Raw genomic sequence first — 144179 nt, 5'->3', positions numbered from 1 at the left:
ATATGGCATGATGGTCTGGGGCCCAGACTGTGATTTCATTCCGACCTGGTTTACATCCTGGCGCTGTGGACCAACATCTCTGAATTTCAGTTTCCACATCTGAAATTGCCTTCCAGAATTGTTGAGAAGATTAAATAAAATTTGGACAAATCGCTTAGTCCACAGCACAGCACACATTAAAGCCCTCATAAACACTCGCTCTGGTTGTTGTTTTCTTCTTAATTGACACACATTAAAAGTACATTTACCATCATAAGAGCATTTTGTAAGGCCTAAAGGACTTATTTTAAAAGGTTAGGAATCATCACTGTAGCTTCTTTGGTGATTCTGATGTAGCCAGCCCTCAAACAGATATTTGAGGACACTACCTTAACTGATTCAATCAGACACCTTTGGGGGTGATTTGTGTTCGTTCGTTCATTTAAGACAGATATTTATTGAGCACCTATGATGCCTCTTCATGTTACAGGCATAGAAAGGGAGGCCGTTGTATCCGCCTTTGCTCTAGCTCTGGGTCACAGGAGAAGGTCACTGTGCTGAGTGTTCCCTGGCTTTGCAAGGACTGCTTTGCACACATCCAGTGGTTTCCTTTTCTGTACCAAAAGCAGGGGGATCATAAGTCCCCGAGGACCCAGTGCTCTCTACGTGTCTCTAGTTCTTCTGATGCCTTCTTCTGACGGGGACTTCTCGCTGCCTGTGCCCGAGTGTTTGTCAAGAAGCACAGCTTCGCTGGTTGTGCCAGTGGGACTCGGAGCATCTCTGCTGACATTGCTGAACCCGGCTGGGGCCTTAGCCGCTGCTGGCATCTCCTTGCCGTTTCCAGGCAGCACCACACCTCTGCTGAGGCAGACAGTCGGGGAGTCGAGGTGGTGAATCATTTTCCTGGGTAAGCAAGTCTGACCTCTCTTGGCCTTGCTTGGAGGGACAGAGTGGGTGAGGGCCAGGGGCCAGGAGAGGCTGGGGGATGTATGCTGGCCTTGCTCTCACAGCACGGTTGTGGTCCATGAGTCAGGCTCTTCCATGGGTCTCCTGCTGAGTCAGCAAACAGGGAGCCTGCTGTGTATGAGCTGCTGGCCTATTGGCACTCCTCTGGGCTGCTGGGTAGAGCTGGAGCCCGAGATCTTTTCCTTCCTCCACTGGAGACAACGTGATATGGGAAGTGAATGTCTCCAGTGCTGAGTCAGGTGTCCAAAGGCCCGGCCGTCTGTGGAGCTTATCTCTGGGGTAGAATCCTCTTGCCTGACTTCTCTTTGCCCTTGGGTTTAACTGTTCTTAAGCTCAGATGGATGGTAGACCTTGGCTGGGCCCAGGAAAGACTGACACTACTTTCAGGGAACTACAGACTCAGAGAATGTCAGCGATGGAGGAATGGGGCCATGGTAAAAGGTCATACAGTGGAAGAGCTAGAGCCAGACATTCTGAGTCTTCATCTGTTGCTCTTTTCTTTCTACCTTGCTGCAGCTCAGAGATTATTTTTGTGAAAGTGGGAAAAGATGATGTGACAAATATCTGGTGGCTGATCTGAGCTTTGGCAGGAACAAGCAGGAATACAGATTTTGCATACTAGGAGAGATGGGAAGAACCAAGCCAAGGAAAGCAGGAAACTCTTGCAGGAAACCTCTGGGTACAGATTGTACCCGTTTCCTTCACCCTATTCAAGAAAACAAAACTGAAGGCAGGGTTCCAGGCCAAGGTGGCAGATTGAACACATACAAATACTACATCTGCCTGTGTTCTCTCTTGGACCCTAGCTAGAACCACAGTAACTCACAAGGCCACCAGGAGAGGAGACAATGGCAATAAAGTTTTGCAAGCTGGAAAACAGGTGGATGGATGAGTGGTAACTGACTTAGGACATTTGAGAAAGATAATTTTAAGCTGACAATGAGGAAAGCAAAGAACAAATCCCTTTATATCACAGACTTCTAACATGTCTAGGAACTGGCAGGACCAGGCATCTCAGGAACGGGGGTGAAATGGAGGACTAAAATAAGATTGGGTAGCAATTGTGTGAAACTCATTTGGATCCCTGGACCACTTCCTCTTCTACTCCATGCAGTCACTTGACTAACTTTCCTTTTGGAGGGTGAAACAGTTTCTGGACTGCGGGACTCTACTCACATGGAGGGTATGGGTACTTTATTTTTTAAAAGGGGGGAGATGAAGTCACTATTTGTTACTTAAGCCTGCATTCTGAGACCACCTCGCCCTCCTCATGACTGGCAACCAGACCTTTATTTTCCTAGCAGTTTGGAAGAGTACTGACTAGCTCAAGAGAAATGGCCTCAGATGTTCTTGTCTAGGCTTACCTGGATAGCCCTACAGCAAAGCTCAGAGCTGACGCTTCTCCTATGTGCTTAGAGATTCTACTCAGCTTTTGATCCCCCCCCCCAACTTATTATTATGGAAAAAAATATACACAAGTAAGGGAAATTGGCATCATGAGCCCCCATGTATTCAATTTCAACAGTGACCAACACGGAGCTTATCTTCTTTCTTCTGTCACCCCACTTACTGCCTACCCTTGATTATTTTGAAGGAAATCTGCAATATATATATATATATATATATATATATATATATATATATATATACATACATACATGTATATGTAAAATTTTTTTGTGTGTAAATATTTTAGTATGTACCTTTGAAACATAAAGGCTTCCTTTTTAAAACCTAAGCATAATTTGGTTCTTAATCATGAACAGACAATCAAGGATTACTATCATTCTGAGCAAAAGTACATTAGAGACCAAAGGACAAATAGAAAAAGCAGCTGAAACAAACTACATTGGTGGAAAACGAAGAAATAAAAAAAAACCATCAGTAATACACTTGGGTGAAAGAAAAGATATTGTACCCACACTACAAAAACAGCTTTTACATAGCTACATTTGTGCTTGCCATTCAATTAAAAAAAAGAAATCAGTGAACAAAAAAGAGCTCTCTTAGAAATTAAAACCATGATAGGGAAATGACAAACTCAAGGGAACAGTTAGAGGTAAAGTGATGATGTCTCAGAAAGAAGAGCAAAAAGAAAAAAAGATGGAAAAAATGGAAGAGAAAAGATAAGAAAATTGGAGGACCAGTCTAGAAAGACCAATATCTGAATAGAGTTTGAAGGACATGAGTGTTCAGAAAGTATTCACCAAGTTTCTACCCAAGGCGCATCCCTCTGAGATTTCAGAATACTGGGGTTTAAGAAGAGACTAGAAATTTCCTGTAAGAAAAAGACGTCATATATAGAGCATCAGGAAGCAAAAAGGCTTGGGGCTTAATAGCCACATTGGAAGCAAGAAAATAGTGCATGATGCTTTTCAAAATCATGAAGGAAAATCTCCAATCATTTTTATACCACCTATGGGTGGTATAAAAATCAAGCTGCCCACACCTTGATTTTGGACTAGAATTCTAGCCTCCAGAACTATGAGAGAAGAAATTTGTTGTTTTAAACCACCAAATTTGTGTTGATTTCTTAAGGCAGCCCTAGGAAACTAGTACACACAGCTACATTTGTGCTGCTCTCACTCACTGTTTCAAAACTAAGCAGCTTCTTACTTAGGGATGTATATGTAGGTGGTAAAATTAGAAAGAGAAGTAAAGTAATGAATAACAGAAATCAAGATTGTGCGATGTCTAGGGAGAGGGAAGGCATGTGACAGGGAGGGACACACAGAGCTTCTAAGGGACTGGATTTTCATCTTACTTTCTTTAAACCATACATACATGTTTTATACACTCTTCTATGTGAATATACATTTGAACATAAACTTGAAAAAAAGACTAACCCAAGCAAAACACAACTCTCAAAACAGAGTTAGACTAGTTGCTTAATCTAGAAGAAGTGATGGGAATCATTTGAGTTAAACGAAGGCCTGGGGATGGGAGCCTTTGCTCCAGGGTGAGCATTTAGCAAATCATAGCCCCTTGTGCTAATGGAGATGAATAATAAATAAGAAGTCTCCATAAGATAAATCATCATTTACCATCAAGACGTACGGAACAGTCTCTGTAGTTTCTCCAAGTACTGAAAGCCTGGCCTTCAGCTAAATGACATGATCATTTCTCCCTCTGATATCCTAGCAGGAGATGGCCGTGAGGCTTTTTTAGGTGGTCTGTGTTAAATACCATTAAATTCCATAACCGCTCTAGATTCATGGGGGAGCAGGTTCACTTTCGTGCTTGTTTGCCTTATTCTTCTCTAACACTAGTAATCTTTTCTAACCTAGAAAGCAGGCATTGGGCTCAGAACTTTGACAAGTAGCAGGATCTAATGAAACGGAATAAGTTATTTTCAGTGTATTTATTTGTACAGGTTTCCTAATATTAGAATATTTCTTTTTTCCATTTAAAGTAATGAAATTAAATTTCTTCTTTAAGTAATTTTTTAAAATTCAATTTAAAGAAAAATATTAAGTAAATGGTATATAGGCAGTGTCCTGATCTGGAAATAATCAAGAATAATGTCTTTCAGTCACTGAGGTTTGGACAACCGTAACTACCTTACTGATTGTAGTGACACCTGGGTCCTTGTTGATGCCCACTTGGTCTTTGACCATGTATTCAATCTTGTCGTGTATCTTTCTGTATAGCTTGTGGAAGGTCCTTGAGGGCACAGTCACCAGCTTACCTTTACTTGTGTTCCCCTACCTCACCTGGCACTGGCTGGATGCGTTAGTCACTAGTGAACCCTGGCTGAGATGTTGGTCTTTCTCCAGTGTCATCATCCTGCCTGACATACACTTGGCTCCCCTTAGTTCCTTAGCGATCAGTAATATTGGGAAGGTGCTCCCCAATACCTGGCAACAATAGGACGGAGAAGTGAACAGCCTGAGAATGACGCCCAGAGAGCCCTTCAGTCACATAAGGGACCAGTGAGGGCTCAGTTCTTTCAGAGAGCCCAGCCCCTGTGCTTGGCTTCTGGAGTGCACATGGTGTGGGTTCCAGAAGAAAGAGAATGAGGTTTTTTTGCCCTCTAGGAGTCACATTCCATCACATTCCAGGGGAAATGATGAGACACATGAGTGCAGTAGTGGAAATGATTAAAAGAAGTAAATTGTTTTAAATCGTGTGGTATTGGTTTTGGGTACTGAAGGAATAATTCAGGAAAGGGGAGAGCAGTGAAGACAAGCTAATCAAAGACAATTTAGAGACCAGGCAGAAATTGAGATAAGCCTTAAAGGTCAGTGGGATTCCTTTCTGTCCTCTGATGGCACAGCACTTGAAGAAAGATCTGGGTTTGGATCCCATCTCCATCCCTCACTAACGTAAGCTCTTGGTGTCTGTTTCAGCATAGGTAAAATGCAGAAAATAATTGCTCCTACTGCATAGACTTGATTTAAGGATTAACTAAGGTGACGTATGTGAACTTCTTTACATGCAGCATGTAAAGAGCATCTTGTCACTGCATAGTAAGTGATTGATAATGGGTAGCTATCATTATTTCATCAACCATTTCATTTCATTGATACAGCAAAAATTTATTGCATGGTTATTATGTGTCAGGGACTGCTGGGCTTCCCACATCAATACCTTGAGTGCTGAGTCCTATGGTTTCCACTTACGTACAAGACACTTAATCATAACAGTAATAATAATAACTGTAGTGTCCTGAGTAACTATTTATGTGTCAGGCACTCTGCTAGGTGCTTCATTATTGTGTCGCCTGTAATCTTTATCTCCATTTTATAGAAGCAGGAATAGAGGGGCAGAGCATATGAAACTTGTGCAGGATCACATGGAGAGTGTCAAGCCTGGTTTTTAAATTGTCTGTTCTTTTTCCTTTTCCCTACTGACTCTTATTACTGTCAGTCTAAACCCATTATGTCCCAAACTGATCTTGGCTTCCTCAAATGGGCTTTGTGTCAACTTCTCACCAAAGGTCACCACCATTCTACTTGTCAACCATGTCTGAAAGGCTGAAGACCTGTCTCTTCTCCAGCAAGTCCCTTTATATGGTTAATCACTAGGTTTTTTAGTTCAAATGCATCTTTTCCTCTCTCCTCCCTTACCCTCGCCAGGGCCCACTGACTTGGGCCTGGGCTTGTTACAGCATTTGTTCCACTGCCCGACACATGAGAGGTGAGGTTTCCACAATACATTTTCATGGAATTCACCAGATTTTGATAAAATATTCTTAAATTTTCCAAGAAGGAAAGCACAATAATTTGTTATTTCTGCAGCCGTTTGTCAGTGGTAGAAGCTTGGAATGGGCTCACCACAGTGATACAGATAAGTAAGCTTCTGTGAGTATAACCTTTCTCTCCCACCCGGGAAAGCATGTGGGAGAGAATTGTGTTCCACTTTGTTTTAAAAAGTAAATCTTTTCCCTTTAACATATGGTATTGGGACAGCTGGATATCCAAATGCAGAAAAATGAAATTGGATGCCTTTTTCATGCAATATACAAAAATTAACCAAGGATGGATGAGTGACTTACATATGAGTATTACAGCTGAAACCATACAACTCTTAGAAGAAAACAGAGGCAAATATAAATCTTCATGAACTTGGATTTGGTAATGGATTCTTTGATAGTATGCCAAAACTATGAGCAACAAAAGAAAAAAATAGATAAAGTGGACTTCATCTAAATTAAAAACTTGTGCATCAAAGGACATTATCATGTAAGTGAAAAGATAGCCTACAGAAAGGAAAAAATATTTGTAAATCATCTATTTGATAAGTGTCTAGTATCCAGAATATATAAAGAACTCTTATAACTCAAAACAAAAAGACAAACAACAAATAGACAGTTCTCCAAAGAAGACACACAAATGACCAACAAGGGCATGAAAAGATGCTCAACGTCATTAATCACTAGGGAAATGGAAGTCAGAATCACAATGAGATACCGTTTCATATCCACTAGATGGCTACCCCAAAAAAAGAAAAGAAAAAGGAAAATAAGTAAGGTAAAGATTGGAGAATGGAACCCTTATATATTGCTGATGGGAATTTTCAACTCCTGTGGAAAACAGTTTGGCAATTCCTCAAAAAGTTAAACATTGGATCACCACATAACCTCATAATTCCATTCCTAGGTATACACCCCAAAGAATTGAAAACAGGTACTCAAAATATGTACACACATGTTCATAGCAGCACTATTCATAATAACCAAAAGATGGAAACAACCCAAATGTCTTATGAATGGACAGATGGATAAACAAATTGTTGCGTATACATATAATGCAATATTATTCATCCATAAAAAGGAATGAAATACTGATACAAGCTATAATGTGAATGAACGTTGAAAACATGCTAAGTGCAATAACCAGATGTGTAACATATTATGTAATTCCATTTATATGAAATATCCAGAATAGGAAAATCCACAGAGATAGAAAGGGGTGATTGGTAGTTGCCAGGGCCTGGGAGGAGGACAGAATGGGAAATGACTGCTTAATGGGTGTGGGGTTTCCTTATAAGGGTGATGAAAATATTTTGGAACAAGGCAGAGGTGGTGGTTGTACAACACATTATGACTGTACTAAATGCCACCGAATTCTTCACTTTAAAATGGTTAGCTTTATGTTATGTGAATTTCATCTCAATAAAAAATCTACAAGAAAAGTAAAACTTTCACAAACTTAATTACCATAATTATTAATAGTAATAAGTGCTTAGTTGATACCAGTATGTCAGGACACCATTATTGAGAATCATTGGCTGTAGCCATCTGCCAGGATTACTAGCTGGCTTCTGATTACAACCTTCCCTCTTGGCTGAGGACAGGACCCCAGGCCAGAGATTTCTAACTCTGATGCCTTCAGGGGCCCAGCCTATTGGGATAAATATTTGAGGTCAGCTGGGTGTAAGGCGGCAGAGGGTAGTTAGTGAGGATTAGGTGGCACTGGGCTGGACCTGCACAATATAAAGGCAATCAGATTCAGCCAGACTGACCTTGGACATATTCTTGCCTCATCGCCATCATTCCGCCATCCCTTTTAAGCCATCTGACAGACTAGTCTATTTTAAAAATCATCTTCAATATGTCATTCAGTTGCTAAACTATTTTTTATAACAGAATGTAAACTTCTGTGCTTCCCCTTCTGTGTACAAATCCTGTGTACAGAACTCTGAATTCCAGGTGGTTCAGTATCTGGCTCATAAGAGGTGCTTGTACCGCGCCTTCAGAACCTGAGGAAGCTCAGCTGGTTCCATATGTACCATGAAACTTACCCTCCTGCCCATTGTACCTTGTCTCAGCCACCCTGAAGTTTGGGGTAACTGGACTGAACCCAACTGGCTATGTAGGCTATCACCATGTTTTCCCTGAATCTTTGGTTTAAGAATGGCTCAGAGAGAAATGGTAGCAGCTGATGGCCCCCTCTGTAGAGGAAACGGTGGGCTACTTTAGTGTCTCTTTCCTTTAGTGTCAACAACCTGAGTGCATATTTGTCCTTTGTCTCTGCTTGAGAAGAGGAGAGAGACATAGAAGAATCTGGAAAGATTTTTGTTATTAGATGAGATAAAGTTTGTTTGTTTGTTTTTAATCCACCCAAGTGTTCAGAGGCCTGGACCCATCCAGGATGCTGGAGGCTGGGAGTCGGGATGGGTGTGTCAGGGGCGTGTGGTATAGGGGAAGGAGACTTAGTTCCTTAGATCTAGGGAGTGGCTGGCACTGTTTTCTTTTGTGCCTCCAGCTCTGTAGCTGCTTGTAATCCCTCTTTACTGATGATTTTCTGAGAAGCACATAGGACATAGAGATCTTTGACCCACATCCTTCAATATGGTAACAATTCAGTGGACAGGTGGGGGGTGGACAGGAAAAGTACAGTTGTGTGACTTGAGGGACCTGCCTAAGGCCCTTGCACTAACCCCCGCCCCCGCTTTCTGAATGGCAGAAAATCTTGCTTTCCTGAAAATCCTGTGTACAGAACTCTGAATTCCAGGTGGTTCAGTATCTGGCTCATAAGAGGTTGTGCTTGTACCGCGCCTTCTGAACCATCCCACTTGTGAAAATGGAGGCTTGGCTTCCACGGATCCAAGGAGCTCACTAGCTACCCACATAGGCACAGTTTCTTGGCTTATCTTACAGGACTTTAGTCAATTAGCTTTTTTGTTCTTTTTGGGGAGATTGCCTCCCACAAGGGCACACTTATCGCTGGAACCATCCTATAGGTGAGGTGATTTTCTCAGCTGCTGTCCTAGGAAAGCCAAAATGGCTCCCACATTTCGGTGCTATGATGTTAGAAGTTGGGAGACAGGACCCAGAGTATAACTAGTTCAGTGCACTAGCACAGTTCCTCCTTCCTGGACCCTGTTCACAGAGAACATATGTGGGCCCTCTGACCCTATCAGCCAGTTCTCCATGGGTAGGGGCGAGTTCCTGGGTTAAGGGGAAATCTCTGTGCCCAGAAATGTATTTTCTTAAGAGCTTAAGTAAAGTAACTTGGATTGGTTCATAGAAACTCTTCAGATACTGAAATCTTGAAAATCCAACGTGTACGTCCATTCTTTGTGGTCTACGAGAGGTTATAGTCCAGGGGTACCCTGGCAACAGGAAGCCCAAGTAGCTGCTCGTCAGAATGGTCAGCTTATGTGACTTGAGGGACCTGTACAGTTCTGACATCACATGCAGCTCCTTTTATGGGCTGTGTGGTATAAAGGTTAAGAGAGAGGCTCTTGAATCAGGCTGCCTGGGTTTCAGTCTTGGCTTATTACCGTGTTTCCCCGAAAATAAGACCTAGCCGGGCAATCAGCTCTAATGTGTCTTTTGGAGCAAAAATTAATATAAGACCCGGTATTGTATTGTATTGTATTGTATTGTATTGTATTGTATTGTATTGTATTGTATTATATTGTACCTGGTCTTATATTATATAAGACCCGGTCTTATAGTAAAATAAGACTGGCTCTTATATTAATTTTTGCTTCAAAAGACACATTAGAGCTGATTGTCTGGCTAGGTCTTATTTTCAGGGAAACACGGTAGTTGCATGGCCTTGGAAAATGTATTTAATGGTGCTGTAACTCAGTTTCCTCATCTATAAAACAGAGATGGCAATAGTACCTATCACATAAGCCTGTTCTGAGGGTAAGAGATAATGTCTATATAAGGGTTGGTACAAAAATGGATGTATTGTATATGTTTAAGAAATGATGGTTCCTAGCATCATTCCATGGTAGCTTCATGGTGGAGCCTGCAGGAGAAGCCAGCAGATGGCAGGAGGGCTCTGTATTGGGGGGTTTCCTTGTGATTAATGCAGATTCTCTGGTTTCTTCTGTATCCCTTCCCTTGCCCAGTATTGATCCTCCAGAAGGTGGAGAATGGAGACCTGAGCAACAAGATTCTGAAGATCACTGATTTTGGCCTGGCTCGGGAATGGCACCGAACCACCAAGATGAGCGCAGCAGGGACATATGCGTGGATGGCACCCGAAGTCATTCGTGCCTCCATGTTTTCCAAGGGCAGTGACGTGTGGAGGTAAGGGCCACAGGTACAGCGTCAGTGTTCCCCAGGTCTGTTTTGGCTGCACACATACTTCCGGACTTGGAGAACTGAAGTTGCATAGACTCCCAGGCACCCCAGCTAGGTATAAGTGACCCCTTTATAGCAATCTACCCTAATTCCCAGGGGACAGTTTCCAATACCTTCATCTACCAGCAATTCCTCCAGTGCTGTGGCAGGTACCACCTCTATGCAGACCCCTTTGTGTTGGTGATTCTTCCTAGGGGAGATCAGTAGATGCCAGGGGCAATGTGTACTCCGACTGTAGGGTGGTGAGGGCACTCAGTCACTCCTGCAGACCTTCCTCAGGGTCACCTTGGCTGGCTTCGCAACAGTGGCTGTTACTGCTGGACTTGTCCTCACTGTAAGCTCTTGGGCCAATAAGTATTCTTTGTGCTCTTTTTTCCTGGTGGACTGGAAAGTATCCTTGCCAGTTACCAGTTAACCTTTTAATCAAGGCTGTGTCTATCTGTTGAATATTGATAAAGAAATGGAAAAAGACAGATCCCCAGCATGCACCCAGAACTGCAGAGTCACTGATTAGACCAGCCATCCCCCTAACAATTATCAGCTCAAGAGGTCACAAGGCTATGTGTCTAAGAATCGTGTCCCCACTGAGGGGAGGATGAGGATGAGCGTCCACAGTGTCTGCATCGTCATGGCTGAGACAGTGACATCCTCGTGGTATGCGAAAGGAAGGCCTATAAGTTATCGTTGTACTTCAGTCTATGAAATTGTTGTTCCCTCATGTGTTGTAAAGTGAGTTTGTGTGTGCATATGTGTGTGTGTGTTTTAAACGAAAGCTATATTGAGATACTATTTATATACCATAAAATTTACCCTTTAAATAGTATAAGTCAACGGTTTTTAGTAAATTTACAAAGCTTTATACCAATCACCGTTTTTATTAGTTTCCTAGTGCTGCTTTAATAAATTACCTCAAACCTGGTGGCTTATAGTCCAGGGGCCAGAAATCTAAAATTAGTGTCAGCAGGTCCACACTCCCTCCAGAGACTCTAGGGGAGATTCTGTTGCAAATAAGATTCTGAGTCTTGAGACATGGATATAATTTTTTACGGCCACAATTCAACTCAGTACAACCAGTATCTATTTCCAGAACATTTTTATTATCCAAAAAAGAAACTTTATACCTATTAGCAGTCATTCCCTAATCTGCCCTGGCAACCATTGATTTACTTTCTGTCTCTATAGGTTTGGCTATTCTGGACATTTCTTACAAATGGGATCATATACTACGTGGTCTTTTGTGACTGGCTTCTTTCATTTAGCATAATATTCTCAAGGTTTATCCATGTTGTAGCATGTGTCAGAACTTCACTTCTTTTTATAGCTGAATAATATTCCATTTATGGACATACCACAATTTGTTTATTCATTATTTTTCAGCTGATGGACATTTGGGTTGTTTTCACTTTTTGGCTATTATGAACAAGGCTGCTGTGGACATTTGTGTACAAGCTTTTGTGGGAACATATGTTATCAGTTCTCTTGGGTATATACCTAGGAGTGGAATTGCTGAGTCACGTGTTAATTCTATGTTTAACTATTTGAGGACCCGCCAAAGAGTTTTTCACCTTGGCCGCACCATTTTACAGTCCCAATAGCAACATATGAGGGTTTCAATTTCTCCACGTACTGTCAACACTAGTTATTGTCTGTTTTTTTGAGTCTAGCCATCTTAATAGATATTAAGTGGTATTTCATTATTGTTTTGATTTGTATTTCCCTAATGACTAATAATGTTGAGCATCTTTTCATGTGCTTATTGGCCATTTTTATATCTTCTGGATAAATGTCGATTCAAATCCTTTGCCATTTAAAAAATTGGGATAGATGTCTTTTTATTTTCATGTTGAAAGACTTCTTTATACATTCTGGATACAAGTCCCTTGTATCCTAAGGGATATATATATATCTTGTGTTCCAAGATACATGATTTGCAAAATTTTTTCCCCCATTTTGTGGGTTTTCTTTTCATTTTCTTCATGGTACCCTTTGAAACACAAACATTTTTAATTTTGATGAAGTCCAATGTATTTTTCTCTTTGATTGTTTGTGCTTTGGTGTCATACCTAAGAAACTATTGCCTAAGCCAAAGTTATGAAGATTTATACCTATGGTTTCTTCTAAGAGTTTTATAACCTTAACTCTTATATTTAGGTCTCTGTCCCAATCTGAGTTAGTTTTTGTATATGATATGAGGTGGGGTCCAACTTCATTCTTTTGCATATGGCTATTTGTCCCAGTACCATTTGTTGAAAAGGCTGTTCTTCCAAAGTAAACTACTTTGTCATACTTGTCAAAAGCAATTTACCAAAAATGTAACTGTTTTCTTCTGGACTCTCAATTCTACTCTATTAATCTAAGTGTCTACCGTTATATCATTATACCCTTATACCCTGTTTTAATTACTGTAGTTTTATAGGAAGTGTGAGTTCTCCATCTTTATTCTTCTTTTTAAAGATTATTTTGGCTATTCTGGATCCCTTGCATTCCCATATGAATTTTAGGATCATTTTGTCAATTTCTGCAAAATAGGCAGCTGAGATTTGGATAGGGATTGTGTTAAATCTGTAAATCACAGATTTGGAGAGTCTTACTATCTTAAGCCTTTCAATCTATGAAAATGGGATATCTTTCCATTTATTTAGGCCTCCTTTAATTTCTTTCAGTGATGTTTTGTAGCTTCTGTATATTGAATCTTATTTTATTACACATTAATTGCAAGGCGAAGTAGCTATTGTGAAGAAAATCGTTTTCCTTTACTTAAAGTAACTGACCAGATCTCATTGGGTTGACCTATATACTGATACTCAACTGGTTTTGACCTACAAAAATAGCAATTTCATATGTATCAACCTAATACTTTCATTGCTTGACCATAGACTAATGAGATTAGTTAATATTATATATATATAGTTAATATTATATACAATAGTTAATATATAATATTAAGTATTATATATTAACGAAGCTAATGTTATATATTAACTAAGCTAAGTTGCTATTGCAAAGAGCCTACAGATGTGGCTTAAATAACATAGAAGTGTATTTCTTTTATAAGGGGTAGGCCAGCCAGTCCAAACTGGAGGGGCAGTTGTGCCCTTTGAGATCATTCAGGAACCGAGGTTCTTTCAGCGTCCCTCAGTGCATTGTTTTCGTTTAAATGGTTGCAACTGAGTGTCTGTTACTTCTGCATTTGCTCTGCAGAAAAGGGGAAAGAGAGTTTCCTCATGGCAAGCAGCTTGTCTTTAATTTGGAGACGACCCAGAAGTGATGCACATCTCCTCTGTGCACTCCCCATTGCCTGCTCTAGGTCATGTAGGCACGCCTGGCTCCCAGAGAAGTAGACAGATGTAGGCTCTAGTTGGACAACTGTGTGCCCAGCGAAAACTCTTAGAAAACTATAGAAGAAGGATAAAATGGATTTGGGGGAACAACCAACCGCTTGCCACATTCAACTTCATCTTTCCTTTCTTCATGGGAAAGCATGACTTCACAGTAACATGATTGTTTTCTACGTTCTATATTCCTGCTAGCCTCTTCCTCCAGGTTGGCCCTGAAATCATTCAGGTTTTGTTGTCACATATTCCAAAGGTTTCTGCTACTATAGTGATTTGGGCAGAGTTGACTCTGGTATCCAAGTACATTCTTAGTGGGAGGGGAAAGCCCAAATGCCTCATGGGGGATCTTCTCATAGTGATAGAAATGGCAGGCAAGGAAGGGTGAGGCCATTGCAGGGCTGTGTCCATCATGGAAGGAACAAGGAAGGGCCTTTCAACTTTTATCCAAAGTGTCCTTGTTCCAAGACTAACCTGCAGGTTTTGCCCTCCAGCCACAGATCCTGAAAGCAGGCTTGAGGAGCCTGTGGTGAGAGGCATCTGATGAAGTAATTCTGCTGTCTGAAGGGACTGGCTCGGAGGTAAACTCCAAATCAACAGCACTTTGGATGAGGTGTCTTGGAATTTGTCACATAGTCTACTGTGCCAGTTGGTCTCTATTTTAAAATTGTTCCTGCGACTTAAGCCTCCTAACTCAGCTTGGTTGATGAATGTCATTTGAAAACATGTATCACCCCCTTCCGTTCCAGCTTTCTTAACTTCCATGTTGCAACAATTCTTTCTAGGACATAATCTATTAAACCCGTTAAATGGGACTTTCATCCCTCCCTCCTCAAGCCTAAGTGGCTCAAATGATCTTGCACTTTTACAACAAGAAATCATGTATCCATTGCTCTACGTACAATAGTACAATCCACATACACTGGTAACAGTATTTCCTGCCTACAAATGCTTACAGGCTAGGCTGTATGCTGAATGCTGTCCATCTTTTATTTCATTTGCCTGTTGTGTGTGGGATGAAATGGAGGCATTTTATTGATCACTTTAAAAATTACAGTAGTAAAACATGTTCACTATAGAAAAATTAGAAGATACGTATAAACAAAAAAAGAAAAAGTTACGCATAACCCCCTTCTAAAGATAACCTACATTGATATTTTGGTGCATTTATGCCTGTATGCTCATCCACCCATTCCTTAAAATGGGATCATTCTGTTTTGTAAGCTGCTTTATTTTTTTTAAGGAGGGCGCAGCTCACCATGGCCCAGGCGGGGATCGAACTGGCAACTATGGTGTGATTAGCACCATGCTCTAACCAACTGAGCTAACCAGCCACCCCTGTAAGCTACTTTTAAAACATAATACAGCACGAGCATATTACCCCATCAATAAATATTTATTATGTCAATAAATATATTAATGTATATATTACATATGTATGTTAAGAAGTGTCATCATTTTGAGTTAGGGTCTGGTTAACAACAAGAATTATACATTACCATTTAAAAGTGTTTTTACATATGATATAGTTCATTTGTCTTTGGGGTCACAACTGGTTACCAAGTGTAGGAACCCATTCAAGGGTCACTGTCTCCTTTCAGAGTGTGGACCCCTGAGGTAGTCTTAGAGACAACGCAGGTTAATAAGAAAAACAGTCCTGGTCCAGCACAGGTGCAGAATTGCCATGCCTTTGGTTGGGAAGGATTGCTCTCCACTCTGATGCTTTTCTTTACTTTGAAAAGAAGAAAACACCCCTCCCCCACCTCTGATCAAATGGTGGGAAGGATTACCACGCCTCTGGTGGTGGCTAATTATTGACACAAGGGTGAATTCTCCCAGGGTTCCGGCCTTGGCTCTGAGGATGGGGAGTCATTGGCAGCACTGTGGGAGCTGATGGTTCTCTGTGGGGGAAGGGACTCCGTGGCAATGTTTTAGCTGAGCTAGTACTTCCAGGCTGCTTGTAAATGGTCTTGAAAGAACCTCTTGACCTTTTCAGTCCTGGGAGGGCAACAAAGTAGGCTAAATCTGAGGTAAATCGGTAGGCTTCTGCCCACCTCTCCCTACAGCTCAGACCCGTCTAACTCGTATTTCTCCATTTCCTTTCCTGGATTCTATTCCTGCGAAAGAAATAGCAAGACTTCATTTATATCACCCACCTTCTGTTACAAAAATAAAGAGGAACATTGGCAGAGAAAAACTTTGCCTGGTTTAGTCATCCCCAGAAAGGCTTCTTACCTGAATGCTTGTGTCCCTCGGCAAGGCTCTCACCAGCCATGGTGGGCTCTCCCTAACTCTCACCAGACACTTTCTCATTGCAGGTCCTTTCCAAGGGGAAACACACTGTTTACTAGCCATAGATGGTCATTTCTGGATGAGCAGTAGTTGTTATTTTTCCCTTGCAGCTATTCTGTGAGGTTGGTGTAGGGTTGGCTGTTTTTGTTGTACAGATGAGGAAACTGATGTTTGAAGAAATGAACTTGCTCTCCCAAGGTCACATGGCTGGTCACTGGTAAAGCAGGCATTTGACTCAAGTTTGTCTAAATCTTTCTTGAGCAGCAATTCCCCCCACCCCCACCCTCACCCCTGCCCCCACTTGAGCATCAGCTCTCCCTCCCATTTCACTTAGTTGTAGAGCCCTTCAAATGGAATGGAATGCTGACAAACAAAGAAACAAGCCAGGTATGAGCAGATCTGCCCTTGTTGAAGCTGGGAGGGGTAGAGTCCCTGGCTCCTCCCTCTCCCAGGTGGTCTGAGACATCTCCATGGGCCACTTTGGGTTCCCTGTGAAAACCACCACAGAGGGGATGCCAGGACACAAATAGGACACATACTTGGATCTTGAAAACACTCTAGTATTTTTCCAGGTTAGGGTTCAGACACCAGTTGTCTTTGCCTGGATGGGAGAAAGGAGTTCTTTGGGTTTCTGTTCCTCAGGGTGGAGATTGGCAGTAGAGCCAAGAGCAGACAACTGAAGATGAAAGTGGCTCTAACCTAGGAATCTAGTCAGCAGTGCTGAGAGTTCCTAGAGGCCACTTGGTAGAAGCTGCGAAGCATGACCAGTGCCTGGGTGAGTCACATTAAAGGCTTGGCAGGAAGTACAATAATGCAATTGTTGCTGGTCTTCAGGGCTTATTCTAGGGTACCCAGTGCAGTCTGCAGGACCATCTGACCAAGCACTCACTCCCACACTCATCCACAAGCTCACTCACCATGAGTGTCTACTGTGTACATAAGTCTAGGCAAGGTCCTGAGAATGTAAATTAAAAACTATTATCCCTGCCCTCTAGGAGCCCATAGGCTGGTAAACAAACAACTACAATACCTGACAACCCAAACAAAGGCTGAGTAACACCGGGGTGTCAGGGAAGGCTTCCTAAAATATCCAATTGTTCCCATCGGTCTCAGTCTAAAATCCAACTCCTTGTCTAGACAAGACAAGACTCGGAATTGTCTACCAGGCTTCCTTCTGTCAAGATAAGGAAAGAAAGCAATCGTATTTGGAGGGGTTACTGGGATAAAGCCATTGTCCAAGGAGACTGGCCAGGCCACTTGGAGGGTACATCCAGGGATCCGCCAGGCTGCCCTGGCACATTGGTTGGCACGTTACTGCTCTTTGGAGACATGCCAAGCCAGTTGGGCTTCTTTGACAGCAAATTCATGCCCTTGTACATGCTGATCTCTGTCTCTGGAGCACTGGCTGTTCACTCAGCAGTCAAGGTTTAGCTCAAGGTTTAGCCATGTCTTGCCTCCATCCTGGTCTGCTTTGGGTGACCCTCCTCTGTGCTTTCATAGTATCTCTGTTGTGTCTTATTTCTCTGTATTCTAATTGTTTTTTTCTGTTCCTTTCATGAATCTATAGATAAGATCTGTGTCTTATCCTGTATGCCAGGCTTGGCATTGAGCTTGATGCATAGTAAATATTTAGTAGATGTTTAAAATGAATGAGTAAATGGTGGTGCATTTGAATCAGATCTTGAAAGATGATTCGAGTTTATCAAGCAGAGAAATGGTAAAAGGGTACTCTAGAGAGAAAGAACTGAGACTACGTCCAGGGTCCACTATGACTTATTTTGTGTATGCCCTTAATCTATGCTGTTAAACCTATCTGCTTTCCTCATCTGCAAAATGATGATAAAACTTATCTTGCAGGTTTGTTGTAGGGATTCAAGATGATGTTTGTAAACGACTTAGCACCCTACACATACAAGGTACCATGATAAACTAGATAATGGGTTTTCTTTTTTTAATTAATATGATTTTGGGGGGAGTTGTAAGCTACTGATGAATATTAACATTTTTGAGGTTTGTGTTGAAAATGGAAGGAGAGTCACTCTTCCAAATGTTCATGGCCTGACATTTTCTTGTCCTGACTTATTCCTGGAAGGATTGAATGCTACATGATTTTGCCTAGTTCTGATGTTGAATTTAGAATAATTATTCTGCTAAGCCTTGTGCTCCACATTCTCTGACTCCCAGGACATTTGAAAAGAAATTCTTTGTGTGGACTTGAAAGGTAGTGAGGGAACTCTGAAGTCCTCACAGCTGATGCTCTGATTTGCTCCACTGATGCAGGCTGCCCTTGTGAAACTTTCCCCTTTGAATTAGACAGAGGTCTCCATTAAGGGCTCACTCACGCTGATGGGGGTAGGAATCTATTCAACCTAGTGGGCATTACAGAAATCTTTTACAGGAGAAAAATCTGTTTGTTTTGGGGGGTCAGCTCTCTACTTTTCTCAAGCTAAAATAATGTATTTGTGACTAAAGCTGAAGTTTTCTTAAAACAGAAAACAATGTACTTGTATTTTGGGGAGGATATTTCTCCCAGTTTATTGTATGAACAATAACAACAACAAAATAGCTGTGGCCCTTGAGCACTTGATTTAAACACTAGAGTAGCTCATTGAATTTCATGACAGCCCGTGAGAATGCTAGTGTTATTTGCCCTTTACGGATAAGGAATTGGGAAACAAGACTTTGCGACTAAGTGTGGCTGACACTAGAGTTTTTGCTTTCAGCCAGTAGGCCTATGGTCTCCCTTTTATATTACATTAGTACATCTATTTTGTTAGTCTCCCTACATATTGGAGAGAATGTGGGATGCTCAGCAAGGCCTCATAAGCTATCTCCGTGAAGGTGCACCTGTGGTTTATTATGTGGCTTCTGTCTTCTTTTCCTTAGCTATGGGGTACTGCTTTGGGAGCTACTGACTGGTGAAGTGCCCTTCCGAGGAATCGATGGCTTAGCGGTCGCTTATGGAGTGGCCATGAACAAACTCGCCCTTCCCATCCCTTCTACATGCCCAGAACCTTTTGCCAAACTCATGGAAGGTAAGTGATCCCTGGCCAGAGGAAAACTGGACACGGTTTACCTTCCTATTGGCACTTGATAGGTTTTGGCCAATTCTGCAGGGTCCGTTACTGGCAGAGGAGAAGAAGTATAGTCACTCAAGGGAAAATCCTGTGGGCCATGGGAAGAGCTGCTTTAAGATGATGCCAGCACCCTGCTACATTGATGTCACAGATGTTCCTTCTCTCTATCTCCAGTGACTATAGAACTTAACTTAGTAACTAAAGCCTGCTATCCAGTACTTCAGTATATTTATTATTAAATACAAAATAAAAAAGTAGAGCAGCTTTTACTTCAAGACCTCCGAGTGTCTTACATATAGAAACAAAGAGTATCTGAAAAGAAAAGAACTCCAAAAGTCATCTCGTCATATCCGATACTTTTATAGGTGAGAAACCCAAAGCTGAGAGAGGTTAAGTGGATATGTGGCCCCTCCATTAGTTAGTGGCTGAGGTGAGAGTGGAAATAATTCACTTTTCCTGACTCCTACTCCACTGCTTCTTACCCTTACCTCTCATTGAGGTGGGGTAGGATAGCTCATTTATTTACAGGAAAGTGAGGCCCGAGGTGTAATAGTCACCCACTGTGAGGACCAGAGTCCTGAGTAATGTGATAACTTGTGGTAGTCGTGCTTCACCCAAGGAACTCTTTGGACTTGTTTTATCTTTATGCTAAATCAACCATCAGAATCAGATGGGTGCAAAACTACTGCATTTTATTTCCAAATTCACTCTTTATGATTATGATGTTGGACAGCTTGCTTTACTTCTTAATCCCTATCTGTGGTTTCCTAAAATCCCATTTCTGTTTCTGGAAGGAGAAATGAGAGGTGATTTTCTGGTAAATGAGGTCAAGTGATATCCTAAGTCTTACATTTGCCTCTGGCCATTCATGCTTTTTGTCTACTCACATGTTCCATGAAGATTGCTGGAATCCCGACCCCCATTCCCGACCGTCCTTCACAAGTATCCTGGACCAGCTAACTACCATAGAGGAGTCTGGTTTCTTTGAAATGCCCAAGGACTCCTTCCACTGCCTGCAGGATGACTGGAAACATGAGATTCAGGAGATGTTTGACCAACTCAGGGCCAAAGAAAAGGTAAGAAAGAAAAGAAAAAGGCATGCAGGGTTTGAATCCGTAGACCCTCTCTACTGGGCCTAACAAGACTACCTTCTGGCTTCGTTTGCGATAACAGGGCAGGTCTTTCCTTTCCGGCTTTACATGGAGAGAATTCTCCAGGCCTCAGGAATGACCTGAAATAGTATAGACTTTTTCTTTCTTTTTGGGATATGGCAGGATTAATCAGGGGGAGTCATGAATCCAGAGCTCTCCTTGAGGGTATCTACTGCATTGTCCAAACCAGACGAAGAGCACCATTGGACAAGTACCAGTGGGGTGTCACACCCGGCCAGCTGAATATACCACAGGGCTCTAGAAAGGTTTCTTGGTTTTGTAATGGCCTTCTAGATGGGATAACTTGATACAGGGATACTTCAACATTGAGAACAGTTATCAGAACATCTTGCCAGTGTCTTGGTATCACCATTAGAAATAGAATGTGGACTAAAAATACCATGGGTCTGAAATTGTTTGGCATTTTTCATGTTTTTATGAAAAGGGCTGAAAGCCCAAACCAACTAGGCGGGTTCAGAGACTTAGTCTACTAGAGATCCACCTTTTTGTTTTGGTAGCCATTCCTTAAGTGGCCCCTCCCTATGCACTGGGTGTCTAGCTAGCAATCAGTGTCTATACTGGCGAAGCTAATCAAATCACTGGTAGGTACAGGACTATAAATATAAGGGCTATAGCTAGGACAGGAGGAATGCCCATATATAGACATTTTCCCTTCTCACTCCCCACCATGGGAATTTGGGAAAGCAATATGATAATAATAGTAGCTAAAATTGTATATGTCTTTCACTTGAAAGTTCTGATGAGACCTTTTCATCCTTTTTATCCAGGAGTCTTATGGCCCCTGCCACCAACATGTAGGATAGGTGTTAACTGTCTCTTTCTTCTCAGAGCTGAGGGTCAGTGACTTGTCTAGTAAGTGGGGAATCAGAATCTTGAACCTGGATCTTCTGATTTCAGAACCATCTTCTTTCCCGTATCATTGTTTTCCTAAACAAATGACTTCAAAATCATTCGTGGAGCTTATTTGAGGAGAGTAAACTTTTTATGCAACGTAGCAGTTCTAAACCTGGTACTGTTTGGCAAGTCAACGAGCATTCTACAGGAGAATACAGCGAGCCTATGAGGAATGTTTAGGGCGTAGGGAGGGAAGGGGGTGAACCTGCACTGACCATTGAGCAGAATGATTAAAAAAGACTTCCTATTATTACTAATGCTATTCCAGCTAGAAGAACCCCCGAGTTGCTAGCCTTTTGTTAGATTACTGAATCACTGACTCTTGGTTATTTCTTTTGATTGATGAAATTATAAGGGTAACAGCCAGTAAGAAAACTGAAAGTTGGATTTTGTCAGTAAGCAGTTACCAGGAAAAGCCAGGCCCATTCTCATAACAGCTAACATTTATAGAGCATGTATTATGCGACATAGTCTGTTATAAGTCACCTATGTGAATTCTTACGTAAGATCATTATCTTACGTAACACAACCCTGTGATGTCAGTGCTTTTGAATATCCATTTGATGCCCATATTAAGTTGCCCAAGGCCACAATTCAGGCACTTTGTTCCGGAGTCTCTGCTCTTAACCACCATGCTGTAATGCCTCTCCATTATAAGGCTCATAGTTGGGCAGGTGAGGGTAAGATGAACGATGAGTTTTCTCTCTGGAGAGATTCCTTTCAAATCATTGTATGTGAAACATGTGATTTGTATACTATGAGGTTGATCCCCCAGTAGGTGTTTCACAAGAAAGGGATTTACCATATTTGGGGGTTTTCCAGGTATATGGTACCATAGGCAAGCACTCCAGGGATGTCATGGTTTCCCATATGATTCAACTCATTCTTTGGGTTGACTCAACCTGCTGCTTCTAGGTATTGTGACGATGGATTGGTCTCTGGGTTGGGGTGTGATTTCCCTTAAAGGAAGGGGCTTATACCCAAACCATCCCTTAGACAAGGGCATGCAGGAGAGAGGATTCAGGAAGGCTGAAATGAGCCTGAACTTTTCAGCTTTCCCATTTAACAGCAAATCAACCAATTCAAAATCATTTTTCTGAATCTTCCTTATGTTTTTGTTCTCCCAAAGGTGAAAACAAAGTAGTGGGACAGGGAAGCCAACGATTTGGAGGGTGCACAATTAATCTGTTTGGGGCTTATTTCATCAAAGAAGAAGCTCAAACCTTCAGATTCATCTCGCAGATAGTTATGATGAATCTATGTTCCCATAAAGAAGGGTTGCATTTATAAAATTATTTTCTATTTCCTTCTTCTTTCTCATTCATTCATTCATTCATTCATTGATTCAACAGTTATTCAGCAACTACTGAGCACCTACCATGTACCAGACAATTTTCAAGGGGTAATCCTTTTCTCGATTTATCTCCTTTCTATCACTTTTATGGTTGTCTTGATATTCTCTTGGGAATAGAGGACAACTTGAATGAAAAGCAACTAATATCAGAATATTTTATTTTCATCTTGTCTCTGTTCTCTCTTCTGCTCTCTACCTGCTGCTCAGCTTCCCCACTATGTGTTCACATACATTTTTTTTTTTTATAGCTCTAGGTTCTTTTTTCTATAGTACAGTGCTACCTCGGTTTTTGAACGTCTCCATTGACGAACATTTTGGTTTACGAACGCCGTAAATTTTATGGATCTATGGTATCATTAGATAGTACAATTCATGCTAAATTTGCAGTTTTAGGGATTGATTTCAAAGGTCTGGAATAGATTAATCCATTTTGCATTGCTTTCTATAGGGAAACCATGCCTCGGTTTTTGAACGTTTCAGGACTCGAACGGTCTTCCAGAACGGATTACATTCGAAAACCGAGGTACCACTGTATTTTGTTTTAGTCCAGAATGACTTCTTCTGGTGGAACATTTCACTGAGAATTTTAAGTTTCAACCACAGAAATGTAGCTCTGGCTTCCTTTTTTTTTAAACTTTTACTTATTTTCAGTGTGTTTTTCCAGGACCCATCAGCTCCAAGTCAGATAGTTGTTTCAATCTAGTTGTGGAGGGCGGAGCTCACAGTGGCCCATGTAGGGATTGAACTGGCAACCTTGTGGTTAAGAGCACTGCACTCTAACCAACTGAGCTAACTGGCCGCCTCATGCTCTGGCTTCTTTATTGAAAAAGCTTCCTGCTTGAAAGACATGGTTCTCTCAGGTTACTGACAAGAAAGCTTCTTAAGTTTCCCCCTACCCCTAACCACTTCAATCCTAGGTCCCGGGTAACCATTGTTAACAGTTTAGAGTCCAGATTTAAAAATTTTATACACATGCTTTATGCGTTCCTATTTTATCTCCTATTTCCTGATTCCATACTTCGCCTCTTCCCAGAGACTCCATGATGGGTTCATTTATAATACACTCATGCAGAAGGAAAACGGGGAGGCAGGGAAGAGGTTCTGCCCACTTAACATGGCAGTAGTTCTAGAGCAAGTGTCTGGCAAAGACTTCAGGAAATGTTCTCTCTTCTCTTTGTTGTGCTGTCATGATCCTTCCAGAGCAAATGGTTTTGCTTTAAGATAAGATAAGCGTTCAGACCTCGTGCTTCTGTGGATTCACTCATCCAGTGAACATGCCTTACATACCTTTGAACAGCCACCCTGGAAATATTTCTATTTGAATGTTAGCTGATATGGGAGGGTGATTCATTTACAATGGGCACATTTTAAGCTAGATCACATTAAGTTGGATCTGTTTTTTAAAACAATTATTTTCTATAATGGGAAACATAAAAATAGAACCAAGTCTGTAAAATTTAAATACATATGTTTTCTACCCAAGACCTCAATTTTTTCCTCAGTCACAGGCAATTTTAATCAATAATCAAGGAACAATTGGGAACTATGAGCCTCTGTCCTCCGGGCTTAGCCTGTGGGTACTCTAGCTGTATCCTCAGTATGGCTGTTCTGAGATTTCCTTTCCCCACCATTCAGGTGGTCAGGTTTTCATTTACTAGCTATTGAGCCCTTCTCTCCACTGGGAACTTGATGTATGGGGCATTAAAGGAGTGCTTTCCAGGGTGCTGTGAGCAGTAGTGCTCTGGGGCTCTTGGGCCTCACCCCTCTGCACTGAGCGCCCCACTCTTCTCTCTGATGGCTCTACCTGCCCCGCAGGAGCTCCGCACCTGGGAGGAGGAGCTGACACAGGCTGCGCTCCAGCAGAAGAACCAGGAGGAGCTGCTGCGGCGCCGGGAGCAGGAGCTGGCCGAGCGGGAGATTGACATCCTGGAACGGGAGCTCAATATCATCATCCACCAGCTGTGCCAGGAGAAGCCCCGGGTAAAGAAACGTAAGGGCAAGTTCAGGAAGAGCCGGCTGAAGCTCAAGGATGGAAACCGCATCAGCCTCCCTTCTGGTCAGTGGCCAGGGACCTGCTAGGACTTGGGAGCAGGGCAAGGGGCTGGTGTGGCCTGGGGTTAGTGGGAGCCAGGGACTGAGCTTGGAAACACAAGCTGGTTTGGAAAGAGCCATTCTATTCAATGGAAAGACTGGCGTGCTGAAAAGCTACCCACCTCAGGGGAAATTTTGAGTGTGACTATGAAGGGAAGAGAAAGGTGGTGGCCCTGACAGTCTGTGGTTGCTCACATAGGCACATCTCACTTTAGGCGGACTTAGAGAAGGAAGTATGTAATTGGGGGGGGAAAGTTCCTGGGTATGTATATGTGAGACAAGTGAACTCTCGTCTCCACGACGTAACTCATCTCAGGCTTTCTTGAAATAATTAGTTCTCTGCATGCAGTTGAGATGAGGATTAATATATAAGAATTTGATTTACACGTACCCTTTTTACAGAAACACATCGGCTGAGTGTGAGTACATGTGTAGAATCTATAGCCTTGGGAAAATTCTAAGAAATATGAAACTATGAATTAGAATCTTGTGGGGTGCAGTGTACCCATAGGGAGAGACGTGTGCTCAAGCGTGTGTTTATGTAGATAAAAAGAGTTGACTGGATTCGGAGTCCGTAAGGCCTCCAGGAAGCAAGCTTATCAGAAGCGTAAGGAACCCAGGAAACGTGACACAACAGGAGCAGAAGTGGATGACTTTAAGCACTAGGATGGTGGCTTACATACAGACAAGGGAATTCATTTAGTGAAAGTCAGTGAATGTGTTCATGGGACATGTTTACTGGTTTCCCTGTTGTACATTTTTTTTCTTTCCAGGTAACACAGAGTCTTTAAGCACCTCTTGAGCATATAGCATGTGCCAGCATACCGCAGCATACGGGGGAAGCAGATAGAAAAGCAATAGTTCCCACCTTCAGGGAGATCACAGTCTAGTAGGGAGATAGGTGTCAACTCACAGTCTAATTATAATACCCCTTTGATAAATGAGGAGAATGAAACTCAGAAAGTCATAGCTGTAAGTTTTACATTCCTGGTGCTATGCTGTAACTGCCTTTGGAATATGTCAGAATTTGGACCTTTCATCCCAGGGCCCTCACTTCCCTGAGTTCCCACCAAGCACTAGTTCCTGTTACCCTGCTCTGCCTGCACGGAGTGATAATCATTAGTCTGCCTGCTTTGGTCCCCGAGAAGAGGAGGCGTATGCTCAGCTTACATGAAATGGAGAATTTTAAGTTGGATTTCCTAGAATAATTAGCTCTCCTGACCTAAAAATGACTATTCTAAATATGTAATTGCTACACCTGTATACATTATACAGACAGCTTAATGAAAACTGTCTAATGGCATTCACTCGGATAAGGAATTTCCTTCTCCTCGTGCTTTCATCTTGCCATCCTACCGTCTGTTGGGGAAGCAAAAGGATTCTAAAACAGAATATTTCCCAAGTGAAGAAGGAGCTTCTCAGGAAATGGGGGCCTGTCCCTCAAGCCTGCCAGGAAGTGTCAGTTTTCTATGAATTTGATTATGGGAAAATTCTAATGCATACACATGTGTTTATTTTTCCCCCCAAGCAGATTTCCAGCACAAGTTCACGGTTCAGGCCTCCCCCACCATGGATAAAAGGAAGAGTCTCGTCAACAGCCGCTCTAGTCCTCCTGCAAGCCCTACCATCATTCCTCGCCTTCGAGCCATCCAGTGTGAGACTGTTTCCCAAATTAGTTGGGGCCAGAACACACCAGGGGCACCTGTCCCCTACTCTGTCCAGCCACCGACTGGTCCAGGCTTGCTCCATCCATAACTTCTGCCACCTCTTCTCGACAATGTGTATATACATGCACATATGTACGCAAACCGTAGCCCTCCCCTTGTCTTCCTCCATTAGTTTTACTGCTGCTTCCTCTACCTTTTGCTCTTAGTCAGATACCAGAAAAAGGGTATGTGGGCATTGTGGGTATGAAGCAATTTGGAAACAGGTGTATGATGTACGTATAGGTTGGTACCGTGGCCTGGGAACCTTGTGAGCTCCTCCATATTTGGTGCATCATTGTTTTTCTTTTGTTCATGCTTCCCAGGGAAGGGTGGCTTCAAAGTGTCGTCCGAGGGAAACTTGCCAAATATTTTATGATAGTCCAAATCTGGACCAATTTTATTTTTATGGCAGTGTTTATTAAAAAGAATTTACACATACACATACATGTACACATGTGCATGCATGTGTGTGTATGAATGAATTAGTTTCCCTAATTTAAAGGTAGAAATCATCAAAAAAAAAAACCACAACAAAAACGCTAGATTTCTGGCTTTCCTTGATATTAAGTCATTGGATTCGCTTTTGCATGTGGTCACAGCTGGCTGGAGCTCACGGCAGCTTCCCCATGCCCTGCATTTTGCTTTAGTTCCCTCACTTCACTCATTTGTGGGATAAGCCAAGTCTCTGAAACATTTGGGTTTCAGCCCTTGCTCTCAGGTACCAATTTCTGAGGACTGTTCCTCCTCTCTTATCTATTACATTTCTGTAGGCCTATTCCTTCCCTGTCCTCTGACTTCCTTCTCCACAGTCTTAAAATCCTCATTTTCTTCCTTTCTAGCACTTTCTTACCAAATTTCAGTACTTCCACATCTTCCTTACCCCTTATCTTTTTCTCTTCCACCTACCTCCTCACCCACCCCCCCACCCCCAATTCCACCCAACAAAACATGTGTGTGCGCGCGTGCATGTGTGTGTGTCTGCCTGCTTGGGTAGAGGCTAGTTATGGGGGGACTCTGTCTGTTTTCAGATCCCATCCAACCTTTGTTATTCGCAGTGACACCAGGTGAAAGCAGCAAAACCTGGGGCCGGAGCTCAGTCTTCCCGAAGGAGGAAGTGGAAGAGGAAGAGAAGAGGGCCCCCAAGAAGAAAGGACGGACGTGGGGGCCGGGTACACTTGGTCAGAAGGAGCTTGCCTCAGGAGACGAAGGGTAAGATCCAGATGATGGGAAATTCTTTCTCATTTAACATCGGGTGCGCTCTTTTCAACTATGATGTGAAATACCATTTTCTCTGTTGCGTGTTTCACTTCTTTCTGAGAAATTATAAGCTTCTTGATCTTTACCACAAAGTTTTCCAATCTCCTTTTTCCCTGGAATCTCCTAGGATAGGGGTCGGCATACTTTTTCCAATAAGGGCCAGATGATAAATATTGTAGGCTTTGTGGGCCAAGTGGTGTCTCTTGTAACTACTCAACTCCACTGTGGTAGTACAGAAGTGGCCATAGACCATGGACAAGACGTAAATGAATGAGCATGGCCATGTTCCAGTAACAGTTTTTATAAAAACAGGTAGCAGGCAGGATGTAGCCCACAAGTTATAGTTCACTGACCCCTGAAGGTGTCCTAGTCAGAGTAGCAAGTACTCCAAGCATTAAGCAGATATAGAGTTCTCCTGAGCGTTCCCCTTATATCTGGCTCTTCCCCTTAAAACATCTGCTCAGAAGAAAGAGAAGGAAGAGTGGATTATGAGACTCTTGACTTGAGGCTCATCCCGAAGCAGCGGCCCACAGAATAATCTAGCTCTAGTAGAGCAGTTAGACATAATTCGAGGGCCACTAGAACTTCTCTTAGGCCCCACCCCATAGCCACACTGATGTGTATGAGCTCCCCCTCTGTTCTTGCTGTGGGCTTATAGCCTAGGAGACAAATTGTACCCAGTTCCAGTCCTTCAGAGGCTAGTCACTAGTAGTGTAGTAAAGAGTTTGCATGCTGACCCCAGCCTGCCTGGGTGCAAATCCTGGCTCCACCATACCCAGCTGGGGGACTTTATGTTTTCTCATCTATAAAATAGGGATTATATCTGCACCCATCTCATGGAGTTGATGGAAAATTAGATAAGTTCATCTTTGTGAAGTGCAAAGATTAGCTAGCTCATGTGGCCGGTTAGCTCAGTTGGTTATAATGCATTACTACTAACACCAAAGTTGCCGGTTCAATCCCCGCATGGGCCACTGAGCTGCACTCTCCTTTAGAAAAAAACAAAAACCGATTAGCTGCCTCATAGTGAGCATGTGTACATATTTGCTATGGTTCTTCCATGTTTCTCATACAATTCTCTTTCATACCTGAAGAATGAACATAGTGAATTATGCTTCTTATTCTTGGTGTTAGAATCTAGAACCATGTTTTTTGACTTTTCCTAGTGTGAGTATAAGTAGCAACCACCTTTACCTTTTTAAGTGGCTCTACGAAGAGCTTCCAAGGTTGAATATTAGGCTTATACGTACCCTGAACCTATAAGGTAACTGCCCTTGGTATTCCTCCAAACACTAAGATTTCATGTCCAAAATCTGTTTCTCTGTGTTATACCTTGGAATAGAAAATTTAGATATGAGGGCAAACTTACCTAAGTGATGTAGGAATTCAGTGATTGAGCTCTCTGGGGATGACAGAGTGCTCGGCTATACTGAATTCTACAGTAGCAAGAGCTCCTCTGTTTGTCCTTTGAGCCCTGGCCTAGAGTAGGGCTGAGCTGGGGATGAGAAGAAGCTGTCACCCTGAATCCCGTGATATTACTGACATTAGTGTGATTCTAGGTAGGATTTCCGAGGGTGGCTATGGATCCCAATAGTTTCTATGGCTCTGCTTCATTAAAAGATTTTTTTTTTGTCTTGTTAGTAAAGTAACTTTATTTTGCCTTACCAAATATTAACTTTGGGATTTTCTTCCTCCGTATTTAGATTTTTCCCTCAAAACTTTTGAGTGAGTTCAAAATATGTGACTTTATTTTTCATGATTCTCAATTCCTATTGAAGAGATAAAATATAAATCTACCCAGTCTCGAGTAAAGACTTCTTTAATGTCAGATATTTTTGAGAGCCTCTGCATGACAATATTTCTAAATTTAGTCCCTGTTGACTGAAGAAAATACATAATGGCAAAAAACTATCTTGAATTTCATAAGGTTAAGTGAATTTGCATTTCCATACTTTAAAAAAATAGTACATATCTGTAGGAAACATACGCACTTATCTGTAGTCAGCTTGGGTATTGATGGGTTCACAGGCCCCCTGCAATTATGCTGTGGCTGCCCAGGGACCTTTGTCACACAGATTTGGGAGGTCTGGTGTGTAACAACTAAAGCAGGGCCATCTTGTTAATACTTTTTAATGGTGTAGGCTTTGCTGACGATAAGGGGAGGGTGGATGGCGATGTAGCTAGAGGTCAGCTCTGAGGGTTCTCGTGTGGGAAAGGCTAACACGAGATGTGCCCGCTGCTGCCCACTACTGATTGTCTTTATTCATTGAAGATCCCCTCAGAGACGTGAAAAAGCTAATGGTTTAAGTACCCCATCAGAATCTCCACATTTCCACTTGGGGTGAGTCTACTCTTCACCCTTGCAAATGTATTGGTAATAATCCCCCTTCCATTTCCTTGTTCTCCCAGCATACCCCAGAGACTCAAACCTCATTATTACCAGGCTGTGCTGATGTGTTGTTGTTGTGTGTTTTTTTTAAGCAGTACCATCGTGCACCTTGGGAAAATTCCTGTGTTGGGTTGACTATTGCTTGTTCTTCGCTTCCCTGACCTGTTGGGGTTCTCCGGGCACCCTTAGTTTTACGCAGACGGTACTTGGCTATTTACCCTTTGGTCTGTAGCCCTAGCTTTGACTTTACTAATCTGGATTTCCTTGAATCCAGAGCTGGGGGCGGTGTTACAAGATTATCAGTTAGAAGACCCAGGCTAGGGGTTTAGCAACATGCTCATTTCTGGCTGTGTCTTTTGGGGGACACCACTGTTGGCTAGAATGTACTTTAATTCATTGGTGTTTGTGATAGCACTTGAAACAGAGATCTGAAGTCAGGAAAAAGGTGGTCGTTCAGGATGGGCTGGCAAGAGGAGGCTTTAGTTGAACAGCTTTTTCTATCCCGAAAATGAGAGCCACCTCTGGTTCTAATCCTCGTATCTCTAAGGCAACCATAGCACAGATTTCTCAGTCCTCCCTCTTGCTGTCCTCAAGGGAAGAGACCAGTGTTTCTGGGCCCCTGATTCCCCCAGCCTATAAGGGGGTTGGGCGGGGCTCCCGGTCTGTATCCTGGAGTTACTGGCTTGTCAGTGTGAGCTGATCACAAGGATTTGAAAGTGAGCTCCTGTCCTTTTCCTCTCCAGTCCCAGACAAACCGAGGGCTCAAGTACAGCACTGTGTATTACCCACATAGGTCTGTCCCAAAGTGCACTGTGTGGGTGCAGCTTTGTTGTCTCGTTTTTGTTGTTTGAGAAGTGGATGGCTTTGAAAGTTGCCTAAGCATGCCATAAGCTTGGAAGGAGAAATTAAGCAATGATGTGAGTGGAGAGGCCTGGCCCATCTCTGCTACTTCCTTGCCCAGAGCTTGCCTGGCATCGCAGGTCTTGGCATTGCAGTATTTCTAATATCACCAATGTGTTGTGTTCAGTGTCTGTGGATTGATGGCCTCTCCCTTAAGATGGGCTCAGGCAAGATCCTGGCTTCTGCTGGATAGTCCTTCTCGTGCTTCCAGCCTGCTCACCAGACCTCGCAATAGCCCATAGCAGCATGTGAAGGCGATGGGTCATGCCACTGCTTTTCTTTCCCTAGAGCATGTGCACTTTTGTTAGTGAAGCAGGTGGGCTCAGTAAGGTTTATTGCCTGTATCCCAAGGTTCTTGGGCTTTGATGTAATTAAGCAGACGGAAGGACATTTCCACAGGCCCATGCGGCTGAGGGTGGAGGAAGAGAAGTAAGCAGTTTTAACAGTTTCCTCATTTCCCCTTATTTAGCCTCAAGTCCCTGGTAGATGGATACAAACAGTGGTCGTCCAGTGCCCCCAACCTGGGGAAGGGCCCGAGGAGCAGCCCAGCCCTGCCAGGGTTCACCAGCCTCATGGAGATGGGTAAGCATAGCCCTCGTCTTGATTCTCCACTGTTCCCTGAGGGAATTCTTGGCCAAGCTTTTGGGACTATTTAGGACCCTTAGTATTACTGCATGGGAGTCGTTTCCTCTTACTCAACTCCTGGTCCCTCACCCTGTTCCCTCTTAGTCTGCCCTACTCCCATTTTGAATCTTCCCAAATCACTACTGCTGCCATGGAGCCTGCCCTTGGCCTTCTATCCCAAGGGGCTAGTTATAATCTCCTTAGGAGAGTGCAGAAGTTTGCGGCGTGAATCAGCCATCTCCCTTTTCTGGGTCTGTTTCCTGGTATTTTAATGTGGGGAGTCCACAAGAGATGGTGGTAGAAGACGCTGCAGTCTTCCTCTTAAGGAAGCTTTACAGTGTTGCCCATGATTACTAAATGGGTAAGTTCTTCTCCAGGATCTCTTTCAGATAGTCCTCTTATGTCTGTAGATTTCCAAGGTCATAGCAAATCAGTCTATAGAGTAGATTGGCCTTTACCCATGTAGGGGATTCTAATCCTTTCCAGGAAACTAGTCCTAAGACAAGTCTCTAGGATATCATTCTAGAAATCCAAGGTCCCTTCCAATTTTAAGGTGCAAAAAATTAGGGATATTTCTGTTTTATCCAATGTTCTAGGAAACACACTGTGCTTCTTATGTTGAGGGTCCCTATGCTCTAAAGAAAGAGCAAATTAGCAGGTCCCCTTTCGGCAAATAGGGAAACAGGCTCTGGAATGGAGAGTGATTTTCCCACTGATCACAGTTGAGTGTGGAGGGTAAAGCCCTATTGGTTCAGTGCCCAGTCCCTTGACCTCAGGAGGCCTGGAGATGGAGGATAGGACGAGAATCTTATTCTTGTTGCTTCGTTCCCATTTCCTCTTTCCTGTTCCTCTTCTCATCTTCACAGAGGATGAGGACAGTGAAGGCCCAAGGAGTGGGGAGAGTCATCTACAGCATTCACCCAACCAGTCCTACCTCTGTATCCCGTTCCCTCGTGGAGAGGATGGGGATGGCCCCTCCAGTGATGGAGTCCACGAGGAACCCACCCCAGTCAACTCAGCCACCAGTACCCCTCAACTGACGCCAACCAATAGCCTCAAGCGGGGTGGCACCCACCACCGTCGCTGTGAGGTGGCTCTGCTTGGTTGCGGGGCTGTTCTCGCAGCCACAGGCCTAGGGTTTGACCTGCTGGAAGCTGGCAAGTGCCAGCTGCTTCCCCCGGAGGAACCTGAGCCACCAGCCCGGGAGGAGAAGAAGAGGCGTGAGGGTCTTTTTCAGAGGGCCAGTCGTCCTCGCCGGAGCACCAGCCCCCCATCCCGGAAGCTCTTCAAGAAGGAAGAGCCCATGCTGTTACTAGGAGACCCCTCTGCCTCCCTAACACTGCTGTCTCTCTCCTCCATCTCCGAGTGCAACTCCACCCGCTCCCTGCTGCGTTCCGACAGTGATGAGATCATGGTGTATGAGATGCCTGTCAGCCCAGTTGATGCCCCACCCCGGACCCCCTGCACCCACAACCCCTTGGTCAATGTCCGAGTAGAGCGCTTCAAGCGAGACCCTAACCAATCTCTGACTCCCACCCACGTCACCCTTACAGCCCCCACCCATCCCAGTGGTCACCGACGGACTCCTTCAGATGGGGCCCTCAAGCCAGCGGCTCTCCTAGCCAGCAGGAGCCCCTCCAGCAATGGGTTGAGCCCCAGCCCTGGAGCAGGTGAGTCTTGCCCGCCTCCTCCTTTCTTTTTCCTGCCTTTGTGCCTCCCCCAGTAGTGAACTCCATTTCTCTGACTCAGCCAATCAAGACGTGCTGCTCTGGGGTGGAAGAGTGGCCGACTTCTCTCTGTCCTGTACCTCAGGGGGTCTTGCCTGAGGAGCGAAAGAGGGCAGGCAGTTTCTGGGACCCCTGCAGATGTGCAGGCACTGGGTCTTCGAGTGCACAGTGCAGTGCTTTCAGCCTACAGGAAGGGCAGGAGTCTGGCGCTGCTTGTTCCCTGCAGAGGAGAACGAAATTACTGAAAGGAGTCCTGCCCTGCATACAGGACGGGTATTTTCTGCAACATAGCTGGGCTCTTGCTTCTCATTATAGCATTAGGATAGAAACACTCATGAGGCAAGCTTTCACCTGTGCCGCACACCCTGCACCACTCATCCCTGTCTCATGCCTGACTCTTTGGATGTGGAGATGTGACCAGGTAAATTGCGGTGCCTGTGCATATGCCTGCCTTCACCATCTGACACCTGTGACACCTGGGAGGCATACGCCCAGCCTAGGTCTTTCCCACCACTGTCTCTTGCTCCCTAGGAGACTTGGATCTGACTTGGAAACCGCCTCTAATCCAGTAGGAGAGGGGATGGCAATACCCTTTCTACGAGATTTGAGTGTGAATGACAGTTGGATTTGACCATTCAGCTATCCCTCCCTCTTCACATTTTTTTGTTAAACTCAAATATGTGATCTCTTTGGAGATAGAGACCCTTATATTACTCATCCTTTTTAGATTTCTGGTATCTACCTTTGTTCCCCTCACATGTTTATTGAATGAATGAACTGTGAATGAACAGACATTTCCTTAAATCGGGGGTCAGCAAACCTTTTTGGTAAAGGGCCGAATACTAAATATTTTAAGCTTTGTGGGTCAGACAGTTTCCATTGTAACTACTCAACTCTGCGGCTGTAGTGGGAGAGCAGGAATGAGTGTGGCTATGTTCCAATAAAACTTTATTTACAAACACAGGTGGCTGGCGTATGGGTTGTAGTTTGCTGCCATCCACCTTAAGTCATTTCATTACAGATGTGACCCCCATATGTCTCTTTATCGTCATCAGATACAGTGACCATGGCCTTCTAGTTCACTGGTATATTTCCAGGGCCTCCCATCACTGGACGGCACATGGTAGATGCACATTAATTATTTATTATTCCTCTTATCGTAAGTGAGTAGGGCTATGGCAAGGTGGGAAGGGAGCGGCGTATTTCGGGCTCAGAAACGAAGTGCCATCATCTGATGCCTCTCCTTTTGTCTTTTTTGACCAGGAATGTTGAAAACCCCCAGCCCCAGCCGAGACCCAGGTGAATTCCCCCGTCTCCCCGACCCCAATGTGGTCTTTCCCCCAACCCCCAGACGCTGGAACACACAGCAGGACTCTACCTTGGAAAGGCCCAAGACCCTGGAGTTTCTGCCTCGGCCACGTCCTTCTGCCAACCGGCAACGGTTGGACCCTTGGTGGTTTGTGTCCCCCAGCCATGCCCGTAGCGCCTCCCCAGCCAACAGCTCCAGCACGGAGACGCCCAGCAACCTGGACTCCTGCTTTGCTAGCAGCAGCAGCACTGTGGAAGAGCGGCCTGGACTTCCAGCCCTGCTCCCATTCCAGTCAGGGCCACTGCCCCCCAGCGAGCGGACGCTTCTGGACCTGGATGCAGATGGCCAGAGTCAGGACAGCACTGTGCCACTGTGCAGAGCTGAACTGAACACACACAGGCCTGCCCCTTATGAGATCCAGCAAGAATTCTGGTCTTAGCCTGGAAAGGGTCAGGGGGGTGGCACGGAGGAAGCAGGAGGATATGGGGGCGGGGGGAGCTGGCTGGCACAGCCCTTTCTCAGAGTTGGACCCCCTGAGATCCAGTCCTACTTCTTGCACTGATAATGCACTTTGAAGATGGAAGGGATGGAAGCAGGGCCACTTCAGAGGGTCTCTTGCCCTGCAGGGCCTTTCTACCCATGTCCACTGGAGGGGTTATGGGTATCAGCTCTGGTCCAGGGGAGGGAGTGCATGCATGTGCCCCACTCTCCACAGTCTTCCTCGCCTTTGGGGTGACCCTGCAGTGTCACTCAGCCAAATCTGTCTGCTGCTCCCTCTCCTAAGCCCCCTGGGTATGCCCAGAGTCTGTCCTGGGGTCCCTCTGTTGGCCCTGATTTCAGCCTTCCCAAACACCAGTATTGGATGTTCTGTGATTGATTTTGCTCCTCTTCCACATTCTTCCCCAACACCCATGAATCCGAATCTTGTTTAGTGTGAGATAAGAGCTTTTCTGTGTCCTAAGTCCTTTTATGTTAGCTGGAAGACTGAAGGCAAGGTGCCCTGGAGTGGGGCATGGGAGTTGATAGTCTTGGCACTACCTACCTGCACTTCCAGGTGCCCCACCTATTTATTTGAGCCAACCAGTGGTAGGGCGAGTTGCCTCAGAACTGGGGGGAGGGAAGGGAGTTAGGAAAAATACACTGATTTCAGTAAAGAGGATAGCAGAATCTGTCTGTCTATCCTTGTTCCTTTCTGAAAAACTCAGAAGGGAAGAAACCAGCACTTGTTGATGGCACCCATCTCCTGCCTGGGGTCCGAACATGGTCAGACCAGATTCAGATACAAATATATGCTCATTTGTGCTCGCTTCAGCAGCATATATACAAATATATGTTCATCCCATGAATAGTTTCTTGGGATGCCAGAGATGAAGTTTCTGTGTTTGTCCCTTTCGTTGTCTGATCTCCGTGTGTTATTCCTTTCCGTTGACCTTTCCTGCAGCCCCTGGAATTAGTGGACTTTGGGTTATAAATATCTCTGCATTGCACCAGAATAGCCGATGGGGTCGGGGTGAGGGGTCCTGGACACTGGGCGTTGGAACTGTGGGTATTCCTTCTCAGCCAGGCTATCCATTTTATGATACCCTTGAAGTAAAATGGAGCCATTAGTATTACCTTCCTACCTGGATGTGGTGAGGCGGTGATGATTGTAAGATGCTTACTGAACCGCTGATGTACAATAACCTTCAAGTCTCGCGCACTGGACACTGACAAAGGCCTCCTGTCTCTGGGCCCAGATAGCGCCTAATGCTGGGCTCTGCACCATGAGCTACGTAGTAAAACAACATGGCCAACTCTGACTTTTCTGGAATTTGTTTCCTTAAGTAGAGTGTTGAGCTTCTTCTGGAGCTTTCTCATGTGTATCTTCACTATTCCCCTTACCCTGAGGCCTCCTGTGTCAAGTATGAACAGTTGTCTGTGCGGGAATAACAATTTGATGGAGAGTAGAATTCTTAGGTCTTGCTCCTCTCCCCTCAAGACTCTCTAAATGTTGCTCCACTGTCTTTTATCATGGAATATTTCTCTGGAGATGTTGGAAGCCAACCTGCAGATTCCTTGAATTCTGGCATTGCCTGAATGCCAGCATACGTGAATCTTGTCAGCAATTTCAGCAAACCAAGTGACTTCCTCTTCATTCTTGGTGGGGAGAGGGACACAGATGGTCTGTTCTGTTCCCTCTCCCTGGACTCTCTCTAGCTCCAGCCCCTGAGCCACTAACACATCTGTAAACATGTGGCCCCAGTAAATGGCGCTCTGGTGGGGTATGGCCTACAGCATAATATAAACTGTGCTGGCTCTGGACAGTGTTCTCTGATATGAGGCAGGGATTTTTCCTTTGCTCATTTCCTACTTTTTGTCATTTTGTTAGGTGTAGCCATCTCTCTTGGAAGTGGTATATAACTGAGGTAGCGTACACTGAATGACGGCCACTTGCCATTGAGTGAGAGGTTGAACCCAGTTCTTACTCCTCCATCCAGGGGGACGACAAGGGAAACCTGGGTCTGTGCTAAGGGAAGAATTAATTATACCTGCAGAAGGAGGAAGCAGGATTGTTCTGAAAATGCTTCTGTGAGTTTCCATGAAGAAGAGGGAACTTTCCACTCCTCCAAACCCAGTCTCAGGGGCCCCTGCTTGCCACACTCTTTCTCTGCAGGGCAAGGTCGGGACGGGATCTGGATCCTGTATAGTCAGGGGATTGAGTTGCTTTCTGTCCACCCAGGTTCCCTTGCCTCTGCTCATGGTCAGCAGCAGGCCTTGAAGCTGGGGCGCAACCTCTGCAGCGGTAGGAGCGGCCTTCCTTTTCCCTTCTCTTTCTTCACAGATTCTTTCTCTTGTTCTTGGCAGGCACTCACTATGTGGAAGCGGGTGATAGGATCCTTTGGCTCCTTCCACTGATTCTAAACAGGATTATCCTCCGTTTATCCCCTTGGGCATCCAGATCACTGCCAGGGGCTGAGTAAAGGTCCCAGTTATCCTCATATTATTTCTAAGAGCTGTGGTGGATGCTCTTAACTTCACATCCTGCGGGTCTGGTAGTGACGACAACAATGATAAGGATGAATCTGATACCTGCATGACTGGGAATAATGCTACCCTTTCCTCATGACTTTTACAAAATTACATCTTTTTCCTTCTATATTCGATATCCTTGCTGATAGAGGTGGGGCAATGCTTAAAGGTGAAGATTCAAGTGAAGAGAGATTAAAAAGCTGCGTGCATTGTTTGCTGAGTTGGCCACCAGGCTCTGAGACCTGAACAAGTTGGCTCTGTTCCCTATTCTGCTTTCGGTGTCTGACCTCAGGCTCGTCCCTTCGCCCCTCTCAGATTTCCTTCCTGTAAAAGCTGCCGTCACCTGCTTCCCTCACAAGGGCAATGAGAGTAAGTATCAGCAGGTCAGTGAAGCACGTGGCTCCCTGCAGTCAGTGACTAGGACGAACTGCTGAAGTTGACAGTGTGGTTCTCACCACCTTTATTTCAAGGAGATTCACCGACTGTTTCTTCCTTTGGCTTCTGGAAGAGTTGTGATTGGGAGTTGGCTTTGCATGACTAATAGGGACCATGGTGAGGCACATGCTTTTCTGCGTTTATGTAGCACCTGATGTTTACAAGCATCCTTCCTAATTCCCTCACTTAACTTGGCAGGCTGATCCTCCCTACCATTAGTGTCTGATTGACAGAGGAGGAAGTAGGAGATGGGGAGGTGGGAAGCAGCATCAGGATCACAATTTCAGGTTTCTGATTTCTTGGAGTCACTCCCAGGGTCTTATTTATTTAGAGACTGGAATCAGGCCAATTCCTGGAAGAAATCTTTGGGAAAGGGTCTGCTGACCCTTGGGACATGTGTCATGGTATGGGCTTCCTCAAGAAGCCCTTTTCCTTCAGACTATGATTGCTCAGGGACACAAGACACCCCAAGGGCAGCTAGGCCTGATTCTTGCTCCACAATCCCCATATTGGGGAGCCCTCCTGCCTCCTTCCCCTATGAGGAGGGAGACCCTTCATCAGCAGCCCTAACTCTTCAAGCTTGCTTTTAACCAAGCACAGAGCTGTGGCTACTGAAAGCTGGATGACTGTGAATGATATGCTTCAGGGTTGAAATGTCCACCCAGCAGTCCCTTCTGAATGCAGAACCTGACCTTTCCCTCGTGTTTAATTAAGCCTGTGCCTTAGACTCTAGCGTGTGAGGCCCTGTCAGGTCAGGAACACTCCATTGCCTCTTGAAGGGTTGGGGGAAGAAGCAGGTGCGGCCGTTTCTGGAGTACCAGGCTTTTCCTGAGGGCCCTGCCAGAGACTGTGGACTGGGTGGGAGGTGAGAGCAGCCCTCACAGTGCATTGTGGCCGTAAGCGAATGTGGTGGCAGGAATCTGGTGACCTGAGCAGCATCTCTTCCCCTCTGTGGACCTCTGAGCCCAACTACGAACTAAGGATGATGCTGCCTTTCGTACCGGAAGCAGGAAGCAGACCTTCTACCTTTAAAATGTAAGGTCCTGGAGCCCCAGGTTCAGCACTGGTAATCCTCACCTGGCTAGATTGCTTCCCTTTGTGGAGAAAAGTGGGACGGAGAGGGAGAAGACTTGTAAGTCAAAAACATTTGGAAAATGGTCAGCTCCACATGGTTCAACCTTCTAGACCATGGGCCTCTCTCTCTGGCTTCAGGCCTGAGGATGATTTCTTGTCAAGCTACAGTAATTGTTCGGAACACATTCTCAAATGTGCCTCTCTTCTTTCAGGCAAACACTGTTTTCTTAGATCAGGAATTCAAATGAATAAAAATCCACGTTAGAAAGGAAAACCCACCACTGCTTCCGGGGAGTCCTCGGGCCTTGGCTTTTTCCTGGCTTTGCCACCTGGGTGCTTGCCACCTCAGACACTAGTGTTGGAAGGCAGGAGGCAAAAACTGGAGTCCTGGCTGATTAAAGCTAATTAACAGGGCTAAGGTGCCTAATTAGGCTGACCCAACCCTGGGTTTCTGATGGGCTGTGCAGGCCAGGTGAGCCTCTCATCTCAGACTGTTGACTGAATATTTCCCATTAGACTTGATGAGATACTGACAGGCCCACCCCCTCCTTTGTCCATTACCAGCCTGGAAGCAGGCTGCACCCCCCACCCCACCCCACCCCACCCCAAGGCTTCTCAGGGAGCCCTGGCATTTGTTCTTCCAAAGGTTGGGCTCCCTCCTTAATCTGGAGCCAGTAGGACTGGTCCTTCCTGATTCTTACTGTCTGGTTCCCTGCATCCCCTGCCAGTCGCCTTGCTTTGGGTTTTTAGCTCACAACTGCAGCTAGAAACAATAAATGGAGAAGGGCCCAGTTGGTTACCAGAGCCAGGAGCTTTTCCACACCTCTCTTTGTTTCTCTTGGAAATAGGCCTTTCTCCTGACCCATCTTCCCTCCTGACTGGCCTGACCCACCCTCCCAGCCAACACCCACAACCTAGTTTTACTAGACTGATTGCCAGGTGTGGACCTGACAACTAGATAGGTGTCTCTGGATTAAACACTGGAACATAATTCCTGAGGTTCAGAGACAGCCCTTTCCTGCTGGGACACGTGAAGTGGACATCCAGGAATTCTGAACCGAGAGGTCAGATTGGTTTTATGAAGAGTCCTGGGGAGTGACGGGCCTGTGGATATGGTGTTACTTGCTCTTGCACTTACTAAAGTGCAAGACCAAGTTTCAAAAGCACTAAGCTGTCCACATTTCTAAAATCCTTCACACCCAGACAACTGCATGGACAGATGCTGATTTTATTTAAAATTTTGATATTGTGTTCAACATGGATTGTTTTCATTTATTTTAATTTAAAATACTGAAATACGATTTATCTTGATAACTGGTCTTTTTGGTGCCCCCTTAAGTTCTGCAACCCAGGTGAGCACTTCAGTCACCTCGCCCTTGCCCCGGCCCTGCCTGCCCCTCGTCTGAATCTGTGGTGGTGCTCAGGCAGAGTTGGGAAGGAGGTTTTAGGCTTATTTGTTTGTTCTGGTTGCCCTTGCCCTCAAGTCCTCCGTGAGGTGGTAGCTCTGGGAGTGTTCGCATTTACGTAGGAAAGAACAGTGAAGCATCAAGGACAGTTTTCATCTTTGGACCTGTAATTGGGGGTGACTTTTTCTTGATATCCTCTGGCTTCTTTTCAGCCTCTCTGAAACCTTGAGGCCACTTAAAGGTGTGTACGTGTTTTAAGGGAAAGTTAAGTGATTACAGTAGAGAGGAGCCTTTCTTAAGCCTTTTTGGGACATCTTTGAATTTCTGGAGATGTGCACAAACCATACTCATTCTCTCTCCCAGATTTCAGAAAGGACTCAAGTGGGTGGAGGTGTTTTCACTTCCTTGCCCGCCTATAGCGGTCACTGTGCCTGGCCTTAGAGAGCCTTCTAACGTCAAGACATCACATCACTGCCACCAGTATCCTTTTTACTACCATTATTATTCTCTCATCTTTATTTCACTCTCATCATTTTTCTCTGCCTCCAGTTCCAGAAGCTATGCTGGCTATGGCTCTTTTCTTCATCACTGTCAGAGTGAGATATGGGTTTATCCTGGCCTAGGCGTGGGGAGTAACCAGAAATTATAAGAAATCATTACATTTCCTCTGTGTGGGAGGTGCTTTCATATATATATACTCAATCATTTTGGGAGGGGAGGTATGACCCCCATCCAAAGATGTGGAAACTGAGGCTCAGATCATTATGTAACATGCCCAAGATCACACAGCAGCTACATTGCTGATCTGCTTGGCTCCAAAGTTGTCTCTCATTTTCCTCTGAGCACATTTTAGGCCACTATTTAGAAGCCCTGGGATAAAATCAATCTAGCTTAGATACACCTAGATTTTGTGACGGCTTTGTCCCAGGAGAAGTGTGTCCCATGGCTAACCCATCATCTGCTTTTGTGACTGGACTCACCCAGCAGAACTTGTAACCTCTCAACATTCAGCCGCCTTCCTCTCCACTGGCTGCTTTCTCCTCCACTGTTTCCTCTCCACAATTTTTCAGGATTTGTTCCACATGAGTTGAATGTGTCAATTCTTTAGCTCTTCTCCCAGGACCACTCAAGGCCTGTGGGCCTCTCTCCTCTGTTTCTAGCCTCCAGTTGCCCCATTCTTTGTTCTTTGCCATAGCTTCAATGTCCCTCCCAGTCTTTTGAGTTTGGAAGCCTTATTGTTGCTCCTTGTGTGGAAGTTGAAGCCAGGCTTTTGCCTTTTTTGTTGTATCGAGTAGTTACATGCCCTTGGTACCCAGTTGTAGCAAAGAAGGGAGATGATGAACTTGTCAAATATTTCCTCTAGTTTCCCTCATGACCCATTCCCCTCCCACACACACACGTTCCCGTGCTCACACACAGATTTGGTCTAAGACTATATCTTCTAGAGAATTAAGGAAAGGAGTTGGAGATGGGTTTTATCTACTTCGCAGAAAAGTTTTCTTTGGGATTTCCCCCTGTTAGAGCCTTTGAGTCCTGGTAAAGTGAAAGTTCACGTATGTGTTCATTTTCCTTCTCTTTAATTAGCTACTAGTTTTCATCCCTATGCCCTCCCTGCTCTAGTGTCCTGTCCGTGTGTCCTGACCCTGTGTCTTTGAATTCCCATTTTGCTTTGGGATTTAAGTTATTATAATTTGTCAACAATATTTAAAATAGAAAAGTCCTGAAGAAAAATTTTCAGGTTCTTTTCTTTGGCTTCTTTTTTTTTTTTCAAGGTACTGTAAATTGTTGACTAGGGATGCCAAGCAGGCTTGGTTCAATGGCTAAACCTCTTATCGTATTACAGTGTAATGCTGATCTCAGCCTGGTCTCACCACCAGAGTACACACAGACTTGAATAAAACTGTTATAACGATGATTTCTGTTTTACCGTGGTGCTTTGTAAACTTGTCTTTTCCCCTCTTTTCTTTTTAATTAAACAAAATGTCCAAGTGACTGGCTGTTTCTGGGGAATTTTCAAATGTCAGAAGAAAAATAAGAGAGAGACAGATATGGTACAGGACATAAGAGGTGGCTGAGGGAACCTCTCCGAAGGGGTTACGACCTGTAGCTGGACCACAGCAGCTTTTCTGAAGCATGACGCTGAACAGCGCCTGTCCAGATGATTCGGTCTCTTCTCACAGCTGACTTTGGCACAGACCATGAGTTTTGGTTTTCAGAGCCCCTAGATAGCGTATGCTGTCTCCAGCTCCCCGTCATTATCCACCCTGACATTGCTGGTGAAGTTGTAAATGGAGTTAAGAGGATAAACACAAGTGGAGTTGTATACTCGTGGACACGATTTGCTGGCTGTGAGTCACGGATTCCTTGTGGTCTTGATACAAATGGCATTTTTTTCCGCTGTGTGACCTTGGGTAAGACACTTCACCTCTCTGGGCCACTTCTGTAGCGAGCTGATCAAAAAGCAGCCTTTGTGCTCTCACTTTGAATGATTATGTACTGAGTGGGGATGGGACTGAAAGCAGACAGGAAAAAATTTTGTTTGAGGCCATTCTCTGCTTTTTCAGTCCCCTATTTCATTAGTCAGCTGACTGTGGAAAAAATTGATACCCTCATGCCTTAATGCCATGACCTTTCACTTCACACCATGCTTCTTAGCGTTTTCTTTTGTAACCTCGGGACCGGTGACATTGAGCTGTGGTTCTATGCTGGATGATTAGATTGTGAGGAGAAAGATGACCTTTTGCTGAACTTCAAGGTAGGTTTGACCAGGGCCTATGTAACCTTTGTAAAGCAGGTTGGGTAAAGATGAAAATTTGACGAAACTCCTTGCTGGAGAAGATGCCATGAAAGGTACCACGTACTGTGTACATGTATATAAATTGTCCCATGTTCTGGAAAGCAGTTTGACCATATGGCATTAATTTTATCACATAGGCCCAGAAAGTCCATTTAGTAATAAAACTAGCTGCAATGTGCCAAACATTGCACTAAGACTTGACGGACATCATCTCATTTACATCTCAACATCCTGAAGAGTAGATCCCATTATCTCCATTTTATTTTGAGGCAAGTAAGGATCAGAGACAAGTAACATGCCCAAGGCCACACAGCTATCAAAGGGGCTGGGATGTCTGGTTCTAGCATATGCACTGGTATCCTAAGCATGAGTCAGATACAGACAAAAATGTACCGGTCATCCCAACATTATTTACAGGAGGGTTCCAGTGACTACACATGACCCAAACAAGATTGTCTTTTGGTCTCCTTCCACTCTCCACCCGCTTCCTCACTCAACACAGAATCTGAGAAAGTGAGAGCGTGAAGGCTCTTCACAAATGAGAAACAATCTAAATGCCTGGCAACGGGGGGGTGCTTACACTTCACTTCTTTGCAAGGCATTTGTCAAGTATCTTCTATGTGCCAGGTGCCAGCTGCACACTGGAGATTCACAGCTTGTTCAGATAGAGCCCAGCTCTCAGAGGCCCTGTGGTGTGGTGGGAGAGATGGAAATCTAAAGTAATCTGTTTAATATAATAATGTGGTCAGTGCTATGATGGTGCTAGAGGAGCACCATGGATTGGTGTTAGCCTGACGTGGGGAGTCACAGACTTCACGGAGGCTATGACACCTGAGCTGAGTCCTAAGGGACAGAGAGACACAAAGGCACCAGACGTGAGATGGCTGTGCCTCACAGCGAGCAGCACAGTTCTGTCTCGTCCCGTTTTCAAAGTGACCCCCTCATGATTCCTCACGCTAGGTTCCTATCTCTGGGTGTATGATACATGTATGATATATGTGACGTTATGGAGCCATTACAGTTAGATTGTTCAAGAATCATTAGGGAAATAGGGAATTGTCCATAAGTTAAAAGGCAGGATAGAAAAATGCTTCAAAAACAACTTTATCCTAATTATATAGAGAAAATGTATTTCCTTCCCCCCCCATCTTTTAAAAAAATAAATACTTGATAGGCCTCAGAAAAAGATGGAAAGTCAGTAATTGTTATCTCTATGGCGAGGTATTATGGATAATCTAAAAATGTTCTGTACTTTTGGAATTTTTAAGACTTTTTCTAGAAGGAATATATGTTACTTTTCCATTTAGCAAAACCATAGTGAATACAGCAGTTTGGGGGTTAATTTCCCATGATGCCAGGCCCCTCTGTAGATGTTCCAGAGTCCTAGGCCACTTACTTCGGGGATGCTCCCTGCCCTGAGCAGTATAACAAGGTGGCTCAAGAAGCCTTGCTCTTAGAAGGTAGAACAGGTCGGGGCCAGGTCCAGCTTTCAGTTCTAATAGAATCTTCCCCTCATCCCTTTCCTCTTTTCTTTTTCCTAGTTGATAGATGGTGCTGGAATGGTGAGTCACATGCGGAATGCAAGCAGAAAGTAGTCAGGACACGTGAACAGAGGAAGTTCTAAGAGGAGGTACCATGGAGGTCTCCTAGAGGGCAAGCCTAGTTAGGAATGTCGGGTCCTGGACAGGCAGGTAGCATGCTCTTACTTTTGCAACACATGCACACACTCCTCTGAGCTGGGCTGGTCCTAGGTACACCACACCCTGTTTACTTGACTACTGGAATGTGCTTCATTAAGGCTGGGACTGATGTACTAATCCTCTGAGCCGTCCAGTCCCCACCCAGTCTAGTCTGACCAGCTTAAATTGAGAACATGTTTTGGCATAGGAGAGTGGGGTGGTGGTGAAGGGTGGGCGTCTGCTGCTCTGCCCTGCCCCTCCTCTCAGGCACTGGTCACACTGCAGCCACCCAATCAGGAGGGCCTCTTGTACAGTCTCAGTGGTAGACACTGGAGACTCCTTTGTGATAAGGGGAAAAGGGGGTGGGTTGGGATAGATTAGCCTTAGAAAATATGCTCATGGAACACAGGTCTGATCATGTTACACCCCCATGTCCATAGGAAAAGATAAGCATTCTTTAGCTGGCCTTGAGGGCCTCTCATGATCAGGTCACAGCCTACCTAACTCCTACTACAAGTTCCCTGCTCCCAGCTCTTCCCCACCCATCATACCATACACTTCCCTTTTTCCTGTAAGACTTGATCTTCCAGGAACAGAGGCTTCCTGCTTAAGAAGGCATTATCTTCTTTATGAGCAGATTCTCTGCTACCTACCCAGCTGTCTAAGCTGACTGTAACCTAATTAAGTGGTTAAATTGGGATAGGAGGAGGCAAGGAAGAATTAGGCAAGAGAAAGAGGGAAAGAGAAGAAGAGAGACTTGGATTCTGCTCTCTAGAAGGTCACAGATTCCCTGGTGAGACCCACTGTGCTGGGATGCACTGAAGCAGTTGACTGAGCACAGTGGTACTCCTGCAAATAAAGGCAGTCCTGGGGGCCATGGTTAGTGAGGGGGGGCCAGTTAAAGAAGCCCTGACTCCTACCTTGTTCTGTGCTTTACCCAACCTGAAAAGAAAAGAAGGATCCCTCTGATAAATACTTACGGAGAGCCTATTCTGGTCTGAGATGCAGTGTGACCGGCAAATTCCAATTCATTCAGGGCCAGGCGTCAATGAGCGATGCACCCTTATGACAATAGAACGGGGGACTGTAGCAAATGGAGAGGCATGCCCCATTTAAAGTCATCCACTTAAAAAAGCAATGCATAGCGGTGGCCCGTTAGCTCAGTTGGTTAGAGTGTGATGCTGGCAGCACCAAGGTTGCCGGTTCGATCCCTGCATGGACCACTGTGAGCTGCATCCTCCTTAAAAGAAAATGCAATTCATAAACCATCTTCCTCCCCCCTTGTTTTAAAACCCCTGAGAGTGAGTGATGAAGACAGAAAGTAACTGCTGCCTGTTTGGAATTTACCATCTAGTGGGGAAAATCAGGTAAGGCAAGACAATTAAGGCACTGTGAGCCTCTCTCTCTCTCTCTCTCTCTTCCTTTCTCCCTCCGTCCGTCCCTTTTCTCCTCCCTTCCTCCCTCTGTCTAGGGAGTGAAGTGACATCTAAGTTGAGACTTGAATGATGAGTAAGACTGAAACCGTCACTGGGTTGTGATGGTAATGGGGATTCCAAGTATTGTGAGGGGCCCCTGTGAAGGGGATTTTTATCCCGGACAGATTGGTTATCTTGCATTCCTCACCTCATAGGGTGCTTTGTTCTTGAAGCCTGTTTTTTTTCCCCCTTTCTTCCACCTGCCCCCCAACTCTGGTTCAAGCCATTGTTTCTCAGTCTAGTTGTGTAGGACACAGCTCTCTGGCCTATGTTGGTATTATGGGAGGCCGGCAGCAGGCGCTAGTCATCAGTCTGCCGCTCACAGCAGCTCATGGCAGCTTTAGCTGTCATGCCACTCATGACAGCGCACAGTAACCCACGGCAGCACACAGCAGCTCACGGCCACTCATGCTGGCTGCTGGCCACTCATGGCAGCACTCAGCAGCCCACCGCAGCCCATGGCAGCTGACGCCAACCTCTGGCTGCCCACCGCAGCCCAGCTCCAGGGAGAGCTGCTGTTCACAATCTTAGCTGTAGAGGGCGCAGCTCACTGGCTCATGTGGGAATCGAACCTGCGACCTTGGCATTAGAAGCACCACGCTCCAACCACGTGAGCCACGGGGAAAGGGGGGGGGAAATGGAAGCCTGTTTTTTTATCAGTGTTAGGGGTAGGTCATAACTGGGAGAGATAAAGAAAAGATAAATTTTAGCCTAAGTGGGTGTTTCCAGCTGGGTTCCACCTGTGCCATTTAACCTGCCCTCAGGTGAGGGGAAAAACATGTGTCTCTCAAGCGACTTTCTATGGGGAATAAGAAAAGGATAAATAAGGGAAAATAACAGGTGGGGAGAGGGTTCAGGAGATGGGTTCTGGGGACAGATATCTTTTTCTTGACCCCATCTCTGAGCAAATGATATTAATGACAGAATACCAGGGGTGGGTGCCAAAAACATGTATACAAGTGGACACTTTGGTCAATGTTGCTCAAGCAGTAGTTCTCTGTAATCAGAAGTGTCCGGACGCTGATGGTAATGATGTAGGATATGCCGGCAATTTCTAGGTGTGGGCTGGGATCATGTTTCATGAAGCTGAAGAAAGGACACACAGACCAGGGAGAGGCAAGGAGTTGTAAAGGAAGATAGTTTATTAAAACCAGGAGAAAAGGTTACAGCTCCTGAGCAGGAGGGGGTACCCCAAACTGGGAAGCCCATTAGCTAAGGCAAAAGGCTTTTACTATTATATTTCTATTTCTACCCGGGAGGAGAATATTGGAATGCTGGTGTTGTGGTGCTTACTGTTAAGGTGTTTATTAAATTTGTTCTATTCTTTAGCCTGGGGAAGGCTATTGGAAATGTCCTTCGACATGTCTTTGCTGCCTTGGGGCATGATTGATGTTTCTGTTTTGTGAAGAGTGTGTTGTTTTGAAAACTTAACAAAAATGGCCAGTGTTTCGTTTTTTTGGTCAGCCCACCAGGGAATTCCTGCCTGCCTGATGTCATACTAACTAAACTGTCTCACTAACCACTTTGAGCACTCCTGTAATTGCAGAAGTCAAACGTGACTTGTATTCATCTTTTCTTGTCGCTGTATATTGAGTATTACAACTTTAATACAGTTTTCTTTTCTTAAAATGTGTATACATTTTTGTGGCACCCTCTGTATAACAGCCCATTCCTCCTTCCTTTTGTGGCGCATCTTGGGAGGTCTGTCCCAGTAGAGCAACAATTTTTAAAGTGTGCTCTATAGACCCCTGGGGGTCTGTGAGGTTGAAACTATTTTTCCAATCATATTAACCAGTTGTTTGCCATTTCACTGTGTTGATATCTGCACCACGGGTGCAAAAGCAGTGGTGGGTGAAACGCCGGGCCCCTCGCACACTGCATGGCAGTGACACCAGACTGGACAGTACTCTGTGTATTTATTACTACCATGCACTCACAGTAACAGGGATGCCAGTTGCACTTAAGAATATCCTTCATAATACAGAAAACCCTAATTTAATTACGTATTGACTCAAGAGTACACATTTTTAACGTTCTGTGTGATGAGATGTGAAGTTCGCATAAGGCACTTTTGCTGCCTATGGAAGTACAAGGGTTGTCTTGAGGGAAAGCACACATATGACTGAGTTGCTAGGTTAACTAGCTGGCTTTTGTTTCCCCCAAAGAACACCATTTTTACTCAAAAGAATGGTTGTCAAGCAAGCTATGGTTATTTTGGCAGATATTCTCTTGAAAATGAATCAAGTGAGACTGTTACTTCAAGGAAAACAACTAACAGTATTTATTCCCAATGATAAAATTTGAGCTTTCAAGTGAAAATTAGGATTTTGTAAAATTTGAGTTCTGTCATGAACTTGACAACTTCCCAATACTTACAAACTTTTCTGATGAGATTGGTAGCAATATTAATGAATATGACTTTTTGATGTCATATAACGAAATGTGTCAACATTTGGAAATTCTGCACAATTCAGTGAACAAGTATTTTCTATATGACAGTGAATGAAGTCACAGAATCATGCATTCAAAAATCCACTCAACGTCTAAGATTGAGCAATGAATTTTAATATAGCATAGTACAAAAAGTTCATGGATATGATTTCAGATTCCACATCCTAACTAACTTGCAAGAAACTGTATACTAACTTGTTGAGTTTGGGTATAGTATCAAAGAAGAATGCCTACAATTATCTGAAAAAAATCTATTAAATATTCCTCCCTTTCCAACTACGTATCTGTGTGAGGCCAGATTTTCTTCATATGTTTCAACCAAAAAGAAGATATTGAAAAAAATTGAATGTAGAAATGGATGAGAATTTGGCTGTCTTTTATTAAGCCAGACATTAAAGAGATGTGCAAAAATATGAAATAAGGATACTCTTTTTCATATAATTTTTTTGTTGTTTTGGAAAAGATGGTTATTTTTCATTAAAATATGTTATATTAAACATTTAATGCACTTATTATTGTTATTTAAAAATGAATCACTGAATTTAAATTTTTTTCTTGGTTTTATTTTCTGATTCAATAGCTAAATACAATAGAATGTACATAAACAGACACTGGGGTCTTCAATATTTTTTTAAGTACAAGAGGATTTGAATCACCACCAGATGGCGATGATGAGAATATAGAGCAGATTGTGTGTGTGTGTGTGTGTGTGTGTGTGTGTGTGTGTGTGTTTGAGAGAGAGAGAGAGAATAAAAGTGGAATTTGCAGTAGTGAATTTTATATGAGATTTCCTAATAGCAATGATATTTGTAGACTCCACAGGAAAAATAAAATGACAGGCTCAGGGCTTAATCAGTTGGGTTTTCACAATCTAAATTAGATAGGCAGATTTATGCCAAATAATATGTTGGATTTCTTTTTCCCCTTTCTCTAACAAAAGCCAAGCACATTCCTTAGAGAAACTCCCTGCAGCCTCGGAAACTAAGCAGATTAAACTGAAAGAGCTCAGTCTTTTCCATTTTGTGTTGCTAATAAGATAACATTAATCTCTGGGGTGTAAGAGCAAAATTTAGGCAAGGAGTGCATTGTAGAAACCTAATAGCCTGCAGCTTATTCCCAGAGGTACTTGGAGATCCTAAGTAGGGGAGGAGGTAGTGGGGTGGAGGTGAAGAGAAGATTACCTTTGAGAGCATTAGCTAGCCACGAGATGACAAAATTGTATAAATGTCTGGGCTTTGTATGAGGAACTATAAATTGGCATTGGGAAAACTTAAAGCCAAACTTATTTTCCTTCAAGGGCAGTCTGAAACAGCTGATAAAGGATAGAAGTCTTTTCCAGAAGTGAAGTTTTTATTGGCAATGCTGTTTTAAGGGTCAGCAATAGAAAGGAACTAGAGCCTAAGGGTGGTGGGATGGGGCTGGCTCTCTGAATGGATTTAGGAGCTGCTAGTGAAATGCCTGTAATGAGGTATCAACCCTCCCTAGGCTGGGGGTTTATGAGTGTCCCCCTCTGATATTTATCCATCCATTCACTCATTCATAATCATTGTTTGGAACCTACCATCTGTGTGCTAGGCGCTATGCAGGGTGCTGGGTCTACCTTGGAGATTGAAGCAGACAAGGTTCCTACCCTTTTGGGGTATCTGTTTGAAAAAATCCAAATCAATACTGAAGGAATCTAGACATTATGCCACCCCCTCACCATAGGCTTTTTTAAATGTTTCAAAGTCCACTCAGCCTATTGTCTAGTAAAACTATCCGTGCGCTTGGCCAAGTTGAATGGCAGATTTCCCATATGAAATGAAGCTGTCTCAGAAAGAGTGGGTGGAGAAGCTGTTTACCCTTGACTGCCCTTTCTCCCTCTCTTCTTCCCTTCCCTTCCTGCCTTTCCTCTTTCCGTGAATATTTACTGAGCACCTACTAAGTGATAGGTGCTGGGGCAATAAAGGTGAACAAGACATACTTAGTCTCTAACCTGGTGGAGCATTCAAGTATGTAAACAATAAAAACATATTTATAGATTGTGGTTAGCAACATGAGGGTGTCATGCGGCGGACCCTGCTCGCTGCGCCATTTGTCGTGCAGGGTCTCCGGCGGGGTCTCTGCTCCCCCCATAAGAACGCAGGACACGGTAAGGCCAAAAAGGAACACCCATGGAGCCATAGATAGGGGAGTCAAACCAATATATTCTTGCTGGCGGCTGGGCTGGAGACACAGGAAGCAGGATCTACATAATCTGCCTAACAGCAGTCCGCGCTTGCCAGCCACCATCTTCTTGCTAGCCCCCATTCCTTTTTCTGCTAGCGTAGCCACAGCCGTTATATTAGTGGCCAATGGCTTACGGGTTACAGCTGACGGCCAACTAGCCACAGCTGCTGGCATCTGATCACAGTTGATGGCCATTTACTACCCGAGCCAGCACCTTTCTATGTGAGGCCGAGAGCCTGGAAACTGTTTTTTGGGGTTTTGTCCCCACACGGGACAAGGGGCATGAGAACCAATTTTAAATAAAGATGCGCAGGGAAGACCTCTCTGAGGAAATGAATTTAAGCCAAGATTCCTCAGCCTTGGCACTAGTGACATTTGGGGCCAGACAATTCTTTGTTGTGAAGACTATCCTGCACGTTGTAGAATGTTTAGCAGCATCACTGGCCTCTGCCCACTCAATGCCAGTAGCACCCTCCACCCCCATTGTGACAACCAAAAATGTCTCTAGATGTTGTTGTGTCCCTTAGGGGCCAAAGTTGCTCCCGATTGAGAACCAATGGTTTAAGCTGAAACTGGACGGATGAGGAGCCCATCAAGAGAGGATTGATTACATTGCAAGTGTTTTAGGCCATAGTAAAAAGTTTGAGTTTTATTCTAAGTAGAAAAAACTCAATGTTTTTAATCACGGGTGACATAGTCTACTCTGAATTTTGGAAAGATCATTCAGGCTGTGGAGTGGAGGATGGGTTGATGGGAGTAATAGAGAAAGTCATAGCCGTCAAAGGAGCATGTTGCAGTTGTCCACCCGACACCCAGGAAGTGCTGGTAGCCTGGACTGGGGTGGTGGCACTGAAGGTAAAGAAAAATGTTTTGAGGTAGAACACCCAGGTCTTGCTGACGGATGTGACGTAGAGATTCCATCCTTAAGCATACCCAATGGTGCCCCCTTTGCTCCCTGGTCAAGTGGTAGCGTTTTCTGGGGAGGGAGCATGGTTAAACTTTAAGCCTGACCACAGCTGCCTGCTAGTAGTTCTCATAAGACTATGTCATTGGGGCTAACATTTGGTTGGGATGATGTATAGAAGTGAGTCACCTGGGTTCACAGTTCTCTGTCCCCTGGGATTCTGACTGATAATGTCTCTTAGGCACCAAGGCTGAAGTCTCACTTCCAAAGCCATGGATGATGTAAAATCCACTCAGCATCCCCAACTCAGGAATCTTGTGTTTCTCATCTGGGAGAAATGGAAGCACCATGCCCTGGAAACTCAGACTGGGAGTAAGCAAAGCTGTTTGTTTGAATGGCACCTGACCGTGGGCCTCTTGACTGAAGTTGGAGAGTGATGAACAGGCATTAGGCAACAGGGGGCTGAGGCTGTTCAGTGAAGAGCATTAAGTGTTCCCAGGGAAGCGGGAGAAGAGCAGGGACGAACTCTCATAAAATATTAGGGGTGCAAGAAAGGCCTGTTTGTTAGTTTGTTTTTAATTGCATAGAACACAGCTGCCAGGATTTTAAATTGTAGTGCTCTAGGCATGTAATTAAGTAACAGGGCTTAGTTGGCACCAACTGGGATACCAAGTTGTTGATGCAGCTTATGAGAGTGATCTTCTGATATTAAAATTCAGGGCTGAGTACGTGTGTGTCCCTAGCCCTATTTGTGTGTTTTTCCTCTGGGCCTCTAAGCTCCAAGTGAAAATGACCAGACCCCCTTTAATGATGATTTCTTTTTTTTCTGCCTGTGTGAAAATCCCTGTCTAGGTCTCAGTCTGGCCTGTGGTGATGACATTCACTGGACAGGGTTTCTGGACCTAAAACAAAGATAGATCATTCAGTCCAATCATGAGCCATCCCAGTCATTACAAATGCCCCATTCAATCTCTTCTTCTGCTTAACAATCACAGAATTTTAGAGCTGAACGTGAACTTAACAATTACCTTTTCATTTTATATATGAGGAATCTGAGGTCCAGAGTTGTGAACTGACTTATTCAAGGTTGCTCAGTTGATAACCAGGATGGATGGAACCTGAACACAGGGTCCTCTCTGGCTTAACGGCGAGGCCCCGCCCCTTCCGGGACTCTGGAGCAGTCTCTTCTCCAACTGCCCCGCCTTCAACACGAATTCCCACCCTCTTTGAAATAGATGCTGTTTTTCCAGGTTTTTGTTTTTGTTTTTGTTTTTTGCCAGAAGTATGGCGACTCTGCTACAGACGTTTCATGGAGAGAGAAGAGGGATGTCATAGCCCAGGTAACTGAAATGCTTTGTGAAATGGTACAAGATAGTTCACTTTTCAAGTCACAAGGGAACCATTTCACCTTGGCAAAGGCAACTTACTGAGTGGGCCATAATGGCCTGGAAGAGTTCCTGTCCCTCCCCAAAGTGAGCAATTTCCTCTGCTCTGCCAGCACAGGCCCATTACATCATAAAGACAGTGAGTGTTTACCTGGCAATTATCTGGAGTGGGAGCCAGCTCTTTCAAGAGGCTCTCTTTGATCCTTCCTAGCAATATCCTCAGAGGTGGGGGTGGGGATGGGAAACAAATGAAGGTCCTCAGAGGTTCCTGAGAGTGACCAGAAGTCACAACCAGATCTCCAGGCTGCCGGCCCACCCCTCCTGTACTCTGCCCATTTGGACCTTGCTGCTACTACAGCAGATAGAGGATTTTAGAGAGTCCCAGTTTCCCCTTTCCCAGGCCTGTGAAGGAGGAGTTTCTCAGGTGCTCCTCATTAGAGGTGGATAAAGGTAAATTAGCTGCGGATCTTTTGGGATAAAAGCATTTGTGCTTGTTTAAGGTGACCACACCCTGGATATCTTGGATGTCCTGATCTCAAGTGTTCTGTCCTACACTCTATAAATTCATGTACTTATTGAAACTCATATTGTGATTTTTGGTTCTGAACATAAAGGCATTCCACTTATTTAGAAATGGAATTCTTCACCCCTTTCCTGGTATCTGATTTTGAACCACACAACGCTGTCTCTGGAAAGTACAGAATCAACCCCCACCCAACCCCCGCCATCACACCAGCCTATCATCTAGGGAACCTGTGATGGGGCCGAACAAGGCAGGGTGTGTGTAAGCATGGGTTTGGGAATCAGTTCTGGGCTCAAATGCCAGCTTCCAGCCCCATAATTTACAGCATTTTCTAAATTCATCTCCTACTGCTCCCCCTGCCGCCCTCCGTTTCAGAGCACTAGCCTCCAGCTTGTCTCTTTAATACTTGGTCCCGGCTTTGCACTTGTGCTTCCCTTTCTCTGGAATGCTCTTCCCTCACATGTCTACAGGCCTGCTTTCGTCAAGCCTTTCTGCTCAGTGTCATCAGGTGGAGGCCTTCTATGGCCACTTTCGAATATTGCAGCCCTCCATGCCCTCACTCTGTCTCCTTCCTTGCTTTGTTTCTCCATAGCAGTTATCATCCTCTAGCATGTCATATAATTCACTTGTATATTTTGTTTATTGTCTGTATGCCCCAAATATGATGTAAGTACCTTGAGGGCAGGGACTTTTGTCAGCTTTGTTTATTGCTATATCCCCAGCATCTAGAACGATGTATGGCTCTTGGCATGAGTTTAACTAATATGAAAGGTGTCGTGCAGGGTCTCAGCTCCCACTCCCCGCCCAAGAACGCAGGACACGGTAAGGCCAAAAAGGAACACCCACGGAGCCATAGATAGGGGAGTCAAACCAATATATTCTCGCTGGTGGCTGGGCTGGAGACACAGGAAGCAGGATCTACATAATCTGCCTAACAGCAGTCCACCCTTGCCAGCCACCATCTTCTTGCTAGCCCCCATTCTTTTCTGCTAGCATAGCCACGGCAGTTATATTAGTGGCCAATGGCTTACAGGTTACAGCTGACGGTCAACTAGCCACAGCTGCTGGCCATCTGATCACAGTTGATGGCCATTTACTACCCGAGCCAGCACCTTTCTATGTGAGGCAGAGAGCCTGGAAACTGGTTTTTTTGGGGCTTTGTCCCCACAAAAGGATACATACATTTGAGCAAGTAACTTACCTTCCTGAGCCTATATCCCCCCTCTCTTAAAAAGAAGGTGTGAGAATTAAATCAGACAACTGCTGTAGATAAAAATGATAGCCAACATAGATCAAGTGTTTATTCAGTGCCAGTTTTCAAATGTGCTAAGTGCTTTATGTGGGTTATTTTATTTAATCCTCTCCCAAATCCTGAGGTAGTCTTTTTGTCATCATTTTACAGAATAGGAGCCTGAGGCTTACAGAAGTTGAGTCACCTATCCGGCATCACACCAAGTTCATGTCCATATTTGTTTACGCCCAGAGCCAGTATTTTTAACCTCGACGACATAGTGCACAGGGCCTGGTATGTAGCCACAACTCAACCAGCGCTTCTCTAAGTCACACAGCTTAAGACCCTTGTGGTCTATCTACTCTTCCTCTTTTGGGAACGTGGCCCTCTCACTGAAACCTGACATTTTTGAAGCATTCCTGTCCTTGGAAGGCACTGTGGTATATGTAACAACGAGGTGGTAGGTTTGTTCATGGGGAGACCTGGGTTCTGGCACCTCCCTTGCCACTAACTTGCTGTGTGATCTTGAGCAATCGCTTTACCTCTCTGGGCCCCCCGGTTCTACTGGTGCGATGAGCACTGAGGTCCCTCCAGCTCTAACAGCCCTCCGACTGTGGGAGGCCACTTCAGGGTATGAATTACCTTGGAGTAGCCTACTCCCAGGCTGTGGCCTTGACCCCACTCTGCTCAATAATGCAATCTCTCCTGCCTGGACAACTGCTGGTCTTTCCCCTCCCACATCCCTTGAGTTTCAGGCTGCTGGATTTGAGTGAGAGAATGGAGCAGGCGACGTTTCCAGGGGTTTTCTAAGCTCTTCTCTAGAAACGAGACCAAGAGAAAGAAAAGGAAGGTTTGAAAGTTTGAGAGCCCTTCCCACCCAACCTGAGACAAAGTCAGGGCAGGAAATGGATTTCCCTTGGTGGGGGTCACAGGAGAGATATGCTTGGCTTTCTTGAAGTTCTGCAGAAGGGCTTGGGGACTGCTTGTGTAAGACGGATATGCACAACAGCCCCTTTTCACTTCCCCACCCCACCTCCTGCCAAGAGTTCCAAGGATTCTCTTATTTGCCAACCCTAAAACTGTCTCACTTCAGTTCAAAGTTCTAAACTGAAATTTTTTCCCCTCATGGAATAGAGGTGAAATGGAGGTTGAGTAATCCTATCTAGCCAATGGCGTGGGTTGTTTTCTTCATTTCATTCATTCATTCATTCATTCATTCAACATTTATGTGCTAGACTCTTTACAAGGGATTCAAAGAGGAAATTAGTCAGGTCCCACCAAACTTTGGTAATTGGTAATTTGAGGAGGGTTTAATAAAGAGACTGCTTTCAAAGGTGAGGACAGAATGTCAGGTGAGGGATAATGTAGTAACCTGGAGCTAGTAACATCAGGGAGATTATTAACCCTAGGCTGAATTTGATAAGAGAAAATTCACAGAATCCAGGCGAGAGCCCTGTGGAGAGGGCCACCTGGCAGGAGCTGTGTGTGACCTTTGGTTGAGGGACTCATCTAGAAGGTGAAAACCTTGACCTCTCTCCCTTCTTTCCATTGGCTGAACTCCACGGAGTTGGTATGAGTCAGACTTCTGGAGCTCACAGCAGAATGGAGAAGAGTGAGAATCTAGAAAAACGAGATTTCTGGCACAGAAATCAGGCATGGCCTCTGTCCTCAAGGAGCTTGCATACTAGCAGGAGAGATAGGAGTGTAAAAGTAAATTACAGTGAGATAAATGCTTTAATAACGATATGAACAAAGTACAAGAGATGCTCAGGTATTAGAAAACGAATTCCTCCAGGAGGGTTTTAATGTGTGTGGAGGTTGGGGGAGATTTGTTCCTGGGAAGGGACTGCAGAGGAGTTCTTTCTCAAATAATGATCAGGCTTCTTGGAGGAAGTACTGTCTAAACTGAGACCTGGAATATGATAAGAATTAGCCAGGAGAAGAGAAGTAAATGGAGACTAGACAGAGTGAAAAACATATGTAAAAGCTGGAGACATATGTAAAAGACTGAGAGTGTAGAACTCTTGGGGAAACTGTAAGTAATGTAATATAATAAAATACAATAGTATACAGGAGGATGGGGGAGAGATAAGGCTGAAGAGAAGAAGGGCCCAGAGCATGAAGAATTATTTTGCCAGACTAAGGAATTTGGAATTTTGACTAAGTAAGTCTTTAAAAGGTGTATTTATGGACAATGATTATAGATATCATTGTATTTATGTTTTAGAAAATCACTTTAGAAGAAGAGGAGAGAGTGGATTAAAGTCAAAGAAGTTAGAAAGCAGGTTATTTTCTAAGTGAGAGATAACAGTGGCCCAAAGTCCACTGGTAGAAGAGGTGGAAAGAAATATTAAGGTAAAACTTGATGGGATTTGGGGATTGGATATAGGAGCGAGAGAATTTAGTTCTGGAGAGATGGTGATTTAGCTCACTGAGATAAGGTACTTTAGTGAAGGAAGAATATGAGTGTGTGAGGGGAGGAGAGGGATAGTGCATCATGGTGGAGAAGATGGAGGAGATTGAGAACTAATCCCGTTTGGTATATATTGATGTGTTTGTATCAGTAGAATATCCAAATAGAAATGTCAGTGCTTTGAACCATTTGTTAGAAGAGGTTGGTGGGAGCTATGAATTTGAGAACCATCAGAATGCAAATGATTATTGCAACAATGGAGTCCATAAGACCACCATGCAAAAAGCTTAGATTTAGGAGAAAAGAACATCGAAGGATACTGACTTTTTCAAGGATGGTAGAGGGAGAGGAACTCACAAAGGAGATAGAGGAGTAGCCTGAGAAGAAGGAGAAGAACTAAGAGAGAGTGGAATCATAGATGCCAAAGAGAATAGTGAGTTCTAAGAGGCGGCAGGAGGAGAAGTAACTATGTCAAGCGTTACAGAGAGAGTTCCTAGGCATGGGAGTTAATTAACAACGGCATGGTTGTTCTTTCTCTTTCTATGTCTTCTACTCAGATAAACAAGGAATATTTCCTGAGCATCCACAGTATGGTTGTTATGGCCTGAATTTTGTCCCCCCAAAAAGATATATTTGAATTCTAACTCTTAGTACCTCAGACATGACTGCATTTGGATACTGGACCTTTAAAGAGGTAATTAAGGTAAAATGAGGTCATATGGGTGGGCTCTAATCCAGTATGACTGGTATCCTTATAAAGAGGAGACTGGGACACAGACACAGAGAGAAGACTGTGTGAAGACATAGTGGGGAACAGCCATCTACATGGCAAGGATAGAGGCTTCCAGAAGAAACCAACTCTAACAATACCTTCATCATGGACTTCTAGCCTCCAGAACTGTGAGCAAATAGCTTTCTGTTGTTTAAGCCACCAAGTTTGTGGTAATTGATTATGGCAGCTCTCACAAACTAATACAATGCTTTACGTAGGGATTAGAAAAAGCAAACATGAGCGAGGACCCTCAAGGAACTTAGAAGTCTTTTAGGAAGAGAAGCACATAGATTAATAACGTGCTGTTCTAGGAACTGTAACAGCTATGCATGATGTCAGAGGGGTAGTAGATTGGGGGAGGGGGGTTATCACTTTGTGAGGGGTGTAAATGTCTAACTAATACATTGTTTTGTACACCTGAAACTGATAAAAACAAAATAACTGGCTGTTCTAGCCAGTATAATACTCAGGTTTGGGTAATTAGGTTAATAAACACTATAGGTTAGAGAACACAGCACTTGCTCTAGGCTAAGGTAATTGGAAAAGGACTCAGGAGGATTGAGCTCAGCCTTAAAGGATGTACAGGATGGGGGGTGGCAGGGAAAGGGGAAGGGAAGCCCTTGTAGGGGGACTAGGCTAGCAAAGGAGTGTAGAGGAGAATGGGAGATGTTGAAGGAGACAGTAATTAGTTCAGGCTGACTGAAGGGTGGTTCCTCGAGTAGGATAGTGAAAGATGGGGCTATAGACTGATACCAACACTGCTATACTTCCTCTCAATATCTGTTCTCTCATCATGGTGGTATAAGGTTTGGCTTAGCACTTGGCCACTTACTGAAAGACATTTCCTTTGCTGTTAGGTGTGGTCGTGTGACTAGGTTCTGGCCAAGAGGATGTGGGTAGAGTGGTGTGGACAACTTCCCAATTGTGCCCATGCAAAGAAAGAGACCTACCCTCCCCTTTCACCCTTCTTTTCTTCTTGCTGGCTGGAAGTGCAGACATGTGGTTGTGGGGTGGGAGCAGCCATCTTAGACCACAAGATGGAAGCCTTGTGCTGAAGATGGCAGGAACAAGATAGAGCCTGGATGTTGACAATATGTGGTCACCGTATCAGCCCTGGACTGCTTTCACTTGGACTGCTATTTGAGAGAGAAACTCCTATCTTGTTTAATTCATTGTTATTTTATCCCTTATAATAACAGACAAATGGATATTCTAACTAACACGCACAGGATGGGGCTAAATGCTGGTGGAGTCTGTGGTTTGTACTGTATACAATGGTAATTACCAAAGTCTTTTGGATGAAAGAATGGGGATTAGGGTAAGAAATAAATATTTACTGAGTGCTCATCGTGTGCTAGGTATTGTGTTAGGTATGTATTATATGTTAGAATTATTTTATTAAATTCTCACAATGGTTCTGTAAGGTAGATATTATTAGCCCTGTGTTAATGTAAAGGAAACTATGCTTCAGAGAAGTTATGTCACTTACCCAAGGGAGCACAGTACTGATGGAGTCAGAATTTGAATCTAGATCAGTAGTTCTTAGCAAGAGGCAATTTTGTCCCTCAGGAGACATTTGGCAATGTCTGGAGAAATTTTTGATTGTCACAAATGGTGGTGGTGGTGGTGATAGGGGTTGGGGAGGGATATTACTGGGTAGCAGAAATGCACAAGACAGCACCCCACAATAAAGGATCCACCCCAAAATGTCAATAATGCTGAGGTTGACAACCCCTGAGGTCTTTTCTACAAAAAGCTCATGTGGTTTCCATTACATCACATTCGGGGCTGGCAGTTGAAGAGGGTGTTGTGTAAAAAGAATACAGTAGGAGAAGAATGTCATGAAAAACAATTTTTAGGAAGGTAAACCTACAGTGGTTAAAATAAGAGTTGAAGACGGGAGAAACTGAAGCTAAGAAGACTAATGGAAACCACTGACACAGTCCAGGTGAGAGGCAGGAAAGACCTGAAGGGTTGGGTGATGGGGCCGATAAAGTGAAGAGAATTTAGGTGTCAGTGGCAAGAACTTGCTGACTGAGATTATAGGAGGATGGAGAGAGAGGCAGGGAGAAGCGAAGACAGAATAGTCAATGATTCCATTTCTCTCCCCTTCCCCCTCTTTCCCCTCCTCTTTCCTTCTTTTCCCATCCCACCCTTATCCCTCTCTTTTCTCTCCAGCCCCCTCCTGCATCTCCCTCTGCTTCCCTGTCTTCCTTCCTACGAACCCCTTTCTCTAACTGTGTACTGTTTTCCTCTTATGCTCACTTCTAGGCTGTGGGTCCAAGCTCCCACCCTCACCCAGGGCAATGTGGAAAAGTCTGTTTCCTCCGTTTTATCCCTCATGACAAGAACCAGCAAGCTCCTGCAGCAACAGCTACAGACTCTGACACATCTTTTCAATCTTGCTTCCTTCTCCATTTCCTGTTTGCAGAGTAGGTTAAAAATGTGGACTAGGGTTGTTAAAAGACAGACCCAAAGCTCCTGGAAGAACCCTGAGGGAATTTCTGACATGCCAGAGGAGGAAGGAAATCCTTTGTCTTACTGTTGCTGTTTTCTCTGGAGTGTTTCCAAAGGACACTGGCCTGTTGACAAGGTATCCCAAGGGCCTTGGGGTGGCTTTTCTCCCTTCCTCACCCCGGGCCTGTGCCTGTCCTGGCAGCCTGCTTCAGGGCCAGGGCACTGCCAGGGATCTGAGCCCTGGTTTCTGGTCTCAGTTTTAGCTTCCTTGGCCCTCTGGGAACACTGTTGAGAGGCCACTGCCATCTCATGCGTTTGGAAAAACTTGGTCAATAAGAAGCCTACAATGATGAACTGATTGCTTTGAGGCCTTAGAGCTAAAATTGGTGACTGCCTGGGTCCTCCCTGACCCACATGGGGTGGGGAGGGGGTGGGGGTCAGTACCTCTGGGGTGATGCTGGGTCCCCACTCCTCTTCCCATCATGCTTCCTTAATGTGCTATATCCATCTCACCACTTCTCCCACTTCAGCCTGTGTGCATTCCTTGCCTCTAGGTGCCCTCTGCTCACTTATTCTCTTTCTATTTCCTTAGCTCCCTCTTCTCTCTCCCACTCACACCACACCATCCATGAAAGCCAGGTCTCCAAGAATTTCGAGAGCGAGTCCTAGTTCCTCTGTGGCCTTTGGCTTTCTGCATTCTTTCCCCTCCCTCTTTCAGGTATCTGCTTCCTCATTTGCTACTCCACCCATCCCATCACCACCTGTTCTGAAGAAAGGATTGGGTATCAGTCTTGTGTTCCTCTGGTGGCCGCATAGCACGACGTTTTGGAAAATGCCTACACTTTGGAGATTAATAGCTTGGGTTGGAATCCTTACATGCAGCTTTGGGTATGTTACCAAACTTTTATGCTCTATTTTTCTCTCTCAGTCAGGGCTAACAATAGTATAGACCTCGTGGAATTGTGAGGATTAAATGACTAATGTATGTAAACCTTTGGACAGTGCTTGGCACTTGAGAAGTTTTATAAAAATTAGGTGTTGTTATCTATATAAATATGAATTGATGTTCTGGAGCTAAACGTTCTGCATGTAGAACCCTCCAGCCATGGCAAGCTGACTCAAGGGCCATCGTGGGGTGGCCAGCCTACAGGGGTGCCAGATTAGTGTCTGATGCTGTCAGAGTGGCCAGGGATGAGATGACATCATTCAAGCACTCACTGGACTCCAGGCCAGCAGTGGGCAGGAGAACAGAGGGTACATGCCACTGCTGGGGGAAGGCTGAATGGCCAAAATGGAGAATATGGAGGCTTCTTTAGTAACCTGCTGGGGGTGGGTAGGTGGGACCCGCTTCATGCAGAGGGCCAAGGTGCCAATAGAAACCGTTTTAATAGTCACAACCCCCTCCTCCTCCATTTCCTGTGTCCTTTTTCCCTTGTTGAGGTCCTCAATACCATTCATGGGCTCCACCTTGCTTTCTCAGGAGAGACCTCTTGGAATAGCCTCTGACAGCAGCCATACCTGAGAGTGAATGACTTTAGGTCTTTTATACGAGTGTGTCTTATAAGTTTTCTGTTTATGGGAGGGATGGAGATTCTGACTTTTATTAAGAAAAAGCAGTATCATCACCCCGTAGGAGGGCAGATGTTGGAGGTCCAGGACCTCCTTCCTATTGGTCTCTGGCTCAAGGGAGGGCCTGTCTTCCCAAGTGAGGAGCAGTACACCGCATGCAAACCCACACACTCAGAGGGTGGGGGCACCATCCTTCCGGAGCACCACTCACATCTGACCTCTGGAGTTGCCCATGGACCCTGCCCTAATCAGGGACTTTGCCTAAGGATTCCTTCCTCCTCCTTCTTGGCTCTTTTTTTTATGAAGGGCAGGTGTTGGAGGGAGGCAACTGTAGGGAGTGGGAGTCACCAGATTGAAATGCAGGACTGAGAGAGACCATTGCTTGGGGCAGGAGGAAAAAAGTGGCAGCAGGAGGAAGAGCAGACCCTCAGCTTCCACTTCCCCTTTCTTCCTCTCACCTTGTGCCTCAGAAGGAACTATACCGTCTCACAGATGATGAATCAGGGGCTGGGCAAGGAGCGATAAAGTATCAATAGACCCAGCTCTCCACTGGTTCATTAGAAAGAGAAATGACAGCCAAAGCTGCCAAGAACCAACTTTTTTTTTTTTTATTAGTTTCAGGGGCACAAGACAAAGTAATACTTCGACATTCATCATTTATATACCTCACACTGTGATTCCCCCCTCCGCCCTACCCCCTTCCACTATCCCTCCGACATCGCACGGAGCCATCACATTATATATATAAAATTATAGTTGGCATTCATTATTGAAGAACCAACTCTTTAGGATTGTTTTTTTCTGACCTTTCACAGCATTGCCAAGCTGATGGAGAAGTTAGGGATATTGAATGCTGGGAGCAACAGGAAAACCAGGCCTCCATAAGGTGGTCAGTCAGGTGTGTGCCTAACGTGGTGGCCATGCTTGATGTCCTGAGAGGGACTCTTGTGGTCTCCCTGGGCTCAGAAAGGAACCCTCTCGAGGTCTGTACCTTCACACTGGCATGTAACTGCCTCATGGCGGGGCAGGGCTGCTGCCCCACTGACTCAGCAGGAAGAGAGTTTCCTGGCAATGCTTACTCTCTTTTGTCGGGATCTCTCCTGAGGACTATCTGAGGCCACAGTGCAGTAGTTGGGTCTGTTTGTTTTTTCAACACTCTTCATCAACTGCCCTGCCTCCTCCTCATTCATTGATACAATTGTTGTGTTTTTCCATCATAAGAGAAGTGCTGTGCAAACTCATCTCCAAGCCAAGTCCCTTAGCCCCAGGGGTGATTTTCAAAATAGTGCTAGACATTCGTCCTTTTATAGTCGGATGTCAGGGATGTCCAGGGGAAGGGACCTTGGGTGGCTCAGGGCAGTGCCATTTACCAGCTGGAAGGAAAACACTTGAATGTATTTGGAGAGAGGATATTCACTTCTTTTTTTTACTTTATTGTAAAAAAACATAATATTAAATTTACCATCTTAACCATTTTTAAGAGCTTATTTCAGTAGTGTTAAGTGTATTTACATTGTTGTGCAACGGAGCTCTAGAAATTTTCCATCTTGCAAAACTGAAATTCTATACCTACTAAATACAAATTCCCCCTTGTCCCTTCCCTCAGCCCTTGGCAACCACCTTTCTACTTTCTGTTTCTATCATTTTGACTACTTTAGATGCTTTATATGAGTGGAATCATACAATATTTGTCCTTTTGTGACTGGCTTATTTTGCTTAGCATAATGTCCTTGAGGTTCATAACAGTTTAGTATTTTAACAAACCATATTTACACACATGTATTGGCTGAATGTCAGCCCTGCCTCACCACCACCTCAAACTTAAGCCCTATTGCACAATTCTGGAAATTACTCTTGCTTGAATATTAAAGAAATCTCCTTCCTCATCCCCAAATCCTTACTACAACTCTTTCCCCAGTGTATTTCAGGAGACTCTTGCAGTATGAGAAATCTCTCTGCTTTGGCCAGTATTTTGGTCAAGGCCTCCTTTACCAATACTTTTTAGTTCATTCCCAATTATTTCCTTTAATGTACCACATACTATCTAAATGGAATTTTTTGCTATTTTTTTAAGACACATACTAAACATTCCCATCTTTATGCCTTTGCTCATGCAGTTTCCTCTATAAGGAAACTTCAAAAATTCCCAAAGAGGTGTGGAAAAAGGAGAAACTATTCAGGCGAACGGTTTGCAAACCAGGAAACGCAGCCTCCAGTGAAAATCAAAAGTGTGCTCCACCAAGACAAAGGGAAGACTGCCTTTTATAGAGAAAGTTCCCACTCAGATTCTTGATTGGTCCAATTTTATGCAAATGAGCTTTGCAAATTTGTACAGTTCGAATCATGCAGTTCTGATTAGTTGGTATTATGTGTTCTGATTGGTTGTTATAAAGCAGTTCTGATTGGTCAGTTTAGATGCAAATGAGGATATAATTGTGCAGTTCTGATTGGATGGGTTAGGTCTCAGTCCACTGGTCAAAAGACAAAACCAGGGGCGGCCGGATGGCTCAGTTGGTTAGAGCACGAGCTCTCAACAACCAGGTTGCTGGTTCAATTCCCACATGGGATGGTGGGCTGTGCCCCCTGCAACTAAAGATTGAAAATGGCGACTGCACTTGGAGCTGAGCTGTGCCCTCCACAACTAGATTGAAGGACAATGATTTGGAGCTTATGGGTCCTGCAGAAACACACTGTTCCCCAATAAAATTTTAAAAAATAAAAGACAAAACAAGGAACTCCCTTATAATGGTTGACTCAGATGGTAGGAGCATACTACAGGGGGTTGAAAATCAGTCTGTGGCTCTGTGGCTTTTCTTGAAATGCAGAAAGCATGAGAGGTCTATCAGCAATGGTTATAGACGCTGGTTATAAATTTGGCCCAGTTAACCATGAGAAGTCCATTTTGACAGATACATTTCTTCTCGGGATTCACATTCTCTTCTCATTGATTCCAGCTTGAACTCATCTACTAAGGCCTACTCAAATGGCACCTTCTCTATGAAAGTCTCCAACTATTAACCTTGTTCAGAAATGATCTCTCTTTCCTCTGACAACCTAAAACACCTTTTTCTAAAACTTCAGTATGGCACTTATAATTTTGCCATCATCATCACTTGGTAATATTTATTGAGAATCTACTGTGTGTCATGAAAATATTCTGAGTTTTACAGTCTTATTTGCTTTTCTATCTTGTAAGATAATTACTTATAAATGTTTTCTTCCTTTCTAGATTATAATAGTAAAGCAAATGGGATTTGGCATCAAAGAGACTTGGGCTTGGACACTAACTAGTTCCATTATTGGCTGAAGCACTTTGGGCACATTTGTTATCTTCCTAGCCCTCAGCTTTCTTGCTGGTAAAACACAGATAAAAATACCTCATGTTGGGTATTTCTATTGTATGAAATAATAGCAATAGCTAAGTAGCATTTATTGAATGTTTATTTTGTACTGAGCAATGCTCCAAGTAACTTTTCTGTATTATTTTATTCAGTAATTTAAATCCTTATAACAACTCTGTGAGTTAAGTTTACAAAGGGAGAATCTAAGGCAAAGAAGATTTAAGCCAGTAAGTGAAAGAGCCGGAATAAAAACTCTAGAATCCTTACTCTTAATCATTACCAACAGCTGTTTCCCTAAGGTGAATAATCTCCAGCACAGGCTGGATAATATCTGTATAATACTTAGCCCAGCACTGGCAAGTGGCAACTCTTCTTATTCCCATTCTTATTATGGAGGGCTGGGGTCTGTCCTCTAGCATCTTTGTTTCTCTACTACACGACATCGTGGTAATAATAGCTTGCATTTGTTAAGCATTTTCCGTGAATTTGCACTTGCCAGGAATTGTGGGAAGTCTCTAGCCCTAGCACAATTAAGGAATGAGTGATTGAATGAATGAATGAAGAGGGGACAAAAACTCTTGAACAAGTAGCAATAATGGTGTGAAAAGACAGGTCACCCTCCCACCCCCAGGTTGTTAGGCAAAAAGACGTTGCAGCTGAGGAGAGGCCTCCCAGGAATCTGACTTACACCCATTATTCATCAGTGTTTTCATTAATAACTCAAAAGATGGGGTGCAGCGTATGCTAATCAAATTGGGGAAGCCTGCGAGGCGGCATGGAAGCTGAGCACTTAGGAGGCGAGCTCAAGCTTGCAGACAGTACTTGACAAATTAGAGAAATAATCAAGAGTCAATAAACGGAGCTCCAGGAGCTGCAGACTTCAAGTGGCTCTGAGGGAGCAGTTACCTCAAATGGAACTGCCCAGAGAAGGCTTTGACCCACTTTTCTTTGGGCTTCACCTGGCTTGACTGCATATTTGGGGCAAATCTGAATGCAGTTCCCTTGAGGGACTTGGGTCTGGAGGCCTCATGGACAAAGTCCCCGCCCCAAAGGCTAAGCTGTCCCCATTCCTTCCTGACCACTTCCCTCCTCACCCTAACCATCTGCTTAGCTGGGTCTCATGGAGGGAAGGAGATGGCTCCACCTGCTCCCGCAAACAACTGAGACTTGGTAAAACATGAACTTGTCTCATGATGCCCCATCCCCACCCACCCAAATGATGCTGCCTTTGTCTTCCTACACATCTCATCATTAAGTAACTTCTTTTCCCATTTGAAGCTGTCCTGGACGTCCCTTGGGAAAGTGTATTGGGTGTGGCTGGAGGAACAAGGAGACAGTGTGACCTGGTAGGGAATGCCCTACCTCTGTGCTGCTACCTCTGGGAGGAAGACAAAGTCTGAGTGATGAGGCAGTTAGAGAAATGTGTGGGCTTAGGAGTTCTAGATTCATCCTTCTGGAACTATGTGGCATTAGGTAAGTTACTTACCTTCTCTGATTCAAGCTCCTTTGGTTATCAATGATTGAAAGCCACTCGATTTATCTTAATCATAATGTAGTACTTAATTTGAAAAATAAGAGAGATTCTAAGAAAACCTGGGAGCTGCTAGGAGAGACTCTGTGGACTGTGGCATGGTCTCTCCCTCTTTCTCCTTCTTTGGAACTGTGAAATGCCCTGCTCCTGCTTTACTCAGCGCATAGATTCTTTCTTCTTTCTCAATTGGCCCTCCTGGTACGCATGACCACACACTGGTGTTTCTGCCTTTATAAAGGGCCTATCAGTGAGGACAAATGTCTCTACATCCAAGTCTACATTTCTGGGATAAGAGACTGACCTGACCCACTAAGGTCAAGTTTCTCTGTGGCCTGAGGAATAGTGGGATATGCCTGGTACCAACATGCCAGCAAGAACCCACTTTGTGCATAGATGGAAAGTTCTCAGAGAAGAGAAAAAAGGGAGAAGTCTCCAAATTAGGTATTCAACGCAATCTCAAAGCTTCAGTTTTCCCGTGTGAAAATGGGAATAATATTACCTACCTCATAAGAATTAAATAAAATACTCTACATAAAGTGTTTAATATAGTGACTAGTACATAGTAAGTGCTACCACTTGTTGAACAATTGCTGTTATTGAAGATAAGGTTCACTGGACTTGGTGGGATCTCTGAGGTGAGACCGGCCTGGTTGGGGAAGGTAGCTCAGAGGCGATAAGCTGAAGGGTTCTAAATGTGGGGAACATGTCTCCATTCATCGTCTGTTGGTTGCAAGGAGTGGACAGGGAATGGAGGAAGCTAAAGAATTTAACTCTATCTACAAGCTCAATGACAGCTCTGATAGTACCCAAGAGCCCTCAGTTACCTCATGCTCAAAGCTTACAAGGTTCAATCCACGGAAGAGGAGGTGTCAGTACCTTCTTACACTGAATTATGTGCCAAATGGGGCACTGGCATGCCTTTTTAATTTCTTCATTTCCTTTTTTCTACCATGAACTTGTAACCATGCTGATGGTCAGACCTCCATTCTATCTCCGTTGTCCTTATTTCTATCCTCTATCTTTTCTAAAAAAAAAAAAAAAAAAAAAAGAAGAAAGAAAGAAAGTAAAAGCCTTTCCCCACCTTTGACCAATATGCATATTAATTCATGCAAATAAATGCCAAAAAAATTCATGCAAAAAAAAACCCAGAAAGGACCAATTCTATTTGTAGTCAGCTAGGATATCCGACCACATACTATAGAATATTAGAACTATAAGAGACCCTTGCAGTAGTTCAGTGATTCCTAAATACCAGTCTGAACCAGTATCAGAACTTCAAAAAAGTAGTTTCCAGGACGCCACCACCTGTATTTTTTAAACTGATGTCTGGATGATTCTGATACCCAGACGGATTTCTGACTCGCTTTCACCCACTCGTAGATGAGAATGAGGTAGATGAGACCTGCATAGGCTCTAGGTCACACAGCCAATGATGGTAGCAGCTTGAAGTTCAGGTTTCCTCAATCATAGGTCATGTGCTTATCTGCACTCTGTTAAAGACACGAAAGCCCTTTAATGTTGAATCAAAAGTAATGAAAAAGTAAAAATTTAAGGAACATTTTGATAAGGTAAACTTTACTTTACCAGAGTTGTCCCCAGCATGTGTTCCAAAAGTTCCAAACATCGATTCCCCCAGCCCCTCCCCTCAGCCTGTCCTCAGCTTGTCCTCAAAGCCTCACTGCTTTAAGGTTTGGGGAGTGTGGGGATGGACTAAAATCCCACCATGATTTTAACAATTGCAGTAGATTCTAAATTTTGGAAAATAATTTTCCTTATAAGCTGCCAGACTTCATTTAAGACTTATCAAAACAAGCGAAACAAAACATAAAACCAGACCAAACAACTCTAGCTCAGGACGCCTGTGATGATCTTGGAAACCTTCCTAACTGATGGGCCCTTGATTCTTCCCCATGGGAGCTCTTTTCCTCCCTCTACCTCAGTGCTCATTTCTATGCATGGATCTCTCAGACTTTCCCCTGCAACCCTGTGCTCTCCCCAGCACACCTCCCCAGCACACTAGGACGACCTGTCACCGCCTCCCTCTTTCAGTGCATTCCAACCAGAACTCAGTCCTCTCCACTAAGACAGATTTTCTTCCCTTGCCTCCTTTTAGCCACTGCTTCCACAATGCTTCTCATCTAAGCTTGAAAATTGAAGGGAGATTTCGAGTTAAATACTACTGGACTCCATCTTTATTTTGTTTTATGTTGGATTAAGGACAGAAAGAATTATGGTCAAATCTGTAGATGGCATGAGCGTGGGGAAATGAACAGATAAGGGTGATAGAATCAAGATGAAAATGTTCACGACAATCTGTAAGGACAGACTGAAATCAATATGATGAAATTTAATAGGAATAAAATTGTGCATTAAGATAAAATTATAGTGGTGCAATACTACATTATTCCACTTTTAGGAATTTCAACAACAATTTTGTTTTTTCAAAGCTAACCTATGTGGCTATAAGTCAGAACAGTAGTTCCTGCTATTCTGCTATTCTTCCTAGGATTTCATGAAGGAGGATTTCATGGTTGGAAAGGAGCATGAGAGAGTTTTCTAGGGTGATGGCAATGTTCTATATTATGATCGTTGTGTTGGTTGCAGGAGCGTATTCATTTTTAGGATTTATCAGTTGACACTTGAGAGCTGTGCATTTTATAGTACATAATTATAAATCACATGGGTCATAAGTCAACATTGTGTTTAACCATTGGAGGAACTGCCAGACTATTTTCTACAGCAGTCTCACCATATTGTATTACCTCCAGCAGTGTATGAGGGTTCCAATTTCTCTATATCCTCATCAACACTTGTTATCTGTGTTTTTGATGATAGTTATCCTAATGGGTATCTTTTTTGTGGTTTTGATTTGCATTTCTCTAGTGGCTAATGATGTTAAGCATCTGTTAATGTGTTTAGTGACCATTTGCATATCTTCTTTGGAGAAATGTCTATTTGGATGCTCTATCCATTTTTAAATTGGGTTATTTGTATTTCACTAGTGAGCTATAATAGTTCTTTATATCTTCTAGATACAAATATCTTATCAGCTATGTATGATTGCAAAATTTTCTCCCATTCTGTGGGTTGTCATTTTGCTTTCTTGTTTGTGTCCTTTGAAACACAAAAATTTTTAATCTTAATATATAAAAAGTCCAGATTATCTATTATTTTTTTTTTGTTGCTTGTGCTTTTGGTGTCATACCTAAGAAACCATCACCTACCAAGATCACAAAGATTTACACCTACGTTCTAAGAGATTTATAGTTTCAGCTCTTACATTTAGGTCTTTAATTCATTTTGAGTAAATTTTTGTATGTGGTGTGAGACAGTGGTCTAACTTCATGCTTTTGCATGTGGTTATCTAGTTGTCCCAGCACAGTTTGTCGAAAAATTCTTTTTCCCCCATTGAATTATGTTAGTACCCTTGTCAAAAATCAATTTACCAGGGTGGCCGGTTAGCTCAGTTGGTTAGAGCGTGGTGCTCTACAACAGGTTGCCAGTTTGATCCCCACATGGGCCACTGTGATCTGCGCCCTCCACAACTAGATTGAAATGACTTGGAGCTGATGGATCCTGAAAAAATACACTTGGAACAAAAAAGTCAATTTACCATGAATTTGAGGGTTTATTTCCAGACTATTATTTCTATTCCAGTGATCTGTTGTCTATCTTTATGCCAGTACCAGTCTTGGATACCGTAGCTTTGTAATAAATTTTGAAATCAAGAAGTGTGGATCCTCCAACTATACTCTTTTTTTCCAAGAGTGCTTTGGCAATTCTGGGTCCTTTAAATTTCCATATGAAGTTTAGGATCAGTTTGTAAGTTTCTGCAAAGAAATCAATTGGGATATTGATAGGAATTATTTTCTATCTGTAGATCAGTTTGGGAAGTATTGCTATCTTAACAACATTAAGTCTTCCAGTTCATGAACATGGGATATCTTTCCATTTATTTAGGTGTTTAATTTCTTTCAACAATGTTTTATAGCCTTCTGAGTGTAAGTTTTGTATTTCTTTTGCTAAATTTATTTCTGAGTATTTAATTCTTTTTGACTATTTTCTTAATTTTATTTTTATTTAGAACATATTAATAAAACTAATTTTCTCTGTTTCTGAGTATTTTTACTTTTTAAAATGTGACTACTAGAAAATTTAAAATTACAAGGGTAGCTTACATTATATTTCTAATGGACAGTGCTGTTCTAGAATTAAAATGCTGAGATTAAAGAAAACAAAATAACATAAAACAACGGGAGATATTCAGGGTAATCATGACATTATCACTCTGGAGCTATAGTCATGAAACCTGGTGAGGATTTCCACTTATTATGGAAATAACAAGTCTTGAAGAGCTTCTGATTGCACTCAGAGATAACATATGTAGCCACTTGTCCCTGTTCTATACAGAGGAAATTTAATCAGATCAATCTTCAGAGTTTCTGTGACCTCTCAGCCCTTGAGTCTACAGGGTAGTATAAGTGACGTTGCCTGAGCTCAGGCAAAAACCAGAACTAAAAAAAAAGTAAGAAAAGACAGCTTTTGTCTCAAGATCTCAAATGTTTTCACATTATATCTAGGAAAAGGGCCAGTAGTGCATTGCCATTGACCCTGGACTGAAATGTATTCATCTCTCACCACTTGACACCTTCTCAGAAGCTTCCCTCATCCTCCAGAACTAGTATAGATGCTCTTTCGATGTGTGCCCTTGGTGTTTTTATTACACAGATATGAAGTTGTCAGTTTACATTTCTTCCCTATAGATTGTAAACTTGTCAAGCATAGACAATATCTTGTAAACCATTGAACCACCTGTACACTGAAGTGACTAGAATAATAAATATGGAGTGAGGGAATGAATGAATGAGTACTATGTTCCTTCTTTCTGTAAGAAAGTAATATAAATGGAGGCACTTAAAAATGGAGTCCGAGCTGCCATCCCAAAAGAACTATCTTGCACGTCTTATGCTTCAAACTTTGGAATATTAAAATGGCAAAATAATCTTTGGACTGGGCCTAAAGCAACATTGTGTCCCAAAGGATAACAAAAATAGCATGTATGACTACTGGACTAATTCTTTAGAATTAGCATCACTATGTAAGCTTATCTGCTCCAGCAGAACTGCCTTCCTCCTAATGATTTACTTGTTCCCTCTTCTTTCTCATAAATATCCCTTGCCTTTATCTCCTTATCAGAACATGATTTGGTTTCTGCCTGAATCAGTGCCTTCCTGAATAGTGATTCTTTTTTGATCTCAAAAAAGTGCTTGTGGCCTCTCACTTTGGCCTTTTATTTTTAGGTTAACACTTTTAGAAGAGAATAATTTTACAGCATTACATTAAAAAAATAGGCACTTTGTAAGTGTGTGTTGGTTCAGTGAAAACATTAAATTTGTTGTCAGAAAACTGATCAGAGTTCCAGTTCTGGCTTTGTTGCTTACTAGTGGTGTGACCTTGAATACGTCACTTACTTTCTCTGGACTTGTTCCCTCATCTGTAAGATGAGAAATGTTGAACTTTTGAGCTTAAGGATTCCTTCCAGCCCTAATATTCTGTGAGATGTTGAAAACAGGGCAAATCTAGCTTTCAAGTGTAGGCTCACTTCCAGAAAAGCAATTCAACAGAACAGCTGCGATCTCCAACCTTTTGCAGGGGCCTCTGCTTTTCCCCCGACTCCCCCTCCTATGTCTTAGCAAATATTAATAGCCAAGGGCCTCTGTGAGTGTGGTTTTTAATAGAATGCAATTTCAGTCCATTTAGAGTGGGACTTTTCATGCTGACTCGGTAATTTGAACTCTATCAAGTCTGATGGACTGAATGCATTTTCCCTGTCTCTGCTGCTGGCCCTGGGCTGGTGGGGAGAGAATGTGCAGGCACTGGGAGCGGGAAGTAGGGGTATCTTAGTCAAAGTGGCTGCAGATCAGCTATTTTGACCTCACAGCCAGTGTTGTTTTTCCTATACTACGGCATGAGGTGAGGATACCAAGGCTTTGGAAGGAGAGCAGGCGATGACTACTTTTTCCTGACAATCGCCTTCTCCTTGCAAGTCAGAAGTCACTGGCCTCTGATGGAAACACAGGAACAAAACTGTGTTGATTTTTGGCTCTGAAAAGCATCAGAATTATTCCAATTGATTGCTATGAATTCTCTGATATTCTTGAAGAGAGCATGTGGTGGAATATGGGACTTCTTCTGCCTCTACATTACCCAAGTACTGGTCTTGTTTGATCAGAGTAATCCAAGGGCCTGTTGGAAGCTTTCTTCCTTCTAGAGTTCAGGAATATGGAAGACAAACATACAGGTATTAGTAGCCACGCTATGAATGAGGAAACTGAAGCTGAGGGTCGGGGAAAGGAAATGAATGTTTATTTCATGCATCAACTGTGCTATGCCCTGAGCTAGGAGACAGGTATTTCTTAATCCTTCCAACACCCTTTTAAGGGATACATAATGTCCTCATGTATAGGTGAGGCTGATGAGGATCTGAAAAGTCAAGCAACTGCCCCAAGGTCACACAGCTAGATGTCAAAGCTGGTATTCAAACAAACTCCATCTGTCCACTCCAAAAATTCACATGATTTGAAATGGTGGAGCTGAAGCTCTGATTTGTCTGCTGGTATACCTCAGCAGCAGCTTTTTAACATGGCTGGTCATCAGAAACACTTCGGGACATTAGGAAAAACTATAGTATCTTGAGCATTATCCCCATGAGTCTGATTCAGTGGGTCCAAAGCAGAGCCTGAGATTACATATTTTTACAAAGCTACTTTAAGCGATTCTGATGTTTTAGAAAGCACAGCAGTGGAGCATGTGGCTTCTCTTATAACCCAAGTCTCCCAGGATTTCTTCAGTTCACAGAAACATAGATCCAGTCCAGCCCTGGATTTACCTGAAGTAATATTTGCCACCGAATCCATTATTCATTCATTCCAGGCTCAATGCTCAACATTTATCGAGCACTTACTATGTGCAGGCATTGTGCTTGAAATTCTGGCTGCAGAGATGAATAAAGCACAGTGCCTGCCTTGAACATCCAAGTAGTAGGGGAGACAAACCTAAGTAGGAATGCTAATCCACTATAGCAAATGCTAGCCAGAGGTGAACTTATGCTGCTTTAGGAATGCAGACTAAAGGATCAAGGAAGGCATTCACATAGTGATGCTTCAAGTCCTAAAGGAGTTAGCAAGGCAAAGAGGGGGTTGGAGGGTAAGGCATGACCAGCGAGGCAGAGGGAACAGCACAAAAAGGCCTAGAGACCCAGAAGGATGGGTTCAGGAAATCACAAGAACCTGTGCAGCAATAGAAGGGAAGGTACCTTGAGAAGAAGACCAGCAGATGAGCCTGGAAGAGTCAGTGGGAGAGAGGACGTGAAAGACCATCTATGTTATGCTAAGGAGTTTGGCTTTTAAAGTGAGGAGGAGATTTTTAAGCTATGGAGCAACAAAATCAGGTGTGTTTTAGAAGAGCGATTCTGATAGAAATGGGAGGGTGAACCATAGGCAGAAGAAGCTGGCAACAGAGGAACAAATTAATTGCAGAATTAAGAATTTATGTATGTCAAAAAGCACCATAAACAAAATTAGAAAGCAAAGCACTTGGAAAGCATATTTGCAATGTTTCTCGACAAAAATAATATTCTTAATAAAATTACATGTTGATAATAAAGGTAAACGTACCGATCTCAAATAAATAGAAAATTCACAAAGAAAGAAGTTTCAATGGTCAATAAGCATATGAAGATGTTACTCAGTAATACGCAAAGTGCGAATTCAAATAACATTGCCATCCTATTCTTCTCCTATCAAATTGGTAAAGATTTGATAAGTGATAGTACCCACCATCAGTGAGTGTGCAGGGAGCAGGGCACTCTCAAGCGTGAAAAGAGGAGAGGGCTTAGGTATGAACTTTCCGGAGGGCAGTTGGCAACATATATCAAAATTCTTAAAGATAGTCAAGCAATTTCCTCCTTGGATCTTTATCCTAAGGAAATAGTCATAGATATGTGCAAAATTTAGCTATAAGTATGTCTGTTGCAACATTATTTGTAATGAAGATTGGAAACAAATGAAATAATCACTATCAGGAGATTGGTTACCCAGTGAGGGTCCATCCATATAATTGATGCTATTGAAAATGTTTGACATGCAAAAAATGTTGTTTATGATATAGTAAGTGTAGTAGCACAAGGTGCAAAAAACTGTGTCCCTATGCTACCATTTGTGTGTGACCAAAGAATAGACACACATATGTTTGAAAGTGCTAACGTGTCTCAGAAGGATATACAAGTAATGGGAGGGAAACTAGATGCCGGCAGATAGGGTGGGAAGGAGATTTACTTCTTATTATAGAGCTTTTTTGTACTTTTTGAAATTCGTGTGTGTGTGTTACATATTTTAAAATATAAATACATATTTTGAAAAGAAAGTTATTAAAGAGTATATATATAAAGTGTGATCCAGATTTTGTTAAAAAAACACAAACTGTGTATGTGCATGAGTACATTTATACCAAAAAGAACCAAAAGATAACATCCAAACGTATTACAATGTTTGTCTTGGGTGGTAGAACTATGGGTTGGAATTTGTCTTTCTTCGCTAAAATTCTATAATTACACATGTGAGACTTTCATAATAATTACAAGAAAAGTATAATTTTTTTTCTCTGAAGAGTCTACCACAAAAATCCAAGCCGGAGATGACAAAGCAGGTCAAATCCAGGTTTTGTTCCCCAGGTAGAGTTCAGCAGTGACATCTGCAAACAAAGCATGTAAATGAGGGTTCCTGTTTGGGGGAGGGATGGGAGAAGGAAGATGAAGGTTTGGAAAGGGGCACAGAACTGAGTTTACTTTAACAGTTCTCTGAGGTCTCTGTTGGATAAACGAAAAGAAAATTCACCACTCACCCCAAACATCAACAAATACCTCCGGGCAGCTTTTTCCCTTGGGATCATTTAACTTTGAGTCACAGTGAATGGAGTTCCAATAAGCGTGTGAATCAAAGCCACCAAACAAGCAGACAGCCTGCATGTACACTTGTACAATGAGCTCCTTCTGGGTTGTCTTCACCTAGTTCTGGTTTTCAACCTTTGTCTTTGGAAGGACGGCAACAATCTTATCCCTGTCTGTCCAGCCCTGCTGCAACTCTTTGAGGCAAATCCTCTCTCCTGCTCCACGTTCGGATACTTACTCTGAGTCCTTCCTGAAAGCAAGACCAAAGGAAGTCCCTGCCAGTTTGAACTGGTTCTGCAGGCCACCTTTGACGTCATCTTATCCTTCAGATCTACTGTAACAAGCAGTTCACCAACTCACAAACTTTCTAGGCCGGAGGCTTGGAAACAGGGGTTTTGCCTGTTTGCCTGTGCTGTGCGTGCTGCAGGGTGGTTTTGAATTGGTGTCATGTGAAACCATTTTGGAGGAAGAGAGCAGAGAGAAGGGTATGGTAGGGGTGAGGAGAATGTGACAGCTATAACAGCTTTTTCCTTTTCCTCTTCTCCAGAGGTTGAACTATATAGGCAAGCAACTGTGGGCCCTTGGATATTTCTAGCACCTTCTTACAGTCCCCTTGGAAGCCTTTGAGGAGCTCTTTGAATATAACCCCAGGCTGTTGGCTTCTGGGCCTGACAGCAGTGATTGGGTCCTGCAGTGGTGGAGCCTCTGCTTAAACAAATAACCCATAATAAACTTTGTATTTCCTCTTAGTCTCTACCTATAATTGTGAATCCTCCCCAGTGCTGGGGATGGGGTGAGGAATGCCAGGTGGGTTGTTTGGATGTGTGCTAGCCCCTTCAGCAAGCAGAGTGAACAATACACAGAAGTAACTTCTGGGTCTCAGCTGTCTTTTCCTGGTCTATCACTGCCCTGGCCACTAGAGTCTAGTGTTGGGGACTTTTTTTTTTTCTTTTTGGCCTGAGGCATTTTAAATATAAGAGGTGGCTCATGTACCACCATTGACATAGTCAAGGATTTTCAACTTAATGCACACTGTCCTGCTTTTGAATGGTTGTAACTGCTCATTGTAATACTTTATAGAGCAGCAACTAACCATAAAGCTGTTAGTAGCTAGAGCTCCGGAGTCAGACAGACCTGGTTCAAATCCTAGCTATTCCACTTACGACCATGCAACCTTGGGATAGTTAATCTTTCTGGTTTTCAGTTTTCTTACCCATCAAATGGGAATAGTATCTCATAGGGTAACTGCATGAAAGAATGAGATTATACATGTAAAGCTCTGAGGATAGTGCATTTAATAAATGCTAACTATTAACATTATTGCATCTGTATATATTTTAATTTGTACAATAGTGTCTCTTTCACTAATCACACGAAAAAATACATGAAAGTGCTTTGAAAAATTTAAAGCATCATATAAATTAAATGTGTCATTGGTAATAATCTCATAGGAGTATTTCTCAACTTTTCCATCTTCTTGAAAACTGGGACCACATCCTATGTCCCACAGCATATTGCACAATAATAGGCAAACAATAAGCTCTCAGGAAATGTTTCTCATTTGACTGAAGCAACATGGCATAGCGTAAAGAGCATAGATATCAGGAGACTAGGCTGGGATAAAATTAGTTTAAGGCGGGAGAGCCAGTCTGCAGTCATAATTTATTAATTCAACAAATATTTGTTGAACACATTCTCTGTGCTAGATATGGAGTTCAGATAATGTCATCAAAAAGAGGCTGTATGAGTCCCACAAAGCCAAGTTCCTGGGCAGTCTCCCCAATCCCAGCCTACTCTGAAAGCACAAAGGCGGCAGCCAACATTGTATACCTCTGAACAAATGTCCCATTGCTTTGGGGGAAGCCCCATCCTGCCTGGCTGTAAGTAGCTCTGATTGACAGTTGGGGGAGGGAGTATAAGTGGGGGAGTAGGCTGCTTCCAACAGAAATGACAGGAACTGCTGCCTGTTAATTTATTTTTATTTATACTTAATTAGTCCACAGTTCAGTCCTCCAGTCTATACAATGCTCTTTCCTCTAGATGTCATCTCTCCCTTTCCCCATCACCTACGTGGTCAACTTGCTCACTTTACCCTGCCTTTTTGCTGTCACAGTTGCCTGCTGGGTGGGAGTATGGGAGAATGGTATGTGTGGTCACCAGAGAGCACTGAGAGTGGGCTTCAATGGCATGTGAATCCTGGCACAGTCTCAGATCCCCGAGGGGGATAGAAAACAGCACAAGCCAAGACAACAAGTGAGGGAGGGAGGCGGGGCTGAGGTTACTGAGGGTGAGGGGGAATCCAGTGTACAAATTCACGGTCTCTCTCCTGGCTTAACCAACGCTTCTGGTGTGTGTCTCATCCCTGGATCTGTCACAGTTGCCTTAAGATACTCTGGTGTGTCAGGAAGGTGAGGAGGATCAAGCCGTGGGCTCCATGCCTTCTGCCTTTGGGATGGTACACCTGCCAGGCTCTGCCTGTATCAGAAGCACAGGCTAAAGTCAAAGCTACTATGGCATTCCTGGCCTGTGAGTGTTCTCCCCAGCTGTCCCCGAAGAAGTTAGGTCCCTACTTCTCTAGTGGCTGACATACTAGGAAGAGGATATCTCCATTGTCAGGGTAACCCAACAGATTCCCAATTTGCATCTCTGTTTCTTTTCAAACTGGGAGCAGACAGAATGGAGGGCAACAGGAGGAAGAGGTAGGAAGGGGATGATGGAAGAAGTGGGGAGAAAGGACCAGAACTCAGGGAGGGGCTCTCCACCAGGGGGTGCCTGGAAGTCCAGGGCCAGGCGCAGGTGCAACTTGAGAGAAGTGTTGCAGTTACAGGGCTTCCTTCTCTCTCTGGGAGCTTCTGCTGAGCTTCATCTCCGTCAGCTGGATGTACCGAATCACGTTGGTGTCTGTGAGGGGAGAAGCACACCTTAGAGAACACTCGGTGAGCGGAACCATTGGGTCTATACAGCACCCGCCCAAAGTTGTGTCTGCAGATGGTGGACAGGCTAGACTCACTCAGCTGAGAGGGTGACTCCTGCTCTGTCTCCCCCCGAGCAAATGTGAACAGGTCACCCTGACCCAGGGGACAGTGGGGAAGGGGAGGAGAGGAGGCGGCATTTCTTCCTTTATTTCTATGAAACAGCATGTCCCAGTGCCTGAGTTAGCACAGTTGAGGCTCTGTTTAGAGTTTTAACCTCAGGCAAGTTTCCAGCTTCTCTGAGCCTCATGTCTGTGTGCAAAAAACATCCATTTTCGAATGTCTACTTTGTACCATGTTTTTAACCTTCATTCTCTCATTTTACCTCCATTATAATCCTGCAAGGTATGTAGCATCATTCTCACTGTGACAAAGGGGAAAACTGGGCTCCAGAGAGGTTAAGTAAGACGCCCAAGGAGACACATAGTAGTTGGTACATCTGACTCCTAAGCCCGCCTCTCCTGGGCATCATAATACCTTCCTTATAAAATTGCTGTGAGGACCAAAACAGGTTAGTCCAAAAGTGCTTAACCCAATGAATATTAGTTGAATGTAATTTTTTGAAATGGAAGAGTTTTAAATGACATTGCTTCACTGTCTTATTTTTGTTCTTATGAGTCAGACAACTACCTCACGAACGGGAATTTCCCCCCAATCCTAGTCCTTAAATTAGTGAGGAGGCTATGACATGGGACAGCTGCTTAGCTCTGCACACACCAGAATATAAAAGTTACAGGGCTGCCGGAGATGTTTACTTCCAGAAGCAGAAATGAATGCTGTAGAATACTCAAACATTTCAGGCACAGCATCCCTAACAGTGCTGGCATATAGTAGGTGTCCAAGAAAATTCTGTTGAATGAATCCAGTTCTTAGTCCTCAAGTTGTTCCAGTATAGTTGGGGGACCACAACTGATATACAGAAAACAAACCAACACATAAAAATATGTGTTCTTAATTGATGTTCTTAAAAAAATAAAGAAAACAGTAAGTATACATTTGGAAATTTGCAAATTGATCCTAAAGTTCTTAAAGACTTCTTGGAAGGAGAATTGCATTTAAAAATCAGCCATATGAACAACAACGCAACATCAAGTCAAAATCATTGTTGCCTTCTGTAGAGAGGCTCTCTTACCAGCAGGCCTACAAGAGCACCCCATTTACTCCTGACCATTTTACTCTGCTTTAGTTTCTTCATAGCACTTACCACTACTAAATATTACATTATCCATTTGTCCATTTGTTTACTGTCCGTCTTCCTTCTTTATGGCATCAACTCCTTGAAGGTAGCAACTTTCTTTTGTTCCCTACTACCTACCTAGCACCCCGAAAAGTTCCTGGGCTACTGTAACTGTTCAATAAATATCTGTGGAATGGACGAATGGCTGAGCTAGTGGGTATGAATTGAAGTGAATGGTACAGGTACTGCAGGCTCTAAGGAGTGGGATCTGACTGGAGAAGTCAGAGCATGCTTCCTGGAAGATGCTGGCCTTAGCACCAAAATGATTTACTTGTAGTCTGTCTTGCCAACCAGAGTGTGGGGTCCTCACAAGTATGGGACAGGTCTTCTCCATTATATCCCTGGTCCCCAGCACAAATCTTGGCACATAGTAAGAATTCAACATGTAGTTGTTGAGTAAGTGAAGAAAGCTGGATTCTGGGGAGGAAAAGACAAAGCATTCCATATTCGATTTGTAGAGAAGAGGTGCCTAAGCTCCCGAGAATCCAGACCCCAGGCAAATGCAAAGACTGTGTGCTCTCCTCATCCAACGTCCTAGCACCCACCTGACCCCTAATTTGTCATTTCTGTGCCTTCCTGGCCCTGCACCATGAAAGCTGTCCACCAGGGTGAGAAGGCCCCAGGAGCTGCCAGAGGGGGCTAATGGTAAGAAAACATCAATTGCTGCCTTACCTGTTGGCTGTCGTGTCCTTGCTTCTTTCAGGTAGTAGAGTGCTTTGTCATAGTCTCCAAGGTGGTAGAAGGCCACACCAGATCGGTAAAGGGCCTTGAAGTTCTCTCCTTCCTTCTTCAGGACTTTGAGGCAATATTCCTTCACTCGTTCATAGTTTACCAGCTCAGCCTGGAGCAGGCAGGCTACCGAAGAAGAGAGAAAAAAGGGAAAATGCCATCAACACTACAGCGGCAGGCTCTGAATGTCTCTCTTTGGTTCTTTCTCCCCATCCAGAGAAGGTTTAGAAGTACCTCTATATGGGGGTTTATACCATGGAATTTGTCATCAAATAATCCTGGGTTCTAGGACCCAGTTCCATTACCAAGAAGCTGTGTGACCTTGAGCAAGTTATTTAGCTTTGTATTATAGGTTAAATTGTGCCCCCTCAAAAGACATGTTGGATTCTGCACCCCCAGTGACTCAGAATGTGACCTAAATTGGAAATAGGGTCTTCATAAAAGCAATCAAGTTTTACAAAGGTCATTAGAGTGGGCTCTAATTCAATATTACTGGTGTCCTTGGGGCCGGCCCTGTGGCTCAGGCAGTTGGAGCTCCGTGCTCCTAACTCCGAAGTCTGCTGGTTCGATTCCCACATGGGCCAGTGGGCTCTCAACCACAAGGTTGCCGGATCAACTCCTCGAGTCCCGCAAGGGATGGTGGGCTCCGCCCCCTGCAACTAGCAATGGTAACTGGACCTGGAGCTGAGCTGCACTCTCCACAACTAAGACTGAAAGGACAACAACTTGAAGCTGAACGGCACCCTCCACAACTAAGATTGAAAGGACAACTTGACTTGGAAAAAAGTCCTGGAAATACACACTATTCCCCAATAAAGTCCTGTTCCCCTTCCCCAATAAAAAAAAAAAAAAAGTGTTACTGGTGTCCTTATAAAAAGGATGCTACACACTGAATGTCTGTGTCCCCCAAGATTCATAGGTTGATAACTAATTCCTAGTGCGACGGTATTTGGAGGTGGGGCCTTTGGGAGGTAACTACGTCATGAGGATGAGGCTCCCCTGATTGGGATTAGTACTCTTATAAAATAGACCCCAGAGAGCTCTTTCACGCCTTCTACCACGTGAGGACACAGTGGGAAGATGGCCGTCTAAGAATCAGGAAGCAGGCCCTCACCGCACACCAGATCTGCCACCACCTTGATCTTGGACTTCCCAGCCTCCAGTGCTGTGAGAAATAAGGGCATGTTGTTTGAGCCTCCAGTCTGTGGTATTTTTGTTACAGCAGCCTGAATGGACTAAGACAAAAGGGAATCTTGGACACTGAGACAGGCACAGAGGAAAGGTGATGTAAAGAGACATGAAGATGGCCATCTACAAGCCAAAGAATGCCAGAAGCTCGGAGAGAAGCATGAACCAGATTTTCTCTCACAGCTCACAGAAGGAACCATCCCTGCCAACACTTTGATCTTGGGCTCCTAGCTTCCAGAACTGCGAGGCAATACATTTCTATTGTTGAAGTCAACAGTTCGTGAGACTTTTGTTATGGCAGCCCTAGGAAAAAGCTACAAGGAGCATTCACAGTACTAACTGTGGCTAGTATTTGTCCAGTGCTGACCTTGTGCTGGATGTGTGTCTCATTGCTTTACTTGTGTTACCTGATATAATCCTTGGAATACTATGATATAGGTCCTATTAATATTCCCATTTTACAGATGAGAAAGGTGAGGCCCAGTGAGGTTATTTCCCAAAGTCAATATGAAAGAAGCAAGGCTGAGATTTAAATCCATGCTGTCGAGTGCCAGAGCCCAAGTTCTTTATTGAATTGTTGAGAGGATTATACAAAATAAAGACCATAAAGTATTTAACACTGGGCTTTGCACATAGTAAGTACCTGAAGTGCTGTCTAATATTATTATAATTCTTTTCAGCCCCTGCACCCCTGAAGAGGCAGCTGCCATGGAATTTCTTCAAGTTCTCTTTCATACACGTTTGTCTCTGTAGTTTCTGGGAGCAGGGACTGTCTGATAGGTTAGTGTGCTGTCTCCTACCTGTGGACAACATGACAAGTGTGTCCCAGGCAAGAGGAAGCTAAGGCTGGCAGGTATCTGTGGTGGGGCCCTTTCCTATTCCACAGTCAGCCATCTCTGAGTAAACTGTCCCCTTGAAGCTTTCTCTCACCAGCAATCAGCCACAAGACCAGGAGCAGGGTGAGGAAGCTTATATGGCTCTGGACACTGAGCGCCTCCTGAAATTTGGTGCTTTAGTTGCCTCACTTGCCTCACCCTAATCCCAGCCCTGGGGAGTTACCTCCTCTTCCTTTCAATCACTCAGATATTTAGTAGGCATCGACTAAGAACAAAGAGGTGTGTTATGCATGTTGGAGGGGTTATTAAAAAAAAGAGAGAGAGAGAAAGGAAAAAAGGCACCAGTCTGCTTCTTCGAAGCAAATAAAAACAAACTTAGGAGGCAAAAGTTTCCCGCCAAGACCTGGCTGGGTGGGGTGGGGCAGAATGCTGGTAGCTGCTCCTTTGTGCCGAGGTTTCTCCCACATTGGAAGAACCATCCCCAGATAGAGGCAAGTCACTGGTTTTAATCTTCAGGGGTCTAACTTCAGCTGTTTTTATCCCTTAAATAACTTCCCAGCAATCAGAATGGCTGATGAAGAGACCAGACCTTTCGTTGGCATTGTGGACAAAACAAAGCAAAACACATCCTTTTGCAGTGAGGGGGTGGTGAACCACACAGTTTTTCAAGTTGAAGGTGTGAGAACCAGGAAGTGGAAGAGAATCAGCCCAGATCTGGAAACTGGCCCGTCAGGTTTCACAGGCCACAGGGCAGAAAGCCAAACAAGTCGACCAAAGCAACCGGCTGCTAACCCCAGGGGCGTGGGCATCCGTGGCTGTTTTCACAGAGGCTCTCCATCTGCTGACATGCCACGGGGCCATCCCGCTGTCCCCACATCACCCCCATGCTGTTGGCATCTTCCCTGGTGGTTACACCGCTCTGCTGATGGGGAGGGGCTTCTGCCAAGAGGTTCCTTTCCTGTGTGTGAACCTCTCTGGCTGCAACCTGCGTGGGGCTCGGCTTCAACATCTCCCAGAGGTAAAGGATGTCCTGTCTGTAGCTTCCATGTGCTCCATCTGATGTGCCCTGGGCCCAGACTGAGCGGCCCTCTTCCCCTCCAGCCCTCCATCTTCAAACAGACACCTCTGTTTCTTAACTTCAACAGTCTAGGAAATGAACCTAGGTTTTTTTTTCCAGTTGTTTTTTTTTTTTTAAAACAGTTTTTGAATGTCTAACATGGGGGAAGGGCAAAGAGGCCTGGAAAAGGAAAAGATGCCTTCTCCCCCAGGGCAAAAGGAACAGTAGCAGTCAATTTCTGGGACTTGGTGAAATGTTTAAAATTCCCCTGCAGATCCAGTGAGAAGTGTGATACCTGGCTGTGGACCAGGGTTCACACCTGGCAGGAGGTGGGGCCAGGCAGGTTATAGAATGCAGAGCCCCTGCTGGCACCAGAAGCAGAGCCCAGGAAGATGGAGAAATCTAGAGTTTGCTTGGCTTCAAATGGGCTGCCATCCAGAAAGGCTGGGCCGAGAGGTGGAATCCAGATAAGGAACCATGGGTGCCAGGCCAGCGCTCTTAAAAGGGTCTGAGGTGCAGAGGGTAAGAGAGTCTGGAGAGCTGCCCTTAGCCCCACCTACAGGTAATTTTTAGACACCTTTCTAGTTTGGCTAGGGAGCTATTTGGGGTTCATATACCAAGCCCGTGGGACAGGTAAGATGGGATGTTTGTGAGGCACATATTAGAGTTGAGGACGTTAAGAAAGAGAAGTTGACTGGCAGTCTCCTTATGTTCCTTCCACGTCCTCGTGCCCACTACCCAGGGCCTGGGGCCTGCAGTGAAATGGGTCACATCTTCCCATTGTCCTTTCTTCCTCTCAGTTGATCCCTGGCTGTATGTCACAGGTGGTACTCAGTACCTCACATATACTATATCTTTTAATCTTCACAGCAACTCTATGAAACAGGTTCTATTTTTAGGTTTGTTTGTTTTTTATGATGATGAACCCCAGTTCCAGAGAAATTAAGTAACCTGCTGAACGCCACTCAACTAGGAGATGGTATTACCAATTATGATATCCACCCACTTCTGCCAGGCTCCTAAGACTGTGCTATTGACCATGGGTGTCTATGGATCTGCATTTGAAGCCCTTGAAAACCCACGTGATCTCTGGTAAAAGACAGATCACCCGTGTAAACTACTTTCCTCTGTGTTCTGGGGTCAACAGCAAAAAAACAATGCCTAACTACACTGGGCACCATTGAGGGCACTAGGATCAAGTGATAAACCAAACTTTCCACTCCATCCTGGAGCTGAGGGACTGGTGGGGAAGGCAGATGTTACATTATCTCAGATACTCCCATGTGCCAAGTGCTGTGAAAGAGAAGGGATAAGTGCGGGGAGGGGCCCTCAACCAGTACAAATGATCATGAGAGGGCTTCTTGGAAGAAGTGGTATTTAAGGTGGGTTCCAAAGATTGAGTGTTTCTCAACCTCAGCACTATATAAACATTTTAGGCTGGACAATGTTTTGTGATGGGAGGATGTCCTGTGCACAGTAGGATGTTTAGCAATGTCCCTGGCTCCTTGCTACCCACCAGATGCCAGTTATGACAACTAAAAAGAGTCTCCAGATATTGCCAAATGTCCCCTGGATGAAAAATCACCCCTGTTTGAGAACCACTGATGTAGGAGATAAAGCTTTCTAGGCGGGGGCGTGGGGTGGCGGGGTGGAGGGAGAGAGAGACAGAGAGAGACTGGAAAAGCAAGGTGAAACCGGGACACAGAGACCTTTATGGTCCATATTGAAGATCTGGGACTTTATTCTTAGGGCAACAGTGGATTTGGATGATGAAATGATGGTGATTATGTTGACTCAAGTGGAGGCAGGAGAAAGGGATTCATTTAAGTGGTATCCAGGACATAGCACTGACGGGTGTAAGGGAGCCCGAAAACATTTTCCCTGTGCTGTTACATTCACGTGGGCGCCCTTCATACTGGAAGTCTTAGATTATCAGGACCGTTAGATGATCCAGGACTGTTCAACCACATTGTTATCACCCGGCCTCTGTTTGAATTAAGGTTTATACTACGACAGTCTCTGTGCTCTGCTATACAGCATGGATAATAAATATTTTAAAGAGTAATGGGCTGGGAATCAGAAGAGCTGGATTCTAGTTCCACTTTTGCTATTAGCCAACATTAGGAAAGTCACTCTCCCTTTCTGAGCCTCAGTTTCCTATCTGTAAATCAAGGGGCCTGCACCTCACTAAATAATTTCTACCATCTGTTTCACTCTAACAGCCTACGAATACAATGTTTGCCACTTACTAAAAGGATGAAATTGTTTCACTGGTTCCTTCAAAAGGAATTCTGTTCTCCCTATTACTTGTGGCAAGGCATCTTCTGTTCGGAATGACAATCGAACTGGTAAGGCAGTGATCAAAAGGGCTTCTATCAGATAATTCTCCTCCTACGTGGAGATTTTTTTTTTTCGCATAGAGATTTGATTATGTTCTCATGCAGTCTTCCCAAGGCAAGGCTCTGGGGCAGGATCTTCCCTGAAGGGAGTAAGAACTGCCGTGTTAATCAGTCTCAGCAGAGAAGGCTGTGGGCTTGGGAAGGCAGGTCTCAGGCTGGATGGAGAGGGAGCTTGTTCCCGTCTGTCTATGGCGTCAACTCTGAGTATGTATTCGGATTCAAAGATGCAGTCATTCAGCAAAATGCATTTCAGCAATATGCACCCTTTCAGCAGCAGAAAGGGTGCAGGATGGGGAGACTGTCCATAGTGGACACTTAAAGATGGGCCTGGACTCCAAGACAACCATATCTAGAAACTCTTGTGAAAGAAATGCTATTAACCTTCTGGTCTTTTGTCTTCTGACAAGTTAATAAATGTTGCAGTTTAGAATCAGCCAAGCTGTAGAGAATCGAGACAAATTTCTCTTCATGCTTGGGAAGAAGTGCTAGAAGAGAAACAGCCTTCCTTGAGTCTAATATGATGATAGCGGTGGTAGCCAGTGCAACTTACAAGAAAGGTAAATTTGAGGGACAAGGATTAGGGCTGTAAATCTCCAACCACCCCTCCCATGTGGAGATTCCTCTTCCACCCCAACTTTGGGTAGTTAGGGTATGATTTTTTTTAATTAAATTTATTGGGGTGACAATGTTTAGTAAAATTACATAGGTTTCAAGTGTACAATTCTATAATACATCAGTTATATTTCACATTGGGTGCTCACCACCCAGAGCACACTGGGTGTGCTCCTTCCATCCTTTATTCTCCTTCCTCCTTAATTCTCCTTCCATCACCATATATTTGACCCCCCTTTACCCTCTTCTACCATTCCCCTTTAGGATATGATTTTATGAAAAGGGCTGGCAGGCTTTCTTAAGGGGTCTGTGGTGAGAAAAAAACCAGAGAATCAGCAATTTAAAGAATCCTATTACATACTCATGCACTCAGACAAAGGTTGACGTTCCCGAAGCTACCACACTGAAACCTCAGGCTAAAACATGTCAGATTCTCCTGGCTCTGGCACCTGTTTTGTTTTGCTTTTTTTCCCTGGTGCATGCAGGGCATAGTGACTGCCTGGGCAAAATGCCATTCATTGGCATGAGATGAAGGGAAACTGGATGACAGGAGGAAGAACAAGTTCATGTAGCCATTGCTTTTCTTCTTCTAGCTGATTCACTGTCGTTTGTCCTTACCTGGTGAACAGAAGGGAAGCGTGGGCTGGATGGGAGGGAAGGAAAGACCTGTCTGGGGGCAGGAGTGAGGAGAAGGAACAAGCCTCCTCTATGATGCTGCCTCACTTGCTAGTTGAATTCTATCCTCCCAAAGAGGTATGTTGGAATCCTAATCCTCAGTACCTCAGAATATGATCCTATTTGAAGAGAGGGTCTTTAGAGAGGCAATCAAGTCAAAATGAGGTCATTAAGTTGAACCCTAATTCAATATGGCTGGTATCCTTATGAAAAGGAGACATTTGGACACAGAGACAGATACACACACAGGAAAGACAAGGTGAAAAGACAGAGAGAAGATGGCCATCTACACACCAAGGACCGCTGGAGACTACCAGAAGGTAGGAGAGAAGCATGGCACAGATTCTTCTTCACAGCTCTCAGAAGTAACCAACCCTGCCAACACCTTGATCTTGGATTCCGAGCCTCCAGAGCTGTGAGACAATGAATTTCTGTTATTTTAGGCCACCCAGTGTGTGGGACTTTATCACGTCAGCCTTAGGAAACTAATACACCTTGCTGGTCATTCCTCTGGGAGTTGGGCCCAGGGACTGGCTATTGTATTACTGGGGGGAAACTTCCCCAAAGTTAACCAAATTATTTAACTGGCTTTTAAACTTATTTCAAGGGGCAATGGCATAGTGACATGGAAGGTGCTTGGATCTGGACAGAAGTGACATTCAGAATATTTAACTGGTATAGGTCATAACCAAATTGAACAGGCACATAGTATTGTGCCAGTTCTGAGATGTCCTGGCTGAATATCAGTGCTGGATCTGGAGATAGAGTCCTGGGCTGGAATTCAAGCTCTGCCACCTACTAGCCTAGGCCTTTGGGCATGTTACTTAATCTCCCTGGGTCTTGTTCTCATGTGTTAAACGAAGATAATACCTACTTTGTGGGAACTCTTGTGGTAATAAAATGAGATAATTAATGTATGGTATGCCTCACACAGTGCTGGGCACAGAAGCTGATTCTCATAAATGCTAATTCTTTAGGAAGCCATTTGTTCAATATGGTTTCCCCAGCAATGTGTACCTTCATCCAACAAAATTTCCCCTTTGAGTGCAATACACAATGTATGTTGCATACACAAAGCTATAGCTTAATTTAAAGCAAATTTTAAGAATAGGTCAGAAACATTTTGGAAGGTGATTTAGAGGGTCTTTCTATGGCACAGCAATGGGCATGTAGTGTGTGCAGTGAAATGACAGTAACATTTTCTTAGGAATCTCTGTTTCTAGGCCTGCAGTGACTGCTCAATTTCATCTTTCCATGAAAGTGCTGATTTTCTCTTCTGCGTACATAAATGCTTGCATTTAGAGTTCTGAAAACAACTCTCTTCTTCTGATTTCTCATTTTTGTTTCATGGTCTAAGTTGTACATAAACTCACACTTGCCTCATGTTTCCCAAACCAAGGTTTGATGCTTGGCTTTACTTACCATCTTTCCTTTCAGTTATGTTTTTCCCTATTGGGGATGGGTGCGTACATGCAGAGAACATTACATAAGCAACTTTGCAGCCAGAAAAGGGGACTTGAAGGAAAGAATGGGGTGGGGATCTGGACCTATTTTCTTCTCACTTACAGATTAGACAGCTTCTGAGTCAACAGCTGGTTCTACCCTCACCCCTTCACACTCCCAAACTGCAAACATTAGTGCTGTCTGCTGCCTGCACTCTGCCCCGTCCTTCACCATGAATGATGAGTGGATTTCACGGTATTTGGCTGACATCTTTATGGATGGGTTGGGGGGATGGACCCAAAGTCTCCTCTGTACTCTAATAATTCAGGAGAACTAGGAGTTCTAAAAGTCAGCTGTGGCAGGAAAATGAGCAGGCCTGGGTTCCAACTGAATAGGGCATGAGACAGCCTATAAAGGAAGAGGAAAATATTCTTAACAGAGGAGGTAGCTGTTGGTCAATTTCGGTGCTTTTGAGTTCGCTTCTTCACAACAAGGTCCCTAGCACTGGCATTCACTTATGTGTCCTTGAGTTAAAACACCTCACCTCTCAGGGTCTCATTGTTGAAGTAGGAAAAAGGAAGGTAATTATGGTTGCTATAAACCTTTTCCTTGAAGGCTTGTTAGCAGGATGAAAAACGTCACTATTTCCCACGCATTGAGAACTTCACAGACAAGTGTTTCTCATTAAATCATCTGTGGAAGCTCATTGAACATGGAGATTCCCAGACCCCATGCCCCCAGCAATGCAGATTTGCAGATCCCCAGGGTTTAGGGTGAAGCCCAGTAATCCACATTTTTAGTAAGTCCCCAGTGGGCATCTCCTCACCACCTGAGCTGGTACATTCTAGCATTTTGGATATATGTTTCTTAAGGACCATCCAGTTGCCTAAACTATGAGTGCCCACGACAGCCATGAGGAGCTCCAGGATTACCCACAAGGGCAAAGAGGCTCCAGATGGCCAAGTCCTAGAGCTGTACATTTGGACAAACAATTGCTCTCAGACTGACAGTCAACTTGTGACGTTTTAGACTTTTATCTTCTTAGTGAGTGGTGACTTCTCAATGGAGAAAAGGAGCCCAGGCCACGGAAATGGGGAAACAGGGCAGAAGGCTGAGATGCTCCACGATGAGCTCAGGAGAATCTAGCTGGACAACTGCGGGCAGAGTTCATCCATCTTTCCAGAGGGGTCATAAGTATAAGAGCAGGTAATTTTTATTAAGCATGAATGGGCCAATCACTGTTCTAAGCATTAACTCATTTAATCTTGACAACCTATGATGTAAGTTCCAGTATTTTGCCCATTTTCCTGATGGGAGAACTGAGGCCCAAGGTCACAAAGCTAATAAGTGTCAGGGCCAGGATTTGAATCTAAGCCATCTGGCACCTGAAACTGTGCTTTTAAGCATTGTACATACTGCCCCCCTAGGATGCTCAACTGCGTATGACGAATTTTTTAAAAGATTTTTTAAAAAGATACAGCTAACATACAAAATTATATTAGTTTCAGGGGTATACCATAGTTATTCAACATTTATAGACCTAAAGAAGTGATCACCATGGTAAGTCCAGCAGCCATCTTACACTGTACTATACTACCACAATATTATTGACTGTATTGCCTCTGCTGTATATTATATTCCCATTTTGTTTTATACCTGGAAATTTGGACCTCTTATTCTCCTTCATCTTCCTCCCCTTTTAAATTTTTCAATTACAGTTGACATTCAATATTATTTTATATTAATTTCAAGGTGCACAGCATATGGTTAGACATTTATATAATTTAAGAAGTGATCCCCGACTAGTCTAGTACCCACCTAGCTCTATACATAGTTATTACCATATCATTGACTATATTCCCTGTGCTTTATTTTACATCCCCATGACTATTTTATAACTACCAGTTTGTACTTCTTAATGCCGTCACCTTTTTCACCCTGCTCACAACCGCTCCTACCTATCACCCCAACAAATCTAGTACCCATCTGACACCATAGATAGTTATTATAATATTATTGACTATATTCCTTATGCTATACCCTACACCATAACTACTTTTTAACAACCAATTTGTACTGCTTAATCCCTTCTTCTTTTTCAAAGCCCACCCCTTCAATACCCCTCCCATCTGACAACCATCAAAATGTTCTCTGTATCTATGAGTTTGTTTCTGTTTGTTTGTTTTGTTCTTTAGATTCCATATATAAGCAAAATCACATTGCATCTGTTTTTCTCTGTCTGACACTCCAATCAGCACAGTACCCTCCAGGTGTATCCATGCTGCTGCAGATGGCAAGAACCCATTCCCTTCCATGACCAAGCAATATTTCATTGTATATATATATATATATACATATACACACACACACACACACACACACACACCACCTCCTCTCTATCCATTCTTCCATCGATGAACACCCAGGCTGCCTCCACATCTTGGCTATTGTAAACAAGGCTGCAATGAACATAAAGATGCACACATCCCTTCTAGTAGTGTTTTGGTTTTCTTTGGATAAATACCCAGAAGTGGGATTACTAGGTCCTTCTTTGTCTCTTGTTATAGCATTTGTTTTATTTTGTCTGGTATACTTGTAAGTATTGCTACCCCAGCTTTTTTTTTTTTTCACTTTCATTTTTATAAAATAACTTTTTCCATCCCTTTACTTTCCATTTGTGTGTGTCTTTGAATCTGAAGTGAATCTCTTATGGACAGCATATGTAAGGGTCTTGTTTTCTTATCCACTCAACCCTCCTATGTCTTTTGAGTGGAGCATTTAATCCATTTGCATATAAAGTAATTGTTGATAGATATGTAGCTATTGCCATTTTATTAATCATAATTTTGATTTTTTTTTTTTTCCGTTTTTAAAGAAGTCCCTCTAAGATTCCTTGTAATACTGGTTTGGTGATGATGAACTCCTTTAGCTTTTCCTTGTCTGGGGAGCTCTTTATCTGTCCTTTGATTTTAAATGAGGACAGATAAAGAGTCTTGATGGGTAGAGTACCCTTGGTTGTAGGTACTTGCTTTTCATCATGTCGAATATTTTGTGCCTAGCCCTTGTGGCCAGCAAAGTATCGTTGATAAATCAGCTGACAATCTTATGGGGGCTCCCTTATAAATTACCAGTTGTCTTTCTCTTACTGCTTTTAGGATCTGTCTTTGTCTTTAACCTTTGCCATTTTAATTATAATGTGTCTTGTTGTGGCCTGTTTGGGTTCATCTTGTTGGGGACTCTCTACGCTTCCTGGACTTACATATCTATTTCCTTCGCCAGGTTAGGAAAGTTTTCAGTCATTATTTTTTCAAATAGGTTCTCAATCCCTTGCTTTCTCCCTTCTCCTTCTGTTACCCCTACGATGCAAGTGTTGTTATGCCTGATGTTTTCCCAGAGGTCTCTTAAACTATCCTCATTTTTTTGGATTCTTTTTTCTTTTTGTTCTTCTGATTGGGTGTTTTTTCGCTACGTGGTCTTCCACACAGCTGATTCAATCCTCTACTTCATCAAGTCTGCTGCTGATTCCTTCTATGATATTCTTCATTTCAGTTATTGTATTCTTCACTTCTGACTTGTTCTTTATGGTTTCTATGTCCTTTTTGATGTTTATTATCTCTTTGTTGAAGTTCTGACAAAGTTCCTTGAGCATCCTTATAACCATTGTTTTGAACTCTGTATCTGGTAGGTTCTTTGCCTCCATTTTGTTTAGTTGTTTTTCTGGGGTTTTCTCCTGTTCTTTCATTTGAGATGTATTTCTTTGTTTTCTCACTTTGGCTGTCTCTCTGTCTTTGTTTCTATGTATTAGGTTGATCTTCTATATCTCCCAGTCTTGGCTGGGTGGTCTTATGTTGTAGGTGCCCTGTAGGACCCTGGCACAGTCTCTCCCTGGTCACTGCTCTGGGTGCTCCAGGAGTGTCTCTTGTGGGGGTTGTGTGTACCCTTATGTTGTATTTGAGCCTTAATTGCTTTTGGCATATCAGTGGGTGGGACTGACCCTCAGGCTGATTGGCTGTGGTGTTTGGCCACATCCAAAGCTTACCGACTGCTATGCAGGGGGGTTACCCCAATGAGTGGAATTCACCCTAGGGGGCTCTGGTGCCTGTTGAGACCGTCCTTTGTGTGTGCCACTTGTGGGGCTAATTGGCTGGTACTCTGCTGTGGTCTCCAAGTATGTTGGTTCTGAGGCCTCTGAGGAGGGTCTCCAGTGCAGGCCTAGGTCACCTCCTGCCTGTGATTGGCTGGGGACTACCTGATAGGAGCTACAAAATGATTTGCGGTTGTTAACTTCCTGTGCTAAAGTTGGAGGTATGTGGGAGAGAATACACTACGAACTGAGGATGGCTGCACCAGTAGGGAGCCTAGGATGGCTCCCCAAAAAGCCAGGACATGCCAAGGCCTGCTGCCACTTGCCAGCTCTCTTAAGGTTCAGCTACTGATAAAGCCTTATGTGGTACATGAATTGGATGAGACAGGGTCTCAGGGAGTCACTAGAATGGGAAGAGTTGTGGTCACCAGGTTAATATAGACTCTTTTTTGGCACCAGTGCTGAGCCTGGAACTACTCAGCAAAAGTCTCAGAGCACACTGAGGCCAGTCGCTGCCCACCTGGGGCCCTCGGACTCTGATAGTTTTCCAAGAAAAAGTGCAATGCGAGCAGGGCTGGCTGCTTGTGAGAAAGTGCCTCTGGCATTGGAGGAGTTGGATAGGGTGGGGTCCCAGTAGAGCTCACTAGGCCAATCAGATTCAGATTTGGCCTGTTGGCTAGGCTCAACACAAGAAAGATGGCACCAGCCTACTAGGACTGCATGGGAGAAGGACCCCACACCGGTAAAATGGCGACTCTCCTCCAGCTCTCACCTTAGTCTGTGCCCCGAATGCCTTCAATGCCCGAGTCACCATCCCTCCACTGGGGCCCAGGTGAGTGCCTATGAGTGAGTCTGTGCACGGGCTGTTTAAAAGGATGTCTGGGTTCCCACATCCTTCTGTCCCACCTGGATGGTTGGAATCCCCATTGCTTTTCACAGCCAGATGTTGTGGGGACTCCTCTTCCTGGCACCAGTGGGGCTGGGGTCCCTTGCTCCTTGGGATAAACTCCATGGCCGAGATATCCCTCCTGATTCTCAATCGCCACATGAAAGTTTGGGGTTAGCCCGTTTCTCATCTCTGCTCCTCCTACCAGTCTTGACATAGTTTCTTCTTTATATCCTTAGTTATAAAACTTCAGTTCAGCCCGACTTCAGATGGTTCTCCAGGTTGATTGTTCTATAATTTAGTTGTAATTTTAAAATGTTCATGGAAGCATGCACAGTGCTTGTCTACTCTGCCATCTTAGATCTTTCTCCTTATGATGAATTTTAACTCAGTTCCTTCATTAGATTTGAGGCATGATTCTGCTTCTTACCCTCATAAGTGCCAAACTGTGCTCACTTTATATGTATACTTTATATGTATACTTCTCATCTGGAAAATTTCTATATAATTCTCCAGGACCCTCTACCCCACTTGTTTCTCTGTATTCAAAGAAACAAACAAACAAACAAATGAAACAAGTGCAGAGTTTCCACCAACACTAATTTTTAAGTTCTAAAACCACCAGCATCTCCAATTCCACTGAGAGTCTACTGTTAGCCTAATACAGCTGATGCCACACATCTCTGGTTTCTTCCTGAAACAGCTTCTATCTTATCTGATGCTTGAAAGCTAACTCCCACAGTATTGTTTTTTAATTGAAATTTTTATTGGGTAGCTGTAGCTTTACATACAGTTGTAAAAAATAATATAGTGAGATCTCCTGTACCCTTTACCCAATTTTCCTTCAATAGTAAAACCATAGTACAATATATTGACTATAATACTGATACTGATACAATCCACAGATCTTATTCAGATTTCCCTGGCTTTACTTGTACGTGTGTGTGTATGTGTTTAGTTATATACCATTTTATTACATATGTAGGTTCCTCTGTCTACCTCCAAAGTTAAGTTAAAGAACAGTTCCATTCCACAAGGAGCCCTCCTGTTACTCTTTTTTTTTCCAAGTCAAGTTGTTGTCCTTTCAATCTTAGTTGTGGAAGGTGCAGCTCAGCTCTAGGTCCAGTTGCCATTGCTAGTTGCAGGGGGCGCAGCCCACCATCTCTTGCGGGACTTGAGGAATCATACTGGTAACCTTGTGGTTGAGAGCCCACTGGCCCATGTGGGAATCGAACTGGCGGCCTTCGGAGTTAGGAGCAAGGAGTTCCAACCTCCTGAGCCACTGGGTCGGCCCCTGTTACTCTTTTATAACTATATACATATCCCTCCTATATCCCCACTTCCTCTCACCCCTACTCTGTTCTCTATGTCTAGAATTTTGACATTTCAAAGCATTATATAAGTTGAATCAGACAGTTTGAAGTCTTTCGGAATTGGCTCTTTTTCACACAGCATAATTCCCCTGAGCATTCCTTGTTATTGCTGAGTAGTATTCCATGGTATGGATATACTATAGTTTGTTTGACCATTTATCAGTTGAAGGACATCTGGGCTGTTTCCAGTTTTGGATTACTATGAATAATGCTGCTATGAACATTCACAGGCAGCTTTCATTTATCTAGGATACATGCCCACGTGTGCAATTCCTGGGTCATAAGGGAAAGTATTCATTCTCTCACCATTAAGTATGATGCTAGCTTTAGTTTTTTTGTAGATGCTCTTTATCAAGTTCAGGTACTTTTCCTCTATTTCTAATTTGCTGAGAAATTGTTTTTCTATTACCTGTGAATTATAGCACACCCCCACCTAATGGTAATGCTTTCACACAACATGTTAAGTAGCCTTTTCCTAATGAGATCAGACCTACAGGTACGATCATGCAGTGGACCCTTTAGTTTTCCAAAGAATAAAATTATTTTCCACATCCACATACTCAGATCAGGAGATACCTAATATTGCAGTTATTAATGAAACATGTCTTCTTCACCATTCTAGACAAACATCTGTACGTCATCTTTAAATCCCCACACAACAAAACCACATTATAGTGATTCACACATATTGGGTGCTCAGTAAGTAGCAATTCCTAATATCAGTATAGTGTTTTATAATTACAACTCACCTGACCCTCATAGTGACTCTGGGAAATAGGTATTAGCCCTACTTCCAGAAGCTTCCAAAGGCTTGGGGAAGTTAAATGACTTGCTTGCTGAGGCCATTTGACTTGTAGGGAAAGAATCAGTGTTGTCTAAGCATAAGTCCTATGTTGGTTCCATTCCTGCAGAGCTGGTGGTAAAGATTGGAAACCTGGACTCACTGATCTTTAAGAATCTTTTCCAAATCTAAAGCACGGAAAAGCTATAACAAGAGGAGGATGGCAGTGTCATTGTTCATGTCACATTTGCCTTGCCTGGCGCCCAGACAGTGGGAGAAAGAATTCTCCCACTTCTGCTATTGCTCTGCATACTACCAGGAGTCATTTGGCTTTATCTAGTGAGCTGAATCTCCTCCGATTCCAATCACTTTAATTTCTGACCTATTTTTCCAATCTAGCATAGCACATGCTTGCACTTGATTCAAACAAACATTGCCAAGTGTTTTTGTTTTCTCTGTTTTAGCAACACTGTCCTTGGAGATCTCTGCTTTTTACCATTCCCAAGCTGCTCTTTGTTTTCTCACCCTTTGAATTCTTCCCTTCGATTCCCCGAGCATTCAAGGGCTGATTGAACAAGGGCTGCTGTACCACTCTCACCATCATGGCACATTCCTGGGCAGAGGCTCTTAGTGAACTTATTTAATATGGATTCGTCATCCCGGCCTGTGCCTGGAGCTTTGGGAGGAAAAAGGGGCGCATTCAAAAGATGTTGATAATCTTCAATGACTTCATATTCTTATTCATCCTTCATTGGCCAGTACTGAGCTTTCAAAGTGGCAGGTAAAAGAGTGAAGGTGAAACACCAATCTAAAAATCTGATAAGCTAAAGGCTTATACTGACAGTCTTTTAAGGGATATCTGGATCTACTCAAGGGTGTTGTAATGCCAAAGCCTGAGGTCACCTCAGTTTTTTGGTGCCCCTCACATGCCACTGTTCATGAGGGAAGGCATAGATCTGGGCATCCTGGCAGCACACTTACAAGTGATCCTATGCAGGATCTCACTGCAGTTGACACAGAGAAAGACGGGAATAGTAGGAAAAAGGTGAGACAGGACTATTTTTGTTGGAGTCTTCATTAACACCCCTCTCTTGGGTTGGAAATGGGACTTTGAAGGGGCCAGCTGGGCCATGCGGATGTGATAAATGAGTATACGCCCAGAAATATTCAGAAGAAATCCACTGCCTGATTTGATCTTTTTTTCCTTGTTGGCTCTGGCCAAGGACACACGTCATGCCATTGGCAGGAATTCTGTGCCAGGATGGGGGAGAATCTCAGGAGCCAAAATTCCATCCTGTGCTTTTTTGTACTTTAAAGAATACCTCTCCTGTTCGGATCACCTCTCCCACCATTTCTCCATGACTCCAGCAATAGCTTTCCTGTTCCCGCTGCCTCTCTCAGCATCCCTCTATGACACCAGACCAGTTTTGTCACCAGTTTTGTTTGGGGATAAGTTAGTTAACAGGCACACATGTAGCAGAAAAAGCACTTCTGTGGCCTTTGTGGCAGCACTGTGCGATATAGCAAAGTGTTGGAAATACCCTAAATATCCATCAGTAGGAGAATGGATAAAACTTTATGCAGTACAACCTGAATCTTGTGAAAAATAGGAGTGGGGGGGAGGGAGGAAGAGAGAGAGAGAGAGAGAGAGAGAGAGAGAGAGAGAGAGAGAGAGAGAGAATACGAATGAAGAGTTATAATAGTAGGCATCAGAGTTTCTATTCAGGAAGAAATTACCTCATTTTTAGAATATCCTCATCAACTGCTTCAGTGAGGAAGGGGAAGCTTTGAGATCAGGCAAATCAGGTAAATGAAAAGAAGAAAAGATGGTCAAACTGCTCTGAATATGAAATGACAGCAATTTGATAATCAGAGAACCTAAGATGTGGAAAAGGACTAGAAGGGGAAAAAGTCTGAGAAGCATGCTAGGTAGTTGGAACCAGTCACAAAAAATAAGAGGTCAATTAAGAAATTCCTGGTAGTCTGATAGCCAAATCAGTTTGAGGAAAAAAACAATGTTGAATATTCAGCTTTTGAGCTGCACAATCCTTTGTATCCTGTACCATTCCGTAAAATCTGACATGACTGTACAGCCTGATGGGGTGGTATCAGAGGTCATGGAAGGAAAGAAGCAACAAGGGGAAGTAGAACTGGCCCTTGGTTGATGCCCCTGTGGGGGCAGAGGGGAAGGAGGGAGACCTGGGCTTTCCAGCAGTGGCCCCAGCACATATGAGACAAACCCCTTCTTGTACAAATAACCTGGAGAAAGGTAGACATTGACGTGGGCTGGCTGGTATGTTTTACACATATATGTTTATATACACAACAGAGGAAGGCTGGGAGGACGTAAACCCAAAGAGGAAAGAGTGGGCATCTTGGGGTCATGGGTGACAAGTGAGTTTTAGTTTTTTCTTTGAATTTCATTTATTTTCCATTATCTTTTATCATTACGATGTTTTCATGTTGCAATTAGAAAACTATTTTAAAAAATCACCCCTGGCCATTCCATCTTCTAAGAGGGAAGAAAGGTGCGGATCAGGCTTCTGAGGGTTTCCTGAGCAGAAAGCACTGCCTGTTCATGGGGCACCGCCTTGGAGAAACCTAGGCTCATGAGGGGACATTACAGTGGAGGAGTGCCTAGAAGGGGGGAATTAAAAGGTCGGCCCAAGGGACACACCTTGCTAGTGTTTTCGTGCTCAGGGTGCCTGGTCAAACCAGGGGCTTTCCTCATCTGACACCAGAAGGAGTTCAGTAAGCTGGCACCAGCACGAGGCACAAGAGGGGCAGGCAGAGCAGGCATGAGGCTGCCAGCCTAGCAGCCTTTCCTTCGGATGCCTCCCTCTCACAGAGGTCTTGCCTTCCTCTATTTCCCCTTCCTACCAGTAAGCTTTCTTGCTTGTTAAGCTCCCCAGGGAACCCAATTGATCCCAGCATGTATCCTCTGTTCCTGGCAACTCCTTATTCTCTTGCTCTCACACTCTGAACTGGTCTGACATGTGAAAGAGCCCGAAGTTCTTTCACTGCTAGTTCAGTTCAAATAAAGGGTCAGAAAACCCTGGGGCAGAGTAAAAAAAAAAAAAAAAAAAAAAAGGTGGCAGAGAGCAGAGGCTGTCTAACTGAGGCTTCTTAGCTTACACAATTTCAGGCCAGAGACATTGCTGCCTAGAAGCTAGCAGTTTCTAAGTGTTTCCTGGACTTACCTGATCCTGAGAAGTTATAAGTAGGCACAAACCCCTGACCCAAGGGCTCTGTGTTCTGCTGGAACTCAGCTGCCCTTCAGAGGAAGCCTGATGGGTCACTTGTTCACTCAGCCTCCCCCGCCCAGCAATGCATCAGGTAGCAAAAACCCACACTGAAGGCTGTTGGTTCACACCTTGTTCACCTCCCCTGCACCTTAGCCACTTAGGGAGGTGAAACTTCCCTGAGCCCTCTTTTGCCCTCCTCTGTGTACTCACTTGCTTCCCATATTCCCTCATTGCTTCTTTTTCCCCTCCCTATCACATACTTTCCTGTCTTAGTACCTACCAGGGTAGGAGTTAGATTTACATATAACCATCATTTAGTAAGCAAGCGTCTGTTATGTGCCAGGCACTGTGTTAGGCATGTGTGCATGTATCGTTTAATTTCACTCGTCATCACAATCCTGTGTGGTGCCTATTATTACTTCCTTGCTGTCACGTAAACAGAAGGTCATAGAGCTTGGGACCTGTCCAAGGCTAATGGAGGAGTCGATGGGAAGTCAGGATTCAAACCCAGATGCTTTTATGTTATGTAAAGTTCTTTTCCATTAGGCCACATTGCTCTGCAGGTTTCCTGGGGATATAGGTCCGCTGCCTGTCTGTTCCTCTGTGTACTCTCTCTTCCCTTCTGTCCTCACTGGCACACACAGGGATACAGCCCTCTCCTTATATAGGTATGAGGGACGTGTTCACACAAGTTCCCAAGACCCAGTGATTTCCACAACGTGGGATGGCGGGTCCATTCGAGAAAGGCGCTCGGTTCTGACTCAGCATGAGTAATAGGCCCAGAATCATATCCCAAAATGCTCACTCCTTAGGGATCTCCAGAAAGAGAGGCCGAGGGGAGGAGGGGGCTGGAGGGCCTTCAAAATCCTAGATGATTCAATACTTCTAAAAGGAGACTTGAAGGGCATCTGACCCAACCCCCACTGTTTACATATGGGGAGACTGAGGCTTAGAGTGATATGACTTGTCCAAAATCACAGAGCAAGTTAGCAGCAGAATCTGAGCTAGCATCCTGGTTTCTACTGCCTCATGCCATGTTTTGAGGAGAGCAGAAAGGATTTAGCTTTGGGCCGTGAGGAGTCAGGGCGGGCGTCCAATAAAGATTCTACGAATGCGTGACTTTCCTTCTGATGCTCTGGCTGCTATGTCTGAGCCACCGATGGGCAGGATTTCCTAGACTCAGGGGCCAACAAAAATCTTGGACACTGCGCGCCCATACCATCTCTTTGTTAACACCAGGGGCATGTCACTAACGTTTAGGACCAGGTTATATCACAGACTCTGACTCAACTTTCTTCCCCATCTCACCAGCAGATTCAAACTGTCACTAACATGTGACTGAGTCCAGAAGGGTATCCTTCTACTGTGGGGTACCAAGCTGCCAGGATCTAGCCCTGTGTGTGGATTGGGATGGTGGGCACTGCAGAAAGGGGCATGAGTCCTCTGACGGGATATTAAGAGAAAATTTGGGGCTTGGGATGATTTTGCTTGACATCTTTGGCATTACTATCAAACAAGGATAGACATGCATGGGTAATATCCCAAATGGCACTAACAATTATGTTTATAACGTGGTTTTTCTTCAAGAAAATAAAAGGAAAGCAAAACTAATTTCTCTGCACAGATAACTCTGTCATCATTTTTCTTGAAATATAAAAGCAGTAATACATATGGTTAGAAAAATCAAACACTACAGAAAGATTTAAAATTAAGTTTAAAAAGACATGGAGGAACCTCAGATGCATATTACTCAGTGAAAGAAGCCAATCTGAGAAGGCTACGTACTGTATGATTCCAACTCCATGGCATACTGGAAAAGGCAAAACTATGGAGAACAGTAAAAAGAAAAATCAGTGTTTGCCAGGCCTTAGGGGTGGAGGACAAGAGATGAACAGACAGAGCACGGAGGATTTTTATGACAGTGAAAACACTCTGTATGATACTCTAGTGATGGATACATGTCATACATTTGTCTGACTCCATAGAATGTGAGAGCAAGCCCTAATGTTAACCATGGACATTGAGTGATTACGGTGTGTCATCGTAGGTTCCTCAGTTGTGACAAATGTACCGCTGTGGTGGGGACGTTGATAATGGGGGAGGCTGAGCCTGTGTGGGGGCAGGGAGTATATAAGAAATATCTCTACCTTCACCTCAATTTTGTTGTGAGCCTTAAAATGGTCTAAAAACAATAAAGTCTTAATAATAACAAAAGACTTAGTCTCTTTCGCCAATTCCTCTGCTTATCATTTTCAAGTAAACAGCTTCACTTGTATGATTTCAGATAATTTTGAATGCAAACACTTTTATGCTAGTTTGTATCTTTTTTCTGTACACAAAGGGAATCATATTAAACACTGTCCTGCATTCTGCCTCTATGTATAATAACACATTTTGGAGACTGGTCTATGTTAGCACACACAAAATTATCCCCTTCTTTGTGAGGGCCACATAGTTCACAAAGAATGGCATGGAGAATTTTTCTTTTTTCCTTCATTCCTTCCTTCCTCCCTCCCCCTGCCTCCCTCCATCTTTCTCTCCCTCCTTTCCTTAAAGAAAGGCAGATTGCCACATGCAGTGTCTCATTTGGATGTGTCTGGGGTCTTGGAAGCTTAACTACCCTACATTCTCCTACAAATGGACTTTGAGAGCTTGTTTGAAGGCTCTAGCAGGAGAGCGCAGCTACTCGCTTACCCTTGACCGAAGATGACCCTCCTCTAGCTGGGAAGGTTGTCCTCTTCGACCCAGTGTGTAGCTTCAGGAGGGACTCTCGTGGAGCAGGGAGGGAGGAAGGGCACACCCGCCTAGCCAGCCAGAATGGCCTAATCACCCCTGGTGATCAATGGGGTGACAGATGTCGCAGCCAGACTGCCTTCACATGCAGAGAAAATTTTTTTTTTAAGAGGTGTAAAGGACCTTTGAGATCTTGGAATCTAACCCTAGGTTTTTATAAATCAGAAAACTGGGCCCAAGAGGTTAAATTCCTTGACCCAAGGCACCTGGCAGATTAGAGAAAGAACTTGTAGTCCAAGTCCCTGTCCAGCAAGCCACACTTCCTCTATGTTCTTAAAGATGGGAACATTTGAAGAAATGGAGGAAATCTTAGCCTTCAAAGAACACCCCACACCCCATGCATGAGCCTCATCAGATTCTCTCTCTCTCTCTCTCTCTCTCTCTCTCTCTCTCTCTCTCTCTCTCTCTTAACAAGTGCTGTTTTGGTGGACTATGAAGCAACCTGCATTTGGGGAACCCTTTTAGTGTTTGTGTTTGAAATTACATGGGACAGTCCATGTCGATAGATATTTAATACAGAAAGCAGGTATCAAGAGAATTTTCCTAGTAGATACTATTCAAATATCCCTTTTATCTTAAAATTGTTAGAATTAGAAGTGAGAATTTCCTTCATTGGGCAGGTCCCACTTCTTTTTTCTCCTCCTATATCTCCCCTCCCACTTAAAATGATAATTTACATTTTTAATATTTTGTAGTTTACAAAGTACATTCATATACATATCTTCTTGCCCCCTGTCCTTACCTTATAAGTCAGGCTGGCATGAGTATACCCATTTAATCAGTGAGGAAACTCAAGGTCAGAGATCTTGTGATCAGAATAAGTTCAAGTAGTGAGATTAAGTAATGAATCTGCCATCAGCTCTAATGTGGGACTACCTCCATTAGTGTTCCACTAGACATAGGGCCAGCTAGTCAGTGCTGGGTTTGGGGATTTTTGTTTTTGTTTCCTGAGAGATGAGGTTTTTTGCCCATCAGGAAAGAATACAACATCAGCCAGTCATAAAAACACAAACTAAAAAATAAGTATGACCTTCCAGGATGTCAGCAGAGCCAACGTTCCATGACATGCAGAATAATAGTGTCCAACTTCATTTGGCACTTAAACTGGAACTTATTTCAAATGATGGTATCATCACTTTCATTACATTAAAAACGTCCTGGTCTGAAGTAACGCATTTGGACAACTCCAGATGTTATTCTTCTGGTGGGTCATTTCCCCTCATTGTCCACTGAGAGGATACTGAAATAGTAATGGCCGAAATGAACTTCTACTCTTAACGTTTCCACTTAAATTTCTCAAAATCTCTGAACTGGAATTCACACACTCTAGCCTAGAAAAAAGGAGGAGATATGAATGGGGCTTCGGTGGCCTCTAGGCTCATTGGAAATTATGACTCACTAGTTCCTCACTCCTCTCTGTCCGTACAAATTCAGGTCACCTTTCTAGTGACGTAGGACCTAGGGAAACTATGACCTGGTTATAGAACACAGGACAATTTCCCTTTAATCACCCAGGATGGTCATAGAATGGGAATCCTGATCACACAAGGCACAATCACAGTAAAAGGATTTAATCACAGTAAAAGGATATGTACAGAAAACAAGACTGGAGGATGGGCAAGCAACTTGCCCTAAAAATGTTAGGGTTTGTCCTTGTTACAGTGATGAGATGTATTCCAAGTTGTTTCAAAGGGTAGATAGAATATGGAAGGATCGATAGAAATTTCAAGGAGGCAAATTTTAGTACTTAAGGAAGAAACTATTAAACATGGAGGCTATTGGGTGAATGGTTAGGACTATAGGCTTTGGAATTACAGACCTGACGGATGAGAAATCCCAGTTTGCCACATACTATGTGGCCATGGGCAAGTGACTCAACTGTTCTAAGCTTGAGCTTTCTGTCTCACAAAGTTGTATATCAAATAAAGTTGTATATCAAATAAAGGCAGAGACCTTGTTCTTCATGTTTACTCCTGCATACCCAGCCCCCAAACCCGGAGTCTAGTACATATTAGGTGCTCAATATAATGGAATGACTGAATTTATTGGATCCTTAATATAAGACAGATGCTGGGATAAGCATTTTCATTTATTTCAAACACATTCATCCAACATCTATTGGGTGCCATGAATTGGGCTCATCATGGTAGTCTTTACTGCCATCGTTACTGTGAAAATTAACAAAAGAGATCTCAACTAAAACTGAAAATGGGAAGGCCTGTAGAGAAAGCTCTTATACCCTACCACTTGACAATTACTCCAAATAGAAAGACATCAATTACAGACCCCCAACAGGGAAAAACATACCTTGCACTCCCAAACAGGAAGTGCAGCTACTTTACTACTCTAGCAGGAGGAAGATTTTCCTCTTGCCCAGCAACAAGCCCAGCCAAGGAAATACTGCAGCTCAGCCAATGAGAAGCTATTGTCACCTGAACGCTTACTTTCCTCCAGTGAAGTTTGATTTTTCTCTTGCTGATAAGTTTCTTGTCTTACCCTCCTTTTTGAAAAAGCCTTCCATCCTGTGTAACCCCTCGAAGTATCTCTCTGCTTGCTAGATGAGATGCTGCCCGATTCATGAACTGTTTCATAGAGCCAATTAGATCTTTACAGTTACTGTTTATTAACATTATTATATTGTCGTTTTGTGGTGGTGGTGGTTGTTAAATGAGTCACTTTAGGTGGTGGTGAGTACCTTTATTGTTGGACATGCCTAAGTTCATGCTGGATGACAAGTTGGTAATGTTGAAAAGGAAATTCATGCACCTGTAAGGGATGGGGTTATACCCAAATCTGAAATTATAATTCTGATTTTACATAACTCTTGAGCTAGCTAGTTAGCACCACTTCTCACTTTTATTCTTTACACACAGAAACATTGTGGAAGGGAAACATTTGCCCCATAAGCTTCCTCTGTGTAAATCTAGCCATAATATTCAGAAAGGGCAAGAAGGTCCACTTGGCTACATTTCAACCTAGAATTTTTCTAGTTCAAGTCAAACCTCCTTGGCACTACACATCCTGCTTCCTTTTCAAAAATATTTGGGAACTATGATTTTGAGTCATACTAGATATGGTACCATTTCATTGCTGATATGATATGTATGTATAAAAGAAAGATAATATATGTTATGTATGTATAACATATAGAAAGATAATATATGATATGTATGTATAAAAGAAAGAGCTTTATACTGCTAATGAATCATTTCAAGGCCATATGAACATCACCAGCAAGGCTAAACTCCTTTAATCTTCTACAGCATTATTTTTGGCTTTTTTGTGTTTGGTGCCATTTTCTGTGCTAGAACTTGTGGTTGCTCCTATGTGGTTGGGACTGGAAAACACTAATCATCATGGTGAAAATGGAAAACTCGGTTCCCAGCATGTACATCAGACTTCCCAAAGCCAAACACCTGGGAATTGGGAAATTGCTGGTTGATTTGTCGAAACATGTGGTTTTCATCCTAGCTGTTTGGAGTAGGCACAGCCTGGTGGTGAAAGAGAACAGCTGGAAGGAGAGAAGTTCCCATCTGGAGGTCACTCACAACCTGCAAAGCTCTGGGAGCAGCTTTTGGCTGCTCTGCATCTTGGCTTTTCTGTCTGCACTGCAGCCAAATCCCCTTGCCTTTGATGGGGCACTCCCAGGTATTCAGCTGTAGGGACTCTGACTTCAAGACGTCCCAAAGAGTTTCTGGCCAAGAGCCATCCAACTCATTTTCCTTGGAGGTAAAGATCTTCAGAATCCACTTTAGAAACTCTGCCCAGAATCTAAATTCAGAATGTTATTTTCTTGAAAGCGTTCTGTAAGTTTCAAGTCTCATCTTCTTTTTTGGAAGATGGTCTTCAAAGCACATTTACAGGCTTAAGATTTACTGGCCAGGGTGCTGTCCAAGCAATAGCCTCAGATGGACAATGGCTTGGGCAGTCAAGTTCTCCCATTCAGATGGCAAGAAATTGGCTGAGGATCTTAGTATGAAGCCCCTGTTCTTTCCCCTTCTTTTGGCCAGTTCATACCCCAATACTCATCTTCTGGCACCAGGTTACCAGTTATCTCTAGCTCTTGACTTCCTTTTCACTACTGAGTTCTTGCATTTGTAATGCATCCATCTTTATGCTTGGTTCTTTGGTTCCACACCAATTTCTGTTGAGTACCCTTTGTGTTAGAATCTGCCTTAGAGTCTATATTTAATTTTGTCTACTTTAGATGTAGCCACCCAATCATCTTCTGGTGTCCCATTGAGGGCTGGCTTCAAGGGTGGGCAATTTATGTAGTCACATTGGACCCATGCACAGAAGCACCTTGTATTTAGCTTAATGCTCTGCTATTACCTTTTTGAAATTCTTAATTATTTTATCTCTGAAATTGTGTTTTGTAAGTGAAGTCTGATGGGTCGATGGCGCATTAACGTGAGCAGAAGAGATAGGCAAACCATTCTTTGCAGCCCCACTCACATATAGCAGTCACAATGCCCCATGAGCACATAATTCCGGTGAATGAGAGTTCAGCAAGACCAAACTCGAGTATAAGGTAAGTATGAGTTTGTTAGGTCTGTAAGTAAGCAGACATGCTTGACAGCACCAACAGACTATGCTTTCCATTCAATCCAGAAGTTGCTTCAAATGCAGAAGGAAAGGAATAGTATTCTAAGAAACACAAATGACCTAGGAACCCTTTCCTACTTATGTTACTTCCTGTAGTAGCCAACCACGTAGGCTGAAAACGATGACATAGAAAGAAAGACTAGGGTAACCTATAATTTCTTTTCTTTTCCTTACTCATCAGAAAGCCAAGTTTGGTAGAAAGTGTGTGTATATAAAGTATGCATATAAAGAAGCGAAAGGAAAACAGTTGAGTTTGTTTTGTTAGCATTTCCACTGTTCTAGTAAGAATAAACTACATATGCATGTATAAGCTACAAAAAGTGAATTGTTGTGGGGAGGGGGGTCCACACAGTGTGAGGGATATAAATGATAAACGTCTAAGTATTACTTTGTCTTGTGCACCTGAAACTAATAAAAAAAAAGTGAATTGTGCAATATATATGATTCCATATGCAAATTAAGTGCTGTTTTATTTCCATTTAAAAGTGGCATTGCACAATATAAAGATGAACATTAAAATTCATGCCAATAATTTAAAATGTTAATTTTCTTGTAATGACATTAAATAACAAATAAAACATCACATAAAAACATATAAAGTCGAGAGAGAGAGAGATCATGAAAGAAAGAAAGAAAGCTTTATCTTTTAAGATCTTTAATGACATTTCACCCCTGCTTTTTGAACAAGGAGCCCCACAGTTTCATTCATTCTGCACTAGACCCCACAAATTATGTAGCTGCTCTGGTCCCAAGGCTTCAGGACATGTCTACAAGCTCTGATAAAACTGGTTCCTATTCCAGTGTGACTTCTCTAGGCCTTGTCACACCCCTGTCCTGGGCTTCAAGTTGGGACCGATGGATATTATCTGCCCCTTTGGTAAAATAAACAAAAAATCTCCCTAACATAGCTCAAAATGCATGGGAAAATGGAGGTAAAATGACGACGTGGTCGGAGCTCATCCAAAGTCACAGGACATGTCAGGGAGAGAGGCATGGCCTGGCTCTCATCTTGCCTTTGGATGCAATACCATGGCCTGTCTGCACCCATCTCCACTGCTGGCATTTGAGTGTCAAACATCATTTTAAAATACCAACCAAGTCATTATGTGTTGTAACCTTTTGACCATACCCCAGGTGAGGCCACCACAGCCCCACAGGAACAGATGTAGAGCCAAAGGCTCTGCCCTTGAAGAGGTTTGGCACAAAACATTCCAAGGCCCCAGGAGAGTCCTGTGTCTTGTTCAAGGTCAACAGGAGTTGTTCAACAGGCCAATACACGCTTCCTTGGTAAGGATCAGGTTCTTACATCTCCCCAGGCAAGTCAGAATATCTTTTCTAGTCATTGTATCAAAATCGTTAGAAATTCTGAAGGAACAGGGTGCCTCCCATCTCTTTCCTTGAATTCCTTAGAGAATGAGACTTGTAAAACCAAGTCCAGACATCTTGTGCCACTGACCAGATCCCTACTAATCCGAAGAAACCCTAAGCCCGAACAGACCACAACTGTGGGCACTTTGCAAATTGCCTGCATGCCCTTCACATGATGCCCTCAAGTCACCCCAAATGCATTTTTAGACTAACATCTCTTAGTACATTCCAGCTACCCCTTTGCTATTCTCTTGGAGTCTTCCATGCAGAGTCCAAGGGTCCACTGAATCCAGGTTTCCTTCAGAAGTCTTTTGTTTAGTGCTGAGCTGCCCGTAGTAACGCAGCCTATTCCTTTAGCTCCTTCTGGGCTAGTCCAAATTCCTTCTAAGTCCCAGACCTCCCGTTCTATGCACAGCTGTGTAGAAGGAGGACAGGTCCTTGAGAGGACATCTTCAGACTGCTCCTGCCTGCAGCCTGCTGGGCTGCTCAGCTGGCACTGCAGCCCCAATGGAAGGGTCACTAGCCTTTTTGACAGAATGAACTTGCAGTTGTTGTCTCCTTCCTTTTGGCAGGCACAAGAGGGAAAGGATATCTTATGGGCCACACTGCACTGTTCTGGCACTCACGAAATGATAGTGATCATCTTTCCTTCCCTTTCCATCAAATGATGATTGTAAACACACATTTAAAAATTTTACGGTGCCATTTAAGATAATCGTCACAAAAATATTTTAATGAAATGTGAAATGTTTCTGATATATTGGTAAGCAGAAATAAAAGCAGGATACTGGAGGGCCTCTGCTTTGTAAACAGTTTACATTTAGGTACAGAAAAAATACAGGAAGGAAATATATCACAATTGATTTCTTTAGGTGGTGGGGTTAAAAGTAGTTTTCTATTTTCTTCTATAAACTTTTTGGTATTTTCTAGTAAAAGAAAATGCATTATTTAGGTATGCATTACTTTTACAATCCAACAAGAAAGGATACTTTTCTATTTGCTAGGATATCTAACCGATTTTATGCATTGTCTAAAAGGAAACCAACATTGGGCTTCTACTCCAGGTGACTTCTATGTGGATCCTTTCTCTCAGTTGAATTTTCTGTACAGGATACAGATTTGGCTTTCATAAGACTGTTCACCTTGTAATTACTCTTCTTTTTTTTAATGTGAAACTTGCCAATATTTGAAAATAGCCCTACGGAGCCTTGAATTAAGGTACTTTATTTCTTTCTCCTGGTTACCAGGGCTGAGAGCTCCCAAGAGAATTTTCCAAGTAGTATAAGGGCTCTGGAGCCTGCCTGAGACAACTCCAGGGACACAGCAGTCTAGAGGATGCTGACTTTGTGCAGGAAGGTGTGACGACAAAAACATTGACATTGGAGTTCAATGGTTCTAGAACCTTGGGGTTTTTTCCTCTGCAAAACTGATGATCATATTCTTTTTATTGAGTTGTTTTAAATATTAAAAAATACAATGTATGTAGAGGGCCTAGCACAGTGCACACAGTAAATTATTAATATTAGTGGTAAGCACTAGAGAAGGCAGTAGAGGGGGAAATCTGCTATTGTTACTCTCCATTCTCTCAGCTCTGAAGTTTTCCAAAGTGTGTGGGTGGCTGAGGCGGGGTCGAAAGTGGAGGAGCTGTCCAGATCTTAGCCCCTGCCCGTCCTGACTGGGCTGGCCTGACCAAGGACACACATCTTTGGTTTCACTATAGAAATGTAACCACTTCTGGGGTAGAAGACAGGCAGTGCTAGCCACAGGATGGCAGCCAAAAGCATGGGGTGAGGGGCAATCCCAGAATGCCCATAGATAACACTAAATATAAGACTCCATTACCACTCTGAAATCTCCCCATTAGTGATCCAGAGTGCTTCTTCCCCCACCCAAGGCCACTCTGCCCTTTAACTATTAATCAGGCATAACTGAGTATGCCAGAGACTTACAGGAAATAAAGGGAATCAAACTGTACATTGTGAGGGATTGAAATATTCCATCTTTGCTAAGCTACTACTTTATCTGCTGCCGTTATTACTAGTAGTACTGCTATCTGTACCACCATTTCTACGACTGTTACTACTATTACTACTAATTAAGTTTGTAAACTACAGTTTTTTAAGTGCCTGGGTTTTGCCTGATGACAGATGATACTGGACGTGGCATTACGGAAAAGCAGAGGTAGGCTGGCACTAGAGATCTCAAAGGGAACAGAACACATCTGCAATTTGGAACAGAGCAAAATTATCGATATTTTTTTCATCCCTCAACTGCTTGGGCCCCAGCCACACCCAGTCACTCTTCCAACCCTACTCAGCTCCAACTGTCCATGGCTAATTTAGGCAACTTCAAGGGTTAGGGATTAGGAGCAATGGACTTTTGTTTGGTTAGAGGAGTTGGACCATGCCCAAACCCCACCAAATAGGGTGGGGGGAAAGGAGGGAATGCTTTTAATAGGGGATATAAGGCCATTGCCTCTCCCACCTTCTCACAGGACTGGCCCTGGCTAGATCCAGACTCTTCCTTTTTTAGAGACTAAATTTTCCTGTGCCAAAGTTAAATTTGTAGAAATGTCTGATTTTGCCCTCAATCCCCAAAGTGAACTCTGGAATGTATACCTCACCTTCTCATCCCAGTAGAAAGGCTCCCTTTCCTCACATCTAGCGGACAGCTGGTGTGAGGACCAATGCTACCCAGAGTGAGAAGGAGGCAGGGAGGAGAGCAGGAATGTAGCACAGCTCTGGCCCAACCATGAACTAGGCTCCCTTTGAGATCACTCTCTTCACCTGGCAACCGAGCCCCAGCAGAGCTCAGAGAGAAGAAAGTGGCACTTCGGAATCCATTTTGCTCAGGATGCTGAAGGCATTATGGCAGACTGCTCTTTCCTACTGGGGCCAAGTGAACTTGGGGGAAAACCTTACCCATAGGGATACAGTCAGTTGGGAGGAAGATGAGGGCCAGCTCTGGAGCCAGAGATACCTGCGGAGAGCAGTCACTGGGCATGCAGTGGGTGCGGGTGGCCCACCCAGGCGCTGCTTCCCGCATTCGACCCAGGTCCACTGGGGATTGATAGTAGCAGCAGTCGCCGCCAGGCCAGCTGGGTCTCCTCCTGTCTGCCCAGTTATTTATAGGTGAGATTTACGATGGATGCGGGGGAAGGGACGCGGGATGACAACGAGTTTTGGAAGGTATGATGCTAAAAAGTCACACTTTTCCCAAAGCGCCCCCCTCCCCGGTTCTCCTTCCCAGAACAGCACGGTCCCAGCAGGGAGTACGCATCGCGGGCTCGCCGCGGCGGGCGGCTGTGACCCGGGGTCCGGAGCTGGGGAACGCGGCCCCGCGCGGGGCGGGAGGCGGGGAGGCCGGGGGAGGAGGGGCCGGGGGCGCGGCGCGGCGCGGCTCACCTGCCAGGCTGTTGTAGCAGTCGACCTCGATGGCTTCCACTGTCTTGCTCTGCTCCTCCGAGAGGCGGCCAGGGTTGGAGGCCCCGGCCGGGGAGGCCGCGCGCAGGTCCCGCTCCTGTTCCCCGGGGGCGGGCTGCAGCCCCTTCAGCTCCAGCAACGCCCGGTGGTATTTGCCGATGGCTTCGCGGAATTTCTTGTCCTTGTAGCACTGCGCTCCTTGGTTCTTGAACTCGTGCGCGCGCCGGATAAACTCGGCGGGCTCGGCCGCCGCCCCAGCCTGGCCCCGCGCGGGGGCCCCTCCACCGCCGCCCGGGACGCACAGAGGCGGCGGCGGCCGCTGCGCCTCGCCTGCCACGGGTGGGCTCGGGTTCCCCTTGGTCCCCGCCGCCGAGCCCTTCCTCTCCATTCGGCCGCCGCCCGGCGCCCAGCGCGCGCCGCGATCCTGCAGCCGCCGCGCCCTCCCGGGTTTAAAAGCGGCGGGCGCCTGCCGGGCGTCTAGCAAGCTCGGCCGCGGCCGTGACTCCCCGCGGCGGTGTGGCGCCCCGCACTCCCATTCTCCTCGCCAGCTGCGGGAGGCTGCGCTCTCCTCCTCCTCCTCGGATTGCCTTCCCCTCCTTCCCTCCCCCCTTCCCTCCCCCACTCCCGCGCTGCCCGCCCTCCCCCTCGCCCTCCTCCCTTCCCGCAACCTGCGGGGGGTGGCGACCTGGCCCTCGGGCGCTCGGAGGCTAGCGGTCTGGGGGGCCGCGAGCCGGATTGCGGTGGCGGGGATCGTCGCTGACCCGGAAGAAGCTTGGCTCGCCCGAAGGAGGGGAGGATTAATGACAAAGACAGGCCCGTCCTTTCCCATTCAATCCGGCCCAGGGAGACGCGCCTCGTCTGAAAGAGACGGATGGAGGAAGAAGAGGTGTGAGTGTGTGTGTGTGTGTGTGTGTGTGTGTGTGTGTAGGGAGCTGGGGACGGATGGAGGAAGAAGAGGTGTGAGTGAGTGTGTGTGTGTGTGTGTGTGTGTGTGTAGGGAGCTGGGGACGGATGGAGGAAGAAGAGGTGTGAGTGTGTGTGTGTGTGTGTGTGTGTGTAGGGAGCTGGGGACGGATGGAGGAAGAAGAGGTGTGAGTGTGTGTGTGTGTGTGTGTGTGTGTGTAGGGAGCTGGGGACGGATGGAGGAAGAAGAGGTGTGAGTGTGTGTGTGTGTGTGTGTGTGTGTGTGTGTGTAGGGAGCTGGGGACGGATGGAGGAAGAAGAGGTGTGAGTGTGTGTGTGTGTGTGTGTGTGTGTGTGTGTGTAGGGAGCTGGGGACGGATGGAGGAAGAAGAGGTGTGTGTGTGTGTGTGTGTGTGTGTAGGGAGCTGGGGACGGATGGAGGAAGAAGAGGTGTGTGTGTGTGTGTGTGTGTGTGTAGGGAGCTGGGGACGGATGGAGGAAGAAGAGATGTGAGTGTGTGTGTGTGTGTGTGTGTAGGGAGCTGGGGACGGATGGAGGAAGAAGAGGTGTGAGTGTGTGTGTGTGTGTGTGTGTGTGTGTAGGGAGCTGGGGACGGATGGAGGAAGAAGAGGTGTGAGAGTGTGTGTGTGTGTGTGTGTGTAGGGAGCTGGGGACGGATGGAGGAAGAAGAGGTGTGAGTGTGTGTGTGTGTGTGTGTGTGTAGGGAGCTGGGGACGGATGGAGGAAGAAGAGGTGTGAGTGAGTGTGTGTGTGTGTGTGTGTGTGTAGGGAGCTGGGGACGAATGGAGGAAGAAGAGGTGTGAGTGTGTGTGTGTGTGTGTGTGTGTGTGTAGGGAGCTGGGGACGGATGGAGGAAGAAGAGGTGTGAGTGTGTGTGTGTGTGTGTGTGTGTGTGTAGGGAGCTGGGGACGGATGGAGGAAGAAGAGGTGTGAGTGTGTGTGTGTGTGTGTGTGTGTAGGGAGCTGGGGACGAATGGAGGAAGAAGAGGTGTGAGTGTGTGTGTGTGTGTGTGTGTGTGTGTAGGGAGCTGGAGACGGATGGAGGAAGAAGAGGTGTGAGTGAGTGTGTGTGTGTGTGTGTGTGTGTGTGTGTGTGTAGGGAGCTGGGGACAGATGGAGGAAGAAGAGGTGTGTGTCTGTGTGCGTGGCTGTGTGTTTAGGGAGTTGGGAGGCCAGCGACGAAATGCATGCAGACTCACCCTCAATAGATTTCTTAGAAACTAAAAAGAATGGTGCGGTGGGGGAGCAAGGGGCGTAGGCACAAGCCATAGCTTTTGTTCTTTGCAGTAAGGCATGAATATTTTTAAGGTGGCAGGGCCTCTTTTTTGTGAATCCAGGTTGACGGTGAGGTGCGTCTCCGTGTGTGGCCGCCGGGGCACCCAGAATACAGTGCATTTCAGCGTGTGGGGCGTTGTACTCCAGAAGCCTCCCTGTGCTGACACCGCGGTGTGCAAGCAGCTGTGCAGAATGAGTCACAGATATCAGAGATGGAAAACACCTGTTACTGTGGGTCATCAGGCTTGGCGTGCATGCGTTCCAGTTTCCATTTACAGGACGGTTCTTTGCCTTTACTCAGGATGCCGTTCCTTACTTCATTCATTCTTACGGTCAGCCCTGAGTGTCGGCTCTCTGCTGAGGATTTGCTCATACCAAGGGGCAAAGATAGGCAAGTGAGTACCCTGCTCTCTATTCAGTCCCAGTCTATCGGGGGAGAGACACCCCTCCCCCCTTAGAGTCACTCTACCAATAGCGATATGTAAGTGTGACCAGGGAGGAAGAAAAAGTGCTGTTCCTCTGGCACCCAGATATATTCTTTGTTAATAATTTGATGTAATTCCTTCAGGTTGTTTTCTGTATATCTACATTTGTACAAAGTCCTGTTTTAACAATAAATATTCATTTAACATGAATCATAGGAGATGATATATACAGTTTCCTGCTTTTTTTCACATTATATGTGATAAAATAATCTTTTAAAGCCTCATTTTTAATTGCTTCATAATATTCATTTTATGTCTGTATCATAGTGTACTTAATCATTTTTCTATGGTCAGGCAGATTGATTCCAATCATTTGCTATTACATAGACTACTGAGACAAAAATAATAGTTACCATTTATATATAGTGCTTCCTTTGTTGAGCCCTGGGTGAAGCACTTTACATATAATTCATTTAATCCTCATAACAACCCAGTGCAATGGGCACTCATGGGTATCCTCATTTTGGATACCAGGTCACAGAGACTTGCCTAAGGTCACACTGTAATAAGTAGTGGAGCTGGGATCTAAATTCAAGCAATCTGGTTTCAGAATCTATGCTCTTAAATATATTTATACTTCAGTTTTTGTCCTAATTTATTTTTCCTTACAAGAAATTATGATGTCAGTTTTTAAAAATGTAACATATTGTCCGTTTGCTTTTTAGAAAGGTCATACTAACTTGTGCTCCCATCAGCAGTGTACCAGTTTCTCAACATCCTTGCCAACACTGAGGATTAAACTTTAAAAAGTATTTTCTCATTTAATAAATGAGAACTTTATACTGAATGAACTGGGATCTCTTTAATTATAATTTTTCACGAGTATAATTGCCATTTATGTAGTACTGAGAGCCTTTATTTAGACATAATGTATTAAATTATACCTTATATGTTACAACACCTTACTTTCCTAAGTGCTTGAACATCTTTAATCTCTTTTAATCCTCTGCTTAGCCCCAGAGAAGGAAAATGATTCTGTACTCACACAGTGGTTTCTGACCCGTGAGACATCATATTATTTCAGCGGTTAAGAGGCTTCGGGCTCAGGGTGGTGTGGGCTGGAGTTCTATCTTTACTGCTTCCTGGCAAGTTATTGAACTTCTGAAAACTTCAAATTTTCTCACTCCTTAAATGGGGGATACTACTTACTTCATCGAGTTGTTGTAAAGCACACTGTAAGTACTTAACAGATGGGAACTTTAATCATTACTCATTAATTCCAGTTGTTATTGGATCCCATAAAAAATTCTATGGCAGACTCTAGTTAATCTATATTTGCCAATCCCTGGCCCTTTATACTTCAAGGTATTGTGTCAGGTAGAGGAAAGAGAAGACACCAGGGGTTGGATGCTCTGAGTTTTTACTGATAACTTCCTACTCAGGTAGGAAGAGCTACTGAAAGCAAATATTGGATGAAGATCCAACCTGGTATTTGTCTACTGTCGAAAATAAGATGTGAATTGGGTCATGAAGGTCATGATGGGTCAACTGTTTAAAGGTGAGAAATATCGATGTGCCAAATTGCTTTTTGTTTTCCTGCTCTGTCCTGGCTTAAAGATAGAGTATCTCATTCTTAGAATTTGGGTTTGAGGACAGGTCTGCAAGAGACATGTAATCTACGTGGTGCTATCCAGTGTATGAAACAGAACTCAACACAAGAGCTTAACACTTGCGTGGGTGAAGGAAAGCATGAGTAAGGAAGGGAGGGAATTTATGGGCGGAGGGATGGAGTAAGAGGAGACTTACTATGCCCATCTGTCCTACTCGGCAGAGCTGCGTGTGTGTCTAGAACTGTTTTGCTTGCTTGTTTTTAGTATGTTTCTGTCTCTGTCTAAGCCACTCGTTGGTAAATGTGTGCTGGTTTCTCAGAAATTGTCTCCTCCCTTTAAATGGAATTAAATAGGTGCCAAAGAGAATTTCTCAAACATCCTGTCATTAACTATTGACCATATGCAGAGCACTATTTTAGGAAGTGAGCAAATATCCAAATGACAGATAATTTGGGCATGGATTTATGATTCAGAAACTTGGTGCTTCTCAAACTTTGATGTGCACATGAATCCCCTGGAGATCTTATTAAAGTGCAGTTCTCTGATTTCATTAATATTGGGTGGAGCCCAAGATTGTGCGTTTCTAATAAGCTACCAGGTGAGGCTGAGAGCTGGCCCATGGCCCACATTTTGAGGAGTAAAGGAAGTTCCATCTCTCCCCTTCTCTCCTGGCCTTTGCCTTCTCCCAGAGAGGACTTTTATTAGATTGGTCAGATTCCAGGAAATTAATCGGTCTACATTTAAAGGGCGAGGGTATGACCCTCCATGCAGCTTTCTCTTCTACTTCATGCAGCAGGAATAGGTAGGCTGAGCCAGGACCTCCTCTTGGGAGCTGGCCGTCTTATTTTCTCTTCTCAAATGCATCGCCAAGCATAAAAATAAAGCATATTTTTATTGCTTTTCATTTCTGGTCCAAATGTGGCAGAATGGAGGGTATGAAGATTTGGGTGTAGAAAGGGGAAGGAAAGGTTTTCTTGGCTCTTTACTGTAGGCTGCTTGCTCCAACCTTGTTTTTACAAGGTAGCGCTGCACTAAAAACTTGGGCATTTATTCAGCTGAAAATAAAGTAGTATTTTGGTTTTTTATCTGTTGATGGCCCTTGAATGTATTGATGCTCATGAACCTCACAGGCGAGAAAGATGATTGAGCCAGAGAAGGTTTCTAGGACTCATGTTCCTTTGGCCCAATATCACCAAAACCTCTTCTTTCATTCCTCACGGGCAAATATTGGGCACAGGCCAATGCATCCTGAGGATGAGCATGCCACTCATGAAATAACTCATTACTGCTGAGATATGCTGAGAGATTTCTTAGAGATGTATGTGGAGCTATTTTGATGGAAAGAACTTGGTGTGGTACATAGCAGAAGGCCCCGTGCTCCTGCTGGCTTTGTGGGTCTCAGGCTCTGTACCTGCCCTGGGTTCTGACCTTGTTTCTGCTTCTCTGAGTCTCTGTCTTTCTCACTGCCTACTGATCTTAGATGACTGAAGCCCCCTTCCTTTCCAAACTCACACTGGAGCTTGCATACCTCCTAAACAGATGGCATGTGCTGCTTTTTCTCTTTCTTCAGTTCAGTTTCTTAAGCATATGTGAAAGATATATATTTGAATCTCTTTTATACTCATCTAAGCTGTTCGGGGTTTGGTCACGTGCCAACCAAAACATAGCTATTTTGGGGATGCTTTTCTAATTGCGTTTAATTTCACAATTTACCTGAGAAAAATTACAGAATTTCCATAACCAGTTTTTATCCACATTCAATCTTCAATCATCCTTTGAAAAAGTGGGAGATTTTAAACTATTTCATGCCCAGATGTAGCATTAGCCATGTGAGGCTAATATGAGCTTCATATTTTCATTCTTCCCACCATCTGACCCCTTACCCCCACCCCAACAACAAATTTCTCTATAATTCCAGAGTCTAGTTCAGTCTGGCCTTATTTAGAAAAATAAGGCCTCTTTGCCTAATCCTACTCTCCTACTACTCAATCTACTCTGCACCCCCACAACCTTCTCATCTCCAATATCAATTGTTGCCCTTCATGACAGCCATGACATCGGTTGTTTGGATCTGCTAGCATACCTTCCCTAGGGGATTCTTTCTACCCCTTTTCCATTTCGTCCTGGTGGAGCCCTGGATCATGGTATCCGAGTTCCCCTCCCACACCACTTGCTAATGCTATTACAGGCTTGGTCAATCATATTCCATCTCCCCACCCCACAGTGATTGGTTCAGGGAGGGGCACGTGACCTAAATAGAGACAATCATAAACTTCCATGAAATTTTTATACTGACATTAGGAGAGAAAATTTCTTTAAGTTGGGAGGATTTGACGTGGGGACTATATCAATGGCTGTCTTGCTTACCACCTGGAGAAGGCCTATCTGAAAAATGAAGTTGAACAGAGGCCAAAAAGGGTATAAGGGAAAGACAGAGCTTTGGTGGTATCAATTAAGTTCTTAGATTCAGTAGTTTTTAATGTCAGATATACTTTCAGACTTCCTAGTATATGAACTAATGAATTTCCTTTTATATTTGAGCTAATTTGAGTTATAATTTACGATATAAAAACTATTGACATATATTCCTTCTCAAGTATTTACCCTCTTTACCTACCACCTACTGCCACCCCATTTTGGCTGCTGTTACATGTGGCTGGTAACTATAGCCACGTCCCACTGCCTAGAAAACATTCATTTTTAAAATTATTTTACACTCATTAAAAAATAGTTTGCTTATTTGTCTGTTCTTAATTTTGTATGATGGAAAAGAGACATGAAAGAATAGTATAACAAACCTTCAAGAACCCATCATCCAGCCAGCATAAACAATTAACAGCAACTGATATTATTGCCATATGTTCAGTTTTCCATATGTGCCATTCTCTCTTAGATCTCTGTGCCTTTGGACTCATGGTTCCCTGTATGTTTCATCATTCTGTATTTCTCATTTGCTTGCTTTTAGAAAATTAGGTCTTTCAGCCAAAGTCATCCAGATTTGCTTCAAGATTTAGCCCATACGTTACCTCTACTAGTATGAAGCTCTGCAAGTTTGGTGTTTCTGCTGCTGTGTTCTGGTAGCTCCTTTTACGTACTTTTTATGTTACATAGCATTTATTCATTCAATGTTCATTTAACAAACATATTGAAAAATGTCACCATTTTAGGCACTGGAGATCTATCAATGAATAAAACAGGCAAAAATTCTCACCTTCATGGAGTAGAGGGAAACTGACATAAACAGATCAATTATATAGTATGTTAGAATGTGATAAGTACAATGAAAAGGGGGCGTATAGGAGAATTGGGCATATGTGTGTCTTCCAATTTTTTTTTTTCTTGAAACATGCTTAAAACCACTGAGCTTTTTTTTTTTTTTTTTTTAAACTGGGGTAGGGGAACAGGACTGTTTTGGGGAACAGTGTGTACTTCCAGGACTTTTTTCCCAAGTCAAGTTGTTGTCCTTTCAATCTAGTTGTGGAGGGCGCAGCTCAGCTCCAGGTCCAGTTGCCCTAGTTGTAGGGGGCAGAGCCCACCATCCCTTGCGGGACTTGAGGAGTTGAACTGGCAACCTTGTGGTTGAGAGCCCACTGGCCCATGTGGGAATCGAACCAGCAGCCTTCGGAGTTAGGAGCACGAAGCTCTAACCGCATGAGCCAGCGGGCCGGCTCATGTGTCTTCCAATTTTTAATAAGGAAAATAAGATAGGCCATACTTATTACACTGCATGATGGCTTTCTGCTTGCTTTCTCTCTCTCTGCAACTAGACTATAGTTATTTGAAAGCAGAGATTGTATACCCCAGCTCCTAGTATGGTAGTAAGCACTTTGTCATGGTTGTGGAATAAATGGAATAAATAGAAGACTACAAGACACCAACTTGAAAGACTTTTGGTGTCAAGGAAGTTTAAAAAGATAGTGGGAAAATATACATATACATGGAAAAAAATTCTCTGTAAAAGAATATATAATAAAAATTAAATTTTCCTTCTACCTCTGGACTAAGTCCTCCCAAATCCTTCCCACTGGCATCCACTGTTATTTGTTTCTTATGCATTCCCTCCAGAGATAATCAATCAATCTATCTATCTATCAATATCTATCTATCTATCTATCTATCTATCTATCTATCTATCTATCTATCTATCTATCTATCTATCTATTGTTCTATCTATCTTCTTCAATTATAAGTACTATCTTGAAAATCGTTGTATTTCAGTATATTAAGAACTGCCACATATTAAAATATAGCTATATGGTATTTGTACAGACATATCAATATATTTCACCAGGTTTCAGTTGATGGATATTTAAGTAGTAATAGAGATGCTTTGGTGAGCCACTCACCTAGTTGAGAAGTCAGGTTGCACTGTGAATCTGGTGATCAAATTTTTCATCCTTAACTAGTCAACAGCTCCTCCTGGGGAGGAGGACAGTCTCCCCACCTCTGCATATATATTTAATTTCACCACAACCCCATGAGGTTATTATGATGCTCACATTACAAAGAAGAAATCTGAGGTTTTCAGAGGTTAGGTAATTTGCCCAAGGTCACACAGCTTGGAAGCAGGAAGCAGGCCTGCGGGACTACAAAGGCCATGCTTTTTGCCACCATTGGAGTTTTTGGTACTTCTGCTAGGGATGAAATAAAGAAGGTTTACACAGATGGCCTGGTGGACTGTCTTAGATGATCTTTAAAAGTTCTTTTTAAGAATATGGAAATGCTCTAACACTGTGCTACACCCCACTATCCATCTTGTGCCCTTTTCTATTTGGCTTTGTGCTTTGGGAGACTGACCCCTTTACCAACTGGGCTCGTTTGCCCTCTTGCTGCAGGTCCGGTTTGCCCAAAGGCAAACATCACCATGAGACTGGAGGATGGGGGGAGGGAGAGAGATTAATGTATTTCTTTCCCATGCGCTCTCTGCTTTGGCACCAGGATTTTGGGCACGGCTATATCCTGTCATGATGATAGCTATGTTTGGGTGCCCCTTCCTCTCGGGGCCTAGCTGTCAATGGCCTCTGATAACACAATTTCTGTCATTTGCCCAAATATCTTCCCTCTCTTCTTGTCTCTGGATGCTTCAATATTCTTTCGTTCCTATAACCATGCCAATGCTTTTGGAAGTAGTCTGTATTAAAAGTCTCTTCAGATGAACCATTAGAGTTGGAGTTTGTTTCCTGTCATAGACCCTATCATAAATACTACTTTAAGATGTTATTCCTTCTAGGAGATGCTTAAAGACCTGATACTACAAGACTCAATGAAATTTATCTCTAATGGAAATATTTCAGGTTAGTAGGGTGAGCTATTTGGAGCTAATCTGTACCTTTTTATTCTCAAATTCTGTCTACTTTGCAGCAGCCTATTTGGCCACGTGCTGAGATCTGCTCTGCTGTTAGTATGTGAGGTTATACGTGGATTTTTTTCATCATTTTCCTATTTCTCATAATTTTTATGTATGCATCTTCATGCATTTAACATTTTAACAGCCTTTTCTGACACACACACACACACACACACACACACACACACACACACACACACTTTATCCCCTACACAATTCCTGAAGGGATATATTAGTTATCTATAGCTATATAACAAAATATCCCAAAATTTAACAACTTAAAATACCATTTATTGATTTTAAGTAATCCCACAGTTTCTGTGAGTCTCTTAGTTGGGTGGTTCTGGCTCAAGGTCTTTCAGGAAGTTACAGTGAAGCTGTTGGCTGGCACTGAAGTTATCTGAAGTCTCTACTGGAGGAGATTACAGTTCCAAGCCTATTCACATCATTGTTGGCAGGTCTCCATTCCTTGCTGACTGCTGGATGGATATCTTAGTTCCTCACCAGGTAGGCCTCTCCATAGGCTTCTTGAGTATCCTCATGACATGGTACCTGGCTTTCCCCAGAGTGAGAGATCTAAGTGAGCCATAGTCTTCAAACTTAATCTTGAAAGTGACATACCATCACTTGTGCCATATTTTATTGGTCACACAGACTAACCCTGGTACAAGGTGTTAGGGGACTACACAGGGTGTAAATACAGGAGGTGGGGAATACTAGGGTTACATTTTGGAGGCTCAATTTCTCTTTCATTTTTAAAGGACAGTATTGCTGAATACAGTAATCTTGGTTGACAGATTTTTTTTCTTTTTGTGTGCATCATGCCACTCTGTACTGGCATGTATTTTAAGTGTATCATGCCACTCTGTACTGGCCTGCAAAATATCAGTGGAGAAATCCACTGATAATCCACTGGTAATCTTATGGAAGTCACCCTTGTATGTTACCAATTGCTTTTCTGTTTTGCTGCTTTCAAGAGTCTCTCTTTTATCTTCGACTTTAGACAGTTTTATTGTAATGTGTCTCAGTGTGGTTCTCTTTGGACTTGTCTGAGTTGGAGTTTTTTAAGTTTGTTGAATCCATATGTCTATGTTTTTCCTCAAATTTTGGAAGATTTGACCATTATGTCTTCAAATAAACTCTGAACCTTTTTATCTCTTTTCTTCTGGGATTCCCAAACATGTATTAATATATTAGTCCTCTTGTTAGTGTCCCATAAGTGCCTTATGCTCTCTTTGCTTTTCTTCATTCTTTTTTTCTTTTTACTCCACTGACTCAGTGATTTCAAATGACTTGTCTTCAAGTTCACTATTCTTTCTTCTGATTTACCAACTCTGATGCTGAACTCCTGTAATATATTTTTAGTACTGTTATTGTATTTTTCAACTCCAGAGTTTGTATTTGGTTCTTTTTCTTTGTTTCTGTCTCTCTGTTGATGTTCTCATTTTATTCATACATTGTTTTCCTGATTTCATTTAGTTGTCTGTGTTCTCTTTTAGCTCCTTGAGCATCTTTGTGATAGTTATTTTAAATTCTTTGTCAGACAGCTCATAGATCTGTGTTTTTTTTAGAGCCAGTTTCTAAAGTTTTATTTTGGTTCCTTGATTGGCCCATGTTTCTGTGCTTCTTTGTTTGCCTTGTAATTTTTTGCTGGGATATGGGCATTTGAAAAAACAACTACCTCTCCCAGTTTTTGCATATTGGCTTTGTGCATGGGGAGATCTTTGCAAATTAACTCAGTTGCAGGTTCTAGGACCTCTCAAACCTTTTCTGATCTATTGCTCTCCTGGTATCTACCTGTGGTTCTGCAGCTCTACCATGCTACTTGCCTCTCTTTTCAGTGGCTTCTAAACTCTGGTTCAAGTCCTTTCATTGGTCCAAATCAGCCAAAATAGAAACAAGTCTCTCAGGTAGCCCCCAGACAAGTTAGAATGTTGGGCACATGGTCTATTCTTTTGTTTCCATCCTGAAGGGGATCCCTGATATGAGGGATTTTTAATCCTGGTTGCTCAGTACTATGCTGCCTAGGAAAAGGGCAAGGATGAATGTGCCAAATGCTGCAAACTTTCCTACCCCTCTTGTTTGAATCCCTTCTTTGTTTTAAATTGACCTGACTGCTGTAACTGCTTGATTGGTCTCTAGAGTTCTCACAGAGTTATTTTGGTCCATATAGTGTTAACTTGGTGTCTCTGTGGGGAAGGAGGTTCTGTAGCTTCTAACTCCACCACCTTGCTGACATCATTCTCCCTTTTAAACAATCCCTTTCTACTCAAATCAGTCAAATTTGGGTACTTGATCAGTACAATATGGTTCCCCGGATGTCCTGATGTTGTAACTTGGAAACCATCAAGGTTTAATGAAAAAATGGGGCATTTCAGACCTTGTAAGAGAGAGCTTTCTGTGAACTGATGGCTGTTCTCATGCACCTCAAATCATACTCTTGACCACCACAAATGTTTGGATTGTGTGGCACTTTGATTGTCTGTGGTAACTGTGAAGTGTGGGCTCATAATCATTAAGCTGCTGACAATAGCCAGATTTTCTTTCCCTCCTCTTATACTCAAGATCTCTTCAGATCTTCAGAATTACATCTAAACTTTTGCAGATTCTGCTGTTCCAACAATCTATTGCCAGCCAAGCTTATCATCCACTATTTATTTCCTTCCCTTACATTTTGCCCCAACCCTCCCCTCCACAAGTTTCAGAGGTTTTATCACTACATTTAGGACTGAGTTGTGAGCCTGGGAGGGAGGTATTTGGACATGGCGGGGATGGGTAGGGCAGAGAAAAAGAATTAGACTGAACATACAGCTTTATTTACACTTATTTTCTTACACATACCAGATAATCTTATAATGGTGTGTAAAATATCTGACCTTGAAATCCAAGGCTCTCTGAACTTTCACAATAAATCAAAGTTCAAACTCATTGGTGGAATTTAAGGAGGCTGCGTAAGGCTAAAATTAAGAGAGAAACATGTAAAAGCCACCACATAGATGGAGTTTATTAACAACTTCTTTTTCTTTTTCCTTTTTTTAAAATAAACCCCATCATTCCTTTTTATTTATTTATTTATTTTATTGGGGAATATTGGGGAACAGTGTGTTTCTTCAGAGCCCAAGTCCAGTTGCCATTTTCAATCTTTAGTTGCAGGAGGCACAGCCCACTATCCCATGGGGGAATCGAACTGTTGTTGAGAGCTCACGCTCTAAACAACTGAGCCATCTGGCTCCCCCTCTGGAAGCTCAGCGGCAGCTCATTGTCTTCAATCTAGTTGTGGAGGGCGCAGCTCACTGGCCCATGTGGGAATTGAACTGGCAACCCTGTTCTGAGCTCGTGCTCTAACCAACTGAACCATCTGGCTACCCAACAACTTATTTTTCTTCACCTTTTTTCCTTTGTCTCTCCTTCCAGTCTTCCTTTACTTCTATTTTCCAGTAACTAAGTTTGCATTGTAGTTGATAGATCTGTTCTACATTCTCAGTACCTGTCTGTGCTTAGAAAGTAAAATATTACATTGTTTTGAGTTAGCTGTTATTTAATCCACAATTGACTAGCATTTTCAGGGCTTCCTTGGCATGTGGGAGAAGATGGGGAAAGTCTGGAAAAGAGTTCAGAATCAAAACAGATAGGGGCCGAGTTAGGGTCTGGAAGGTCAGTGCAAAGGTACTGTAGGAGTTAAGGGCTATCAGACAGCTAGGGAGCAAGTACAAAGGGGCAAGCCAAATGTCCATTTCTAAATCTAGTGCATTAGCTTGAAGACTTTAGGGAGTACAATGCTCAGGATTTACTTAAAAAATGTTTTTTAAATTATGGTTTCCTGTGTTACCAGTTCTCTTTCAGTTAAAAAAAAAATGCCATAGAAAAATTGTGTTGTTTTATTTTGTTTTGTTTTTTTGTCCTGGTAAATCTGAGTTCTAAAGTTCTGCCTGAGTACTGACAAGGAAATCCAGCCAACCTTGTGTTTCTGGAACCAAAAGAAGAGCCAATAGACTATTGTTTGGTGAAACAGAGACTCCTGCTGGCAAAGGTGACTTCTGCTATATGGAGAGGTGCTAGGTCCTCCCAATCTGTGAAGTGGGAAGCCAAGGCTCAGCCCTTTCCCTGCACCTTCAGGGTTGAAAAATAAATTTCTCTACTTCAACTTGGCCCTGTGCCACCCTGTGACTGGCTCTACCTGCTTCTTCTTCCTTAGTTACTTCCAATGTTTGGGCTAGACAAAAACTTGTTAAACTGGATAAACTCAACACAACAATTTAAAAGCATAATTTTCTTTTTTATAAATTTTATTGGAGAATACTGGGGGACAGTGTGTTTCTCCAGGGCCCATCAGCTTCAAGTTGTCCTTCAATCTAGTTGTGGAGGGAGCAGCTCAGCTCCAAGCCCAGTCGCCGTATTCAATCTTTAGTTGCAGGGGGCGCAGCCCACCATCCCATGTGGGAATTGAACCAGCAACCTTGTTATTGAGACCTTGCGCTCTAACCAACTGAGCCATCCAGCCATCCCTAAAACCATAATTTTCATGATGGAACTTATGTGAAATAAAATGGCATAATTCTCCATGATACAGGGATAGGCCACTGATTCTTTAAACAGGTGGCAGCAGGGGATTGGGTAGTGGGAAACGGACCTCAAAGGTCACCCCAACCAAAGTATAGTGTTACAGCGAGGATTCTGAAGTCATGTTTTTGTGTTCGAATTCTGACCCTGCCACTTATCACTTAGCAAGTGACAACTTTTCTAGGCTTCAGAATCCTCATCTTAAAAATGGAGACATGGGCTGGCCCGGTGGGTCAGGTGGTTGGAGCTCCATGCTACTAATGCCGAAGGCTGCCAGTTCAATTCCCACATGGGCCATTGGGCTCCCAACCACAAGGTTGCTGGTTCGACTCCCACAAGGGATGGTGGGCTGCGCCCCCTGCAACTAACATCGGCAACTGGACCTGGAGCTGAGCTGCGCCCTCCACAACTATGATTGAAAGGACAACAACTTAACTTGGAAAAAATCCTGGAAGTACACACTGTCCCCCAATCAAGTCGTGTTCCCTTTTCCCAATAAAATATAAAATAAAATAAAATAAAAATGGAGACATGCCTGTACTTCAGCTGAAGATGATTTGAGACAGACATCTAGAAATCTTCTTGACTGCCTGTCTTCAGAACTCAAAAACTAGGATTACAGTAACCTTTGTTTTTCTTTTGTTTCCATAACAATAACTCCTATTAAATCCCTGGATGGTTGCATCATAAGCCTAACTTTGGGAACCCATCAGCATCACCACCTCCTGAAATGAGATACAACTGTTTAACTGAACTGAACTTTTCACAAAACTGAGACTAGTTTAATGATAAAATGGTCTATCAACCCAGCTCTGGAATGTGAAACATCCAGGGAAGTTTCAGAGGAGGGAGCTGTGTGGGTTCCGAACAGGCCACCCCATGTGTGCCTCCAGGGTATGCCGATTACTTTGAGCACAGGCTTTAAAGAAACGTATGCCCCTCTCTGACTCTCTCATGTATGTGGGGTTCCCATGTGTATGTATATATTGCATGTGGTTATTTTCTCTCGCTGTAAAAAAATAATGGAGACAATAGTACTTCATAAAATTGTTGGGACTATTAAAAGCCACTATCCATATCAAATGCTTTCACTGAGTTTCTGGGGCATAATAAATGCTCAGCACATATTATTTGTGTGGTAATTATTGTCACCATCAAGATTAAGATAATAGGTAGAAAATGAGAATAAGTATAGCATTATTGCTAAAGGATGTGGGCCCTGTGACCTTGGAAAAACTGTCTAACCTCCCTAAACCCCAATATCCTCTAATATAATTGTTGTGAGGTTCACATGGAAAATAAAATGTTGTCTAAACTTAATACCTGATCAATGTTAGTGGTTATTATTTAGTTAACCTGAGACATAGAAAGGTTTAGTGTCAACCTAGGAAAACACTACTTTCTAAAAAAAGAGGAAATGTAGAGGTTGAAAGAAGCTTGTTAAAGTGTGAATTCAAAGGTCTAATGCCTTTTTTAAACCATAGACGTCAGCCTAATTTATGTTTTGGCAAAAGCTAGCATCATTCTAATCTAGGCTGGTTTCTTCCCTGGAAGAATGGCATAGTTTTTGCATTGATGAATCAGGAGTAGAAGAGAGAGGTAGTGAAATTGCTTATGCATCTGTGGCAGTTAGAGGGATTGTTTAGGCATCTCCCTGCTCCAAACACTCAGTTGTTATGGTCTCTGTTGTTTCCAATAAACAGTGTGACCTCCATTACCACCCTCTTTGAGTCCACCCAGGTAGCTGCGTGGAATGAAAAGTATCTAAAACAGTTTAGCAGATATAATCCGCCTCGTAACAAACACCAGGTTTTGAGAGGTCCTTATTCAACAAGTTAAGGCCAGGAAGCTAGAACAGAATAATAAATCACCTCAAGCCCATGATGAGACAATAAAAAAAATGTCCATTAAGCCTGTTTCTCTTAATACCGGGGAGGCCAAAAAAAAGGTATATAAGTGGACACTTTGGTCAACGTTGCTCGAGCAGTAGTTCGCTGTAGTCAGAAGTGTCTGAACGCTGATGGTAAGCACTTTGAGCACCTCTTGAATTTCCCTGTTTCCCCAAAAATAAGACCTAGCCAGACAATCAGCTCTAATGCATCTTTTGGAGCAAAAATTAATATAAGACCGGTCTTATATAAGACCGGTCTTAAAGTAAAATAAGACCGGGTTGTATATTGATTTTTGCTCCAAAAGATGCATTAGATGTGATTGTCCGGCTAGGTCTTATTTTCGGGGATCCACGGTTGCAGAAGTCAAATGTGTCTTGTATTCATGTTTTGTTATCGGTATATATTGAGTATTACAATTTTAATACAGTTTTCCTTTCTTAAAATGTGTTTACTCATACAAGTTTTTGGCACCCTCTGTATTTTTGACACAGCCCCAGTGTTCCGCCACCATATACACTCAGTAGCTGCTACAGTTCCTAAGTTTACATATGGGATTCATGGATTTTTCTTAGTTTTATCTGTCCAGTTAGACATCGTCATTTGGATAATCCACTGGCACTTTAAACAACTGAAACAAAACCCAACTCTTCTACCCCCTTCTCTAAACTGCTCTTCCATCTGTTTCTTGTCTCACTAAATCATTCCCCTAACCGCCAAGCTAGATACCTTGAATTCTTCCTCTCCTTACCTCATGCTCTTCACCAATTCCTATCAATCTCACCTCCTAAATATCTACCATTTAGTTCGTTTCTTACTGTCACTTCCTTACTATAGGGCATCATCGTTTTGGTAAAAGTTTCTAAATTGAAATCTGACCTTGTCACTTGCCTCCTTAAAATCTTTCTTTAATTTCCTACTGCTCTCAATTCCTTGATGTAGTTTATAGTGATCTTGCCTCTGATTTTTGCTCTAGCCTTATCTCTCCAAATCTCCTTATATGTTCTATGCGTCAGTTCATCTGAACATTTTTCATTTTCTTCTTCTTTCTTGCCCCTTGGCTTTGGTTCATGCTCTTCCTTCTGCCTTGCATTTTTCCTTACCTCTCTTGTTCAGTTGGTGAATTCCTACTCATCTTTCATGTCTCTGCTTAGACATTCCTTCCTCCAGGAAGTCTTCCCCCATCTTCCTCATGTGTTTTGTACACTCTTTATTCCCCCTCGTCCAATAAACAAGGTTAAAAAGCCAGCCTTGCCATGGGTTCAGGGGCAGTCAAGCTTAGTTGTTAAGCATGTGAGCCTTGTAGATAACCAGCTTTGGAGTCAACGGTGCCTCTGTTGTTGATCAACTTTGTGACTTTGGGCACTCTAACCTTGCTAAGCCTCAGTTTTCTTCTTTGTAAAATGGGAATATCAATAACATCCATCTCACAGGCTTGTTATGAGAGATAAATGAGATTATTTATATAGTCCTCAGTCTGGTGCCTGATATTTGGTTAAGTGCTCAATAAATGGTAGCTGTACCTAAAAGACAAAAATTCAATGGCAAAATTTTTTGTTTTGCTTTGCTTATAGTATAATTTACCAGGCCTTCTGGATTTCTCTCCAGAGGAAGACAGAGAATATATCTGGAAATGGAGGCAAGGAAAGGAACTCCCTACACATACTCTCATCTTGGACAGTCGTGCCAACTATTTAGGGAGTTTCTCAGATGTATTAGAAATGGACCCACTTGAGATATGTCGGCTCTTGGGGAGTGAATATTAATGTATATCTTCAGTTAAGAGGTAAGTTCAAGAAAGACCCATAATGGGTTGAGGATTTTTTAAAAATCTGATTTGTAACACTTGATAGAGTATAAAAATACAAAGTGAATATAAAAAAACAGTAGAAAGAGCATCATGGGTGATACAATGAATAACAAACTCAAAGGAATGACCCTTTTGCGAATCTGATGAATGTTGTGGACTCTTATCCTGGAAAAATGTATACAGGCAATGATACACAAACTTTGAATTGAATTCCAGGGTGTTCACAGTCTCCCTGAAGCCCTTCTATAAACATTTTGAATTCTTCGTGCCTTCTAAATATAGGGTCCTCTGAGGGAGAGCAACAAGGAGCCAGGAAGATATAGTAGTAGCACAGCATGGAAGACTTGGGGAAGAGAAAGGCTTTGGATAAGAACAGGGTTTCCCAGAGCCATGACTGAACATGGGAAATCTTACTGAATACATTCTTACATATATATAAATACTAAACATATTTGCATAGTTTTCTGTTTTTTTAATTTTATTGAGGAATATTGGGGAACAGTGTGTTTTTCCAGGGCCCATCAGCTCCAAGTCGTTGTCCTTCAATCTAGTTGTGGAGGGCGCAGCTCAGCTCCAAGTCCAATCAGCATTCTCAATCTTAGTTGCAGGGGGTGCAGCCCATCATCCCATGTGGGAATTGAACCAGCAACTTTGTTGCTAAGAGCTCATGCTCTAACCAACTGAGCCATCCAGCTGCCCCATATTTGTATAGTTTTTATATTATCATGTGACAATCTGTCTTAAAGGAATAGTATATCATACCTAACAAGTTGCATGTCAGATAATATACATAGGTTCATAATATGAAATGTGCATTGTTGGCAGCATTTACTGAATATCCTTACGTTGATGGATGTGGCTTCTTTGATGATGGCGGGTTCATCTATTTTGTCATAATATCAACATAAGTTTGCAATATTAGCTACTGTTAGTTGCATAGTCATTATGATGCCATACAATGTCATTCTCTATGGTTCTGTATCTGAAAGAATTAATTCATCTGGGAGGTCACTTTCTATAGTCTACTTTAGTTACAGCAACCAAGATATCTCATGAGCTTCAGTTGGTGTTCTTAAATAACCAATTCTGACGCTTGGGAAATGTTGAGCTGGATGGGTGCTGTGATGCACCAGCCAGATACCCCTTCAGGAATGAAGGGCTTATGCTCAGCTGTTGGGACAACTCTGAAGGGCTATCTCAGCTCCAGATCTTCTCTTGGGGCTGGCTAAACCCATTGTCAAGGCCTGTATCACAGCTCAACTTCTTTCTCTGCTGATTCCTGCTTCCTTCCCCTTTTGTCCATAAGAGTTGATTCTAAGAGCACTCCCTAATGAAAGTCATGGTTACTAAACACCTTGGAGTCTGTCTTCCTGAGAACTTACCCTGTGACTCTGAGTTAGACACTTACAGTCTCAAACAATCCAGATTTTAGGAGATAGTTTCTAATATGACTCCTACAGGGCAGCCATGATTCCTGATTCCTGTAAGACATGCCTGCTCTAACCCCTTTTTTCAGCCCAACTGCTCTTAGAAACCAGGTTCTGGGTAGCAATATGAATTCCAGACTCAACCTCTGGTAGAGACGAGGTCCTTAGGATACTGCCTGGCTTGGGTAGAACCAACCCAGGAACTGTTTAGGCTAAGTGAGGATGATGTGTCATCGCAGATATTTTGGCTGGGAATACAGAGAATGAAAATGAAATTTGTTTTTTTTTGAGGGGGAAGCGGGGAGCCAAGGCAGTGTTTCTCAATATTTTTTTATTGGCCTCTTAAGGAGACTTTTTAGGTATTTTTTCCTAATCACCCCATCATGACTTTTTTTTTTAAGGTGGAGAGATTTTTGTTTCTTTTTTTAACAACTTTATTAAGATATAATTCATGTACCATACAATTCACTCATTTAAAGTGTACAAATTAAATGCTTTTGGTATATTCACAGCAGTGTGCAACCATCACTTCAATCAACTTCAAAGCCTGTTCATCAACCCCAAAATAAACCCTGTACTTATTAGTTATCACCCGCTGTGCCCCACCCTCATCCCCCCAGCCCTAGACGGTCACTAATCTTTTTATGTCTATAGATTTGCTTTTCTGGACATTTCATATAAAAGGAATCATATAATATTGGGTCCCTATGAAGTTTTAATGGTACCAATATACTGTATATATGTTTATGTATCACATGTATATCGATGCTTTATACATGAGGGTTTTTTTGCCCCTCCTCCCAAGAGCCTGTTTACAGCGCCCCCATTGAGCATGCATCATCCAAGGTGACATTTGGTTTCTCCACAGAATTTTTCTAACCAGCTGTAGATACCAAAACTGTGAGTCATTTGTTATAATACATGATTATCAAAATGAGGTGTTTGTGTAATTGGTTATAATTACTACCAACACCCCCAGAAACTGGGTACAAGTGAATGAACTCTTCATGTGCTTAAATAGAAGTGAATGCAATTTTCCTTACTAGGCCCAAATATAACTTTCTAAATGGAAACACCTGATCCTAAAATCTGTACTATTTTACCTGCATCTACCTTTGAATGGACCTACTGAATAGCTTCAGGAGTCCTGCCTGTTCCATTGCTATTTTCCCTATTCAGGCTCATATTCTTTTTCGCTTAGACTGTAGGTAGTATTTTCTCCATTCACATCCTTCCAACCATCTTTCATATGACTACGAGATTGGGCTTTCCAAAACAAAAATCTAACCTTTTATTACCCTAAGTAAAACATTCTCCAATGGTTCCCGCATTGCATACAGTATTAAACCCAAATTACTTATCATGGACTATAAGCCCTCCAGTTACTAGGCTTCAGTTTGCCTCTTGCTGTATCTTATACTCCCTCATCTCACTCATTATCCACCTTACGCTCAATGTCCACACATAGATGTTTGCAAAACTTTGAATATGCCAGGATGCTTCATGTCTACATATTTCTGTTTTCCTTCCTTTCTCCTCCCTTCTTGTCTCTCTCCTCCCCTTTCCGCCCCATCTGGAAAAAAAATCTCATCCATCTTGTAAGCTCAAATGTCATTTCTGATATAAACCCTTTGCTGAAAACTCGACCCCATTCACCCCATTATTTCCTGGGTAGAATTCATTATTCCCTGAAGTATAGTAACAGTATAATAATAAATATTCATAATAATTATGTATTGAATAAATGAAAAAAATAGATGTATATACTCTTTCTCTAGTTTGTTAGTAGAAGGGTTTGGTGGCGGTTGTTATCTTTTTTTTTAATACTACATCCCTGTCTAGGAGAGCTTGTTCATTCCCATGGGCTTCAATTACCAACTCTACACAACTAATTTCCCAAGAAGCTCCAGTTTTGTGTCTTTTATAGCTCACCAGATATTCCAGTGGGGAAAATAAACCAGAGACAAGGACAGTAATCAGAAGTCGATTACAATAATCTAAGTGAGAGACAATGAGAATGGAAATTAGAGGACAAATTTAAGAAACTTCTGAGATATGAGTTGCTTCCAGGCCAGATGGCAAGACTCTTGCCTGTGCTCCGGAATGACACAATGTGTGCGGATGCCTGCTTCCCCTATGGTGAAGGCTGACACAGTCAGTAGGACTAAGGAAGGTCAAATATCTTCAGAGCACCATTCCTTTTCCCTTCCCTCTCTTCTCAAAGTCTGACATACAGATGGGTAGGAAATCAGCAGAGTTGGGAAGCAGGAAGGAAAATTCTAGTTTCTCTTCTCCCTACCCAAGCTTTAGATCTAATCTTTGGTCTTGGGCTTCCCGGGTATACTATATGAAATCAAGACTGCCAACTGCCCTTAGAGATTGTATGACAGACCAAATAATTTCCTTTATGCCCTCTATTCACAATTTATGGCTTTTGGCAGACTAGCATACTAGATGCCTGAATCTACCTTCATTTATTATCAGAGATGGATTCTTCTGGATTCACATTGAGGAGTGTGGCTCTAGAACAAAATCCTATGTGTGATCTGTCAGGTCTGACCACAGGCAATTACAAGGCTTTGCCTGGCAGGCCTCATGGGGGAAGCTGCTTTCCCACACCAGGCTTGGTGCACAGCCAGTGCACTGTAGTTATCTGGAGGGAGTTGAGTCAAGGACTCAGGTCCTCTGGGACCAGCCATGCTCATCTGCATACCTGCATTCCCAGCCCAGGCACTTTCATTTGGTGTCCTCTTTATCAGGGGACTTTGGCTAAGACCCTTTCCAAGCACTGCATTGTTACGGGCCCTTGGCTAAGGCAGTTTTCTCAGTATCTTTTCACACCTAGCCTTTCCCCTTCTCCGCTTCTTCCTTCCTGTGGCCCCACAAGTTCATAGAAAAGCAGGACGTTTTGTTCAGGGCTTCTTGGCGTGAGATGACATTCCCCATTTGTGCTTCCATTTGATCTTTGCCTGGTGCCGTTCCACGAGGAAAGGGAACATTAGAGAGCCGGGGTCTTCTCTTTTGTCTCCTGCCTACACTGTCAAAATAAATGAATAAAGTGGTTTGACTGTTACTTTCATTTTGGCTTGTTATTTAACTGACCATGTCAGCACCTGGCAGCTTGACACACATCTGTTTGGTTTCCTTGTCTTTTAAATAGGTATAGGAATATTCTATCCCAACCCCCTTCTATTAAGGGCTCTGGGCTCTTGAACCAAGATCTTTTTGTTATACATGACATTGATTCTACTTTTTCTTTTCACTCTAGCAAGATTCAAATATTTTGAGAAAAGGAGAATGGATAATTCAGATGCACATTAGACTACATCGGATAGAATATTGAAACCTCTAAAGCAAAACAAATAGTTTTGCTTGGTCTACAGAATAATGTGACTAATCTTGGCCAGGTGGAGCATGATTATGAATTAGCTACATGTGCACTAGATTTGAGACACTAAACAACAACCCACTGCATAGTTTTAAACGATACGGAGGAGGCTCTTAGCCCACGGTGGTTTAATTAATTTCTTGGAAGACATTATACTTCTTCATTCAGGAAGCCTAATGAATTTTATAATTACCTTTTCCTCTGAAGTCCACAAGTGATGATTCCTCATCTGAAATGGTAAAGAAGAACCCACAGCAGGAAGCATTACTGGTGTGTAAAAAACTCAGGATGGCACTCCTTTGCTGACTGTTACCATTTTTGCACATACCCCACAGTTGATTAAGAGCTTGCAGAGGAGAGGAGGAAGAGGAGGGGAGCTAATTTCTTTTATCCCCCAAAGTCTATATTGCTATTATTTTGATAGCTCCCACCTTAGATTAGTCCATCATCATCTCTTGTCTGAATTGTTAGGAACTATTGCTTAGTATGTATCCAATTCACCCTCCGCACAGACATCTGAGTTCCCATTATCCAATGCAAGCCTCCATTGATTAGGCAATGCCTTTAGGATCAGGTCAAACGCCTAAGCAAATAAGATCCGAGATAAATGGGGCTCAAATGTCCCTTCCAGTTTCATCCTCTGGCATCATCACATTGTATGCTCAAGGTCCAATATATTTGCTCTCCTTTGAACAAAATCCTTTCCACTTCTGTGACTTTTCACCAGCCATTCCCCTCGGCAGAGCAAAATGCCCATCTTCTTCCCTCTTATAGGAAAAAAACATCACACCCATCTTTTGATACTAGTTCAAATTTCAGTTGTTGTGTCCAATATGTTAATGGCAGAGCAGCAAAATGGGAAAGAGTAAGGGGACTGGAGACTTGGCCTCCATCATTGATCACTGTAACCTTGAGTGACTTCTTTTAACTTCCCTAAGCTTCTGTTGCCTCGTGTAAGTTAGGGATTTTTTCCCTCCCAGCTTTATTATAGTATGATTGACAAATAAAAATCATTTATTTAAAAATATATGTTGTACAATGTGATGATTTAATATACATATACATTGTGAAATGATTACCATGATCAAGTTAATTAACGTATCTATCACTGTTACTTTTTTTCGTTTGTCGTAAGAACACTTTAGATCTACTCTCTTAGCAAATTTCAACTATATATATATATATATATATACATATGTATATATATACTATTATCATACTATTATCATTAACTATAATCACCATGCTGCACATTAGATCCCACAAACTTATAACTGAAAGTTTGTACCTTTTAAACAACATCTCCCCATTTCCTCAGTTCCTGGCAACCAGTGTTCTTGTCTCTGGTTCTGTGAGTTAGAGAGCAATAGCAACTACTGCATGAGGTTATTGGGAGGATTAAATGCAGCAATCTCTTTAAAGTGCTTAGCACTGTGCCTGGCACATCAAAAGTACTTACGTACTTCATATGTAAATGTTTATTATTTCTATTTTTGCAGACATTTTTTCCAATTCAATTGTATTTTAACTTTGTTATGTTTCAGCTTAACTAGCCTTTATGCCTAGAATTATGTTAGTTTGGGTGAGTTGAAAAACCAGGGCAAAAGTCATTATCAGTTCTAGTTCATTTATTTCTTAATATTTACTACAGCTATATCTCATGGAACATGGTTGAATAAGTTACATTGAACTGCTATATGACAGTGATAATTATAAGTGTAATTCTATCAACAACTATTAAGTCAGGATCAAGCTTTTGTATTTTGGGGATTCTTAGAGTTCAGTCAGGTATTTTTAGTGCTTTGCTTTAATAATAAGCAACATTAACATAAAATAATTAAAGATTGTACCTTTGTAAAATCTTTCTATGTTCACTATGTGTGGAATAAAGTGTTTTTATTAAATGTATACACAGAAGTGTGATTTTTTTTTAAAGGGATTATTTTTATTTTATCTTTTATTTATTTTTTATTTTATTTTATCAGGGAAGGGGAAGAGGACTTTATTGGGGAACAGTGTGTACTTCCAGGACTTTTTTCCAAGTCAAGTTGTCCTTTCAATCTTAGTTGTGGAGGGCGTAGCTCAGCTCCAGGTCCAGTTGCTGTTGCTAGTTGCAGGGGGCACAGCCCACCATCCCTTGCTCAAGGTGCCATGTTCAATCTTTAGTTGCAGGGGGTGCTGCCCACCATCCCTTGCGGGAGTCGAGAAATCTAATTGGCAACCTTGTGGTTGAGAGCCTGCGCTCCAACCAACTGAGCCATTCAGGAGGCAGCTCAGCTCAAGGTGCTATGTTCAATCTTAGTTGCAGGGGGCGAAGCCCACCATCCCTTGTGGGACTTGAGAAGTTGAACTGGCAACCTTGGCAACCTTGTGGTTGAGAGCCCACTGGACCATGTGGGAATCGAACCGCAACCTTCAGAGTTAGGAGCATGGAGCTCTAACCACCTGATCCACCGAGCCGGGCCCAGAAGTATGATTTTTAATACCACTTTAAACTTATTCATTCTAATTTTCAATTTGAACTTATTTCCATTTTAATTGCACATCAAAGTCAAATTTATTTCTATTCTATATCAAAATGCTGCAGAAATCATTGTGATTTCTAATCTAGCTTTTGAGATCCGACAAACTCTTATATGTAAATACAGTTTTCTGGTAAAAGTGGTAATTGAATTTGCAGTAAAAACTTATTATGAATTACTTGTTACATCTTTGAGTGCATACATGTGTACAACTATGTCTTATTCATCTAAAAATACAAATTTAAACATGTTAAGAATAGAAGCCTTCCCTCGTTATTCCACAGTTTCTCAAGAGCTTTACAGTTGACTTGTCTTCTGTAAACCTATAACATGTATTACATAATTTTTCACTTTGTATTACAATATTGGTTCATACAGCCATTTTGTATGCACCCACAATTGATAGCTGAATGAATAATTAAAAATGAATAGATGAATGAATACCAAGAAGACAAATTGTTTCTCTGAGTGATTTGTCCATGAATCAAACAAATTTTCTTAGTTTTTAAAATGGCATATTAAAAAACAGAGTCCTGATGCTAGCACATATAAAATATAGTTTTACATTTTACATGGTTACACTGTATATCCAAATAGTATATGCATTAATAGTCTTCATTTGCGTATAACTTGAGAATAATTTATGGCATGGATTGGTGACATGAGAAAAGATGCTGTATTACAAAGTCTGTCATTTCAAAACATTTTTCTGTTTTTAAGTTTTATTTGGCTGTTTTTAAGTTTTACTTTTTTTAACCTTCTTTTAATCCAGGTCTGTGAAATGACTTCAAATCTTACACTTCAGCACCCACAGGAAAGAAAAGAATTAGCTCGCATTATATGTAAGATTCACAGAAAGCCATACTCACAAGGACAGAAATCTGTGAAGAAAAGGGTCACTTTATCTAGCAGGAAATAGAACATGAACCCAGAAATTTTCTTCCTACCAATAAATATTTGGTAAATGTTCTTATATAAATATACTCTATACATGGCCCTAGGAAAATAAAATTATTTCTTTGTGTCCATATATTTTAGATTTAGAAATAAAGAAAATGTAAACTGCAGGAAAACTCAACAGGAGATAGTTATTGGAGATACAAAGAGCATAATTACATATTAGGAAGGCAAACCTGGTATCAGAGTTACCAGGCAACTAATCCCAAGAGAAAATAACATGAAAGTGGATTGGGAAATAGAGTCATCCAATCATCCAAATGCCTGGGCAATTAGGTGTCTGGGAAGGAGTGGGAATGAACATGTTATCGTTTCATGGAGGCTTAAGAAAATTTCTTAACGCAGCAGAGAGAGGATAAAGAGATGGGAACTATTTGTGGGCTTACACGCTGTTAACCATTTCCTGCCTTCTCCCTATCAAACTCCTTTCCTCCAACTAAAATCACATTAATCACCAATTGGCAGTATCTGCACAGTGATAAACTTTTTTAAAAAGTTTTCTCCTCATTCTAATCTTGCTTACACATAGGTTTCTGTGCATTTGTGTAAATATGTGTGTTTGTGTGTATGTGTGCACACATACAAATTTGCTCTTTTGTGTATTGGGCTGAGGGTGTGAGTGAAGGAAGGTAGAGAAGAACATTCAAAGTTTCCAGGTAGAACCACATTCAAGGGTTCAAAGACATTAGCATCTTGTGCAGTTCCGGAATCCTTGAGAAGCTTCTTGTAGGGGTTCAGTGTGTGGAGTGGTAGTATGGGGTTGGGAGATAAAGCTGAAAAGCAAGTTGGGGCCCACTTACATTTCATCCTGTGGGCAGAAAATAAGGAGTCAATAGAGATTTTAGAACAAGAAAACACTTTCTAAAGACAAATTTCCCTGGCAGCAATGATTAGGCAAGATAGAATGGATGAGGGGATGGAAAAGGCAGCAATGACCATGCATAGGGGCCTGACACAAGAGGTGCCTCAGGAAAATAGATGAGATTTAGTGCCACCTTGGATGTGGGCAGTGAGGAAGAGGGGAGGCAAGGTTTCTTAGCTAAGATCAAGAATCCAGGCTGGAGTGAAAATCTTTGAGTCTGGGACACAGAGCAGCAAGTTGGAGCTGTCCAGTAAGCAGTTATGAATATGTTCCTGGAATTTGGGAGATGTCTGGATTAGGCTACTTTCCAAGCCACGATGACACAGATGGAAAGTGAAGCCACAATTGAATTAGGTCGTCTAGAAAGGAGAGTAAAAAGCAGAAAGATAGAAAAGATGACACATGGAACTAAGGATTAGGGAATTTGAGGATAAAAGGAAAGAAGAGAAGCCAATCTAAGAGATAAAAAAGGAATGATCTGAGAGGCAGCATAAATATTAGAGGAGGGTGGGGCCATGGATACCAGGAAAAGACAGCTTAGAGAAGTTGTGGGTATCTGTATCCAACACTTAAAGAATGCATTTCCTTCTTAAACACACATGATCGTATAAGACCTAAAGCAAATTTAAACAAATATCAAACAAATAGGACATATTCTCTGAGAACAATGCAATTAAGTTACAAATTAATAACAAAAATATTTTTTAATTTCATATATTTGGATATTAAAAAAAACATACTTATGAGTAACTCATCTCAAAAAAGGAATTGAATTAAGACTTAATGAATACTCAGAATAAATGATATTGAAAATACTATGTCAGATCTTGAGGTATACAAGGAAAATGTTTCTTTAAGGAAAATTTATAGCATCTCTGTCTTGTTTAAGAAATGAATAGAGGCTGAAAGTTAATGAGCTAAATGCTCATCTGCATAAATTAGGAAAAGAACAACAGAATAAAACCAAAGAAAGTAGAAGGAAGGAAAAAATAAAAATAAAAGCCGAAATAAGTGAAATAGAAAAAGATACCACAGAGTGACTTAATAAAGCTAAAAGTTGTTTTTTAAAATACTCATATACAATCAAATTAGATAAAACTTTGGTGACAGTAATTGTGAAAAAATAGAGAAGAAAAATGTATGACTAAAAATGGGGACATATGTGCAGATACAGCCTAGATTAGAAAAACAATATGAGAATACTATGAATGATTTTATTACTGATAAGATCTGGGAATTACTACTTCTTTCCTGTAATCTTATTTAGTAAACTACCTAGTGCTCTACTTGCAGTCTCTAAGTAAAGCAAGGTCTACCAGCAGATTTCCAAGCTATTGCCACTGCCATCCCCTTTCCAAGGTTTGCTGGAACTGCCACTTAAGGTAAAGCAATTTGATGTTCAGCATCACTTCTGGGGTCCTTCTTACCATATCAGTAGTTAGTCATGGATCTACCTTGGTATACTCCGTTAGCTTCACTCCAGAGTCAGCCAAGCATCTCACTGGCAGACTCAATCCAAAGAGTGCATGAATTGTTAGCCATCTTTGATTGCCATACTGGAATCTGATCAATTTACTCCACCTTTGCTCCTGCTTTTTAATACCTCATGGAGTCTTATTTGACGTTCAGTGCGGCACAGTCTCATGGACACTTGACCACTGTCCTGCAATGAGAACAAAATCCAATGAGAAGTTCTTGAAGGGAAGATGATTCTGTTTCTTTTGGGCTAAGCTTGTCTGTACTACATGTTTGGGATTCTAGGGCAGAACTGTTAGTGATCAGATTTTTTGGTTTTTGATTACAGCCATTTCCCTAGGTAAACAGTTTCCTTCAGAGGTGTTGTTCCAGGTCAGGCTTTGGCATTTGCCATGCAGGGATGGTGTAGATTTTCTCACAACTTCTAAAATATAAAATATTGGTAGCATGTCTCTCCCTGGATCATTGGGGCGACTGTCAGAGGTTCCAGAGTATCTTTTCAGATATAGCTCTTAAGTAATTCTGAGGTGATTTTTTCTTCTGGTCTATATTATGAAGTAGCTGGCTTTTCCCTCATCAAATAACAAAAAAAAAATATTAACCCATACAGATTTCATATTTGCTAGAACACTTTTCTAGTAGGACACCACACAAAACACAGCCATGTGTTTTTCTTTTCATTTTGTGGATTTCCAGAACATTAGCATAAATAAAGTTATTTGTTCTGCATTATTCTAAGATCAAGAGAGATTTTAGGAGTTTTCTTGTAACTTGCCCTAAATCATTTCTGTTTAGCACTGTCATTACGTTTCATTTGTTATTGAATTCCAGAAGTTTATTACTGACCTGCGGGCCATTGCGTTATCCATTCATTTATACATGATTTGTTTATTCAACAAATATTTGTTATTATGTGGAAGATACCTTGCCAAGGATTAGGTAAATATCATCAAGCAAATACATATATGACCATGTGCTCATGGATTGTAGAGAGTTTCTTTTTAGAAGAGAGTCTGAATTCAGGCCCTGGAATTATAGAGGTATTCCTATAAGGACAAGCGCATATTTGTGTAGGTAAAGAAGTGAGATGACATGATGTGTGTAAATTTACAATATCGAAATGTTAGTGAAAGTGAAACATAGTGATGTCAGTGTGTCAAGTATTGAAAAGGCGCCTATATGAGGAAAAGCTGTTTATTTGGATGGTGACCATATGAGGGAAAAAGAATACAGTGCCTTATCGATCATCCATGAGCATTATTTCCTTTATCTAATCAGAAATCATTCCCACCCTCTTATTGAAGAGATTCTTATTTTTCTCTTTCACTTGCACTGTCACACTTGCATATCAAATGAAGTAAGTCCCCAAATCACAAGGACTCAAAAGGGCACATTGTATGTAGGGGAGGCAGGTACAAATTTTTAGCATATCCTATAGTAAATGGAGTAGATTAACTAGCATTATTACATAATTTTATAAAAGGGAGAGTACATAGCAAAAATTGTGTGTGTATGCGTGTGTGTGTGTGGGTGTGGGGGTTAGTGAACACAAAAAAAACCCCTTATTTCTGCTTTTGTCAAGGTCCAGTGTAGGTCAGTAGTAACTGTGACCAATCATTCGGAAACCCTGGCTCCTCCATTTTCTATCCATGGCCTTAAGGTCTCTGATATCAAGCTAGTGGCTGCAGAGAGAGAAAGTGGAAAAAGGCAGCCATACTTTTAACCATTTTGGCCTGAAGATGGTACTCATTACTTTCTTTCATATTCCATCGATGAGAACTAGCTTTGTAGCTCCACGTAGATGTAAGGGGAATGGAAAGTGCAGATTAACTGTATATTCAAGTAGATACGTTTGAGAGCAGCTAGCTCATCTGTCAGTCTCCTCATTTGTAAAATGGGAGTAATAATAACTTCTGCTTCATAAAATGTGAGAGAAAAATTAGATAATTCATCCAAGAGCTTAGCACAGTGCCTGATCTATAGTAAGTGGTTCGGCAAACATTTTTGACATCTATTAAAAATATTTCTGACTAATAGAGAGTCCAGAAGTAAATCCATGCTTATATGCCCATCTAATCTACGACAATGGAAGCAAGAATGTACAATGGGGCAAAGACAGTCTGTTCAATAAGTGGTGTTGGGAAACCTGGACAGACACATGCAAGAAAATGAAGCTGGACCACCTCCTTACACCATATACAAAAATAAATTCAAAATGGCTTAAAGACTTAAATGTAAGATCTGAAACCATAAAATATCTAGAAGAAAATATAGGAAGAAACTTCATGGACATTACCCGGAGTAAGATTTTCACTGATATATCCCCTCGCGCGAGAGAGGTAAGAGAAAAAATAAACATGTGGGATTACATCAAACTAAAAAGTTTTTTCACAGCAAAGGAAACCATCAATAAAACAAAAAGGGATCCTACTGAATGGGAAAAGATATTTGCCAATGATATATCTGATAAGGGATTAATATCACAAATCTATAAAAAACTTAACTCCAAAAAAACAAACAACCCCATTAAAAAATGGGCAGAGGATTTGAGGAGACATTTTTCTATAAAGGACATACAGAAGGCAAGAAGACATATGAAGAAATGCTCAACCTCACTAACCACCAGAGAAATGCAAATAAAAACCACAATGAGATACCACCTCACTCCAGTCAAAATGGCTATCATCAATAAATCAACAAACAACAAATGCTGGCGCGGATGTGGAGAAGACGGAACGCTAATGCACTGTTGGTGGGATTGCAGATTAGTGCAGCCACTATGGAAAACAGTATGGAGGTATCTCAGGAATCTGAAAATGGAACTACCCTATGATCCAGTAATTCCACTCCTAGGCATCTACCCAGAGAAATCCAAAACTCCAATTCAAAAATCTGTATGCACTCCTATGTTTATTGCAGCACTTTACACAATAGCCAAGATATGGAAACAACCGAAATGCCCATCGGTAGATGACTGGATTAAGAAGCTGTGGTACATTTATACAATGGAGTATTACGCAGCCATAAAGAAGAAAGAAATCTTATCATTTGCAACAACATGGATGGATCTAGAGAACATTATGTTAAGTGAAATAAGTCAGAAAGAGAAAGACAAGTACCATACGATCTCACTTATATGTGGAATCTAAAGAAAAGAATAAGTGAATGAACTAATCAGAAACAGTTTTGGGGACAAAAAGGAAAAAACCGAGAGTTGTTAGATGGGCGGTGGGGGGTGATAAGGGGAAAGGTGAAGGGATTAGGAAGCAGCTGGTAACCACAAGATGGCTTCAAGGTTTTTGAAAATTAATTTGGGGAACGTATTCAATAATGTTGTAAAGATTTTGTTGGGTATCCGATGGAAATGTGTCCTATTTGGGAGACCACCTCAGGGATACTGTGGATGCCTGATCATGGCATTGTATACCAGAAGCTAAACAATAATGAATGCCAACTATAATTTTATACATATAATGTGATGGCTCGGTGTGAGGTCGGAGGGATAGTGGATGGGGGGAGGGAGGTTCACAGTGTGAGGGATATAAATGATGAACGTCTAAGTATTACCTTGTCTTGTACACATGAAACTAATAAATTAAAATAAAAAAATATTTCTGATTAGAACTAATACCTTTGTGGCATTCTACTCCTTAAAATCTTTAATAGCTTCTCATTTTCTCTGAGTAAAAAACAAATTATTTACAAGGCCCTCTATCATCTGGTCCCTGCCTTCATTCCCAATCTCTTCTTTCCTATAATTCCTCCTTTACTTCTATGAT

General features: G+C 43.0%; 2 protein-coding genes across 4 annotated transcripts in view; one reads left to right on the top strand and one right to left on the bottom strand.

Annotated features, from left to right (window-relative positions):
* Positions 1 to 42455, top strand: part of MAP3K9 (mitogen-activated protein kinase kinase kinase 9) — a 74056-nt gene extending 31601 nt beyond the window's left edge. The window contains exons 3-12 of one of the 2 annotated variants that reach the window (XM_081048445.1): positions 10258 to 10438; positions 19003 to 19151; positions 20094 to 20269; positions 24429 to 24669; positions 26236 to 26358; positions 27466 to 27619; positions 29940 to 30008; positions 31426 to 31538; positions 32447 to 33250; positions 34571 to 42455. In XM_081048445.1, the coding sequence (XP_080904571.1) occupies positions 10258 to 10438; positions 19003 to 19151; positions 20094 to 20269; positions 24429 to 24669; positions 26236 to 26358; positions 27466 to 27619; positions 29940 to 30008; positions 31426 to 31538; positions 32447 to 33250; positions 34571 to 35055 (2495 nt within the window). In that variant the 3' untranslated portion in view covers positions 35056 to 42455. The remainder of the gene's footprint in view (positions 1 to 10257; positions 10439 to 19002; positions 19152 to 20093; positions 20270 to 24428; positions 24670 to 26235; positions 26359 to 27465; positions 27620 to 29939; positions 30009 to 31425; positions 31539 to 32446; positions 33251 to 34570) is intronic. The other variant, XM_081048446.1, reaches the window with a different exon arrangement.
* A 31170-nt stretch (positions 42456 to 73625) lies between these two features.
* On the bottom strand, positions 73626 to 113022 carry TTC9 (tetratricopeptide repeat domain 9). 2 transcript variants are annotated; one of them, XM_081049453.1, is made up of 3 exons: positions 111911 to 112988; positions 81105 to 81287; positions 73626 to 79124 (listed from the first exon to the last, which is right to left on the bottom strand). In XM_081049453.1, exons 1-3 carry the CDS (start codon positions 112755 to 112757, stop codon positions 79045 to 79047), a joined length of 1110 nt encoding a protein of 369 aa, XP_080905579.1. In that variant the 5' UTR covers positions 112758 to 112988; the 3' UTR covers positions 73626 to 79044. The 2 variants fall into 2 exon arrangements, with proteins under 2 accessions (XP_080905579.1, XP_080905580.1); XM_081049454.1 differs by lacking the exons at positions 73626 to 79124; positions 81105 to 81287 and adding an exon at positions 107814 to 111619 and having other exon boundaries at positions 111911 to 113022.
* Between the last annotated feature and the right edge of the window lie 31157 nt (positions 113023 to 144179).

The sequence above is a fragment of the Rhinolophus hipposideros genome, assembly GCF_964194185.1.
Source record: "Rhinolophus hipposideros genome assembly, chromosome: 5".
Taxonomy (NCBI): domain Eukaryota; kingdom Metazoa; phylum Chordata; class Mammalia; order Chiroptera; family Rhinolophidae; genus Rhinolophus; species Rhinolophus hipposideros.
This window is presented reverse-complemented; position numbering and strand designations above follow the sequence as displayed.

What these genes read in the sequence shown, in the direction of transcription:
- TTC9 (XM_081049453.1), bottom strand. Translation starts at nt 112,757, where the DNA reads ATGGGAAAGGACGGGCCTGTCTTTGTCATTAATCCTCCCCTCCTTCGG. An exon ending in CTGCTACAACAGCCTGGCAG is followed by an intron (nt 81,288 to 111,910) that starts GTGAGCCGCGCC and finishes CTTCTTCGGTAG; the next exon opens with CCTGCCTGCTCCAGGCTGAG. An exon ending in AAGGACACGACAGCCAACAG is followed by an intron (nt 79,125 to 81,104) that starts GTAAGGCAGCAA and finishes CTCCCCTCACAG; the next exon opens with ACACCAACGTGATTCGGTAC.